The sequence below is a fragment of the Vicia villosa genome, linkage group LG3, assembly GCF_029867415.1.
Source record: "Vicia villosa cultivar HV-30 ecotype Madison, WI linkage group LG3, Vvil1.0, whole genome shotgun sequence".
NCBI lineage: Eukaryota > Viridiplantae > Streptophyta > Magnoliopsida > Fabales > Fabaceae > Vicia > Vicia villosa.
This window is the reverse complement of record NC_081182.1, coordinates 204,055,836-204,200,014: the sequence shown is the minus strand read 5'-3', so window position 1 is coordinate 204,200,014 and position 144,179 is coordinate 204,055,836. Positions and strand designations below refer to the sequence as shown.

Genomic DNA, 144,179 nt, shown 5'->3' with positions numbered 1-144,179 from the left:
TATTCGTTTCTACCGAACACCGTAAGGTTCTTCAGAGCGAGATTGACTGTAATTTCCCCTTTTTTTTTATCTAATAGGATAATGGCTTTTCTTCAGAGCGAAATAAAAATACGATTAATGATGGCCTTTCTTGAGAATCCAACTTTTGGCATTACTCCATATGTGCATGTCAGATACATGAGATCTTTCCCCTTGCTTGCAATTGTTGAGATACTTAAACAGAGAATCTCTCATATTTCTTTGGATTCAATACATGTGTTGGTTAATTTGAACATATTATTATTGTCAACACCATTAAATATAACATTCAAGGCTTTGTCGTTTCCAAGAGCTTCATCATCTTCATTTTTGGATCAATAAACTTCATATTTCAAGCTTGTTGTACCATCTTGAGACGTGATCATTGGTGGTTTTCAACCTTTAAATGTTGCCTTCCAATTTTTGTTGTCTATTGATTTGAGAAAGACCATCATCTTAACTTTCCAATAGTCATAATTAATGTCATTCAAAACAGGTATATTGACAGACTCTCCATCCTTAGTGTTGTTCGTCTAAACAGAAAATATCTTTCCTAGAACTCGCCCAAACAGAACAAGGGTGTCTACTCTGATGCCAATTAAAATTTTGTTCCTCAGTGGACAGATGTCGGACTAAATGTCAAGGACAAGTTGACAAACTTGTTAAACCATAAAAACACACAATATGACAGTTAAAATGATTCAAGGAAAAAGCAATAAAGCACATAAAGGTTTGTTAACCTAGTTCGGTGAAACCATACCTACGTCTGGGGTACTCTATCCGAGAAAGAAAATTCACTCTTTAATAAAATTATTACAAGGCCTCTTTGATGAACAATCCCTTTATTCAATGCCCTTCTTCTTAATTCTACCTTCAACGTCTTTCTATTTAGGTTTCCCCCTAGATATGAGAAGCCCCCTTCTTGCTTTCTCTCAACCACTAATCCCAAGTGGCAAACAACAGTAGTCAAAGTGATCAATACTGAATTAAAACTCAAGTAAATAAACCAACTACTATGCCAAGTGACTAAAGTAATAACGTGGTGTACAATTAACACAAGAAAAAGACTAAGCCTAAAATAATACTCAAAGCCCGTCATCTTCGAGGCATGAAAAGAGTCCTATATATAACAAGTGACTAAAGTTTGAAGTGTGTGTTGTATGTTTCTCTATCCTGTGAACTATAGCTGCTTTCCTTATCCTTGCTGTAACTTTGATGTCATTTTAGGCATGGAGACTATGGATTGAAGAAAGGCCACAGGAGTTGATAGCTGATATATTATATGATGAGGCCATATGTTCAGAAATAATAAGATTTATTCATGTGGCTCTATTGTGTGTACAAAAGAAACCGGAAAATAGGCCTAATATGTCATCTGTGGTTTATATGTTAAAGGGTGAAAAGTTACTCCCCAAACCAAGTGAACCCGGGTTCTATGCAGGAAAAGATAATACAAATAACACAGACTCTTCTTCAAAGGTATGTTCAATAAACGAAGCTTCGAACTCATTGTAGGAGTGGGAAGTGTTTAAAGTGTTAGGACTACTTCTGCTATTCCAAAAGATAGATAAATGACTTACCAATTTTGAAGTGTCTGTTGAGTTTCCAAGCAGAGTTTAATTGATTACTCTTTGAAAAATGAAAAGTTGTTTTTATAAATTCGGCACAAATAATGGTAAAAAATAATTATTAAAATTAGATAAATGAGAAGTAAAAAGTTGTATAACGATGAGAATGATATTTAGTCCAAAATAACTCAGAATTTGTACATTTAAACCCACTTTTAAAACGGTAATCAAGGTTTTTTTTTAACACGTTTTTATAGATAGATATCCGGGTTGAAAGTGAATTTTCATAAGAGCTCGCTATTTGATATTAATATAAATCAGTCTTGGCTGGAGAAGGCAGCAGATGTACTCCATTCATTCTTTATTATAAGTAAAATTTCAGTTTTTAGATACATTGAATCATTAATTTATTAGGACTATATGTAGTCTAGTGGAATTTTGCTTATAATAAGAAATGGAGGGAGTATTAAACTGCAAAGTTGGCACAACACCGTTCAAATATCTGGGCTGCCAGTAGGATGTAATCATCAGAGGAAGGGTACTTGAAAATCGATAGTGGATACAGTGAGAATGTTGGAGTTAGTGGCTATTTAGTTTTATTTTGTTTTTCTGTTCCTGCTAATAAATCCTATTAATTAGGAAGTATGGTTGTTATGCTATCCTATCTATTAGGAATTGTTGATTTAGTCTATTTAATTATTCCTACTTTGTAGGTAAGTAGGGTTAGTGTTTCATACCGCGTTTAAGTGTGGTAGTTGTTATGTAAGGCTATTTAAAAGGGCCATTTGTTTTCATTCAATAATATCAGAGAACTTTCCTTTCCTATTACCTTGTTTTTCTCTGTGATATTTAACATTTGGTATCAGAGCTCCGCAAGGGGCCTGACTACCTGAAGCAGCAGTCTTCTTCTGTGAACATTGAATATGGCAAGTGAAGGGAGCAGTAACGGTTTTGTGCAGCCAGCAATTCCAAAGCTTGATGGTCACTATGATCATTGGAGCATGTTGATGGAAAATTTTTTGAAATCGAAGGAATATTGGGGACTGATTGAGGAAGGAATTCCAGAAGTAAGGGATGAAACAGCCCTGACTGATGCACAATTAAAGGCGAGAAAAGAGTTGAAGCTGAAGGATCTCAAGGCAAAGAATTACTTGTATCAAGCAATTGATCGGGTTGTTCTCGAGACTATTCTCAAGAAGGATACTGCAAAAGACATATGGGACTCCTTAAAGAAGAAGTATCAAGGCACTAGCAGAGTCAAGCGCGCTCAATTACAAGCTCTTCGTAAAGAGTTTGAAATTCTGAACATGAAGGCTGGAGAATCCGTTGATGATTATTTTGCAAGGACGTTGACAATCGCAAACAGGATGAGGATACATGGAGAGAAGATGGAAGACGTGACAATTATAGAAAAAATTCTACGCTCTATGACATCTAAGTTTGACTATGTGGTATGTTCAATAGAAGAATCAAATGACATTGATACTATGTCAATAGATGAGTTACAAAGTTCATTGTTAGTGCATGAACAACGCATGTCAAACCATATTGAGGAAGAACAAGCTCTCAAAGTAACTCATTCCGGGAATTTCTTTGGAAGAAGCAGAGGTCGAGGAAGCTTTAGAGGAAGAGGAAGGGGGCGTGGTCGTGTCACTAGAGAAGGAAGCTTTTACAGGCCATCCATTGAATGCTACAATTGTCACAAAATTGGTCATTTTCAATGGGAATGTCCTGGTAAAACAGAAGAAAAGGCAAACTTTGTTGAAACAGATGAGGAAGAAATATTATTGATGGCTTACACTGAGAAAGAGCAGGCTGAAAATGGGGAGATCTGGTACCTTGATTCTGGCTGCAGCAATCACATGACAGGTAACAAAAATCTTTTTTGTGATTTAAATGAAAGTTTTCGACACAGTGTCAAGCTTGGCAATAACTCTAGCATGAGTGTTATGGGCAAAGGAACTGTTAAAGTACACATGAATAGGAAGATGCAGAATATAGAAGAAGATTCCGACGAAGCCACAAAGGAATTGTAAGTATCAAGCTTTAGGGATTTGAGGCAGAAAATGAGAAACTCGTTGTCTAGTTCCCAACATTAGAAATGACTTTGGTTGCAGCTTCGTCTGAAGACCTTTGGCTTTCATCTTCGAACGTCCTTCTATATGAATCAAGCTCACCATATCGAGTGGGTCATAGCCTCTGATTCGGGGTATGGTACTTTTGAGCTTAAAAGCATGTGGCTAAAGGAAAATAAATCCTTTTGCCCCTTGATAGGAACTGTACCCTTGAGTTTGAAGGCATCTGGCTAGAGGAAAATAAATCCTCTTGCCCCTTGATAGGAATTGTACCCTTGAGTTTGGAGGCATCTGGCTAGAGGAAAATAAATCCTCTTGCCCCTTGTCAGAAGTTTAGGCTCTTGATAGTCTTTCCATAGCACCTGGAAAGTATGCGCCATGAATCCCTAAGATCCTTGAAAAAGGTTAGTAAACATGTTAGGTAAAAGCATAAGGTAATATGGACAAGTGAGTCCTACACATAAAACCGACAAGGAAATCAAATCATTAGGGTATGAACAAATCCTGCAAGGAAACCAAACGGTTAGATAACAATCAAGTCACACAAGTGGCCTTAGGTTTAAAGGCTTGCATGAAGTTCAAATGTAAGTACCCTCCCCACTGAAGTTTAGTTGGCTCATCCTGTCCTAAATAAAGATCGGGTTCTAAGGAGCTCATATCATTGACCTTTCTCGAAGGCGCTTATCTCAGTTCGGCGATCGAATCACCAACCGAAAAGGTCCCGAAAGTCCAGTCCATATGAGTGTAGCTTCGAGTATCAACCAACTTCAGTCGGAACCAAAGCCAGCCATCTCGCTACTTTCTAAAAGGCTGAAGTTTAGTTCAACTAAGGTTCTAGGGGCGAATTAGTGCTTAATGACACCACGCGGCAGCCAAGCATTTCCCCAGGTCGGATCCCAAGGAACACCAGGACAAACCAATGTGTCACACTAATGATGGCCATCAGATCAACCACATCAGTATACGCTGTGCAGTCTCCTTGATCTCATGCCATTTACCTAAGGTACTCAGATCCGGGTGTAGGATCTTTCACATAATAACAAACCCAAGCAACCTTTAAAAATAAAGCATACAAACAAACAATTAAAAACATTTATAATGAACTAAGCCCTAAGGTAAACCCCTCTTAAAGACTCCCCAGCAGAGTCGCCAGTTCTGTAATACGGTGAACTGACTTTTATTTTTATAAGCAACAATGTTGCGGTGAGCATGAGTCGCCACCGACTTTTATTTTGTCCAATGTTAGGAAAGGTAAAAAGTACAGAAAAAGACCTTTTTGAAAGAAAACGGGCTCGGGGGGTAAGTTATGAAAAGGGAAGGTGCAAGCACCCTTTTCATCCGTAGTTTTCTACAGGCTCTTAACTTGCTTAGCTCATGTTTTGTTTGTTTTGAATTGAAAAGGGACGTAAGGACTTTAGCGTAAATGCGTAGCCTTCGCCTTTGAAAAAGTTTTTGAAAAGATGTTTTTTTTTTATTGAGCTAGGCAGGTTACGAGAACTACCCTAATTAACTGGTCTTTTTCTATGCTTTTTACGATTCCCAGGATTATCCATACTATATAGAAGTAGGAAATCCTTGTTATATTGGACGTGCGGGTCATCGAAGGGTCATCGAGATCGTTTTGAAGGCAACTAGTAGAGGTACCTTTAGCAATATTCGAAGGGGCGATCGTCACTTTTTCGTAGGCAACAATCGAGGGTCATCGAGGGACTTAGTGACGATTTTATCTTGAGGGACATTTGCTAATGGGTACCTCTATATTTCGAGGAACACGACCTTTTATTTCCGAAGGCAACGAGAGAGGCGTACCCTAGAGGTGAGTGAGTGCAAGTGTGTTAGTATTCAGATATTTATCTTGGGTTTAGTGATCTACGATTAATTTTAAGTCTTTTCATACAATCCTATTAGCATACATCTAGGCAGTTAAATAACAGTTAATAAGATGCGGAAAAGTAAATCCTACGCTATTACATGGCTTTGGGAGCGGGGATTACAAAACTCAATAGACGGGAATAAAAATTATTACAACCCCAGGATATAAATTAAAACAAAAATCAGAGATAATATAAGCAAATGGAATTTGAGATAGTCCAAAGACTTCAAGTGTTGTACCTCGCAATCAAGAGAAAATGTTAGTAACACAATGACATAAAAAATATAGAATATTTAAATTCTAACAAAAGTTAAATGAAATTAAAGAATATATATTTTTTGTATTTTTGTTATTATATATAAAAAAAAATCTAACTACACAACATTAATATTTTTTGTATTTTGTTATTATATATATATATATATATATATATATATATATATATATATATATATATATATATATATATATATATATATATATATATATATAAAAATATATATATATATATATATATATATAAAAACTCTAGACAAAAGCAATTAAGTTATAACAATATTTTTTGATGAAAAGAACATTAATAATAATAAATAATATAAAAACTAAAAAAGTTAGATGGAGCAGCATGTGAGGTGCCGCTGTGTGATACCTCTTGGAGCCATTCAATATTCATTTTTCTACTTTATAAAAAATAAAAACAGCACCTAATCATGTCTCTACAAGTGGCATTTAAATTATTAGAAAAAAAAAATCAAATAACAAACCACATCCACACGTTTGAAGATAGAGATCACAGTAAGCAAAAGAAATTTACATCTCTTTCTCCAAGAGAAACCATAAAATTAGCCTTGTTCCCAATCGTGGCTCTGACGTGGGAGTTCGGTTCGTGGGTGCTTTGAGCGGTAATTGTGTGGATTGTCGTCGGAGATTTGTCAGCGGAAGTCCGAGTGAGATGGCAACATGAACACTATGAGCGTGGATCTGCAATCTGCAATAATAAAAAATCTTTTTTAGTGTTTCAAAATTTTTTCTCTGATCGGTTATCGTTATTGCGTTGGAGAGTTTGGATATTGTTTGAGGTTGTAGAGGTGTTGTTGATGAAGTTTCAATAATGGTGGATTGTGATGTATGATTATGAGAGTTTATGTTTGATTGATGAAGTTTCAGTAATGGTGGATTGTGATGTATGGTTATGAGAGTTTGTTTGATTGAAAAAAAATTGTACAGGTTCTTGTTAGAGATGAATTTTAATGTGTTAGAAAAGTATGCACAGCGCCGTATTTGGTACGTGAAAACTGGTGTTGGTATGTGAAAATTGGTGGTTGTTAGTTGTTGAAATATGGCTCTCGTACCTCTTTTTATAGTCTCAAATGGTATAGAACAACCAAATTATTAGCATTATGACCTTTGTCCACCACTTTAATCTTTTCTTCAATTTTGTTGATATTTTGTCTTGGGAATTTTGGAATGCTTGGAGATTTTGTCTCTACATGTTTTGGAAAGTTTTTGAAATTTACTAATAACATAATTAAAAAAATTCTAAGAAAAAAAGTGACAAAAAAAAAATATTGTTTGATTCTTTTTTATTTTATAACAATTTTTGGTTATTTTTGTGAATAAAAAGTGTGAGAAAAAAAACATTTTTTTTTAAATAGTGAATAGAGAAATACAAAAATGACATAAAAAAATTTTTTGTGATTTTTTTGAATAAAAAGTGAAATGTTAGAACTAAGGTTAAAAACAAAAGAAAAAGGAAAAATGTTAGCTGTAAGATTCAAACCTATGACCTTGTACTTGTAAACCTTACCTCCTTACCAATTGTGCTATATTATTTATTCGAAATAAAAAGCCAATTGAAAGTTTATGAAGCATCGGTCAGCATTTTGCTATTTATTAAAATATAACAATTTAAGGGTAAACTATTATATTTTTAAAATAGACTTTAAATCGAATATTTATAAAATTCAGAATGTCAATGTAAATGAACCCGAGATTTTATAAAAATCCAATTTTTGAAATAGTTTTGAATTTTTGAAAAGTGTGGGCAAATTTTGGGGTATGACAGCTGCCCCTGTTCAATCTTCTTAAACCTGAGGATGTAGATTGGCTTGTGTGCCTATCGGAATCTGAGGGTGGAAGAGGATTGAACACTAGAATACCCAGAAATTTGCCTTTGTTGATGGAGGGACTTTTGTATGAGATGGGCTTAAAGATGCCATCCGGAGGTTGACAGAGAACTGTCCGAGATGGCCTTAGAGATGCCACCTAACTGAGATGCTTGTCAGCAACCTGGGGGGTCATGCTTCCCATGGCGCGTATATGATAGATCTTCAGAATGTTTGGGGTTCAAGCTTCCAAACGTATATCTGGAATAGAGATTCATAGATGTTCGGGGTTCGAGCTTCCGAAACATCTACCATAAAATTCAGATCAATCGGGTTTCAGGCTTTCGGAACGTTTCCGTTGTAGAATTCAGATTATCCAGGGTTCAAGCTTCCGGAACATATCTGTTGTAGAATTCAGATCATTCGGGGTTCAAGCTTCCGAAACATATCTGCTGTAGATTTCAGAACATCCGGGGTTCATGCTTCCGGAACGTTTCTGTCGTAGAATTCAGATTATCCGGGGTTCAAGCTTCCGGAACATATCTGTTGTAGAATTCAGATCATTCGGGGTTCAAGCTTCCGAAACATATCTGCCGTAGATTTCAGAACATCCGGGGTTCATGCTTCCGGAACGTTTCTGTCGTAGAATTCAGATTATCCGGGGTTCAAGCTTCCGGAACATATCTGTTGTAGAATTCAGATCATTCGGGGTTCAAGCTTCCGAAACATATCTGCCGTAGATTTCAGAACATCCGGGGTTCATGCTTCCGGAACGTATCTGTCGTAGAATTCAGATTATCCGGGGTTCAAGCTTCCGGAACATATCTGTTGTAGAATTCAGATCATTCGGGGTTCAAGCTTCCAAAACATATCTGCCGTAGATTTCAGAACATCCGGGGTTCATGCTTCCGGAACGTTTCTGTCGTAGAATTCAGATTATCCGGGGTTCAAGCTTCCGGAACATATCTGTTGTAGAATTCAGATCATTCGGGGTTCAAGCTTCCGAAACATATCTGCCGTAGATTTCAGAACATCCGGGGTTCATGCTTCCGGAACGTTTCTGTCGTAGAATTCAGATTATCCGGGGTTCAAGCTTCCGGAACATATCTGTTGTAGAATTCAGATCATTCGGGGTTCAAGCTTCCGAAACATATCTGCCGTAGATTTCAGAACATCCGGGGTTCATGCTTCCGGAACGTGCATCTGATTGGAATATTTCAGAATATCCGGGGTTCGAGCTTCCGGAATGTATCTGGCGTAGGACATCAGAATGAGTTATTCATTGAACCATATCTGAAGAGGAATACCAGAACGGGTCGTACATTAGACCATATCAGAACGGGTCGTACATTAGACCATATCTGGAAGTAGGACATCAGAACGAGTTATTCATTAAACCATATCTGAAGAGGAATACCAGAACGGGTCGTACATTAGACCATATCTGGAAGGATGTCAGAACGAGCCGTACATTAGACCATATCTGATGAAGGATGTCAGAACGAGTCATTCATTAGACCATATCTGATGAAGGATGTCAGAACGAGTCCTTCATTAGACCATATCTGAAAGAGCCATACTTTAGGCTGCATTTAATTTTGTTGACGATAGTTGCCTGACCGATTGGTCAATCTGAAAGATAAAGTTGGTTTTATGCAATGTCATGATGTATGTATTGTTTTTTTTTTTGAAATGAATGAGAGTGTTATGCATATGCCATGAGATGTATAATGTATGAATGAAAATGTTGTTAATGATGACAATAAATTGTATCAGTGTTTTGCGGGGAAAATAAATCCCTGGCTCTTCAGCGCCTTTGAGAGATTATTTGAATCTCGACTTGACTGCCCCAGAGAAATTGGACAATAAAATGTCATGCCCCTTGTACATATTGGCGTTTTAGCCAATTGAGTAAGTCGTGGAAATACTTCTACTCTTTGGAGCACTTATGAAGCATGCCTGTTGGGAGGGCTTCCTGAGATTTGTGCTGTTATAAGCAACTTGCCCCAGTATCATGAGTTTAGGAACAATGCCCCTGATTGGTCAACACGTATGAGAGAGTCTTAGAGTCTTGACCTGATTTCCCCAAATATATGAATTCTTACTCAAAAGGGTATTCAACTGTTTTTGTGCCCCTGAGGGTGATCAGTATTTGAGATATTCTCGCTCGAACTCAATGGAGTTCTGAAGACAACTTGTCTCTTTAGACTTTTCATCTGCAGCTCATGATGGAGGCTTTCCTGGTGTCAAGTACTTGTTCATATGCAAGAATGTTTATTATGAGAAATATAATTGTAATGCAAAGTTCATGTTTGTCTTGAAGTTTGAAGAAGAATTTTTTTTTTGAAAGGATGTCAAAACATCGATTTTTTTGTGAAAGGTGGTGTGATACCAACTCAAGCGTTTTAGCAGAACTCCTAGGAGTCAGTTTACCGTATTCTCATTCACAGTATGCTTTCGAATTAACCCTGCCTCAATTAGGACTTTTAAAGGTTGTAACGTGGCCAGGTTCACGGTTTTTTTAGAAGAAAGGATTTTTAGGCTCAAGATTTTATTGGTGCCCACCCCCTTCGTAATGTTCTCCAACCTAAGTTCAGTTAACTCGATGCGAGCATTCATCCTTCAAGATGAGCTTGAGGCGATTGAAGAATCGATGAGGTGCTTGGACGTAGCAGTCACTCTACCTTTTGTATTTGGTGTTTGATCACACGACCACGACTTTTCCCTTTTGTTGAGGATTTTTTTTTTGTTTCCCTAACTTTTGCCTGGACAAATTCTTTTGAATTCCGAGTTTGAAGTCCAGCGGGATGCCCTAACTTTTGCCTAAGTCATTTTTTTTTAAGTTATTGACTTAGCGGGCTTTCTTTTTTCTTTTTTCGATTCGTTCTCTTTTTTTTTTGGAACAAGTCGTATGATCCTGGGACGTCTTCGATTTGTTGGAAAGATTGTGACTGCCTCATTTCTTGGTCGACGAGGGATAGTCGTTGTTGTATCATCATATTTTAACCTCCTATTGCGAGAGATGACCATTGTGGTCTCGACTTTTCCTCAACCTTTTGAAGGATAACCATTGTTGTATCCTTAGATGCGAGCTCCTGCTGAATTTTGAACACTCAATCAGGTTAACTGAACACTACCCTGCCCCTGGGTTAAATGTGAGGGTTTTTTGTATAGAAAAGAAACTCCTACTTCAAGGCTCAAAGGGGTTGACAAGGGATTAACTTCCTTATATCTCCAGCGTTTGGATTTGAAACAATGCCTGTACATCATCAACAGGGTTTTACTCGAAAGCACGCCATTTGAGATTATGGATATTATATGTTCGTCATTCTCCCTTCAGAGTTATCATGCTTTATCACTGAGAGTTTGGTATCACAAGCAAATAAAAACATATTAGAGTGAGAGTGAATGAATTTTTTCAAGACAAACATATCCAATGCATCATTATTATAGTTCAAAAACAAACAAGTATTGCATATAGACAGTATTGAACAAGAACAAGAAAGATTACGCATGAAAATGCATGAGAAATTACGAATTGCCAACATTGAGGAGAATTTCTCCGTATGGACTTATTGCTTCAGAAGGTCCATTGAGTCGAAGGAGAACTTCAAATCTGGCCTGCAGGTGTGAATATGATAGCCTTTGCATCAATCAGGTCTTGTACCTTATCTCAGACTGGTTGGCAATTATCGATCGACTGACCTAGTGCCCCAGAGAGGAAACCAAACCAAGTGTTCGTATCTGAACTACAGATTACTTCTAAGAAGAAGATTCTGACGAAGCCACAAAGGAATTGTAAGTATCAAGCTTTAGGGATTTGAGGCAGAAAATGAGAAACTCGTTGTCTAGTTCCCAACATTAGAAATGACTTTGGTTGCAGCTTCGTCTGAAGACCTTTGGCTTTCATCTTCGAACGTCCTTCTATATGAATCAAGCTCACCATATCGAGTGGGTCATAGCCTCTGATTCGGGGTATGGTACTTTTGAGCTTAAAAGCATGTGGCTAAAGGAAAATAAATCCTTTTGCCCCTTGATAGGAACTGTACCCTTGAGTTTGAAGGCATCTGGCTAGAGGAAAATAAATCCTCTTGCCCCTTGATAGGAATTGTACCCTTGAGTTTGGAGGCATCTGGCTAGAGGAAAATAAATCCTCTTGCCCCTTGTCAGAAGTTTAGGCTCTTGATAGTCTTTCCATAGCACCTGGAAAGTATGCGCCATGAATCCCTAAGATCCTTGAAAAAGGTTAGTAAACATGTTAGGTAAAAGCATAAGGTAATATGGACAAGTGAGTCCTACACATAAAACCGACAAGGAAATCAAATCATTAGGGTATGAACAAATCCTGCAAGGAAACCAAACGGTTAGATAACAATCAAGTCACACAAGTGGCCTTAGGTTTAAAGGCTTGCATGAAGTTCAAATGTAAGTACCCTCCCCACTGAAGTTTAGTTGGCTCATCCTGTCCTAAATAAAGATCGGGTTCTAAGGAGCTCATATCATTGACCTTTCTCGAAGGCGCTTATCTCAGTTCGGCGATCGAATCACCAACCGAAAAGGTCCCGAAAGTCCAGTCCATATGAGTGTAGCTTCGAGTATCAACCAACTTCAGTCGGAACCAAAGCCAGCCATCTCGCTACTTTCTAAAAGGCCGAAGTTTAGTTCAACTAAGGTTCTAGGGGCGAATTAGTGCTTAATGACACCACGCGGCAGCCAAGCATTTCCCCAGGTCGGATCCCAAGGAACACCAGGACAAACCAATGTGTCACACTAATGATGGCCATCAGATCAACCACATCAGTATACGCTGTGCAGTCTCCTTGATCTCATGCCATTTACCTAAGGTACTCAGATCCGGGTGTAGGATCTTTCACATAATAACAAACCCAAGCAACCTTTAAAAATAAAGCATACAAACAAACAATTAAAAACATTTATAATGAACTAAGCCCTAAGGTAAACCCCTCTTAAAGACTCCCCAGCAGAGTCGCCAGTTCTGTAATACGGTGAACTGACTTTTATTTTTATAAGCAACAATGTTGCGGTGAGCATGAGTCGCCACCGACTTTTATTTTGTCCAATGTTAGGAAAGGTAAAAAGTACAGAAAAAGACCTTTTTGAAAGAAAACGGGCTCGGGGGGTAAGTTATGAAAAGGGAAGGTGCAAGCACCCTTTTCATCCGTAGTTTTCTACAGGCTCTTAACTTGCTTAGCTCATGTTTTGTTTGTTTTGAATTGAAAAGGGACGTAAGGACTTTAGCGTAAATGCGTAGCCTTCGCCTTTGAAAAAGTTTTTGAAAAGATGTTTTTTTTTATTGAGCTAGGCAGGTTACGAGAACTACCCTAATTAACTGGTCTTTTTCTATGCTTTTTACGATTCCCAGGATTATCCATACTATATAGAAGTAGGAAATCCTTGTTATATTGGACGTGCGGGTCATCGAAGGGTCATCGAGATCGTTTTGAAGGCAACTAGTAGAGGTACCTTTAGCAATATTCGAAGGGGCGATCGTCACTTTTTCGTAGGCAACAATCGAGGGTCATCGAGGGACTTAGTGACGATTTTATCTTGAGGGACATTTGCTAATGGGTACCTCTATATTTCGAGGAACACGACCTTTTATTTCCGAAGGCAACGAGAGAGGCGTACCCTAGAGGTGAGTGAGTGCAAGTGTGTTAGTATTCAGATATTTATCTTGGGTTTAGTGATCTACGATTAATTTTAAGTCTTTTCATACAATCCTATTAGCATACATCTAGGCAGTTAAATAACAGTTAATAAGATGCGGAAAAGTAAATCCTACGCTATTACATGGCTTTGGGAGCGGGGATTACAAAACTCAATAGACGGGAATAAAAATTATTACAACCCCAGGATATAAATTAAAACAAAAATCAGAGATAATATAAGCAAATGGAATTTGAGATAGTCCAAAGACTTCAAGTGTTGTACCTCGCAATCAAGAGAAAATGTTAGTAACACAATGACATAAAAAATATAGAATATTTAAATTCTAACAAAAGTTAAATGAAATTAAAGAATATATATTTTTTGTATTTTTGTTATTATATATAAAAAAAAATCTAACTACACAACATTAATATTTTTTGTATTTTGTTATATATATATATATATATATATATATATATATATATATATATATATATATATATATATATATATATATATATATATATATAAACTCTAGACAAAAGCAATTAAGTTATAACAATATTTTTTGATGAAAAGAACATTAATAATAATAAATAATATAAAAACTAAAAAAGTTAGATGGAGCAGCATGTGAGGTGCCGCTGTGTGATACCTCTTGGAGCCATTCAATATTCATTTTTCTACTTTATAAAAAATAAAAACAGCACCTAATCATGTCTCTACAAGTGGCATTTAAATTATTAGAAAAAAAAAATCAAATAATAAACCACATCCACACGTTTGAAGATAGAGATCACAGTAAGCAAAAGAAATTTACATCTCTTTCTCCAAGAGAAACCATAAAATTAGCCTTGTTCCCAATCGTGGCTCTGACGTGGGAGTTCGGTTCGTGGGTGCTTTGAGCGGTAATTGTGTGGATTGTCGTCGGAGATTTGTCAGCGGAAGTCCGAGTGAGATGGCAACATGAACACTATGAGCGTGGATCTGCAATCTGCAATAATAAAAAATCTTTTTTAGTGTTTCAAAATTTTTTCTCTGATCGGTTATCGTTATTGCGTTGGAGAGTTTGGATATTGTTTGAGGTTGTAGAGGTGTTGTTGATGAAGTTTCAATAATGGTGGATTGTGATGTATGATTATGAGAGTTTATGTTTGATTGATGAAGTTTCAGTAATGGTGGATTGTGATGTATGGTTATGAGAGTTTGTTTGATTGAAAAAAAATTGTACAGGTTCTTGTTAGAGATGAACTTTAATGTGTTAGAAAAGTATGCACAGCGCCGTATTTGGTACGTGAAAATTGGTGTTGGTATGTGAAAATTGGTGGTTGTTAGTTGTTGAAATATGGCTCTCGTACCTCTTTTTATAGTCTCAAAATCAAGTCACAAATGGTATAGAACAACCAAATTATTAGCATTATGACCTTTGTCCACCACTTTAATCTTTTCTTCAATTTTGTTGATATTTTGTCTTGGGAATTTTGGAATGCTTGGAGATTTTGTCTCTACATGTTTTGGAAAGTTTTTGAAATTTACTAATAACATAATTAAAAAAATTCTAAGAAAAAAAGTGACAAAAAAAAAAATATTGTTTGATTCTTTTTTATTTTATAACAATTTTTGGTTATTTTTGTGAATAAAAAGTGTGAGAAAAAAAACATTTTTTTTAAATAGTGAATAGAGAAATACAAAAATGACATAAAATTTTTTTTTGTGATTTTTTTGAATAAAAAGTGAAATGTTAGAACTAAGGTTAAAAACAAAAGAAAAAGGAAAAATGTTAGCTGTAAGATTCAAACCTATGACCTTGTACTTGTAAACCTTACCTCCTTACCAATTGTGCTATATTATTTATTCGAAATAAAAAGCCAATTGAAAGTTTATGAAGCATCGGTCAGCATTTTGCTATTTATTAAAATATAACAATTTAAGGGTAAACTATTATATTTTTAAAATAGACTTTAAATCGAATATTTATAAAATTCAGAATGTCAATGTAAATGAACCCGAGATTTTATAAAAATCCAATTTTTGAAATAGTTTTGAATTTTTGAAAAGTGTGGGCAAATTTTGGGGTATGACAATGTCCTTCAACTAGTGCACTCGGACATATGCGGTCCGTTAAATCCAACTTCAAACAGCAATAAAAGGTACTTCATAACTTTTACCGATGACTTTAGTAGAAAAACATGGGTATATTTTATAAAGGAAAAATCTGAAGCCATTGATATGTTTAGGAGATTCAAAGCAAGAGTTGAGAAGGAGACAAAACAACATATTTAATGCCTTCGAACAGATCGTGGGGGAGAATATACATCAACAGAGTTTGTGGATTTGTGTGAAAGAAATGGAATCAAGAGACAATTGACTGCAGCATACACGCCACATCAAAATGGTGTGTCGGAGAGGAGAAATAGAACTATCATGAATATGGTGAGAAGTTTGCTAGCAAATAAGAATGTGCCGAAGAACTTTTGGCCAGAGGCAGTTAATTGGAGTGTTCATATTCTCAATCGATGTCCAACATTTTCTGTGAAGAACATGACACCGGAAGAAGCTTGGTCTGGTCGCAAACCCACTGTTGATCACTTCAGAGTTTTTGGCTGCATAGCTTATGTGCATGTTCCTGATCCAAAGAGAAAGAAACTTGATAACAAGGGAGAGAAATGTGTACTACTTGGCGTAAGTGAAGAATCTAAGGCTTATCGTCTTTACAATCCTTTAACAAAGAAGGTTTGTATTTCTAAAGATGTTGTCTTCGATGAAAACATTAACTGGAACTGGGAAAGCCATAGTAAAGGAAAATCAGTGGCTCTTGAACTAGAGGATAATGAGAGTGCAGAAATAGAAGAGGATGCACATGATAATTTGGAAGAATCAAATGCACTTGGATCTGATCATGGAAGTGGAGATGCTGAAACATCAGTACCAAATATGCCACGTCAAAGGAGAAGGCCAGTTTGGATGAATGATTATACAAGTGGTGAAGAGCTCTCTGATGAAGAAACATTAGCTCACTTTGTTACTGGAAGTGATCCCATTTCATTTGATGAGGCATTTAAAAGTGAAATATGGAGAAATGCTATGGATTTAGAGATTGAAGCAATTGAAAGAAATAATACATGGGAGTTAGTGGAGCTGCCAGAAGGAGAAAAACCAGTGGGAGTAAAATGGATCTACAAAACAAAAGTGAATGAAAAAGGGGAAATTGATAAATTCAAGGCTCGTTTAGTAGCTAAAGGGTACACTCAAGAGTATGGAGTGGATTATTCTGAAGTATTTTCTCCAGTAGCAAGACATGACACAATTAGAATGGTCATCTCATTGGCTGCTCAAAATAATTGGATTGTCTTTCAATTGGATGTCAAGTCTGCATTTTTACATGGAGAGCTAGTGGAACAAGTTTTTGTGGAACAACCCCCGGGGTATGTAAAGAAGGACAGCAAAAACATGGTTTACAAGTTGAAAAGAGCTCTTTATGGATTGAAACAAGCTCCACGAGCTTGGTATAGTCGAATTGACACCTATTTCAACAAAGCAGGTTTTCACAAGTGTCCTTATGAGCATACACTTTACATCAAAACTGGAGAAAAAGGTAATATTTTGATTGTGTGCTTATATGTGGATGATTTGATATTTACTGGAAATGATGAATTCTTATTTAGAGAGTTTAAACAATCAATGATGAAAGAATTCGAGATGACTGACTTGGGAGTGATGAAATACTTTCTTGGCATAGAAGTGATTCAATCTGCAGAGGGCATTTTTATTTGTCAAAAGAAATATGCTCAAGAGATATTGAAAAGATTTAAAATGGTTGATTGTAATCCAGTTCAAATCCCTATAGTTCATGGAACTAAATTGACTCGGGATGATGAAGGAATAAAGATTGACAACACTTACTATAAGCAAATGGTTGGAAGTCTAATGTACATGACGGCTACTCGACCGGATTTAATGTATGCTGTCAGCCTCATCAGTAGATTTATGGAGTCACCAACTGAACTCCATCATCAAGCAGTAAAAAAAATACTTCGATACTTGAAGGGTACCGTTAACTATGGCTTGTTCTATAAAAAGAGTGAAAGAAATGTGCTAGTTGGCTTCAGCGACAGTGATTATGCTGGTGATTTGGATGATCGCAAAAGTACATCTGGTTATGCCTTTCTCTTAAGTGGAGCTGCAGTTTCATGGTCTTCAAAGAAACAGCCTATTGTGACTTTATCTACAACTGAAGCAGAATTTATAGCTGCTGCAGCATGTGCTTGTCAAGGTATTTGGCTTAGAAGAATTTTGGAAGAGGTAAAATGTACACAGCAAGGTCCACTTATGCTATTTTGCGATAACAGCTCAGCCATTAAATTGTCAAAAAATCCAGTTCTACATGGAAGAAGCAAACACATTGATGTGAGGTTTCATTTTCTCCGCGATCTCGCAAAAGAGGGTGCAGTGGAACTATGCTATTGTAAAAGTGATGAGCAAATTGCCGACATTTTTACGAAACCTCTCAAAGCTTATTCTTTTTTAAAGTTAAGGGCATTACTTGGCATGTGTTCAGTTGAAGAAATAAACTGATTGCTTATGAGCATTCAGTTTAAGGGAGAGTGTTGGAGTTAGTGGCTATTTAGTTTTATTTTGTTTTTCTGTTCCTGTTCCTGCTAATAAATCCTATTAATTAGGAAGTATGGTTGTTATGCTATCCTATCTATTAGGAATTGTTGATTTAGTCTATTTAATTATTCCTACTTTGTAGGTAAGTAGGGTTAGTGTTTCATACCACGTTTAAGTGTGGTAGTTGTTATGTAAGGCTATTTAAAAGGGCCATTTGTTTTCATTCAATAATATCAGAGAACTTTCCTTTCCTATTACCTTGTTTTTCTCTGTGATATTTAACAGAGAAGTGGGCTGTCTTCTTGGAACAATAAACATCTTTCGTCAGGCGGTCGAATCATCCTTTTGGAGAGACATTCAGGCTTTAGAAAAATGGGAGGGAGGTTTCGAGGCGAATTGGTTTAAAGAGAAATTGTCGAGATTGGGGATGGATCGGAATCTTTATTTTGGGAGGATCCTTGGGTCGGGGAAGAAGTTTGAAGGACTTATACCCTGGTTTGTATAAAAGTAGTAGTCAGGAGATTTTGTGATGCTACGGGTTGGATCTGTAGTTGGATAGGTGATTTGGATGAGGAGGACAAAAAGCTCGTGGAAGAAACCTGCGAGAGGGTTCAAAATTTAATTCTGAAGGACGAAGCAAAAGATATTTGGAGATGGTCTAAAAATGAGTTATCTATTAAAGAAGCATATGCAGCTTTAAGAGACAGTTTCAGCAACAGCGTAGGTGAAGAAAGGGCATTATCTCATTTTACAGGTTTACTTAACGGTGGAAGGATATTCTCGGAGAAACTCTCCGCCATATGGTTTGCCTTTATTTGGACAATATTCAGAAGGCGAAATGATAAATTTTTTGGAAGAAATGCTTGTCATGAAGATAGGAGTATCGATGCAATTCAATTGATAACTTGGAGATGGATGAAGGCTAAGGTGAGAGGGTTCGTTTTTCCGCTTAATCAAGTGGATTTCAAATCCAAGAAACTACTTAGGATGGAAAGAATAAAAGTTCGTTCGAGAGGTGGGGGCAGCTGTCGTCTGCATTGGTTCTGTAGAAGCGCTGTCCGAATGGATGACTCGGTCGGTCTTTAGACTTTGTGATATAACTGTTGTCTAGCTTTCAAGTCGCGGTATCCAGGGAGGTGTTAATCGTAGAGGTTGATCTGGCTGCTTCCAAGCTTTCGTAACCGAGGGCACTTCCTCCTGCTTTCCCATTTTGGAGCTGTTGCTGTACTATCTTTGAGCATTCAGAAATCAGGTTTGCTTTGCCGGTGTTCGTGTGTTCTGGGGTGCTGTTTTTCAAGGGCTCTGCTTGCAAAGCAGTGTGTGGTTAGCTTCTCGTCCGGTTGCTCGCATCTGCCGCGTGTTTTGGAGCCATGTTCTAATGGCGTTAGCAGTTATGGATCTAAGGTGTGGCGGCGCCGTTGGGTTTTCGGACAATCTGTTCTGGTGTTGAGTCTCTCATTTTGGACAGGGTTGTTAGATTATCTCTAAGGATGATTCTATCTCCTTTGGGATACATGACATCTCATGTACTTTAGGCTTGAATATTGCGTTTATTTACAGGCATTGCACATTGGAAAATGTATAATAGGTAGAATAGTTACGGGCGTGCATTTTCTCTCCCTCCCACATTTGTGCGCAAATCCATATAGGCGGGTGCTGAATCATACATTGGAAACTTTCTCTCCATATAATTATCATACACTTTTGTTGATTGAGTATCTGTATTTATACACCAAAGACCAATTCAATCATTACCCTATTTTATAGTTATCATACACTTTTGTTGATTGAGTATCTGTATTTATACAATTTGTTCTTTAACATAAAAATAGTGAATATCGGTGTTGGATCCTACCGATACCGTTTTGTTGTATTGTATATATTCTAATAAGTAAGACTTTGATTTTTTACATCACAGACTTTGTCTTGGTTGAATTTTGTAACATAGTGTTGTTGATGACGGATGGACATGGCCTCCCCCCTTTCCATCATCCATGTTACGTAAAAGGCTAGAAAGTCTTCACTAAATGAATATATATTTGGTCAACATACCAAGCTTCAAGTTGAATAGAGTATATATTATAATCCATAAACGTGTTGATTTCTTGTTTCAAATTTGCATAAACTAGCTATTACATGGGAAGATTTGGATGACTAAGTCATGTCAATTGAATTTAGAATTTGATAAAATGAAAGTCATTATGACAAACAAACCCACACAAACACAATGGAGTACCATAATAAGGTGCTAATGCTAATGGTGTGTACTGTCTTTTTTCGCTCTACGCCCATTTTCTGTAAACGGAACACCTTTACTACTATTGCTCCAAATCAGTTTATCCAATACAGTGATAGTCTTGTTTCTGCAGCCGGAACCTTTGAAGCAGGATTTTTCAACTTTGGAGATTCACAACGCCAATACTTTGGTATATGGTACAAGAGCATATTACCTAGGACTATTGTGTGGGTTGCCAATAGAAATACCCCTGTACAAAACTCAACAGGATTGCTGAAACTCAATGATCAGGGAACTCTTGTTATTCTCGATGGCTCCAAAGGCATCGTCTGGTCCTCCAATTCGTCAACAAAAATGGTGAAACCAGTTGTTTTATTGTTGTTGGATTCTGGAAACCTTGTTGTGAAAGATGCAAACAGCACTGGCAAGTTTCTTTGGGAAAGTTTTGATTATCCCGGTAACACTTTCCTTGCTGGAATGAAGCTGAAAAGTAATTTAGTTACTGGTCCGTATCGATATCTCACATCTTGGAGAAGCTCTGTAGATCCTGCTGAAGGTGAGTGTTCATATAGGATAGATACACATGGTTTTCCTCAATTGGTTAATGCAAAGGGAGCAAGATTTCTGTATAGAGGAGGCTCATGGAATGGATTTCTTTTCACTGGTTTTCCTTGGAATAGAATGCGTAGAGTCTTGAATTTCTCAGCAGTGTTCACAGACAAAGAATTCTCTTATCAATATGAAACTTTGAACAGTTCAACTATTACTAGATTGGTGTTAGATCCATACGGAAATTCACAGCGTCTTATATGGTCAGATGGGTCACAAATTTGGGCGGCTATAGTTAGTCGTCCTGCAGACCAGTGTGATAATTATGTCTTGTGTGGTATCAACTCTAACTGCAATATTAATGAGTTTCCAATATGTGAATGCTTGAAAGGTTTCATGCCAAAATTTCAACCAAAGTGGGACTCATCAAATTGGTCTGATGGGTGTGTAAGGAAAACACATTTAAATTGTCTCCATGGAGATGGATTTTTTAAGTACACAAGCATGAAGTTGCCAGATACATCATCATCACAAGACCTTGGGCCTTGAGGAATGCAAGACAGTGTGCTTGAAAAACTGTTCTTGCACCGCGTATGCAAATTTGGATATCAGATATGGTGGTAGTGGCTGCTTACTTTGGTTTGACAACATTGTGGACATGAGAAGACATCCAGACCAAGGACAAGACATTTACATACGATTAGCATCATCAGAATTTGGTAATTTTCATTTCCTCATACATCTCTTACCTTATCGATTTGTTATATAGCATAATATTTCAGCATTTGGCTTGGTATGATTAAGCACTGTTTAAAACATGAAATTATGTGACAAGAATACATGTTATTTTCACTTCTAAGTATATACCTGAGTTATTTCTAAGAACAGTTTATAATGAATCAACTTCCAAATGAAAGTTGTGTTGTTCTCTATAGATCCTTTGTTTGGTAGAGCTTATATGCCTGCTTTTTGCCTGACATTTCGTTCAATCACAGATCAACTAAAGAATAAGAGGAACTTGAAGCGTGTCGGTACTCTTGCAGGAGTTATTGCATTCATAATAGGACTCACCATTATTATATTGGTCACATTAGCATCTAAAAAGAAGCTTGGTAAGCCAGGGGATAAATTTTGATAAGTAAATCTTAAATATTTATGATGCGCTTAAATAGTACTCAAATAGTGATGCAAAAAGAATTAGTTACAACTTAAAATGAATTCTGAAGTTTGATTGCTTTGTTAATGATAAAACTCTTGAATTGTTACTTCAGGGTGTGTAAAAATGTTATTTCACAAGAAGGAGACGGAGGATGGTGAGCTGGCAACAATATTTGATTTTTCAACCATCACTGATGCAACAAATCACTTCTCTAACCGAAACAAGTTAGGAGAAGGTGGTTTTGGACCGGTGTACAAGGTACAGTCTTGGTTACCAAGTTAATTTACTCTCATATTTCACCAATCATTATAAGTACTAAAATTTCCATACTTTTTTACTAGGGCATAATGGTAGATGGCCAAGAGATTGCTGTTAAGAGGCTATCTAAAACATCAGGACAAGGAATTGAGGAGTTCAAAAATGAAGTAAAATTGATGGCAACACTTCAACACCGAAATCTTGTAAAACTTCTTGATTGTTCTATTCAACATGATGAAAAGTTGTTGATCTACGAGTTCATGCCCAACAGAAGCTTGGATTACTTTATTTTTGGTCTGAACTTTCACCCCAACCAAATTTATTGCTCTCGGTTTCTCTCTTGCATAATGTAGTTTTCATCCTAACTTAAGAATGTGTCATTTGTTAGATACTACGCGAAGTAAATTACTAGACTGGACAAAGCGCTCGGAAATTATTGACGGGATTGCTCGGGGGCTGCTGTTGTGAAAAACGATACCAATAACAAAGTATAATAGGGAATTATTGGGGAGAAGAAGAACACAAGAATTGGTTATAACTGCTATTCTTTCACTTTCTCTTAAAACAAGATTACAAGTTTACAAGAATAACAAATAACCTCTCTCACCCTAAATTAGGATTTGCAGCTTAGCAATGATGAGAGACTAGTATGCTATTTATAATAAAACCTAACATACTAACTAATGGGCTTTTCCAGCAAGGCCCATTACACAAGCCAACTTAATAAACAAGCTAACTTAACAAATTAGGGTTTAAACACTAAAACCTAATTTAACATGCTAACAACCCTAGCATCTTCGACATCTGCATGCTAGACCCATCTTCGACTACAGCATACACACTTCGACACCAGCATGTGAACAATCCTTCGACTTCATGCTTAACTCTGTCGAACCAAGAAGCTACCCTTCGACAATACTAGAGTTCGATCCAATATCTCACAAATCTCCACCTTGGACCTAACTCTACAACGTCAAGGAACAAACTAGCTTTCTTCATGCAGCTTTATCAACTGCATACAGTGGAAAAACTTGCAACTCGGCAATGTCTTGGTGATCATATCAGCAGCATTGTCTTCAGTCGAAACCTTCAGCACTTGGACTTCTCCACGCTCGATTACTCCTCTGACGAAATGCAGCCTCACATCAATGTGCTTAGTTCGCTCATGATAGGCTGAATTCTTCGACAGGTGTATTGCACTTTGACTATCACATTTAACAGTGATACCTCGACCTTGAAGTTTTAGCTCCTTTGCAAAACCTTCAAGCCACAATGCTTCTTTCACAGCTTCAGTTAGGGCAATATACTCCGCTTCAGTGGTTGATAGAGCAACAACCTTCTGAAGTGTTGCTTTCCAACTAATTGCAGTGCCAAACATAGTGAAAACATATCCAGAAATAGATTTTCTGGAATCCATACAACCTGCATAATCAGAGTCGACATATCCTTCTATTACTGCTTTACTATCTTCACCCAAGGCTCCACCATAAATTAGAACTCTGTTCAGAGATCCATTTATGTACCTTAAAATCCACTTCAATGCTTGCCAGTGAGCCTTTCCGGGATTCGCCATGTACCTGCTTACAAGACTTACTGCGTATGCTATGTCGGGTCTAGTACAGACCATAGCATACATCAAAGAACCGACTATATTAGCATATGGGATGTTATTCATATAGGCTCTTTCGACATCAGTACTGGGACACTGATCAATACTCAGCTTGAATTGAGGGTTTGTTGGAGTCACAACTGGCTTCGAATTTGACATACCAAACTTTTCAAGAATCTTCCGTAGATATGCCTCTTGAGATAGGCATAACTTCGACTTCTTTCTATCTCTTCGAATGTCAATTCCAAGAATCCTGGAAGCAGCTCCCAGATCCTTCATATCGAACTCCTTATTGAGTTCAGCCTTCACCCTCGTCACATCTTCAACATTGTTGCTTGCTATGAGAATATCATCCACATAAAGCAACAAAATAACAAATGAATTACCAGGTCGAAATCTGAAGTAAACGCAGTGGTCGAACTGACTTCTAATGAAACTTATGCGTGCCATGAACTTGTCGAATCTCCTATTCCACTGTCGAGGAGATTGTTTCAGCCCATACAAAGATCTCTTTAACTTGCACACATAATCTTCCTTCCCCTTTTCGACATACCCTTCAGGTTGCCTCATCAGGATCGTTTCATCTAAATCACCATACAAGAACGCAGTCTTCACATCCATCTGTTCCAGTTCAAGATCGAACTGTGCCACCATGGCAAGCAACATTCGAATGGACCTATGCTTCACAACAGGAGAAAACACATCATTGAAGTCGACACCTTCTTTCTGAGTGAAACCCCTTGCAACTAACCTTGCCTTGTATCTTTTCGACGTCACTTCTTCAATTCCTTCCTTAACTTTGAAAATCCATTTACAGCTGACTAACCTTGCCCCAACAGGTTTCTTGATCAGTTCCCAAGTATGATTATCATGAAGAGATTTCATCTCATCATCCATGGCCTTCAGCCATTCAGTCTTATTTCGACTCCTCATAACTTCCTTATAGTCTCTAGGTTCTTCGTCTAGAACCTCACTTGCAGAGATTAAGGCATAAGCTATAAGATCTGCATATCCAAGTCTCTGAGGTGGCTTGATGACTCTTCTCGACCTATCTCTCGACAATAGGTAGTCATCGTCAGTTTCCTCAACTTCAGCATCTTCTGCTTCTTCTTCGACTTCATCTGGGATATGCAATTCAGCATCAACATGCTCCACCTCAACAGGAATCTCTACCTGTTCCAGCTCTTCGTCAGATGTTTCTGTACTTCGACCAACATCATCAGTTTTCTTAAAAGCCATTTCAGCTTCATTGAAAACTACATCTCGACTGGTGATACACCTCCTGTGACCTGGCTCTAGGCACCATAGCCTATAAGCTTTGACTCCTTCAGGGTATCCCATGAACATGCATTTCAGAGCTCTAGGTTCGACCTTGTCTTGCCTAATGTGAGCATAGGCTACACAGCCAAATACTCTCAGTTTGTCGAGATCTGGTGGATGTCCCGACCAAACTTCTTCAGGTGTCTTCATATCTAACGCTGTCGAAGGACATCTGTTTATCAGATATGTTGCTGTCGAAACAGCCTCAGCCCAGAACACCTTCTTTAACCCCGCACTAGTCAACATGCATCTGACTCTCTCCAAAATAGTTCGATTAAATCTTTCAGCCAAACCATTTTGCTGTGGAGTACCTGCAGTAGTTCTGTGCCTTGCAATACCAAAGGCAGCACAAAAACTGTCGAATGCCTCATTGCAAAATTCAAGGCCATTGTCGGTTCTCAACCTCTTGACCTTCCTGCCAGTCTGATTTTCAACCAGAGTCTTCCAACTTTTGAAATTCTCAAAAGTTTCATCCTTAGTCTTCTGGATGAATACCCATAATTTTCTGGAATAATCATCTACTATGGATAGAAAATACCTTGCTCCTGAATGTGATGCACACCTTGCAGGCCCCCAAAGATCAGCATGGATGTAATCAAGGGATCCATGTGTTCTTTGTTTGCCTTTGTTGAACTTCACTCTGCAAGATTTTCCAAGTACACAGGGTTCACAAAACTTCAGCTTTTCGACTTTGTCTCCACCAAGCAGATTTTGTTTCCCTAATTCGACCAGACCCCTTTCACTGACATGGCCCAATCTCATGTGCCAGATTTCTGTTGGAGCGGTAGAGCGGCAAGCAACAAAAGTTTTGGAAGTATTCATCCGGGAATTATCGTGTCCACAGAGATCGGTGAGAAGAACTGCCGTTCGACTATCTCGCGTTCTAAGTTTCATGATTTGGGTGCGGAAAAGTAAATGCGGGAAAAGTAAATAAAAGCAGATAAACAATCTCAATAGTCTAAGAGAAATAGTTATGGAGTTGCATTTAGTTCTACCCGTCGAATACTTAAATCTGAAGATCTATCGCTCGACACTCACAATACGCATCAACATCACCGGGCATCATTCGAGATGCCACATCAGTGTCCATGTCTGCAACACCGACGAAAGCTCAACCGTACTATTCACATCAGCGATTTCTCCACCGACACAAACAACACGGAGGCATTAGACTCGATACCCACTAAGATTGTTAGTCCTGAATCCATGTCTGCAACCCAGAAACTAACAGCTATCATTCCTAATCAAGATCTATGGTGTCCATGTCTGCAACAACACAAATCCAGAGCATTTAAGCAAAAAGATCAAGAACAACAACAATGAAGATTTGTAAAGCGAATATATAAACGATCCCAAGATCCACAAATATACATACAATAAGAGTAGAAACGAACATACAACACCCACCATTGGAATGAAACAAAGGGAAGAGAGAAGATGAACCGGAAAGATCTCACCGGTACAATGAAATCGAGTCAGATCCATGATCAATCCACATGACGTCGCACCCAATGGTGTTTCCTAAGCCTCTAAACTACCAAAAAAGGATCAGAGCTCAACTTGTCAAGAAGAGGTGATAAAAAAACCTAAAAAAATCTGTTATTAACTATTTATACAAAACTGAGTTTCGCAGTGGGCGCGACGCGCCCTATTTCGGCGCGATGCGCCCTTTATAAATTTACTAAACCGCCCTAGAGCGCGACGCGCCCAAATCCGGCGCGACGCGCCCAATCTTCTGCCAGACTAAGTTCTTCAAACTCAAAGAGGGCGCGACGCGCCCTGCAGCGCGCGAAGCGCCCTGCACCAGAACAGCAGAATTATTTCCTCTTTGCTCTCGCAGCCGTGTCTTCGACACTTTATTCCTCAAGGCTCCGAAAACACAAGAATACCTACAAAAATACAACAAAGCTATCAAATGGTATAAAAGTGTATGAAAATACAAGTATTCGTAAAGTAAACGTAATTACACAAAAACGGGGGATTATTCAAACGGTATTAACAAAAAGCGTCGATAAGTGCCACTATTTACATACTCAGAATAACAACAATTTGGCACTTAACAACTCTCCCCAACTAGAATCTGTTTGTCCTCAAACAGGGCCAAACATTCAAAGAATCCAAAGTAAAAATCCAAAGAATCAAGAATCAACAAGATTTGGAAAAACGAAACAATTGTACGGTTCAAATAAAAACGTACGAACAAAGTAAATACTTACCACTATCCTACAACGACAACATGAAAATGAAACGATTCCTAAGTACGAAAATTCATACAAAACATCCTAAAACAAAACAAGCTCAATAATGAATCACGCCTAGCAAAAACTCATCGGTAGATGAAAAACACCGAAAGGTGAGGACTTTGAACACTCTTCCAACAATCTTGCAAACAATAGACAAAATTATGCATTCATCCAAAAATAGTATTGAAAATGCAACGGCACGAATCACAAGGGCTTTCAAGGTTGTAATGTGGCTCGGTTAACAAACAAGTGATAAGTCCTAAAGCTAATCGAAACAAAAACTTGCCTAAACCTAAGGGAGTAATTACTTCCACAAAGTTTCAAACAATACAATTTCAATCCAACTTTTCTCTTCATCACAAATTTCACACCAAACACAAAACTTATTAGCACACTCTTATTCAAAACTCTTTTTGTTCTTTTCTTTTTCAAGCTTTTCTCTTTTCTTTCTTTCTTTTTCTTTTCTTTCTTTCTCACTTTTTTTTTCTTTTTCTTTTTCTTTTCTTAACCTCACATCAATCACAACATAAGCACGCAAACATCCTCTCCCCAACTTGAATCCAACCACAATATCAAGTGAATACTCCCTACTTTCTAAGGCAAGGTAAAAATCCAACTAAACATCATAGTTAAGGTCAAGAAAACAAAGATAATCAAAATCCATCAAAAAGGGTGAACTATGTCTCAAGTTCAAAAACAAAATGGACAATGACAAAAAGGCTCAAAGGGGGTACGAATGGTCACACACTCACAAGGTAAAATGACATTTGGCTAGGTAGTTGTGCTCAAAATCAAACAAGTGCCTTGATCACTTTCGTGCATTCACAAAATCAATACAGACGAAAGATTAAACATAATAATATCTAGTTAAAACAAGAAATATTGGTCGCTCGCATATATACACAATGGAAAGCCACCTCACATTTATGGTAAAAAAGATAACTAATTGTGATTCAAGTCATGAGCAAGTTATGCAAAAAGAATGAATAGTATGAAAATTGTACAAATGAAAAGTCTCCTAAACATGCTATGCTATAGAATGCGATAAACGAGTACCTTGCTATGTACAAATTCGATCAATCATTACCGCACAACCAGCTTGTTGAATCAATCAAAATCGGAGAATTACCGAATGCGACTCCAAGTAATCGGGCCAAAATTTGAGTCTAAACACAAACAAAAGAATTAAAAATAAATCGATAAAATACTATACTATAAAGCCTTGGTGTAAGTGGGAAAAAGGTAAGCCGAGTGACCCGTTAAAAAGAGGTCACTGGCCAAAAGCTGCCCAGCGCGCGACGCACCCATGAGCGCGCGACGCGCGCTACACCAGAAAAACCAGACCAATCTAAAAAGACAGATTTTTCAGTGAGCCACCACTTAACACCTACACAACTCAATTACAGAAAAACAGAAAAATAAAACCGTTGGGGTGCCTCCCAACAAGCGCTCGTTTAACGTCGTAAGCTCGACGCCTTTATTGTTTCGCGAACGGTAAGAAACTTCCTCGCGGTACGCCAATGCTTTCGCCTCAAACGCAACCTAAAGAAAACGTCCTGCACAAACACTTAACAAACGAAACTTAAAACATAAAACCATCGCAATGCGATTAATCTCAACCAATCCCCGGCAACGGCGCCATTTTGTTGGAGCGGTAGAGCGGCAAGCAACAAAAGTTTTGGAAGTATTCATCCGGGAATTATCGTGTCCACAGAGATCGGTGAGAAGAACTGCCGTTCGACTATCTCGCGTTCTAAGTTTCATGATTTGGGTGCGGAAAAGTAAATGCGGGAAAAGTAAATAAAAGCAGATAAACAATCTCAATAGTCTAAGAGAAATAGTTATGGAGTTGCATTTAGTTCTACCCGTCGAATACTTAAATCTGAAGATCTATCGCTCGACACTCACAATACGCATCAACATCACCGGGCATCATTCGAGATGCCACATCAGTGTCCATGTCTGCAACACCGACGAAAGCTCAACCGTACTATTCACATCAGCGATTTCTCCACCGACACAAACAACACGGAGGCATTAGACTCGATACCCACTAAGATTGTTAGTCCTGAATCCATGTCTGCAACCCAGAAACTAACAGCTATCATTCCTAATCAAGATCTATGGTGTCCATGTCTGCAACAACACAAATCCAGAGCATTTAAGCAAAAAGATCAAGAACAACAACAATGAAGATTTGTAAAGCGAATATATAAACGATCCCAAGATCCACAAATATACATACAATAAGAGTAGAAACGAACATACAACACCCACCATTGGAATGAAACAAAGGGAAGAGAGAAGATGAACCGGAAAGATCTCACCGGTACAATGAAATCGAGTCAGATCCATGATCAATCCACATGACGTCGCACCCAATGGTGTTTCCTAAGCCTCTAAACTACCAAAAAAGGATCAGAGCTCAACTTGTCAAGAAGAGGTGATAAAAAAACCTAAAAAAATCTGTTATTAACTATTTATACAAAACTGAGTTTCGCAGTGGGCGCGACGCGCCCTATTTCGGCGCGATGCGCCCTTTATAAATTTACTAAACCGCCCTAGAGCGCGACGCGCCCAAATCCGGCGCGACGCGCCCAATCTTCTGCCAGACTAAGTTCTTCAAACTCAAAGAGGGCGCGACGCGCCCTGCAGCGCGCGAAGCGCCCTGCACCAGAACAGCAGAATTATTTCCTCTTTGCTCTCGCAGCCGTGTCTTCGACACTTTATTCCTCAAGGCTCCGAAAACACAAGAATACCTACAAAAATACAACAAAGCTATCAAATGGTATAAAAGTGTATGAAAATACAAGTATTCGTAAAGTAAACGTAATTACACAAAAACGGGGGATTATTCAAACGGTATTAACAAAAAGCGTCGATAAGTGCCACTATTTACATACTCAGAATAACAACAATTTGGCACTTAACAATTTCTGTCTTCGACAAAGGTTTCGTGGATACAACATTTGTCGAACCACTTACAACTTCAGCCTCAAGGGTATACAAGCCTTGTTTCTTCACGCCTCTCAAGACTTCCTTCGAACCCTTCATGACTCTTAGGATACTTTTCTCTCCTTGGAAAACATATCCTTTCTTGTCGAATTCACCAAGAGAAAGCAGATTTCTCTTCAAATCAGGAACAAACCTGACTTCAGTCAACAACCTTATTGACTCATCATGGAGCTTGAATCTAATAGATCCAATACCTGCAATCTTGCAAGCCTTGTTGTTTCCCAGCAATACTGATCCACCATCTTGATCACATAATTCCTCGAACAAGTCTTTGTTTGGAGTCATGTGCCAAGTGCACCCTGAATCCATAATCCACTCTCTTCTCAAGTCACTGCTTGAAACTACAAGAACATCAGATGATTCAAAATCATCTTGAACAATGGCTGCATTGCCATTATCCTTACCTCCATGATCTTTCAGGCGTTCAGGGCACACCTTTCTTGTGTGACCCTCCTTCTTACAATGATAGCATCGAATGCCAGATGCTTCGCCACTGTAAGACTTCGACTGGCTTTTGCCTTTCTTCTTGTCGAACTTACCATCCTTTCGTAAGAGTTTTCCTTTAACGGCCAAACCTTCGCCAACAGTCGAAGGTTTATGCTCCTTTCGTTCATTCAAGTCCTTAGAGTACAAGGCTGATTGAACTTCTTCAAACGTCAGGGACTCCCTTCCATACAAGAGAGTTTCTTTGAAGTGAGCATGTGATCGAGGCAAAGAACACAATAGTAACAACGCTTGATCTTCATCATCGATCTTCACATCAATATTTTCAAGATCAAGAATCAGCTTGTTGAACATATCCAACTGCTCAGCCAATACTTTGTCTTCAATCATCTTGAATGAATACAAAGCTTGTTTCAGGTAGAGTCGATTTACCAGCGATTTGGTCATATACAAACTTTCAAGTTTCACCCATAACCCTGATGCCGTCGTCTCCTTTGATACCTGCCTGAGAACCTTATCACCAAGGCTCAACAAAATTGCGCTGTGTGCCTTCTCAATCATAGCCGTCTTCTCCGCTGCCGTTAATGCAGCATTCATGGCTGCCTCTCCCTTCAACGCTTCCAAACAACCCTGCTGAACCAGTAGGGCTTTCATCTTCAAGCGCCACAGACCGAAATCATTCACTCCGGTGAACTTTTCAATCTCATACTTTGTTGACGGCATCTTCTCCACGCTCACCGCACCAATTTGTTGTGAAAAACGATACCAATAACAAAGTATAATAGGGAATTATAGGGGAGAAGAAGAACACAAGAATTGGTTATAACTGCTATTCTTTCACTTTCTCTTAAAACAAGATAACAAGTTTACAAGAATAACAAATAACCTCTCTCACCCTAAATTAGGATTTGCAGCTTAGCAATGATGAGAGACTAGTATGCTATTTATAATAAAACCTAACATACTAACTAATGGGCTTTTCCAGCAAGGCCCATTACACAAGCCAACTTAATAAACAAGCTAACTTAACAAATTAGGGTTTAAACACTAAAACCTAATTTAACATGCTAACAACCCTAGCATCTTCGACATCTGCATGCTAGACCCATCTTCGACTACAACATACACACTTCGACACCAGCATGTGAACAATCCTTCGACTTCATGCTTAACTCTGTCGAACTGTCGAACCAAGAAGCTACCCTTCGACAATACTAGAGTTCGATCCAATATCTCACACATACATAGAGATCTCAAGACAAGCAATATTCTTCTTGATAGTGATATGATCCCAAAGATATCAGATTTTGGTTTAGCCAGATCATTTATGGGAGATCAAGCCGAGGCTAATACAAATAGAGTGATGGGAACATAGTAATTTCGAATAACTTATTTCTTTTTATGGCTTAAATAACTCTAGTCTACTTAATATACATTGCCTATGCTATGTCACAACCCGTTTTAATATGTAAACTTCAATGTTTTTTCTTGCAGTGGGTATATGCCTCCAGAATATGCAGTGCATGGATCTTTCTCAATAAAATCTGATGTTTTTAGCTTTGGAGTTGTGGTACTTGAGATAATTAGCAGCAGGAAGAATCGCGGATTTTGTGACCCTCTACATCATCTAAACCTCCTTGGTCATGTAAGTTTTTAAATTTATATGACCCTTATCTTGTTACAATGTTTTTCGATTTTTTAAATCTTCTAAAAAGTAAAAAAAATAAATTAAAAAAGAATATTAATTTATATCGACCTTGCTGTAACTTTGTTTTCATTTTAGGCATGGAGACTATGGATTGAAGATAGGCCACTCGAGTTGATGGATGAAGTATTATCTGATGCTGCCGTATGTTCGGAAATAATAAGATTTATTCATGTAGCTCTACTGTGTGTACAACAGAAACCAGAAAATAGGCCTAACATGTCATCTGTGGTTTTTATGTTAAAGGGTGGAACGTTACTCCCGAAACCAAGTAAACCCGGGTTCTATGCAGGAAGAGATTTTACAAGTAGCACAGAATCTTCTTCAAAGGAGGGTTCAATAAATGAAGCTTCAATCTCATTATTAGAAGCCAGATAGAATGCCATTGTGCTTGACACTGATATTGCTAACATTTGGTTTTGGCAAGTTTAAAGATAGATATAGCATATAATACTCTTGTTGAAGCGCTGGTTAACTGATTTTGGGATTCGTAGAGTATCTAATGTTTGTTGTGTGGGTTGTTTTCTAGATTTTCATGAACTTGTGTGATTGAATTTAGATGTAACTTGAAGAGGCCAAGAGTTTGGTCTCTCCCTCCAAAAATAAGACAATTCCAATGACTTTCTCACTTTATTTTCATTCACCACATGATTTCCATCGCTGCAACCATAATATGGATTGAGTTGTACACTCAATAGATGCTTCGTTTCCATGTTTAATTTTCATTCATTTGGCTTCAAATTCCAGCCTATCTTGTTCAAGGTTCTTTTTCAAAATTTTCTTCATAGTTAACATTCCCTAAAATTAGAATATCATGAGTGCCTTCATGCGTGGCGATTAAACCATTTAATCTTTTAGAATCTTAGTGCTTTGGTACCCGTTGAATGAAATCGAAATCAAAATATTATAGAGTTTTCAATAAAAAATTATAATAATAGAATAATCAATTCATGTTACCTTTGATGATTTAACTCCAAGTTTGTAGAGGTTGAAGTTGTTGATTGTGTAGTTACTTTGGAGAAAACGGCTCTTAAAGATAAAAAGCAAGATGAAGAATAAATAATAAATCAAGAAACAGAGCGAAGTCAAAATGAATTTATTTAAAATTGAAGAAGTAAACATAAAATTTCAGGATCTTTCCTAGGAATGGATGACTGCCAAAAACCATCTAATTAAGAATGTCACTGGAGATATTTCTAAGGGATTTACAACTCGACACTCCCTTAGTAGGGTATGCAACTTTATGACTTTTGTTTCTCAAATTGAACAAAAGGAAGTTGATGAATCTCTCATCGACGAATAATACTCTGTTGCTATACAAGAAGAGTTAAATCAATTTGAAAAAAACAATAATTAAGAACTTGTTCCCAAAGCTTGGGCTAATCAAGTGATTGGAACCCGATGGATCTTTCACAATAAGTTTGACGAGGATGAAAATGTTTTAAGAAATAAAGTAAGACTTGTTCTGAAAGGATTAATCAACAGTGAGGCATAGATTTCGACGAAACTTATGTCTTTATAGCTCAATTTAAAGCCATACGATTGTTTTTAGCTTTCTCATGTATCATGAATTTTAAACTTTTTAAAAATGGATGTAAAGAGTGTGTTTTTGAACGACTATATCTAGGAGGAAGTGTATGTCAATTAACCTCCCAGTTATATAAATCCTATTTTCCCTAATCCTATTTTCAAACAGAAAAATACTCTTTACGGTCTAAAACAAACTCTTAGAACTTGATGACTATTTATGACTGTTTGAGCATGTTTCCACTTGAAAACAATTTTCAAAAAGGAAAAAATTATTAAAAAAATTTGATATCTTTTAGAGATGTAATTTTCGAAAAATATTGCCAAACATACTAACATATGAGAACCATCTTTGGAGATTTTTATTTGATATCTCTAATTTCTGGTCTAGTGTATTCATCCTTTCCCTTTTGATCTTAGTAGAACATCCATAGATCATATCAAGGGTGTCTCACACTTCTTTGACATTGCTGCAGTTAGCAATATAATTGCACTCTTTAATGCTTAGTGCACTTGTTCATCATTCTATTATTAATGAATGAGTAGGAACAAAAGATCATCTAAAACATAATTCTACAAATCAAAATCAATAGTTTATGTCTTTTTTATTCTAGCTTTTCATATGATATATCTTTCACCATCAAATGATGTGGGTTTGTTCAAAAATATACTCTTATTAAAAGAAGTGTTTGAAGTTATCATACGATCTTTTGAGAAGATTAATCTTATAACATGAATTAGTCTCTAAAGTCACTTGTTCAACAAGCCACTCTAGACATAAGATCATATGAGTGAATTTTGATATTTGATTTTCAATTTTTTATATAAAAACAATTGATTTTAAGTTGGTTAATTTTAAGAAGAGGATACAAATAGAGATTAAGTAGCAAAAAAGATAAATAACAAAAAAAAAAAGAGATAGAGTAAAAGAGATCACACCATATATTATCATAGTTCGACCTTAAATCACATTGTCTACTTCAGTCTCCAAGAATTTTGAAACCAACAACCTTACACCAAGTTTTTTACACATTTAACTTTCAACCTTTAAGTCCATTACAACAACACAAGAGGACTAAGCTCAGCTCAGCTCCAAGAACACTAATTTCTGTAATACTCGGGGAAAAGGATATTAAAGTGGGAGATGTTTACAAAAGAATTTCAATAATTAAAACGAGGCTCCAAAGAAAGAAAGTCATTCTGATTTTTGATAATGTTGACAAAGAGAAACAGTTACAGGTACTTGTAGAAGGACACGATTGGTTTGGCTTCGACGGCAAGATCCTAATCACTACAAGAGACAAGCATTTGCTGGCCACTCATGGGATTGTCAAAGTCTATGAGGTCAAACAGCTAAACTAAGAAAAGGCTCTTGAGTTATTTAGTTGGCATGCATTTAAAAATAAAAAAATAGATCCAAGTTATGTGGATACTGCAAAACGTGCAGTATCTTATTGTCATGGTCTTCCCTTGGCTTTGGAGGTGATAGGTTCTCAATTGTTTGGAAAAAGTTTAGCTGTATGGAAATCCTCATTAGATAAATACGAAAGAGTCATTCATAAAGATATCCATGACATTCTGAAAGTTAGCTATGATGATTTGGAAGAAAATGAAAAGGGTATTTTTCTAGACATAGCCTGTTTCTTTAATTCTTATGAAATAGGCTATGTCAAAGAAATACTATACTTACATGGTTTTCACGCGGAAGATGGTATAAAAGATCTTACTGACAAATCTCTCATGAAAATTGATATCAAGACATGGGCAGAGAAATTGTGAGGCAGGAATCAACATTGAAGCCTGGAAGTCGCAGTAGATTATGGTTTAGTGATGACATTCTTCATGTTTTGGAAGAAAACAAGGTACTTTAGTTAGAGTATCCCTTATTTGCTCTTTTATATTTATACATTTTGACTAATATATACTACAAATGTTTGATGAAATCAACTATTAATTATGATTTAGAAATTTGTGTTTACAACCAATAGATGTAGATGACAAATTCCCTCCCTTTAATTTTTGTTTGAATTTTGATTTGGAATTGAAAGGGAACTGATTCAATAGAAGTCATAATTGCTGACTTGCGCAAAGACAGAAAAGTGAAATGGTGTGGAAAAGCCTTCGGACAAATGAAGAACTTGAAAATTCTTATAATAAGAAATGGACGATTTCCTCAAAGTCCTCAAATTCTTCCAAATAGTTTGAAAGTGCTTGATTGGAGTGGATACCAATCATCCTCCTTACCATCCGATTTTAATCCCAAGAATCTTGCAATGCTTAACCTGCCTGAAAGTTGCTTCAAACATTTTGATTCATTCAAGGTATGTATCCTTTTTAAAAAATTATATGGTGAACATGTTCTGTTTGGTTTAAAATAAGAGTTAATAGTCATTTGCCCCTCTGCAATAGTAGCGATATTTGGTTTACCTCCTTTTAAAAAAAAATTTGTTTTACCCCTGTAATATTTGGGTACCCCTAAACGTGTAAAAACCAGGGAGTAAAATCAAAAAAATATATTTTACAGGGGTAATTTTCCCTCTTAGGGGGCAAAAGACTTACAATTTTAATATTATAGGGGGTAAAACAAAATTTTTTTTTAAAGGGGGTAAACCGAATATCGCTACTATTGCAGGGGGCAAATGACTATTAACCCTTAAAATAATGTTTATTTGAAGTTGATAAGTAAAAATTTGAGGCTTCTATTTTCCTGTAGGTGTTTAAGATGTTCAACTTTCTAGATTTTGAAGGGTGCGAATTTCTAACCGAAATACCTAGCTTATCTGGAGTACCAAATTTGGGGGGACTGTGTGTCGATTACTGCACTAATTTAAATAGAATTCATGAATCAGTTGGGTTTCTTGACAGGCTTGTGTTATTAAGTGCTCAAGGATGCACCCAATTAGAAACTCTGGTTCATTTCATCAACTTGCCATCTTTAGAGACTTTAGATCTTAGAGGTTGCTCATGTCTTGAAAGGTTCCCTAAAGTACTCGGAGTAATGGAGAATATAAAAGATGTTTATTTAGACCAGACTGCCATAAAACAATTGCCTATTACATTTGAAAATCTTGTTGGACTCCAACGTTTGTTCTTGAGGAGATGCCAGAGGATGGTCCAGCTACCAAGCTATAGATTTCCCAAATGTGAGATAATTACAGATTATGGTTGTAGAGGATTTCGATCATTTGACAATGAAGAAAAAGTGCGCCCAAAAGTGTTTGCAGATGCCATGCTTGTTCGTAATGAATATGGATGGTCCTACCTACCTTGATATGTATTCTTGTTATACAACCTCCAATGATTTCATTGAAGTATGTAGTCCTCTGAGTAAGTCAGAGTTCCCTAAATTTAGGAAATTAACGGGGATCATAAATTTTAGTAAGCTTAAAAAGAACAAACTATCAATGTGTTTTGGGTTCCAAAAAAAATTCCCCAGGATAGCTCTAACGTGTGTTGTAGAATCTGAAAAGCATTTGGATAACATGGTGTTGAGTTTCGAGTTGAATGTACTCATCAATGGCACTAAGCAACTCACTTCCTCATGTGAATACATATTTCATACAACAAAAGAGACAGCACAAGCTCTTCGTTGAGATGTACAATGCAAAGTGGAGGGTTTATTTTCAGAGAATGAGTGGTATGAGGTGGATATTTTATGTGAGATGAAACATCTCATGCCATGTGATTTTGAAGGGCCGATGGCCTATCGGGATTGGACGGCTAAGAGGATTCTGAAGTGGTCTGTTTTGTCTCTCATGTAAGAAAACAAAGAGGATGATTTAAGTTTAATTGACAATCCCAATTCTCCTATGTCAACTGAGGAGAAATTTCCAGAGATATATACAAGAAATAAACGAAAGAGAATGCATCATATGTAGAAAATGCAAAAAAGAAAGAGAAAACATTCTTCTTCCCATTTTAAAATGGCTGCCGGTTGTAATTACAAGTTTTGGAATGAGAATATTTTCTTTTTAGATAATTACACTTAATATTGAATTTGAATTCTAACTAATTATAATTGTTTGGGTTAAATATGTTTTAGATCTCTATAAAGTTTGCTATTTTCATTTTTAGTCTCATGTAAAAAAATCCATTAAAGAATCATCCCCAAAAATTTGTCGTCGGCACTTTTGGTCTCTGGCGCTAGATGTGAGTAACGGAAGCTGGCGTGGAATTACAGGTGAACTATGATTTTGTCAAATTATGATTTGGTTTATTGGTTTTGCAAACTTCAAACCTTATTTACAATGTGTGATATACAATATTTAAGTTTGTTTTACTTTACATGTTTGTTAACTATTCATTGTTCTATAATTGTTATCTAAGTCTCATTGTTCATTTTTTTAGATGTATACGTAAAGAGTCATCCACCAAATTGAAACACTTCAAGAAAGAGTAATCAAAAGTTGTGTAAGGTGTTTTTGATTTGGTAGTAGTTTGGTTCAGGGGATGCTGGATAATTGCAAACTGACTAAATTATTGACAGTGTAAATATCCATTTTTTAGACCAAACCCATCACATCTCATGACAGTACATCAAACAAACTATGTTAATATACCATCATATCTCATGCACTATTTCTATAATTTTTATCAACAATATATTTGACATAAAATTCCAACAAGGAATGCTACTTTTTTTCACAATGATGAATAACTAGCCTTATCAAAATGTTTGCCATATCCAAACTATTATGGATATTAATACACACTGTCCAAAATATTAATATACATTCAACTTATACAAATTATATTGTTTGGACAAGGTTATACAAATTTATTGACAAACACAACATATTTAAACTTGAACGTTACTGTACATACTTTTACTTTTTTCAAACTTGTCAAGTATGCTACCTATCACTGATTTTAGACCACTGCAAACAACAACAAATATATTGTTTAATATAATTTTGCCATAAAAAATTACAACGTTGGGACAATGGTGCTGCTTTGAAATCATTTATAAGATATTTTGGAGATGTATCTCCGAATGCACCCAAATAACGTACGAAGATGCATCTCCAGATCATATTTTATTTAAAATATGATGAATCGTTGATGTGTGATTTTGGATGCGCCCGAAAGATGCATCTTTAAACGCATAAAGGGCAATTTCGAATTTCAAAAAATATAAGATGCAAACATATGGGTAGAAAGAGCATTTTCTTTAGAATTTGGTTTGAAATTAAGTTGTTTCTTTTAAAAGTGTCATTATTCGTTTGGAGAATGATTCACTTCTAAAAAAATGCCAACTTATCCATCCTGCCATGATTCATTTAGACCATAAAGAGAATTATTGTGTAAAAAGTAACAATAATCATTAGCTTTTCTTTTATATATATATATATATATATATATATATATATATATATATATATATATATATAGAGGAGGGATCAAATTACACCCGAAGAGTTACACTCGTTCAATAACTACATCTCGAATTAATATTTTTTAAATTTAACCGTTGGATTGAAACATAATATCATATAGATCATACCTATAAAGTTTGAGCTTAATCTATAATGATTTACTATGTCATTGAATTACATCAAAATTAACATTATATGAAAGTTCATTTTGACGTTAATCTTTGGATATCTTGATGATATAGTAAATCATTATAGATTAAGCTCAAACTTTATAGGTATGATCTATATGATATTATGTTTCAATCCAACGGTTGAATTCAAAAAATATTAATTCGAGATGTGGTTATTGAACGAGTGTAACTCGTGGTGTAACTCTTCGGGTGTAATTTGATCCCTCCTCATATATATATATATATATATATATATATATATATATATATATATATATATATATATATATATATATATGGATCATATCAAGTGAGAGCATTTTTAAATGAGAGATGAGAGGAAGAAATATCAACCATTGGATTCATCAAGAGAGAGAATGTTAATACATTAATGAGACTATTAATTTCTCTCTCTTGATGAATCTAATGGTTGATATTTCTTCCTCTCATCTCTTATTTAAAAATGCTCTCACTTGATATGCTCCCTATATATATATATATATATATATATATATATATATATATATATATATATATATATATATATATATATATATATATATATATATATATATAAAATTTAAAAGTAACGATTAAAAAGCAACCGAAAGAGTAGTAAAAAGGAGTAGGAAACTAACAAGAAGTCAGTAATGTCAAAAAAAAGGAGTAGGAAACTAACAAGAAGTCAGTAATGTCAAATCAACGCGGAATCATCATGGAAAGTAGTACTCTTTATGGTCACAAGACTAAATGCAACATGCTGTTCATTTCTTCAACCTTTCATCTTTAAGCAGATTCATAGTAAGGGAAAGAAGGTCCTAGTATCATGTCATTGTCTTGTTCTTTCACATGTGATGATTGGACTTATGATGTCTGTCTCAGTTTTAGAGGCATTGATACTCGAAACAACTTCACTAGTGATCTCTACAATTCTCTCAATCGAAGAGGTATAAACACTTTCTTTGATGAAGAAAAAATTCATATAGGAGATAAAATCACACCCACTCTTCTCAAAGCCATTAAACACTCGAGAATTTTCATTGCTATTTTCTCCAAAGACTATGCATCTTCAACTTTCTGTTTGACTGAACTTGTCACCATTCTTGAGTGCTCAAACTCACAAGGACGGTTGTTTTTCCCGGTTTTTTATGACGTCGATCCTTCCCATATTCGACACCTAACTGGAACTTATGGTGAAGCTTTTGAAAAACTCGAAAAGAGGTTTAAAGATGACAAGGATAAGGTGCATAACTGGAGGGATGCTTTGTGTCAAGCTGCTAATGTTTCCGGATGCCATTTCAAACCAGGGTACCTCACTTAATCATCCATGAAATCTAGTTGTTTTTTCACACATATGTTTCTCTCGCTATTTTATTTCCTCATCCATTAAATATTGAACATGATCTTTACTAGTAAACATATAAATCTAGTTGAAGGATATATTTTTGAAGAAGTAATTTTTTGTTATTTGATTAGTTTTGGTTGAAGTGAATACACTAATCACATTCAATGACTTGGTTTCAGTTTACATGTACTTTAGTATTGTGCAGTTCTGAATCAGAATACAAGTTTATCGAAAAGATAGTGAATGAGATTTTTTTAAAAGTCAACCGTGTTCCTTTACATGTTGCAACCAACCCTGTTGGGTTGGAGTCTCAAATGTTACAAGTAGTATCTCTCCTTGGGTTTGAGTCTGATGAGAGAGTCAACAGGGTAGGCATTCATGGAACTGGCGGAATAGGAAAATCAACACTTGCTCGTGCTGTGCATAACTTGGTTGCTGATCAATTTGAAAGTGTGTGTTTTCTTGCTGACATAAGACAGAGGGAAACTCATCATGGTCTTGTGCACCTTCAAGAAACACTACTTTCTGAAATACTTGGGGAGAAAGATATTAAAGTAGGAGATATTTATAGAGGAATTTCCATAATTAGAAGGAGGCTTCAAAAAAAGAAAGTACTTTTGATTCTTGATAATGTTGATAAAGTGCAGCAGTTGCATGCACTTGTAGGAGGAGATGATTGGTTTGGCTTTGGCAGTAAAATCATAATCACAACCAGAGACAAGAATTTGTTGACCACTCATGAGAATGTGAATTTATATGAGGTTAGACAACTAACAAATGATAAGGCTCTTGATATGTTTAGTTGGCATGCATTTAGAAATCATCAAATTGATCCAGATTATGTGAATATTGCAAAACGTGCAATATCTTATTGTCGTGGTCTTCCCCTGGCTTTGGAGGTTATAGGATCTCAGTTGTGTGGAAAAAGTTTAGCTGTATGGAAATCCTCATTAGATAAATATGAAAGAGTCATTCATAAAGACATCCATGACATTCTTAAAGTTAGCTATGATGATTTGGATGAAGATGTAAAGGGTATTTTTTTAGACATAGCTTGTTTTTTTAATTCTTATGAAATAGGCTATGTCAAAGAAATATTATACCTGCGTGGTTTTCATGCGGAAAATGGCATAGATGAGCTTATTGACAAATCCCTCATGAAAATTGATAACAATGGTTGTGTTAGAATGCACGACTTGATTCAAGATATGGGCAGAAAAATTGTGAGGCAAGAACCAGCATTGGTGCCTGGATGACGCAGTAGATTATGGTTTAGTGATGATATTGTTCATGTTTTAGAAGAAAACAAGGTATGCTAGTTAGAGTATACCCTCTTTGCTTTCTTATATTTATACATTTTTGCTGAAATTTATTAGTAGAGACAAACATAATGATTTAGAAATTTGTGTTTACAACCATAGATGTAGATTACAAATTCTCAACCTTTAATTTTTGTTTGAATTGTAATTTGGAATTGAAAGGGAACTGATTCAATAGAAGTCATAATCTGCGACTTGCACAAAATCAAAGAAGTGAAATGGTATGGAAAAGCCTTCGGTCAAATGAAGAACTTGAAAATTCTTATAATTAGAAATGGACGGTTTTCCCAAGGTCCTCAAATTCTTCCAAATAGTTTGAAAGTGCTTGATTGGAGCGGATATCAATTATCCTCTTTACCATCCGAATTTAATCCCAAGAATCTTGCAATACTTAACCTGCCTGAAAGTTGCCTTAAACATATTGATTCACTCAAGGTATGCCTCCTTTTAAAAATAATTATATGGTGAACATGTTCACTTTGGTTTAAAATAATATTTATTTAAAGTTGATACTTAACAATTTGAGGCTTCTATTTTTCTGTAGGTGTTTGAGATGTTGAACTTTCTAGATTTTGAAGGCTGCAAATTTCTCGTTGAAATACCTAGCTTATCTAGAGTACCAAATTTGGGGGCACTGTGTCTTGATTACTGCACTAATTTATATAAAATCCATGAATCGGTTGGGTTTCTCGACAGACTTGTGTTATTAAGTGCTCAAGGATGCAATCAACTAGAAAGTTTGGTTCCCAAAATCAATTTGCCATCTCTAGAGACTTTAGATTTAAGGGGTTGCTCAAGACTCGAGAGTTTCCCTGAAGTAGTTGGAGTAATGGAGAACATAAAAGATGTTTATTTAGACCAGACTGCAATAAAACAGTTGCCTGTTACAATTGTAAAAATGGTTGGCCTCCAACGTTTGTTCTTGAGGGGATGCCGAAAGATGATTCAGCTTCCAAGTTACGTATTTCCCAAACTTGATATAATAACTTCTTATGGTTGTAGGGGATTTCAAACATCTGAGAATGCAGAAAAAGTGAGTCCCAAAGTGTTTGCAAATGCCATGTGTGTTTATAATGAATATGGCAAGTCCTTCCTTCATGTGTATTCTAGTAATAATGGCTCCAAAGATGTCATAGAAGTATGTAATCCGTGGTGGAATTTCGATGGAATAAGTCTTGCAGATCTTCTATTTGAACTCATTTGTTCGGGGTGTTTACAGGAGAAGTTACGTTTTGGTATTCTTAAAAGGAATGAATCATCTGTGTGTTTTCAGTTCCAAAAGAAATTTCCCCGGATAGCTCTATGGTGTTTGGTAGAACCTGGATATCATTTTGACAACATGGTGTTGAGTTTCAAGCTGAATGTACTCATCAATGGCACTAAGCAACTCACTTCTTCATGTGAATACATATTTTACAAACAAAGAAAGACGGACCAAATGCTTTGTTGTGATCTAGTATGCAAAGTGGAGGGTTTATTTTCAGAGAATGAGTGGAACCATGTGGAGATTTTATGTGAGATGGAACATCGCATGCCCTGTGATTCCAAAAGTGTCACTGCCCACCAGGGTTTGATCTCTAACAGGATTCTAAAGTGGTCTCTCCTATATGTGTTCCTAGAAAAAGGAAATGACGATTTCGTCTTATTTGACAGTCTTGATTCCTATCTGTCAAATAAACAGAATATTGAATTTTGTGGAAATCAAATAAATCAAGAGATTCGGAGAATAATGAAAAGATTTAGGGTCTTTAGTGAAATCCAAGATAGATTGGATAGAACAACATTATCTGTTTATGGTTCCACTATGAAAAGGTGAAAAATATTAGGCTCTGTTTATTTCTGCCTGATAGGAAGATTAGGTATGTTAAGTTGCTTCTTTTTATTTATGTTTTTTGCTGTCCAGTTCAGGAGAAAACTCTTCAATGACAACCGCAAGGGATGTGCAATTGCTGAGTTATCAGAATGTAAGAATATATTCCCTTCGTATCATAATAAGTGTCTCATTTGCACTTTTTCTATTTCTCAAAATAAATGTCTCTTTAGAATATCAATGCAACATTCGCTGGACTTAGTAAGGAGAACCACGGTTCGATCCCCCGCAACTGCGATCGGGAGGGGGCTGGAACCACTTGATGCCAGAACTGACCCCCGAACCGGACTAAACCGGTGGTGATAAACCAAAAAAAAAGAATATCAATGCAACATTTATTATTTTTTTTACTACTATACCCCTATATATTAACTTTCACGTTTTTTAACTACTCCACTACCTATAATAAATAAGGGTACTTTAGTAAATGATACTAATTTTTTCATTAAAACCAACATATCTAATCATTTTCTTAAGAACCGTGCAAAACTCAAATAAAACACTTATTATGAGACGGAGGGAGTACTTTTTTTTTCTCATGACCTTATGCCACATTATCAAACACAGCCTGTTCTTTTTATTTACTCTATAGTGGTAAATGAAACTTCAACATCTATCATAAAACACTCAATATTATTGAACATTTTGCATGAATAGCTTATAAATAACTTTGCACCAATGTTCATAAATTGAAGCTTCATAAGTGTCCGCGTTGAATAAGTAATGTGTGGGAATAGGCTGGGTCGAATTAGGCTTTGCCAAGTCTAAATTTGGTCTGCTAAAATTTCCATGACTAAGACTGGCCTATGATCTATCATAGACTTATTTTTTTGATCTGATTAGCCTATTAGTCTGCTTAAAACCTATATCATTTGCACATATGTAAATAAACAATTTAAATAATATTTAAATGTACTATTGAATCAAAAGTACAATGAAACTAAATATGTATTTACATTGACTTATTTGAGGTTACATAGAAACATAAGTTTTGTGAAATTATTTGTTTGGGAGAATTTATGAAAATAACTTATAACATTATTCATAAGATTTTTTTAAACTTATATTCTCAAGTATAACTAAACTTTTCATTTGTATTTAATATAAAGTACAAAATATAATAAAAAAAATAATAAATTTATTCATATTTATTAAAATAGGTCGACCTGATAAGTTTAAAGGACTTTTATTAGGACATGTGGTCTAGCCTATTTAACTAATTAGGCTTATAAAAAAACCTGAGTCTTTTCTACTTAAAAAATCTTGACCCGGTCTTGACCTATGAAGTTAAGACCGTAGATTCTGTTACTGGTGTGACCTAACCTATTCCCGCCCCCTAGTCCCCTAGTGTAATGTATCATATTGAAATGTGTAGTATACCACACCATGGCATTGTTTTCCCCATATGCTAGACTAACATTTTGCTTAAATAATTTTTTCACCCTTTTGCAGATTTTGACAAATTGATGTTCAGCGTCATGAACCAATTTTGTGCTAGTACAGCCTCAGATAATAAAGATGATGCACTGCAAAATCTTATCCTCGACGAGACTTATGAGGCTCAGGAAATTAAAATACGCTATCACAAAGATTTTTGTTGGTCTTTATTATCAAATAACAAGGAGCACACAGAAGAAGATAGATAAAGGAATAGATTTTTCTTACATGGTGAGTGATAACATCGTAGTATATATACAAGGAATGAGTAACACTCTAAGGTGTATGACATGCATTGTACCAAAGCTTGTAGGGCAAAATAACTAACTACATAACTGAATAACTAACTGTCAGTTATGATGATTAAGAGTTTAAATTTCTGAATAATGATTGTTTATTTGAAGAAAATTTAGTGTTAGTATAGTCTTACCCTACTATGTAAAATTTTGTATCCATAAATCTATTAATTTTAAGGGACAATCACGAGATTTGCTCCACCTTCATATATGGGACATAGACTAATATTTATGAGTTCATTGACGGAATATAACGTAAAATGCATGACCATTTTTAAAATAAGTAAAATGCATGACCATTTTTAAAATAAGTGAAAGTAAGAAGATATTGAGTTTGTTTTTTGTTACGAAGCATATTCAGTTATCAAGGAATATGATATTGGATATGAAGGTGACATATTTTATATCTTGTGTTCAATATTGATTGAAGAAAAAGAGTAATTGTGCACATTGTTAAGAGTCTCACATCAGATAATATATGGTTTGAACATGTCCTTATAAGTAGGGGCAATCCTCACCGTACTAGTCAGTTTTATAGGGATGGGTTAGACCAAACCACATTTCTTAACATGGTATCAAGAGTTTCGTTTAAGATCCTATGGGCACGTATTATGGTTTAGTGTGTTAAGAGTCTTACATCGGACAATATAATTTTGTAGGGATGAGTTAGGCCAAACTACATTTCTTAACTCACATGATCATATCATAGAAAGATTAAGTCAGATGACATTATATTCTAGTTATTTAGGTAGCAGTGATATGTTGTTAATGTCATATCTCAATTTTGTCCCAAGCCAAATTCATATATGTTCATATATCGTTAAATTTATTTTATTTAGTAGCAAAACAAAAAGCATATATTATAAAACATAGAGCAAGAAACCAAGTTTTACAAACCGAAAAAAGAGCACGAGCGGTATCTTTGGAACTCATTCTAGTGGACACAGTATGGCTAAAAAGATCCTGAGAGCGGGCTACTACTGGTCCACTATGGAAACTGACTGCCATCAGCATTCCAGAACTTGTCACAAGTGCCAGATTTACGCTGACAAAGTACATGTACCTCCAGTTCTGCTGAATGTCCTGACTGCTCCCTGGCCTTTTGCAATGTGGGGCATTGATATGATCGGGGAAATCAAACCTACTGCTTCCAATGGACATCGTTTCATCCTCGTGGGCATTGATTACTTCACCAAGTGGGTAGAAGCTGCTTCATTTGCTTCCGTTACCAAGAATGTGGTGGCCCGATTCATTAAGCACAACCTCATCTGTCGGTATGGCATCCTCGAAAGGATCATCAAAGACAATGGTACCAACCTGAATAACAAGATGATTACTGAACTCTGCACATTGTTCAAGATCAAGCACCACAATTCTTCTCCCTACAGACCAAAGATGAATGGCGCAGTGGAAGCCGCCAACGAGAACATAAAGAAGATAGTACATAAAATGACAGTAACTTACAAAGATTGGCATGAGATGTTACCATTTGCTATTCATGGTTACCGCACTTCGGCACGTACTTCAACCGGGGCAACCCCGTTCTCGTTAGTCTATGGCATGGAAGCAGTACTACCGATTGAAGTTCAGATTCCATCTATAAGAATCATGAAGGATGTAGAGTTAGATGAAGATGAATGGATCCAGACTCGACTTGACCAGATAAATCTAATTGATGAGAAGAGGCTTGCGGCTGTTTGTCATGGGCAGTTGTATCAGAAGCGTATGATCAAGGCATTCAACAAAAGAGTCAAGCAACAAGCATACCAGACTGGTGACTTGGTAATAAAGCGAATCATTCTACCACAAGGTGATCCTAGGGGAAAGTGGACTCCCCACATATGAGGGATCATTTGTAATCAAGAAGATATTCTCTGGAGGAGCTATGATACTCACTACTATGGACGGCGAAGACTTTCCACACCCTGTGAACACAGACATAGTCAAAAAATACTACGCATAAGTAAGACCCGCTAGGTCGACATACCTAGGCAAAAGTAAGGGCATCCCAGCGAACCAAAAAGGTTCAGGCAAAAGTTAGGGATATATATATATATATATAAACAATGTGCACCAGGCAAATTGAAAACCCGAAAGGGCGACTTGGGCAAAAAAGGGTATTCTGGTAGGCTGAAAACCTGAAAAGGCGACCTAGGAAAAAGTTAAGGATTGAAGCGTACGACTATGTCTTGTTCAGATCACCCATCATTCAGCTTTATTACCAATATCAAGTTCAAAATTCACCGACAAATTCAATCACCTTTCTCCAACAAGCAAGGGATGAGATGCTTGAAGACATAATGGCAATAGCAGAATTGAAACTCAATAGGATCGTTTTCACATAGCTATCTTTATTTATGTTTTTACTTTGTACCTTTTCAAAAAACACCCAATGTTGTTCTCTTGTCATTTCTGCCTATCTATGGCTCTTTCTTAATACAAGTCATTTTCTTTTTATTTCTTTCTTTTTCGAATGCGCAAACGTCCAATGATAATCTTGAATGAACATATGCATATGAACATGATTAACATTTATCTTTTCCTTTGCAAAATATATGTATGTTTGTAAAAGACAGGAAAGACAATTAGACAATGTCTAAGTAATCCAGAAGTTCTCCCTCAGAGTTAATAATCTGGAGGAATCCCCACAGAGTAATCATTAAAAGTTCTCTTCCCAACAGAGATTCAGTTCCCCAACGAAGTGTACATCTTCAACACTGTCGGTTCGCCGATACTTCTCCAAACAGGGTTATTCATCTCCCTTATCCCCAGTCAGGGTACATCAAGATCAATCGTTCGAATTGCTTTCATCCCCAAGCAGAAATCATAAATCCCCAGATGTATATCTTCAAAAAAGATGAGGCATCAGGGGTCCCGATCAAGATACTTCATATAACATAAATCATGTTCATGCATCATATATACATACCCATACATTGCATATAGTGTTTCATGATAAACTCATGCACAACGTAAAGGTTTCGCATTAATTTTGAGAAACTCATCACACATTACATGTATCATGACATTACATAAATATTAACTGTAGTTTTTCAGGACACAGGTACAAGCAGATAAACAATATCTTCGATTTTCAAAGATCTAATTCAGTTACTACGAACGGTGCTGACAGGATCAACCTTCAAAGATCTAATTCTACCATCACGAACGGTGTAGACACGATCATCTTTCCAAGATCTAATTCAGTTACTACGAATGGTGCTGACACGATCAACATTCGAAGATTTAATTCTATCATCACGAACGGTGTAGACACGATCATCCTTCCAAGATCTAATTCAGTTACTACAAATGGTGCTGACATGATCAACATTCGAAGATCTAATTCTATCATCACGAGCGGTGTAGACATGATCATCCTTCCAAGATCTAATTCAGTTACTACAAACGGTGCTGACACGATCAACATTCGAAGATCTAATTCTATCATGACGAACGGTGTAGACACGATCATCCTTCCAAGATCTAATTCAGTTACTACGAACGGTGCTGACACGATCAACATTCGAAGATCTAATTCTATCATTATGAACAGTGTAGACACGATCATCCTTCCAAGATCTAATTCAGTTACTACGAACGGTGCGGACACGGTCAATCTCCAACAAATATTTCTCAATACAAAGGATCCAGTCTAACGTACGACTCATCCTAGGATACAACCTGACGTACGGTGTATTCTAACAACTATCAACACAGTGGATCCGATCTAACGTACGACCCATCCTTCAGCCTAACGTACGGCTTTTCCAGACATTTAACAATGCAAACTGGACCCAGTCTAGCGTATGACTCGTCCTAAAAGTATAGCCTAACGTACGACTTACTTTGACACTTATCAATACAGTGGATTCAGTCTAACGTACGACTCATCCTAAGTATATCCTTCAGATATAGTCTAACGTACGACGTATTCTGACTCTCAAGTCTATCAAGCTGGATGGCATCTTTAAGCTCATCTCAATCAAGTCTCTCAATATCCAGATGGCATCTTTAAGCCCATCCCTGATAACTTTCAGTCAACATCTGGATGGCATCTTTAAGCCCATCTCCGGCAAAAAGTCCCTGCATCATCAAGGGCAAATTTCTGGATATTCTAGTGTTCAATCCTCTTCCACCTTCAGATGCCGACTAGCATACAAGCCAATCTACATCCTCAGGTTTAAGAAAATTAAACAGGGGCAGCTGTCATACCCCAAAATTTTCCCATCATATTTCAAAATATTTTGGGTTCAAGCACTGAGAAATAAGCTTGACTATCTCTCTCCTAAACAATCAACCCACAGCTAGGGTTTTGCTTCTCTCAAAGTAAAATCAGGTTCTGACCCCTCAAATGGATCCCATGGCCTCTCATATGCCTCATAGTATCCTCATTCCAAGTTAAAAGCTCTTATTCATCAGATTGTTCAGTCAACAGTTCAAATGGTCAATAATCGACTAGTTTGACCTAAAAGTCAACTATGGTCAAAGCACAGTCAAAACTCATGATTTTTGGACAACATCCTTATTTTGAAGTAACATTCATCATTTAATCAAGAGTTGATCATGATTCATCAAGGATAGCTCATAAATCATCAAATGTCCAAGTTTCTAAATTAGGGTTTTGAACTAAAAGTCAACCCAACTTTGACTGATCATAACTTTCACATGGAACATCAAAAATTTCCCAACCAAATCCTATATTGAAGGAAATTGAATTCTCTACAACTTTGTTTCTCTAAAGGCTTGGCCAAAAATGCATGATTTGGAAGATATGACCCAAGACATTATAGGTCCTCCAAAAGGTCAACAAAAAGTCATCTTTTTCAAAAGCTCATAACTTTAATATGGAAAATTCAATTGAGATGAAACCAAAAGGAGATTTTAGAGGACACATTAAGCTTTCTAAAAAGTCTTATAGAACCCTCATATGATTAAAATTGAGAAAGTTATGGATGGTGCGAGTTGGACTAATTTTGAGAAATGCATGGAACTCAAATGGACAAAATTCATACTTTTGAACATTGGGCTTGGACTTTTGGCTCTCCCACGTGATTCTAAGCTTGCAAGAGGCCCATGAGCCAATCTTTATTCTTTTTGTGAATTTTATTTCAATTATTTTGATTTTTGTTCATTTAAAGTCATTTTAATTCAAATAAAAACATAATTGAATAAAAGGATACTCTTTGAATTATTCTTGTTTTTTTAATCAGATCCAAATCACAATCACAAGCAAAAGAACACGTGACGAAAAGTATTGGAAAATAGAATGGGAGCTCGAATCAGAAAGCTTTTATATAATTTTCAAATCAAATTTTTTCCACACAATCCAATTGTTTCTTTCCAAGTTCATCTAACCCTAATCTCACCCTTAAATATTGCTCTTAATACTCAGCCTCAAGGGGACGAAAAATTGGTGAAGGACATAAGGGTTTCAAAAGTCAAAAAGTGCACAAAAACTAGGGCAAAAAGAAAACGATTTCCTCAACAAGTTTCAGCCACTCATGGTCAATCTATCAATCTCCTGAGAGCATAAGGGATCTATTCCAACCAATCTTCAAGACGACAACCCCCTGAAACGTCACCTCCAAACATGGACATCGAGGTAATATTTTGTTGGACCTGAACTTCTTATTTTACGCAGAATGAGATGGTTATATGCAAGTATTCATAATCATACTATTGTTTAAAGATGAATTGACCCATCGTTATTGAAGTTTGGTTAAAGAATCGAGTTTCACCATTATAAGGGCATCAAGGTCGGATGCCCTCGAATCCATACCTAGGGGTGTTTTTAGAGAAAACAAATATCACCAATGGACTCAGGAGGTCCGGTTTAGGGGAATAAGGTATTCTTTTGCCTTTTATTCGTGTTCTGGTGCAGGTTCCAAGAGTGCAGGAATAAGCATGGAGAAGCAAAGGAAAATCCGCAGGTAATTTTGCATCTAGGTTTGCAGCAGAATCCGCAAGTCTGGAGCTTGAAGACGATGAAATGGAGCATTGACCATTGGACCATACACATGTTTCTTTCTTGTTGAACAGTCAGCGCACTCATGATCCTCTCTCCACTCTATTGGCCAGTCAACGAGTCAGCCTCCCTCTCTCCAATTTCTATTCGTCCACACACTCAAACCATGGGCCCCACTTTGACCTTCGGTTTGAATTTGACATTTAGTGTGTTTCTTTATATTTATTAAATCGAGATGCTTGTTCTAACGACTTAAACATGCGTTTTGGTTGGTGACTTACATGGTGCCATAACCTCAGGATCCATGGTTCGAGCCTCAGCAGCGCCAACTTATTTTCATAATTTGTTTTGGTTTGCTTACAGATCCTATGCGCACTTCAGACGCTGGTGTACGGTGGGACGTCATCTGCCAGTTGATGGATTCACGCCAAAAACCAAATCAAGGAGCCCAGAATGCAAGCCTACCATGGTCCATCCCAGAATCATTCCGCTGGATTGCAGGCGCCTTTCTTTTCTCTCTTGTTTGTTTTTTTTCACTATTTAGTTTTTTAATCAACTTCTAACTAACTAATTAACCATTTGATTTTCTTTAATCAATTAAAATATGTTAAATTAGACTTAGGTTTTTTATAAAAATATTAATTAATTTCTGTAGTTAACTTTATTTTAATTTAGATTTAGATTTTTAATTTCTTTTAAATCATGAGGGGCCACCAAAATAATTTTCCTTTAGGTTTTATTAATTTCTTTTTAATAAATAATTATTAGTTAAAATAGTAATTAGGTTTTAATTAATTTAATAATCACTTTAGGACTAGAATTAATTAATTAACTTAGTAAACAATTAAAATTTAGATTTTTTCGCCGGTTTTTAAGAGACAAATTTCTATTCACGATCTTCTTCTTCTCCCTTTCAAATTCCCAATGATTGACGCATGCTTGTTCCTTGTTTTATTTATTTAAATTCCCTCATTTAAATTTTAGAAGATGTATAGGTCGCACGTTTTTTTTCCATGTAATAGTTTTAGGATTTATTTTTCGCACATCCCCCATTTTCGTATTGTAATCCCCCTCCCCGAAGCCTTGTAATAGCGTAGGATTTAATTTCCGCACTTTAAATTTCTGTATGATTTTAACTGCGTGGTTAGTAAATAGGGAGTGGCAAGATAAAAATTGAACATAACTCACTTGATACAAGATAAAATATTCGAACTGAATCACATGATTGTTGCACCCACACACCTTTAAGGTAACCAATCTTATGCTGCCTTCTCGATCAAGTAGTCAAGTCCCTTCGAGCGTAAGGATATCTTAGCTTGCTGCCTTCAATTCAAAATCACCATGTCCCTCCGATAAAAGATCATAGTCCCTTCGAGTTGCCTACGATAAATATGAACTCATCCCTCGATTAAATGATGATAGTTCCTTTGATTGCTAAGGTATCCTTACTGTTGCCTAAATGACTATTATATCCTTCCCCGAGACTACCTACCCTCTTTATGGTAGGGACAGTCTTATGGCGAACGATAACCCTCGATGACCTGCACATCCAATGAAAGGACTACCTACCCTCCTTATGGTATGGATATCCCTTTCAAACGAAAATCTTAAAGAACAAGAAAGACAATATTAGGGTAGGTGCTCTTAAATGCTTGCTCACACATTAAAACTTTCAAATTACTTTTCACACCCCTTTTTCAAATCAATTCAAAAAGGCTACGCTTATTTTACAAGCTAAAGTCCTTATCCAAATTCTTTTTCTAATCACACACTACACTTCTTTTCAAACAAATCAAATAAAAACAAAGTGAGCTAAGCAATTAGGAGCCCATGGATAATCATGGATACAAAGGGTGCTTACACCTTCCCTTTGTATAACCTACCCCCCGAACTCAAATCTCTTTCAAAGGTCTTTCTTGTTCTTTTTGCCTTTCCTAATTGGATAAAATAAAAGTCGGTGGCGACTCTTGCTATCCGCAACATTTCAAAAAGCCAGTTCTCCCACTGTATTACAATCACAATTTATGGTAATGTGGAAAAATTTGATATCATAAAAATATTTGAAAATATGATAATATTTGGAAATTTTTTATATCATAAAAATATTTGAATATATGATAATATTTGGAAATATTTAATTAATTTTTATAAAACTAATTTATGATAATATGAAAAACACATGAAAATATGATAATATAATTATTTAAATATTAAGTAAACAAAAATTTGTGAATAAAATTCAAATTTAGAAACATATTAGTACTTTATAAGTTTTCTATATTAAAAATTAGGCTTAATACCCTTTTTGGTCCCGTACTTATGTCTCTGGGTCCATTTTGGTCCTCTTTGTTTTAAAAGTTCCAAATTAATCCCTTATGTTGTTTAACAAAATATAACAACAACTTGAGGTCTCTCACTGTCACAACAACTTGAAATCTCTTGCATATCATTTTGATTATTAAGACAAATAACACAAAAAAAAAAACATAAACTTCCAAATCTTCTTCCACTAAGCATCCTATAATTCCATAGTATTGAGCCTCAAAATTTCAACATGCTTTTTGGCTTCTTCCATCTCTTCACTAAGCACTTCAAACTTCCATTAAATCCTTCATCAAGGTTTGCTTAATTTCACCTTTAGCTTCTTCATAGAACCATTAAAAAATCCACAACCAGCATTATTGGTCCCTGTAGATGTTGAGAACGAAAATTGGGATGCATTACATAAACATTTCAACAACAATAAACTTATCAGAACTTAAACTAAACCTTACCTTAAAATATTGCAACCCCAAAATAGCTTTCCGTAGTTCTTGTAAGTTCTTGTCTTACGAAGAACCGCATTGTCTCCACAACGACATAGAGACTTCCATGGAAGATTAGAGATGTTAAATACGTGTTACTCACTTCGGTTTCTATTTGATGATGACGACCCACACATAGAGCTCATGATTAGATAACAATTTAGGTTTCAATTTTGGATTTTGGGAACCAATTTCGTCTAGGGTTGATTTTGGGGAAAAACATAAACGAGCTTCATCAATAATGGAAGAAGAAGACTGTGCTGCCTAGACATTCCACTAGGCAACGGTGTCGCACGCTCGCGAAAAATGAACAGAGTCGCCACCAATATATTTATCCCATAAGGGAAAGGAATACCAGGAAACCTAACAAAGGAAGGAACAGGGTCTTGCGACCAGAGAATCAAGGTACGGGAGTCGGTTACGCAAGGGGAAGGTGCTAACACCCCTCACGCCCATCGTACTCGATGGTATCCACCTATGTTTGTTTCTATCTAAAGGGTGTGTACTATGTCTATGTCTATATGCGAATGAATGCAAAATGTAGGGAAAATAAAGAATTGTACTCGCACGGGCCCCACCCCGCTGCCTACGTATCCTTTTCAGGAATCAGAGTTACCGTAGCTCGGCTAAAGATTTTCTGTTTGTTTTTGTGTTTTTTAGTTGGGCGGAGTTAACGCTCGCGCTCTTGCATAAGGGGACAGCCTAGGATGCAATAGAGCAGAGATAACAATGCCCTTAAGAAAGGAGAGAAGAGAGAGTTTGAGTGTTTCGAGGAAATCCCTAAGGCAAGGGAAACTCGAGTTACTCTTTGGTTTGTGTCTTTTAGAATTTGGGAACTTACGCCCGAATGGTTCCCTAAAGCAAGGGAGATCCAAGCACTCGAATGATTCCCTAAAGCAAGGGAGATTCAAGCTTCCATTCCTTTTTTAATGATTTTCACTTTTTTATTAATGTTTTATTGTGTTTTCTTGGTATTTTTTAAAGGGGATTTTATTTGAATATTTGTTAGGTGTTTTAATGTTGTAAAAGAAAAAGAAACTAGCCTAAGTATGAAGGGAATTTCTACCTAATGTTGTCATGGTTTCTACCTAAAGGTTAGGAATGAAGGAACATGAAAATTAAAGTCACATTAGAAGTCATAAGTAAGATACATGAGCAAAATTGAGTAAGGATACAATGGTACAAAATTATACACAAGCATGTAATGACAAGTCAAGAATATAGAACAAAAATGAACCGAAAATACTACTATTTTTTATGAGTTTTTATTGTTAACAAATCCTAAAAATCTAACAATTAATTTCCAAACAAAACACCTAAAATCTAATTAGAAAATGATGAATTTTATTATGTTTTTATTATCTAAAAATGTATTGTAAAGTAAACCTAAAATCTACATGTTTTAATGGAATTAGGGGGTTAGAACTGAAATGGAGGTGGTGAGTAGCAAGGGCGCAGGGCCCAGTCTGAGTTCAGCCCAATAGTTTTTGTAGCAAACAAGGAAAAGAGAAAAGGAGAGTGTACGGGCCTGGTGGGGGCGTAATCAGTATCATGGTGAAGGCCCAGGAGAGTGAGGCCCAGGGGGGTTTTCGTGTTACAGTTTTTGTACTCATGTGCAGCCAAAAATGAAAGGGAGTGTGATTGGGCTAGAATGGGGGTGAGAACTATGCAATTTCATGAACAAAGCCCAGCAACACTTAACCCAACTCAACTATTCAAATTTCATTCCATTTTTTATTAGGATAAAGCTAACATGTGCCCCAAGGGCACATGTTAAGAAACCTAAATATAAACACATTAATTATAAATTTTTTATGAAAACAATGCACAATTTCTTAAAAAAAATTTCTACATTTAGCTCTTAACATGTGCCCTTAGGGCACATGTTAAGGGCACATGTTAGCATGACCCTTTTTATTATTCAAGTTTATCATCATAAATTCTAATCAATGACCAATTAATCACATCAGTGATCAACTTAATTACACTAATCTTATTCTTATGCCGATTTAATATGTTAATGAAATAGTAATACATTAAAATTGAATAATAATAATTGAAAGGGGAATTAGGGTAAGAAATGTGACCATTCAACTTATCTCCTTCCTCTCTCACGAGCAGCAACACTGTGCGGCGGCGGAGACCTCGTCTTCTCCGATTGAAGACAATTCGTTCACCACCGCAGCCCAAACACACACCGTCTTTTCTCGTCGGAGCTTGGTCTTCGATTTCTCTCTTTTATCTCCTATCGAAACGGCGGAGACTTCGTACATCGACGGAACTCAACGGCGTGCCGTCGTCTCCTCTCTGAACCGATCAACTCACACCTCTCTCCGCCTCAAACTCATCTCTGATCTAATTCTTCTCTCTTTCTTGATTTTTTTTCTGAGTTGTTGAACGATTTTGCAGGTTGATGATGATTCTTGAAGCGGTTTAAATGGAGAAGGAAATACCAGAGGTAACGGCTTCGAATTTCTTTACTGTTTATTCCCCTCGCTTCACTTGTTCTTCTTCCTCTACGCTTCTTCTTATATTCTGTTTTCTTTTGAATTTTCTCTGCGAATTTCCGTTGAGAGCTCTGTGTGATTGGTTGTTGCTATTGTTGACGTGAGAGTGAGACGAAGATTACAGAAGGTTGAGGTTTAGCTCTACCTCAATGAAGCTTCGATGTGAGGCTTCAAGAGGTATGTCGAAGGAGCTCTTGTGAGGGTTAGGGAGATGAGAGAGAGGGAGTTGCAGAGAGAATTGTGAATTGAGAATGAAAGAGGATGAAGATGAAATGGAGTGTGGTGAATGGAGAATGGTGAAGTCGTTATGGAGAGGGTGGCGTATGTGTGAGGAGTGAAAAAAGGGTTGAAGCAATTGAATTGTGGAGGGAAAAGAGAATATATAAGGGTTAGGCTCGGGTGATTGTGAGGTTTGGAAGGAGGATTGGGATCAGTTATTCAGGTCTGGAGTTGCTGACTAGGACAGGATTCGATTACACTCAGGTTTGGATTCTGTTAGATTGATCTCAATGAGTTCAGTTTGTTGACTCACTAAGTTAGGGTAGTTATATTAGTTGGATGAGTTAGTTAGGGGTTGTTGGAATCAGTTACAAACTGTTAGAGATTAGTTAGGATTAGTTAAGGTGAAAATTGGTTAGTGAGATTTTGTTTTGAGGTTTATGGGAAGTGAGTTTGACGGAGGTTTATGGGAAGGTTGCAGTTAAGTTCTTGTTAAAGGGAAGTTGAGTTTATGCAAGAGTTAGTTATGATAATTGGCAATGAGGAGGTTGGTTAGTTAGTAATTCAAAACTGAAGTTAGTGACAATTAATTGTTAATGCTGAAAACAGGTAGAAAATGAGTTAGTCTTTGTATTGGTTTTTGAACTGATTTATTTGCAGGGCTGGACATCTCAGGACATGGCATGGTGTGGAATGAAGATTTATATGAATGTATGGACTTGCTGCAGTAGGTGAGTCGCTTCCATTCGTGACAGTTAGATATGTTGAACTGGAGTACGAACTTGTTTCGGTATTAATGTAAATTCCGTGGTGTATTTGATAGGGGAAATAGAGAGATGGCACTTTAGGATTTCAGCAAGGGAAACGCTTCGTGATCTTCGGTTAACCTTTGTGAATGAGGCACTGATGTTGAATGGTATTACAACTGGATTTGCCTCGGCCGCAAACTAAAATTGAGTGTGAACTGGAATTGCATGACAGACTGTTTTGAACCTGGTACTCAATTGTTTCCTTTTCCTTCTGCAGGTCTGATTTATGTGTCAAGTTATGGATGTATTGTCTAGGATATGTAACACCCCATAAAATTCTTTATTTAATTTAATGATTTTTTTATTAAATATTAGAATTAATTGGATTAATTGGGAAATATGGACGAAATAAGGCTAATGGGCCAGTGTTGCTAGTAGCAGTTGGGGGGTGTGTCAGTTGTAAAGCCCTTTTTCTAAAATAAAGTTATATTTTCATAAAATAGAAAAGAGGAGTATTTTGTGAAAAGAGAACCAAAAGGGAGAAGAAAGAGCTGAACGTGAAATTGGGAGAAGAGCAAGTGCGAAGAGATAGAGCATCCAAGAATTCGACATCGAGGTAAGGGGGGATTCTTCTCATTAACCTCTATTATGGGTATTATGAATGATTCGATTGAATTCGTATGTTAGGATTCTGAATTGGATTATGTGTCGGTGTTTGGGGTTTTGGGGTTTATAGAACTTTGGTTCAATTTATGTTGTGAATGATGATTGGTGTTGAATAATGATGTTAAAGCATGATTAGAAGTATGTGTAAATGTGTATTTTCGTGTTTGTTGGTGCTGTTTGATGTTGCTATACGTTGTGGTACGTTCTGGTATGGATTGGAATTGTTGCAGGTGCTGAAAAATGGAGTTTTGGGGTTTCTGGTACGAGGTAACCGGTTACCTGGGGAGTGGTAACCGATTACCTGAGGTTACGTCACTGAAATGGCCTATTCGTTGTGAAGTAACCGGTTACTTGAGTTGGGGTAACCGGTTACCACTGTTGGGTTTTGTGTTCTGTGGTTCTGCTGGGAGGCAGTAACCGGTTACTGGTTTTGAAGTAACCGGTTACCGCTGTTACGAATAGACTTGTTGGTTACTCCGTAAGGTAGTAACCGGTTACTTGAATTGGAGTAACCGGTTACCACTGAAGCTTTTTGGAAAAATACTTATTTTAAAATGTCCGTAACTTTTAAACCGTTAATCCTTTTTGTACGCCGTTTCGAGTACCTGGTAGATGAATTAATGCCCTATTTTATGATGTATATTAGGGGATTATAATTTAAAAATCACTTTTGTTGGTTTTGTGGATTGTGTTTGGTGATAGTTTGAATAATGGTATGAACATGCTATGCGGTGTTTCTAGCTATTATGATTGATGAAACGATAATATATGTGTGGTGTTAAATGTATTATGCTGTGGTGAATATCAAATGGTTGTGATATTATTATGCTTGTATGTTGTGATATAATGATTATGAATTGTCGGTGGATGTTAATGATGAGCATGCCGTGGTTGATGAATGCATTTCATAATCATGTTGTGGGCTGTATCCTTTATGGTGGTGGGACAGCGGTAGCTAATTCCCATTGTGTGGAATTAGTGAGAGAAGTAGCCGTATCTTTATGGTGGTGGATCGGTGAGATGGGTTATCCCATGTTTGGTACCACATGCATTTAGTTGCATTGCATTAGGTTGTTGTGTATAATTGTAACATGAATGGAAGTTGTCCAATGTTGCAATTTGTGTGTATTTTGGTATGAATGACTGTATTGGATAAATGTTGCTATGATATCTGAATATAATTGATTTGGGTGATTAATGTATGGATGAAGTTGTATTGTTTATATTCCTATAACATTTGTTAATGCGAATGAAACTCACCCTTACTGTTGTTATTTTTCAGATTGAGGAGTAGCTTGTGTACTTGGTGAGGATTAGCTCGTCAAGTAGTTCGTTAGAGTCAGTTGGGTCTGTGTCATGCTCTGGTCGTGTAACACCGGGAACGTTATTTTAGAGTTGTTTGATAAACTTCTGTTTTGTTTATGGTTTATGGTTGAATTATGAGTCTATGACTCCGGTTGTTTGATTATTCAGTTGTTAAGAATATTCCGCTGTGTTAACATGTTACCTGAATAATTTTGGTTTATCGTTCCTTATATGGCATGACATGAATGTTTATTTATTTTATTGGAGTTGTAATGCCCTTTCTCATGTTTTACTCTGATTTTTGTTAAATTTTCCGCGGGGTTTAGAAGGGTGTTACAATAGTGGTATCAGAGCATAGTCGGTCGTTTGAGTCAGAGTCTTAGTGTCAGTTAATCCTTCGTATACGATTAGTGTAAAATTGACACTGTCGATACTCCTTGTTCTAATAAATATTGTCTGATATTTAGCAGAACAATGGCCGGAAGAGGGGGAAGAAATGACGACGCGATCGCTGAGGCTCTGGGCATGATTGCTGGTGTGTTGGGAGGGAATGCCAATGGAGCTGGTATTGGAGCTGACAGGCAGCTGAATAGCTTTCAGAGGAACAATCCTCCTTTGTTCAAAGGCACGCACGATCCCGAAGGTGCTCAGAAGTGGCTGAAGGAAATCGAAAGGATCTTCCGAGTGATCGATTGTGCTGAAAATCTGAAGGTGAGGTATGGGACTCACATGCTGTCTGAAGAAGCTGATGATTGGTGGATGGCTAGTAGAGATGAACTTGAATCTGCAGGTGTAGCGATTACTTGGGCGGTATTCAGGCAAGAATTCCTGAGGAGGTACTTTCCTGAGGATATTCGGGGCAAGAAAGAAGTTGAGTTTTTGGAGCTGACACAAGGTAACATGACGGTACCGGAGTATGCTTCAAAGTTTGTTGAGCTGGCCAAGTACTATATCCACTATAACAATGATGAAGCGAGCGAATTTTCGAAGTGTGTTAAGTTCGAGAATGGTCTCCGTGATGAAATTAAGCAAGGAATCAGGTACCAAAGGATTCGTCGGTTTGCTGATTTGGTAGATTGTAGTAGAATCTATGAAGAGGATAACCTGAAGCTGAAGTCATCTCACTCCCGTGAGTTAGTTGATAAGAAAGGGAAGAAGCCGATGGACCGTGGTAAACCATATGGTAGAGGTAATTATAAAGCTGGAAGTTGGAAGAAGCCTAGTGGGGGAGACTCTAGTGCCCCTGTTAAGTGCTTTAAGTGTGGGGAACCGGGACATCGTGTTCATGAGTGCAAAAGTGAAGAGAAGAAGTGCTACCGGTGTGGTAAAGCAGGCCACATTGCTGTTGACTGCAAAGGAAGGACCGTGACTTGTTATAACTGTGGTGAAGAGGGCCATATTAGTCCACAGTGTCCTAAGCCGAAGAAGAATCAAACTGGGGGTAAAGTTTTCGCTTTATCAGGTTCAGAGACTACTCCAGATGATCGATTGATTAAAGGTACGTGTTTTATCCATGGCACTCCTTTAATTGCAATAATAGATACTGGAGCAACTCACTCGTTTATTTCATTGAATTGTGCTAAACGTTTGAACTTGGAAATATCTGATATTCGTGGAAGTATGATCATTGACACTCCTGCGTCGGGTTCAGTGACTACTTCGTTTGCCTGTTTGAACTGTCCAATTGATATTTTTGGTAGAGAGTTCGGGATGGACTTAGTATGCCTTCCGTTGGAACAACTTGATGTCATCCTGGGTATGAATTGGTTGCAATTTAATCGGGTTCATATCAACTGTTTCACGAAGACAGTTATTTTTCCTGAAGATGTCAGTGTCGAGGATTTAGCAATGACTGCTAGACAAGTGGATGAAGCCATGAAGGACGGGGCTGCCGTGTTTATGTTGATTGCATCCATGGAAGTGAAGAAGAAAGCGGTGAGTAGTGATTTACCAGTAGTATGTGAATTTCCAGAAGTTTTCCCAGAAGATGTAAGAGAGTTACCGCCAGAGAGGGAGGTGGAATTTGCTATTGAGTTAGTTCCTGGAACTAGTCCTGTGTCGATGGCGCCGTATCGTATGTCGGCATCTGAATTAGCAGAATTGAAGAGTCAACTGGAAGAGTTACTGGAAAAAGAATTCATTCGTCCTAGTGTGTCGCCGTGGGGTGCGCCGGTGTTGTTGGTAAAGAAGAAAGAAGGCTCTATGAGACTGTGTGTGGATTATAGACAGCTGAATAAAGTTACTATCAAGAATCGGTATCCATTACCGAGGATTGATGATTTAATGGATCAATTGGTCGGTGCGAGTGTGTTTAGCAAAATTGACTTGAGGTCGGGATATCATCAGATTCGGGTGAAGACGGACGATATTCAGAAAACGGCATTTAGAACAAGGTATGGTCATTACGAGTATACAGTGATGCCATTTGGAGTAACTAATGCGCCGGGGGTTTTCATGGAGTATATGAATAGGATCTTCCATCCTTATCTGGATCAGTTTGTGGTGGTATTTATCGATGATATACTAATATATTCTAAGAGCGAAGAAGAACATGCAGAGCATCTGAGGGTGGTATTAGAACTACTGAAGGAAAAGAAACTTTATGCGAAACTGTCAAAGTGTGAGTTCTGGCTAAGTGAAGTAAGCTTTCTTGGACATGTAATTTCTAAGGATGGTATTGCCGTTGACCCAACGAAAGTAGAAGCAGTGTCTCAATGGGAAGCTCCGAAGTCAGTTTCCGAAATCCGTAGTTTCCTTGGTCTTGCGGGTTACTATAGAAAGTTCATTGAAGGTTTCTCGAAGTTGGCGTTACCGTTAACTAAGTTAACTAGGAAGGGTCAAGCATTCATCTGGGATTCGAAATGTGAAGAAGGATTTCAAGAATTGAAGAGGAGGTTAACTAGTGCGCCGATCTTGATTTTACCGAATCCGGCGGAATCTTTTGTTGTATATTGTGATGCTTCATTGTTGGGATTAGGAGGTGTACTAATGCAGAATCAACAGGTAGTCGCTTATGCGTCGAGGCAACTCAAGGTACATGAGAGAAACTATCCGACTCATGACTTAGAGTTGGCAGCAGTGGTATTTGTGTTGAAATTGTGGAGACACTATCTGTATGGTTCGAGGTTTGAAGTGTTTAGTGATCACAAGAGCCTGAAGTATCTCTTTGATCAAAAAGAGCTGAATATGAGGCAAAGGAGATGGTTAGAGTTCCTCAAGGATTATGATTTTGGGCTGAATTACCATCCGGGTAAAGCAAATGTGGTTGCCGATGCTTTGAGTAGGAAGTCCTTGCATATGTCTATGCTGATGGCAAGAGAATTGGATTTAATTGAACAATTCAGAGATTTGAGTTTAGTATGCGAAGACACTCCTGTCAGTGTTAAGTTGGGCATGCTGAAGCTGACTAGTGGCATTCTGGAAGAGATTCGAGAAGGTCAGAAAGTCGATGTAGAGTTAGTGGATAAATTGACTCTAGTTAACCAAGGCAAGGGAGGTGAATTCAGAATCGACGAGAATGGTATTATAAGGTTTGGTAATCGTGTTTGTGTTCCTAACGTTTCTGAATTGAGGAAGAGTATTCTCGAAGAAGGACATCGTAGTGGATTGAGTATACATCCTGGTGCTACCAAGATGTATCATGATTTAAAGAAGCTGTTTTGGTGGCCGGGAATGAAAAAGGAAATAGCTGAGTTTGTCTATGCTTGTTTAACCTGTCAGAAGTCGAAGATTGAGCATCAGAAACCATATGGAGCTATGCAACCGTTATTTATTCCGGAATGGAAGTGGGATAGTATATCTATGGATTTTGTTTCTGGATTGCCGAGAACGGTGAAGAACTATGAAGCCATTTGGGTCATAGTGGATAGGTTGACTAAGTCTGCTCACTTTATACCAATGAGAATGGATTACCCAATGGAGAAGCTGGCTCAATTGTACATTGAGAAGATAGTGAGTTTACATGGTATTCCTTCGAGTATTGTGTCAGATAGAGATCCAAGGTTTACATCCAAGTTTTGGGAAGGGTTGCAGAAGGCTTTGGGTACTAAGCTGAGATTGAGTTCTGCTTATCATCCGCAGACGGACGGACAGACAGAAAGAACTATCCAATCGCTAGAGGATTTATTGCGTGCTTGTGCGTTGGAAGGAGGTGGTACTTGGGATATTTATCTACCCTTGATCGAATTTACCTACAATAATAGTTTTCACTCGAGCATTGGTATGGCTCCGTTTGAAGCTTTGTATGGTCGGAGGTGTAGAACGCCTTTATGTTGGTATGAATCTGGCGAAAGTGCGGTGATTGGACCAGAGATTGTTCAAGAAACGACAGAAAAGATTAAGATGATTCAAGAGAAGATGAAGGCTTCTCAGAGTCGTCAGAAGAGTTATCATGACAAGAGACGGAGAACACTTGAGTTTCAAGAAGGAGATCATGTGTTTATGAGAGTTACTCCTATGACTGGTATCGGACGAGCTCTAAAGTCAAGGAAGTTGACTCCGCGTTTTATTGGTCCGTTTCAGATTTCAGAAAGAGTGGGAGAGGTGGCGTATCGCATCGCGTTGCCACCGACGCTTGCGAATCTGCATGATGTATTCCATGTGTCGCAGTTGAGGAAATACATTGCTGATCCGTCGCATGTGATCCAAGTGGATGATGTACAGGTAAAAGATAATCTGACGGTTGAAGCTTTGCCTATGAGGATCGAGGATCGGAAGGTGAAACAATTGCGTGGCAAGGAGATAGCGTTGGTCAGAGTAGCTTGGGGAGGACCAGCCGGTGGGAATGTTACATGGGAATTGGAGAGCCAGATGAAGGACTCCTACCCGGAACTCTTTGCCTAAGGTATGTTTTCGAGGACGAAAACTTTTCTAGTGGGGGAGGGTTGTAACACCCCATAAAATTCTTTATTTAATTTAATGATTTTTTTATTAAATATTAGAATTAATTGGATTAATTGGGAAATATGGACGAAATAAGGCTAATGGGCCAGTGTTGCTAGTAGCAGTTGGGGGGTGTGTCAGTTGTAAAGCCCTTTTTCTAAAATAAAGTTATATTTTCATAAAATAGAAAAGAGGAGTATTTTGTGAAAAGAGAACCAAAAGGGAGAAGAAAGAGCTGAACGTGAAATTGGGAGAAGAGCAAGTGCGAAGAGATAGAGCATCCAAGAATTCGACATCGAGGTAAGGGGGGATTCTTCTCATTAACCTCTATTATGGGTATTATGAATGATTCGATTGAATTCGTATGTTAGGATTCTGAATTGGATTATGTGTCGGTGTTTGGGGTTTTGGGGTTTATAGAACTTTGGTTCAATTTATGTTGTGAATGATGATTGGTGTTGAATAATGATGTTAAAGCATGATTAGAAGTATGTGTAAATGTGTATTTTCGTGTTTGTTGGTGCTGTTTGATGTTGCTATACGTTGTGGTACGTTCTGGTATGGATTGGAATTGTTGCAGGTGCTGAAAAATGGAGTTTTGGGGTTTCTGGTACGAGGTAACCGGTTACCTGGGGAGTGGTAACCGATTACCTGAGGTTACGTCACTGAAATGGCCTATTCGTTGTGAAGTAACCGGTTACTTGAGTTGGGGTAACCGGTTACCACTGTTGGGTTTTGTGTTCTGTGGTTCTGCTGGGAGGCAGTAACCGGTTACTGGTTTTGAAGTAACCGGTTACCGCTGTTACGAATAGACTTGTTGGTTACTCCGTAAGGTAGTAACCGGTTACTTGAATTGGAGTAACCGGTTACCACTGAAGCTTTTTGGAAAAATACTTATTTTAAAATGTCCGTAACTTTTAAACCGTTAATCCTTTTTGTACGCCGTTTCGAGTACCTGGTAGATGAATTAATGCCCTATTTTATGATGTATATTAGGGGATTATAATTTAAAAATCACTTTTGTTGGTTTTGTGGATTGTGTTTGGTGATAGTTTGAATAATGGTATGAACATGCTATGCGGTGTTTCTAGCTATTATGATTGATGAAACGATAATATATGTGTGGTGTTAAATGTATTATGCTGTGGTGAATATCAAATGGTTGTGATATTATTATGCTTGTATGTTGTGATATAATGATTATGAATTGTCGGTGGATGTTAATGATGAGCATGCCGTGGTTGATGAATGCATTTCATAATCATGTTGTGGGCTGTATCCTTTATGGTGGTGGGACAGCGGTAGCTAATTCCCATTGTGTGGAATTAGTGAGAGAAGTAGCCGTATCTTTATGGTGGTGGATCGGTGAGATGGGTTATCCCATGTTTGGTACCACATGCATTTAGTTGCATTGCATTAGGTTGTTGTGTATAATTGTAACATGAATGGAAGTTGTCCAATGTTGCAATTTGTGTGTATTTTGGTATGAATGACTGTATTGGATAAATGTTGCTATGATATCTGAATATAATTGATTTGGGTGATTAATGTATGGATGAAGTTGTATTGTTTATATTCCTATAACATTTGTTAATGCGAATGAAACTCACCCTTACTGTTGTTATTTTTCAGATTGAGGAGTAGCTTGTGTACTTGGTGAGGATTAGCTCGTCAAGTAGTTCGTTAGAGTCAGTTGGGTCTGTGTCATGCTCTGGTCGTGTAACACCGGGAACGTTATTTTAGAGTTGTTTGATAAACTTCTGTTTTGTTTATGGTTTATGGTTGAATTATGAGTCTATGACTCCGGTTGTTTGATTATTCAGTTGTTAAGAATATTCCGCTGTGTTAACATGTTACCTGAATAATTTTGGTTTATCGTTCCTTATATGGCATGACATGAATGTTTATTTATTTTATTGGAGTTGTAATGCCCTTTCTCATGTTTTACTCTTATTTTTGTTAAATTTTCCGCGGGGTTTAGAAGGGTGTTACAGGATAAGCACCTTGGTGAACAAAACTTGATATCTTTGACTTTACTCCTTTTTGTCTATTGCTGAATCAATATCTTTGACTTTACTCTCCTTTTTTTTTTGTATATTGTAATGGAATTTTCTGATCATGCTGCAAGTTCGAATAAGCATTATGGAATGAGTGGGCTGATATGTATGCATTTGTATGTCATGTGGATTGATTAAAAGTATGAGACAGCAGGGTAATATTTGAGTTATGTTGCAGGGAGTTTGATTTAGTGATGCATTTTAACATAGGTTTAAACTGTTAGGTTGCAGTTAGAATGGTAACTGTGTTTTTTGGTATGAAGTGTATCTGTTTGTGAATGAATCATGGCTGATGTGCATTTGTGGTGATGTTTTGGAACTGTCATGAGGGTGGACTATTGTAGGGTTCTATTTGAATTGTAGTTGTTTATTTGAAGGTGGTTTTAATGTATGCTATATATGTGTATGCTACTGTTGTGACTGGATTTTGGTTTATGTTAGTGCTATAGTTTCTTTTTCTTCTTTGCTGAATTAACTTTGGTTTTGGATGATGATGTTTTGAAGTTTATGGCAATTAGTAGTTAGTGCCAAAAATGGTCATAGGTTATGTTATCTTTCAATCTTTCTGAACTGGTTTTTTTTTGTATACATGCAGGTGGGTATGTTTTGGTTTGAAATATGGTGTAGGTACTGAAGTATCTTTATCTTATGCAGGTTTATGGTATACTTGGAAAATGGAGACACATGTACATGATGAAGTGAATACATAAATGGAGTTGGGATTTAGAGGAAATGGGCAAGTGGTCAATGGTCAATTATTGTGAAAAGTGTATTTTTGAATGTAATTTCATTTTCCCTTGTATTGTACACTTGAATTTGAAGTGGTCTCTTGTATATTTGTATGTTGACTTTCTTTTGTAATTCAGAATAAGACTTGAAACACATTTGTTCCTTCCACGTACTCAATTGAACTTTCACATCATCACCTTATTCTCACAATACTTGTATCAAATGGCATCATGTTAAGATGAAGGAAGCCAAAGTAGATTTGTATGGACTTCGGTCAAAAAGTCAACTTTTCATGGTTGACTTTGACTGAATCTAAAAGTTACACCACGTGTCCTCCATCTTGAAATGATTCATAAGTTCCACCATGCTTCATACCAAACTCTTGCTCAAAATTCAAAGTTAGTGACTTGTAACTCAAACAACCGAAGTGAACCAACTGATAATGAAGCCACTCCTTAAATGACAAATAACCCAAGCGCTTGGTAAAATTCCCTAATGATCATAAGGCCTAAACCTCAAGATTTACCTGTTAATCCTTAGCATACAGAATACCTTAATCCGTGATCAATAAAAGCCTTTGTAAGACAAGTCCACATGGTGTAGAAATCCTTAACATTATGAAACCCTAGATCCCCTGTTTTATATATTTGATGAATGAATGCAAAGTGTTAGATGACTTAATGGAGGGATATGTACATGAAATGCAAAGCCTAAGCCAGTTAGAAATTAAGGGTAGGACAAATTTGGGGTATGACAGATGCCCCTATTTAATCGTCTTAAACTTGAAGGTGAGATTGGCGCTAGCCTTTCGAACATTCAAGGTAGAAGAAGATTAAATATCAAGACCTTAAATTTGTCCTGAAATGATGGTGTGATTGTTGTCCTTATTTAATCATTTTTTGTATCTGTTGGGGAAAGAGAAAATCTTTTATTTTTTATTTTTATGATGGAGGGATTTATGGTAAGCAATAGTTGGATGGTGATAGCTTGTAACGTAGCCAAGGTGCCAATACAAGGTTCTCAAAGGAGGTGGTTGTTACATGGAACAGTAATTGAAAGATATGGACTTGACGAAGAGATAGGATAACACAGACGAGTGTCAAGGAGGGATACAGACGAGTATCGAAAGAAAATACAGACGAGTACAAAAAGAATGACACATACGAGCATCAAAATAAGATACAGACGAGTACCAAAAGAATGACACATACGAGCATTGAAAGAAGATACAGACGAGTACCAAAAGAATGACACATACGAGCATTGAAAGAAGATACAGACGAGTACCAAAAGAATGACACATACGAGTGTTGGAAGAAAATATAGACGGGCATCGAAAGAAGATACAGACGAGTACCAAAGGAACGACACAGACGAGCATCGAAAGAAGATACAAATGAGTACCAAAGGAACGACACAGACGAGCATCGAAAGAAGATACAAACGAGTACCAAAGAAATGACACATACAAGCATCAGAAGAAGATACATACGAGTACCAAAGGAACGACACATACGAGCATCGAAAGAAGATACAAACGAGTACCAAAGGAACGACACAGACGAGCATCGAAAGAAGATACAGACGAGTACCAAAGGAATGACACATACGAGCATCAAAAGAAGATACAGACGAGTACCAAAAGAATGACACATACGAGCATCAAAAGAAAATACAAACGAGTACCAAAGGAACGACACAGACGAGCATTGAAAGAAGATACAGACGAGTACCAAAGGAATGACACATACGAGTGTTTGACTCAATACAGACGAGTATCGAAGGAATGACACAGACGAGTGTTTGAGAAGCTTGGTAGATGGACTTACTGGGGATTGTGATTTAGTCTTGAAATGATTTGCCAGGACGGAAGGCAAAGGATATACAACATGGGGGTTGGATCTAAAAGTTTTCTCGTACGAGGGAAAGGGACCACAGAGACTAGTGACGACTAGACTCGGCCCAAAAGAGTAGTACATACTGAAGAATCACGGGATATCGATGCTTGCGAAGCATAAGAATTACATTAATCCCTCAGGGCAAAAGGCGGGGTGTAACTCTTCAAGAGTGGCAATCGTTTGAATTGCCACACACCAAGTATGGTTATTCAAACGATTGAAAAATGAGATGGGTTGAATGCCCACCCTCATTCGCACTCTAATTTGCACGCAACATACGGGAAATAACCATGACAAGACTAGAGACGACTAGACTCGACAAGAAGGCGATAGTAACCACTGGGGATTACAGGAATATGGATGCTTACGGAGCATAAGAACTACATTAATCCCTCAGGCCAAAAGGCGGGGTGTAACTCTTCGGAGCGACAATCGTTCGAATTGCCACACACCAAGTATGGTTATTCAAACGATTGAAAAATGAGATGGGTTGAATGCCCACCCTCACTCACGCTCTAATCTGCACGCAGCACATGGGAAATAACCTCGGAGACAACGATTCTGACGAAGAAAGACAGTGTGTCCGATCCATATTGGAGAGAGAAAAAAAACGAGACTTCTTCTGGGGATTGAGGACACCAAGTATCGGCACCGTGGCTGGAGGAGATTTGTAGTGTAGTAGCAGATATCAATCGGAATTTGTAAGGAAATTTTTTTTATGTGGGGATGTATTATTGTCTTGATTGAGTGCTGATTTGTATTATCTGGCTTAGGCTTTGTATGCATGTTTGAATTTTTCTATGGCGTAATGCTCCATTTTGATGGATATGCTACGCTTTGAGGATGCAATGTTATATGCAGTGAACGCTATATGCAGAGTGCCAAATAAAGGCATTAGTGAGGTAAACACCAGGGAGAATCCCCTTAGTGTTAAGAATTATGTACAGATGCCAATAGATATTGGACTTTGATTTGTAAGATGCACCTTCTTTGACTTGAAGAATAATTTCTGACTTCTCACCATGTGACACTGCTTGGAGGATTTTCAACTTGAGGATACTCCCTCGATTCACCATGTTGGAATGAGAAAAACAAATAAGGAGACCGGGTTGAGGAAGTGGAGAAACTCCCAGGAAAAATAAATTCCTGTGCTTGGGGAAACTCCTCGGAGTTCTCAAGTCTCTTGTACTTTGACATGATCAAGTTGCTCACTGATTCTCATTCTTGAAAATTTCCTTGATGTTAAGCACATATTTCGCATGCAAAAGAATGTTAATTCTAAGAATGATAATTCTAATGCAAAGCCTATGTTAGTCTTGAAGTTGTAAAACTTTTTTATGAAATGAGGTTGCGACCTCTTGTGACCGAATCACTAGTTGACACAACCTCAATTTTTGCATATGGAAGATAAAGCAAACGTACAATACCAACATGGATATGAGTCTCGCTTCATTGGGAATCAGTTAAACACTATCTCTTCGGGGTGCGCTTTCAAAATAAACCCTACTTCAATTAGGACTTTTAAGGGTTGTAATTTGGTCGGGTTCACGGTTTTTAGAAAACAAAGGATTTTTAGGCTCAAAATTATTTGTACCCACCCCCTTCGTGATGTTCTCCATTCCTATGTTCGGTTAACTCGACACGAGTGTTCATCCCTCGCAAGGAATTTGAAATGGTTGAGGAATCAATGAGGTTCTTTGGACATAGCGGTCGCTCACCTTTTATTCTTCTGATTCATTGTCACACGATTTTGTTCTTGCTTGGCAATTTCATCGTCTTTTTTTTTTGCGTCTTTTGTCATTTTTCTTTTCATCCTTTTCTTCTTATTATTTTTTTTTGCCATGCCATTTCTTTTTTTGCTCTCTTTTTTTTTTGAACAAGTCGTGTGACCTCGCATAGTCTTTGATTCGTTGGAGGTGATTGCGACTGCCTCACTCCTTTGATTTGATGAAGGATTACCATTGTGGTATCGTCATCTCTTGATCTCTTGATAGAATAAGGATAATCATTGCGGTTTTGGCACTCCTCAACCTTTTGAAGGATAACCATTGTTGTATCCTTAGATGCATACCTTTTTGGTGAGTTTAGAACACTCGATCAAGTTAGATGAACACTACCCTGCCCCAAGGTTAAAATAAGGGTTTTTATGTTTAGAAAAGAAACTCCTACTTCAAGGTTCAAAGGGTTATAGAGGGTCTATCTCCCTTATATCTCCGGTGTTTGGGGATTTGAAATAATGCCTGTACATCCTCAGTAGGGTTTTATTCAAAAGTACACAATTGGAGATTTTGCATTTTTATTTTTCATCATTCTCCCTCGGCTCTTTGCCTAAGCAAGCGATTAGTAAAGTTGGTATCGTAATGCCAAAATCATTTTGTGAGTGATAACAAATGGATTACTTCAAGACAAACATAAACAATGCATTATGATTTTTATTCAGAAATTAACAAGTTTTCACATGCTAGCAATGCTTAAACAAACAATGAAATGTTACGGATGAGAATGCAATAGGGAACTGAATGGCCGCCATTGTTGAGGAGACTTGACTCCGTCTGGACTTATTGCTCTTGAATACTTTCTGCAGTTTTGAGGCTCATTTGAAACTTCAGTTTGTGTATAAACCTCTTGGAGTGAACGTGATATAGATCAGTCATGTCTTGCACCTTGTCTCTGAATGTCATACAATCCTCAATTGAATGGATTTGTGCTCCATCATGGTAGTCACTTAGCATTATCATGTGTTTCTTCCAAATGCTTCAGATTACTTCAAAAGAAAACTCCAACGAAGTCACCCAAGAGTTGTAGATTTTTGCCTTACTTTAGGGATTCGAGCAACGCGAGTGATGCAATGCTCAAGATAAGAGTACGTCTTGCTTATCCCTCAATCGGGAGCCCCAAGCATAGTTGCTAGAGTAGTAATTGCCATCATAAATGGAAAGAACCTTGTATGGCCGTCAAATTAAGGAGATCTATTTGTGGTGCAGAAGACCCAAAACACGAATCTTAACTAACTAAAATTCTGACAAACAGGGAAGCGAATGGGCACAAGGCAATAGAATCACATCCATTTGTTTCTCATATTCTTCTCGTCTCTGTTAATAAGCGGAGGCCACTGAGAAGGAAATTCTGAGAAAAGGCGACAGAGATGTGAAGCAAAACATTGAGAATAAGAAGCGTTGTGTAGAACATTCTTTGATTACCGCTTCGAAGATTTTGGTGAAGTCACCTAGGAATTTGTAATGCTTTTAAGGGATTCGAACAAAGCAAATGGCGCAATGCTCAAGATAGACAAGGTCTTGCTTATCCCTCGATCGGGAGCCCTAAGCAACTTCCACACATGTACAGGAGATGATTACCAATTTAGCTTCAATATCCATCATTAGGAGTGAGGGTGGATGATCCTTGCATTTCTTGATATCAGGCATTAGGCACAAACCAACAACATCTGAATCAGTGGCGTCACGACTTTTTATGGCTTTCAATCTTTTCTCCAAGAGGTGGAACCTTTTGTCAATTTCAATAATTGGAAACTTGCAGACTTCAATGATGTGAATTCTCTTTACCAAGAATAGGAATCTCAACATTATTTCAAACATTCCGATACATAAGACCTTCTCATGGGTGAGATCAACATTTGCATTTGGCCTAGGAGGAACTCGTCTCAATTCTTCTTGTCAAAGAGAAAACACTTGAATAACCTCCATACACTGATTCATGTCAGTCTCCATTTCTGTTCTCATCTCATTTAAAACCCATAAAGTTGTTCCAATATCAACATTTGAGCACGTAATTTATTTTGAAATTTTCAGAGTTTATGCAAAATCTACACAAATGTGTGTTTTAGGTCAGAAATTAGGAATTTGTGGTTTGTTTTCAACATTATAAATCATTACTAAGGTGTTAGACATGTCTTTTAAATGATCAATGGCTATTTTATTGAGTTCTTTTGTGGGGTGGGGTGTCATTAACGAACCTCTAAAATCGCCGCAGAAATCGGAAATATTGTTTGTGTAAGCCGTATAGGCCAATACTTTTGATACTTGTATCGAATAATTTATTAATAGTAAAAGACATTTCTTTATTATGTTTTTTTTTCCAAAATAATAAAGTCCATAGAATAGTTAGTCTCTTTAATGAAATGTTAAGTGCGAGTTAATCATTAGATCCCATTAAAAATAAGGACACTATTCTTAAAGTATCCATAATCGAGCTTTATTTGAAGCGGGATAACATTAAAGTATCAAAACTATTATGAAGATAGAATGATGATCACATCTCATGAATCATGGATAAGGAGTTATCAAATCTTGACATAAGTAGATATATCTAGGAAACATTGATGTTTTTAACACGTTTCGTAGATATATTTACGAAACATTTCTTGAACTAAATTAATTTGAATTTTTCCAATATTCATATTTATTTAATGCTTTCGTAGATAAGGCTTCGGAAGTAAATAAATTTTGGCAAAAAAAAAATTATTTTATGATGGGCGTCTTCGAAATCAAATGGATTGAAATATTTTATACTTTTATTGTTAAAATTTTTTCGGGTTCATTGAATTAAATAACACTGCATAGTAGGACTAGCAGAGCACTTGTCAACGCAGATTAATTTCTTCCTTCATACCTTTCTTCTTCAAGCAATTTCTGCCTAAGCGAAATCAACGAGGGAGAAAAAGAAGGTCTGGTATCATGGAACAACCAACAACCACTACCTTCTCCGTCTTCTTCTTCTTTCACATGTTCCAGAGGCATCCATACCCGTAACAATTTCTTCACTGGTAATAATCTATACAATTTGATGATCGTCAAATTCCAAAAGGGGATGAAATGAAACCTACTCTTCTTCAACCAATTCAACATTCTATAATCTTCATTCCTATTTTCTTCTCTGACAATTTTATGCATCTTTAGCGTTCTCTTTGACAATGTGGATCTATCGCAGATTTCACACATAATCGGGACTTATGCTGATGCTTTTGCAAAACATGAGAGGTGAGGTTTAGAGATGAGAATGATAAGGTGCAGAAATAGAGGGATGATTCGCATCAATTTGCTAATATGTATTGATGGCATTTCAAACTAGGGTTTGTACTTCACCATCCTATTATTCTATTATGTTCACTATGATCTATATTATTCACTATTTACCGATTAACTATGATTCTATGAAACACTCTCATTCCGATTATAATTTAAGAAAATCAGTTAATTCAATACACTCACATGTATAGAATTCGGTGCTAGTGCTATTAGGTCATGAGGGTTTGAGAATCATCATATTGGAGTTTGAACAATAAGATAAGTGAGTTGGACACCGCATTTTAATCCAAAACTTTAAACCATTAGATTTCTAGGCACTCTCATTTATCCTGGTTCTATATCCACTGTTCCATCCAATGTGAGACTTTTACTCACTCGATATCAATCAAATGTGGAAACCTTACTCACACTTGATATACCAGCCAATGCTACAGAGCTTATATATGGGAAACCGTTCAATTGAAGCAAAGGAATAACATATGTCCTATTTAGCTTTTGCCCATTCGCCAGTTGGGTTATACAATGGACAGTAGTAGTTAAACATTACATTGTACTTTGTAATCATAAGTAATTCAAGAATTTGTCCTAGTTTTAGTTTTCTCACATTTTCATCTGATATGTTATATTTCTGTTATCTATTCATTAAATAATAAAAATACAATAACCACTGTTATTTATCATAGGTATAGAGACAATTGACTGAATCATGTCAAACGTTTATGTCTTAACATATTCATTCTAAGAAACATTTTTACCTAATGACACATGGCAAAACTTTACATTTTCCCTTCCGTAATATTTTCACACATTCATTCATTCTTGCACCTGATCTTCAACATATAAATCTTGTTGAAAGAAATATTGTGAAGAAGTAATAATTTGTTATATTATTAGTTCTGTTTCAGTTTACATGTACTACTGTAATGTACAGGTCTGAATCAGAATATAGATTTATTGGAAAAAAATCGTTGAAGAGGTCTCTATAAAAATCAACTATATTCCTTTTCATGTTGCAAGCAAGCCAGTTGAGTTCGAGTCTCGAATGTTAGAAGTTACATCTCTCCTTGGCCTTGAATCAAATGAGAGAGTCAACATGGTAGGCATTTTTGGAATCGGCAGAATAGAGTAATCAACAACTGCTCGTGCTGTGCAAAGCTCGATTGCCGATCAATTTGAAAGTGTGTTATCTCGCTGTCATAAGAGAGAGGGCAACTAATCATGATCTTGCACTACTCCAAGAAACACTACTTTCTGAAATACTCGGGGAGAAGGATATTAAAGTGGGAGATGTTTGCACGAAAAGGAAAACAAAAATCACAATAGTAAAGAGCTTGACACAGGCATCCCCTGTTCAGTCACCCCCACCTCTGTCTCGCTCTGCCGTGGTCCCTTGCCGTTGTAGCCTTTCTGCCATCGTGGGTGTGAATGGGCATCTACAGGACAACTTTCTTGTTCCTACTCTCAGTAGTAAGTATCTCTTCTTTTTTTCAAAATGCATTTTATTCCTTACAATGTTGCCATTTCATTTTTATGTTTTATTCTAGTGGAATGATTGAAGTCTTTTTGTTAGACTTGTTTTTCTTCTTCTTTTTTTTAATCATAATCACCACCTATTCAAACAAAATTATTTAAGGATGACCACATTGCGGTTTTTAAGCATTACATTAATCAAACAAATTAAAAATTCTTTAAATTTAGACTGGTGTTTCTGCGACAAAGTTCGACAATCCTGACTCTAAGTTGACACTATGAAGTTACACTTCGAGGTAGGATGATTGTTAAAGTACTTCCTGTTGGGTGTAAGGAAGAAGGTTCTATTCTTCTGATACAGGGAACTGTGATAGATGTAGTGTCATTGCCACTTCTCCTATGAACTTGGAAACTTTAGATTCTAGTTTGCAAAACTGCTACTTGAGGTGCAACTCATTGAGTTCTTCAATTTTATAAATAATTGTTCTTTATTTGAGTGAGTTGCATGTTTAAAAGTATATATATTCTTTTTATTGTTGTTTTTTTTCTGCCCATTTCAGAAAGAACGGAGTTGTTCACAAGGCACCTATTACACACCTATTACAGTTATTCAGTTATTAAACGCTCAAACAGAGAGTAAGAGCATATCTTTTTCTTCATATCCTTATGCCACATTATCAAACATAGTATGTGCTTTTTATTTACCTAGTGTGATACACGAAACTTATGCAGAATGGGATATAAATAACTTTATACCATTGTTCATAAATTGCAGACTTCATGAGCATCAATGTTTAATGTGTAATGTATCATATTAGAATTGTTGAAGGAAGTCACCAGGAATGTTCTAATCTTTGTTACAATTTGTAGTGTACCATACCATGGAAATGTTTTCCTCATTTTAAGTGTTAGACTTGATATTAGAGTTCCAATTGATTTTAAAATGATTTCACATTAGACTAACATTTCGTTTAAATAATTTTTTTCCATTTTGCAGAGTTGAAGGATATTTTCTCCCGCATCATCAACCAATTAGGTGCTGGTGCAATGCAACCTCAACACAAGAAGATGATGATAATGCAGTACCAGACCTTGTCCTCGGCGAGACTTTTGAGATAGCGGCTGAGACTCAAGCAACTCTGAGTTTGTCTAATCCATGTGCATCATTATTGGAGGTAACAATCAATTTTAGTATTTGTATTCTAATATATGGTCTCACATTGGGTGCAAAATTAAATGTTCACAAAAATTATCAAAGAAGTTAAAAGCTCTTTTTAAAAAGCAAAATACTCCCTTTATGAATATAATACTTCTCCCTCTTTTAGTATTATTAAAAAGCCGGAAAAAAAATTAAGTTACCGAATAGAAACACCATTTTAAGAACCAAGCATAAGGCTATACTTCTCCCCCACTGTGAGAGACATCCAACTTTGAGAACGATTATTAAACGCAAGCAAACGTTGAACCGGTGTGCTCATATGTTCAAGGTTTAAAGGTTATACATAAAGTAAAATTTGTGAAATGATACAAAATTAAAATACCAAAATAAAATTGGTATAAATATTTTGATTAATAAATATACATGACTTAAAAATTATAATTTTATAAATTTTTCAGTGCCTCATTCAACTTTTATTTGTTGTTTATTATATGAAACCCAAAACACTAAACATGGCACCATACACATCAACTCAGAATAAGGAAATGGGCCACAACAATAGTTACAAAATGTTAGTTGATTCTAAATATTAAACCTAAATATTTCAATTGAAAATTAACCCGAATTTCACTAGTTATGAGTTGTCAGCAAAATCTTTTCTTAGTTTTCATATGTGCGCCGTCTCACTCTACCTCTTCTCTCATCAGTATAAAATATTGCATCTTTCTTTCCAAATTTTTTATCAAGCCAACTCTTTCCCAGAAAAGAACAGAGCATGAAGAAGAAAATAAAAAGGATTTGTATTTTTATATTTAATTTTCTGTTACCGTAGAATGTACAAGATAGAGGATGCAACCAAACCCCTTCATCTTGCTAAACTAAACAGTTAAATTTTCTTTATTTTATGATATAAAAACACAGTTCAACTTGTAAAACCGGTCAAATAATTGGTTTTATCCGGTTCATCCGGTTTTGATTGGTTTCTTTGTTTATATTCCGGTTTTGATACAAACCGGTTTTTAGGACTCTTCAGACCGGACATAGGTTCGGTTTCCGGTCCAATCGATTAATTCCGGTCCGATTTTGACTACCATGATTAAACGTAAGTCTTTGTTGACCTTTAAGGCTTGGATTAAAGTTGGGCTTATGAAAAAATTTAGACCAAGTTGCCCCTTTTTATTTTATTCAAGATTTTTTAAACTAGTGCAAATAATTTATTTAATTAATTTATAATATTATTTAATTAAATTAGTACAAAACAAGAGGAGTGCTACATGTATATATTATATATATCTGAATCCTTAGTATCCAAAATAAAATAAAATAATGCATACAATGTGAGTGATGATAGGATAAAGCAGGAAAAAGAAAAAGTTTAAGGCTTTCTCTCCTCTTTCTTCGCATAATGGGGGAGAAAAGAAATTGTGTGGGCCCCACATATATTTAATCTCTGTTCCTAATTTCTTTGCACTGCCAAGCAAGAGAACTTTACACTCTCTCTGCTTAATCTCTCTTATCTCTATCTCTCGTCTATATTTCTTCTATTCCAAGCAGAGCCTTAGAAAAGATAACAAAAATATACATGTTCAAACAAATGGAAGAAAGTTGGGCATATCACCATTCTATTGGGAGAATCTTAAGTTCCATATTTGTTAAAGATAAAGTCCACAAAGAGTTTATATATAGTAGCACTCATCATTGTTACAACAAACTCTAATTCTAATATGGTATCGTTTTGGGCCACCCACCATTTATATATGTGCACCAATCCTAATAGTTATGGGCATAAGGGGTTGTATTGGAAAAACCAAGTCTCACATATCGACAATTCGGGTCACTCACCGTTTATGTGCACGCACCAAGCAGAGTTATTAATCCCGAATAGCGGAGCGGGACGGCCGACTCCCAAAAGTGGGAATAGTGGGATAAATTTGTTTATACTAATAATTATATAAAAAACTATAAAACATATGTCATGTAATACTAAACTAATTTCACAACACTCATAAAATATTTATAAAATCTAATGCCAAATAAAGAACAATGCTTAATCATTCAAAACATATAGATTCAAATTCAAACTTAGTACTATGATATGAAAATTCAAGCAAACATAAAAAATCATGTAGCATCATCAAAATATTCCTCAACATCTTCATCGTCTTCAACATCATCCCCTAATTCTTCATCTTCAACATCTTCTACAACATCTTCCTTTGATTTTTCATCTTTAACATCTTCAACCTCTTCTACCACCACTTGTTGCTCTTGGTGCAATTGTATCTTCCTCTGATTTTTCATCTTTAACATCTTCAACCTCTTCTACCACCACTTGTTGTGCACTTGTTGCTCTTGGTGGCCTTGTTGCTTATCGTCGTGCCATTGACCTCCTAGTGTAGATTAAAGGCTCATTAGCCCCACTAGCATCGGCAACTTGAGTCCAAGTTAAATCATGATTTGGATCAACCAAATCTTCACCATCATCTCCTACCTTTTCCCTCTCTCCCACCAACCATTCGGTGTGGAAATTAATTTTGCTAAATTCCATAGGATCAATTTTATCCCGAATTTCAAAACTCTCTACCAAAGCTTTGATTATACTTAGATAAACACCAAGTCTTGCAATCTTTGATGTTCCAATTTATTTCTCTTCTTAGAATGAATCTAAAATACAATAATTTGAAGTATTAATTTAATAATACTTGCATGTAAGAAGATACTTTAATATCCTAGTATAAAATTAATACTCACATGCTCAAAGATGCTCCAGTTACGCTCACATCCGGAAGCACTGCAACTCAAACTCAACACTTTAATAGCCAACAATTGCAACTCCGGAGTTTCGGCTCCATAAGACTTCCACCACTCAGCTGCAAGTAATTGTAAAAAATCATTCCATATACATAACACAAAGTATATCACATGTAAAAATAAAAAAATGTCGACCTTTGTCTCATTGCCGCTTTTATACCAAAGAGATCTATAGCACCCCGGTATTGTGCCAATTGTACTGAAATCAAATCCTCCACTTCATCACTTTCACTAAGTGTCTCAATGCACTTACGGAGGCCTCTCACCAATCTAGCATTGGTCTCAATTTCTGGTTTAGAATAATAATATTCAGGATTGAGATAGTGACCTGCAACATGTAGCGGATGATGAAGTTGACACTCCCATCTTTTATCAATGATTTCAAATACGGCTTTGTACTTGCTTGAATTTGAACTGAAAGTTTTTTCAATCCATTCCTTCGCTACCCTCATTGCGGCATATATGCAGCCCATTGCGGGTTTCCTTTCATTGTTAACCATTCTTAGCACATCTACAAGAGGCGCCATGCACTTAAAAGTGTAGAGAACATCATTTCAAAATGATACCATAAATATAGTAGTAGTTGCCCTTTGTCCTTTAGCATCTTTGGCACACTTTGAACTTGTCCATTCTTCACAAAGGAACATCTCTCTAAGCTTTACAAAGGAAATGAGTAGCAAACCTTGTCACTCCTTGTTTAACCAATTCAACATTGCGGGTAGTCTTTCTCATTAGATTCAAAGTAAAAGCATGGTTATAAATGTAGCCCACAACCTTAATCCTTTTTTGTATAACCTTTAGAACCTTTGGAATTTTGCCTATGTCTTCTAACATAAAGTCTATACAATGGGTAGCACATGGAGTCCAAAACATGTTTTCCTCTTCTTACACAATTCTTTACCCGCCGCTACATAGTTACTTTCATTATCGGTGATCAATTGGACAACATTTTTCACCCATTTCCTCAATAAATGTGTCCAACAACTCGGCTAGCTTTTCCCCTGTCTTTGCATAGTTAGAAGCATCCACACTCTTCACAAACATGGTCCCCGTCGGACAATTGACCAAGAAATTGATCAATGTTCTACCTTTTCTATCCGTCCAACCATCCAACATAATTGAACAGGCATATTTGTTCCTTTGCACCTCTTGGTTCTCCAACTCATTTTGAAGAAGTGGAACCCTAAGTTCATGATAGCTTGGCGGCTTCAAATGAGGACCATAGCTTCCAACGGCTTCAAACATCAACTTAAAAGCTCTTGCATTTGTTACGTTAAAAGCAACTTCACACGTATAAAAAAGCGAGCAATATATTGGATGGTTCTTGCCCTCGCTTCTTTATCACACGCATCATTGATGCTTGTGTCCTTAGCCATCTTATACACCAAATCCAATGGCCCTTTAGTCCTCTTGACGACTATTGAAGAGGTCTCACTCTCAGCAAGTCTCTTTCTGGTTCGAATCCTACTTATTTCCTTGATATCGATGGTATCATCCGCATCTATTTGCACCGCATTTTCTTGTATTCCTTTCTCAATTCTCTCTTTCTCAACCATGTCAGCACGTAATATAGCCTTAACATCCTCAGGTGTTTTCAAACAAGGAACTACATCACCTTGAATTCCTGCTTGATGCCTTTTTGCTCTACTTATTCCCCCACTGATTGTTATATTACAGAAATCACATGCCACCTTCTTCCGATTATTCAAATCCTTCGAATGATTATATTTCCATCCTATGTTCTTACTATTGGTCGGTTTGAACGTTGGAGCACACGAAGCAACCGACGCAGAATTCGGTGTTGAAGAAGATGCTGCCATATTGTTCTAGTTCTAGAATCGACAAAAAACGACGGAAATTTAATAGAACAGTAAAAGTAAAAGAAGTAGTAGAAATTTAATAGAACAATAAAGAATGTTGAAAGAAAGAAGAAGAAGATAGGAGATAGAAAGATTAAGAGAGAAGATTACTAGGGCTGAAGAGGAAGGAACGACTGAGAAGTGAGAACGGTGACATTGTGAGTTGGAGAATGAAGTCGAGGACGGCTGAGTAGGTGACGTCGTGAGTGAGAAGTGAGAACGGTGAGTCGGTAACAGCAAATGGAGAATGAAGAAGGACGAGGGACTAGGGCACGAACAGTATATGAAGACGAAAAAAAACATTTTCTGTTTTTAAAATGAGGGGTAATTTAGTAATTTCCCCCTGAAAAAGTAAAAAAAAAGAAATGGATCAGAGCCGCTCTGCCCAGGAACGACCCGCAAACTCGGCCGTAGCGGCCGCTACACCATCTCCGCCACCGCACCCTACATCTCGCGCGGGTGGGGGCTGCGCCGCTATAGTGGCCGAGAATGACATCTCTGGCACCAAGTCCATTTATATATGTGCATCAAACCCAATAGTATTGGACGAGGGGGGTGATTGGAAAAAGCAAGTCTTACATATTGACAATTTGGGCCACCCATCGTTTATATCTATGCATCAAGCTCAATAATGTTTGGCGTGAGGGGATGTATTGGAAAAAACTCAAGTTTCGCATTAGTTAAAAATAAAGTCCATAAAGAATTTACGCGAGGGATTTCCCACATCTCACAAGCCGGTTTGTTAAGTCAAATTCTAATTATAATATATTCTTGGAAATTACAAATGAATTAGAAAAATAGCCTTGATTATACAAAAGAGTCACTTTAATCTTAATCGTGTAAAAAAATTTTCTTTTAAAAAACCTTACAAATATAGTCAAGTCAACCGGGAATAGGATTGATCGTTGTTTTATTGACAAAGATGTGAAAGATGAATTTGTTCACTGATGTCTTTGTCACATTAAATTTCAAAGTTGAAGTAGTCAATTCACAATTAATATAATGTAATGCCGAAGGAAATTTCCTTTGACAAATAGGTACTCAGAAATAGGCAAAAACAAAAAACAATAACACGAGACCATGTAGCTTTGAACCAATAAGTGAGAATGACTTCTATTATTAACGTTACTCTGATTGTTTGACTACTATTATTATTTATTTAGTGGTTTTGTTTATTGTTTTATTTTGGTTACAAGTGCAACCAATTTTTTTTAATGTCAGATCAGTTAAAACACGAGTTCTAGGAAAATATTCTTTGAAAGTATTAATTGGAGTTTAAAAATTGAGAATTTTAGAGGCATTCTGCTAATTAAATATGCAGCTGTTAAAACAGCTTCGCCCCACAAATAGTTTGGTACTTTATTCGAGGAAAGTAGAACTCTAGCGATCTCCAATCAATGTCTATTTTTTCTTTCAGCAACTTCATTTTGTTGAGGAGTATTAGGACATGAACTTTAATATACAATCCCATTTTTTAGGAAAAAATCATCCAAGACCGTATTAAGATATTCTTTGTCATTATCATTTCTAAAGACTTGGATATTTGTTTGAAATTGATTCCGCACCATTGTAAAAAATGAGGAACCATGTGTCAATTTTGTTGAGGTGTAGATAAAATGAGGAAGCACTGATAGGAATTGAAAGTGGTCCTATCCTAGCTTATATCAAGAAGTGGAGCTGTCAATTTTAACTGAGTCCGATGGAACCATGCCTTGGGTTGAGTTGAACTTCTTAATTACATGCATCTTAAGTACATCTCTGTAATATTACGGAGAGATGCATTTCCGGACTAATTTCTTACAAAAAAAAATAAGAGTGGTTTGCCAATTTATGCTAAATAGTATGTAAAGAAGGTGCGTCTGGAGATGCATCTCCGAACGCTATGGACATTTTGGGATTTTCAAGGGTATAGTGGGCACAGTAAAGATGGAAAGAGCATTTTCCTTTTTTTGAACATCAAGAATTTTGTAGCTCCTCCTGTTTTTAAAGAAAATCTTACATTTTCTTTCAATTTCAACACAACATTATTATTTTTTTAATTGCACCCTCTAATTAATGTCACTTCCATCATTTTCAATTCCCAACTTATTTGACTGAGGGCGTGTATTGATTTTGGAAAGGAGTAGGAAATTAACAACACGTCAGTAATGTCAAATCAACGCGGAATCAACATGGAATGTACTCTTTCTTGTATGGTGACAAGACTAAATGTACATTATTTAAGGACACAGAACTTAGCATATGAAGGAATCACGACCATAAAATTTTACCATCTTCAACATCTTGTTCATTTCTTCAACCTTTCATCTTTAAGCAGATTCATAGTAAGGGAAAGAAGGTCCTAGTATCATGTCATTGTCTTGTTCTTTCACATGTGATGATTGGATTTATGATGTCTTTCTCAGTTTTAGAGGCATTGATACTCGAAACAACTTCGCTAGTAATCTCTACAATTCTCTTCATCAAAAAGGTATAAACACTTTCTTTGATGAAGATAAAATTCATAAGGGAGATGAACTCACACCCACTCTTCTCCAAGCCATTAAACAATCTAGGATTTTCATTGCTATTTTCTCTAACAACTATGCATTTTCAACTTTTTGTTTGACTGAACTTGTCACCATCATTGATTGCTCCAAGTCACATGGAAGGTTGTTTTTGCCGGTTTTTTATGATGTCGATCCATCTCAAATTCGACACATAACTGGCACTTATGCTGAGGCTTTCGCGAAACATGAGGCGAGGTTTAGAGATGAGAAGGAAAAGGTGCAGAAATGGAGGGATGCTTTACATCAAGCTGCTAACATGTCTGGATGGCATTTCAAACCAGGGTATGTTATGTACTTCACACCATCCTTTTTTACATTTCTTTTTTGTTTTGCAATATGTCTAAGGCCTTAAGATTTTGAGTGTTTTCAATTGATTGTGTTGTATGAAGTTTAATTTCTTTAAACCAGATTTTTGTCCTGAGAATACTCATTCTAACAACGCATGATAAAACTTCACAGATATATTTTTTGTTAATTTTTCCACATTTGTGCATTCTTTCACGAGATTTTACTAGTAAACTGTAAACATTTAAGTCTAGTTGAAGGAAACATTGTGAGGAAGTAATAATTTGTTATATGATTAGTTTTGGTTGAAGTGAATAAACTAAGCTCATTCAATGTGCAGGTCTGAACCAGAATATAAATTTATTGCAAAAATCGTTGAAAAGGTCTCTAAAAAGATCCACCGTATTCCTTTGCATGTTGCAAGCAAGCCTGTTGGGTTGGAGTCTCAAATGTTACAAGTTACATCTCTCCTTGACCTTGAATCTAATGAGAGAGTCAGCATGGTAGGCATTTATGGAATCGGCGGAATAGGAAAATCAACACTTGCTCGTGCTGTGCATAACTTGACTGCTGATCAATTTGAAAATGTGTGTTTTCTTGCTGACATAAGACAGCAGGAAGCTCATCATGGTCTTGCCCACCTCCAAGAAACACTACTTTCTGAAATACTTGGAGAGAAGGATATTAAAGTGGGAGATGTTTATAGAGGAATTTCAATAATTAAAAGGAGGCTCCAAAGAAAGAAAGTCCTTTTGATTCTTGACAATATTGACAAAGAGAAGCAGTTACAGGTACTTGTAGGAGATCATGATTGGTTTGGCTCCGGCAGCAAGATCATAATCACTACAAGAGACAAGCATTTGCTGGCCACTCATGGGATTGTCAAAGTGTATGAGGTCCAACAGCTAAACAATGAAAAGGCTCTTGAATTATTTAGTTGGCATGCATTTAAAAGTAAAGAAATGGATCCAAGTTATGTGGATACTGCACAACGTGCAGTATCTTATTGTCATGGTCTTCCCTTGGCTTTGGAGGTGATAGGTTCTCAACTGTTTGGAAAAAGTTTAGCTGTATGGAAATCTTCATTAGATAAATATGAAAAAGTCATTTGTAAAGATATTCATGAAATTCTCAAAGTTAGCTATGATGATTTGGAAGAAGACGAGAAAGGCATTTTCCTAGACATAGCTTGTTTCTTCAATTCATATGAAATACGCTATGTCAAAGAAATACTATACTTGCATGGCTTTCATGCGGATGGTAGCATACAGGTGCTATTTGACAAATCTTTAATGAAAATTGATGCCAATGACTGTGTCAGAATGCATGACTTGATTCAAGATATGGGCAGAAAAATTGTGAGGCAGGAATCAACAGTGAAGCCTGGAAAACGCCGTAGATTATGGTTTAGTGATGACATTGTTCATGTTTTGGAAGAAAACAAGGTACTTTAGTTAGAGTATCCCCTCGTTGCTTCTTTATCTTTATACATTTTAATATATACATTTTTACTGAAACTTATTACTACTAGCATAGAGAAACATTTAAACATTTGTGGTTACAACCATAGAGGTAGATGACAAATTCTCAACTTTAATTTGTGTTTGAATTTTGATTTGGAATTGAAAGGGAACCGATTCAATAGAAGTCATAATCTGCGACTTGCACAAAATCAAAGAAGTGAAATGGTGTGGAAAAGCCTTTGGCCAAATGAAGAACTTGAAAATTCTTATAATTAGAAATGGACGATTTTCCCAAGGTCCTCAAATTCTTCCAAATAGTTTGAAAGTTCTTGATTGGAGCGGATATCAATCATCCTCTTTACCATCCGAATTTAATCCCAAGAATCTTGCAATACTTAACCTGCCTGAAAGTTGCCTTAAACATATTGATTCACTCAAGGTATGCCTCCTTTTAAAAATAATTATATGGTGAACATGTTCACTTTGGTTTAAAATAATATTTATTTAAAGTTGATACTTAACAATTTGAGGCTTCTATTTTCTGTAGGTGTTTGAGATGTTGAACTTTCTAGATTTTGAAGGCTGTGAGTTCCTAACCAAAATACCTACCTTATCTAGAGTACCGAATTTGGGGGCACTGTGTGTCGATTATTGCACAAATTTAAATAGAATTCATGACTCAGTTGGGTTTCTTAACAGGCTTGTGTTATTAAGTGCTCAAGGATGCAATCAACTAGAAATTCTGGTTCCTTGCATCAACTTGCCATCTTTAGAGACTTTAGATCTTAGAGGTTGCTCGTGTCTTGAAAGGTTCCCTGAAGTAGTTGGAGTAATGGAGAATATAAAAGAGGTTTATTTAGACCAGACTGCCATAAAACAATTGCCTTTTACATTTAGAAATCTTGTTGGACTCCAACGTTTGTTCTTGAGGAGATGCCAGAGGATGATCCAGCTACCAAGCTATAGATTTCCCAAATGTGAGATAATTACAGATTATGGTTGTAGAGGATTTCGATCATTCAAGGATGAAGAAAAAGTGAGCCCAATAGTGTTTGAAGATGCTATGCTTGTTCATAATGAATATGGACGGTCCTACCTTGATATGTATTCTTATTATACAACCTCCAACGATTTCATTGAAGTATGTGGTCCTCTGTGTGAATCAGAACTCACTAAATTTGGGAATTTAACGGGGAGCATGAAGTTTGGTAAGCTTAAAAAGAACAAATCATCAGTATGTTTTTGGTTCCGAAAAAAATTCCCCAGGATAGCTCTAAAGTGTTTTGTTGAATCTGAAAAGCATTTGGACAACATGGTGTTGAGTTTTGAGTTGAATGTACTCATCAATGGCACTAAGCAACTCACTTCCTCATGTGAATACATATTTTATACAACAAAAGCGACAGCACAAGCTCTTTGTTGTGATGTACAATGCAAATTGGAGGGTGTATTTTCAGAGAATGAGTGGAATCAGGTGGATATTTTATGTGAGTTGAAACATCTATTGCCATGTGATTTCAAAGGGGTGATGGCTTATCGGGATTGGACAGCTAAGAGGATTCTGAGGTGGTCTGTTTTGTCTGTCGTGTTAGAAAACAAAGAGGATGATTTGAGTTTAATTGACAATCCTAATTCTCCTATGTCAGCTGAAGAGAAATTTCGAGAGATACAAGAAATAAACAAAACACTTAAGAACGAATCACTGCGCAACATATGTAAAAAATGCATAAAACAAAGGGAATTCAACATATGTAAAAAATGCAAAAAAACAAAGGGAATCCGCTATTCCATATGCACGTTTTCGAAAATACCATCTCAACTAAATTATTATGAAAATTTTCTAATAATTTCGTAGGTGTATCTACGGAATCTTCTCTTAACTAAATTATTATGATAATTTTTCAATTTATTTCGTAGATCTATCTACGGAATCTTCTTTTAACTTAATTATTATGAAAAATTTTCAACGTTTACAATTTTAAAATACTTTCGTAGATGCACCTCTGAAAAAGACTAAATTTTGTAAAAAAAAAAGTACTTTTGGATGTGCATCTATAAAAGCAGGAGACATAATTCGAATTTCACTGGGTAGGCAAGAGATTCAAGGGATGGACTTAGATGACCTCAAAACAAAAATCCGCCACATAGTGGGAGGGGATAGTTTATTGGAAATTCTTAGATAAAATTAATAGATATTCAATTAGCCTTGGTTAATGAATATGAGTACATATTTGATGATATCCTTAGTCCCTGTGGATGTTCTAGATGATCCTTTTCTTCCTTCTCATTTCATAATTAATAAAGTGATGATGAAGTGCACTAAGCATTAAAGAGTACAATGATATTGCTAGTTGTAGCAATGTCAAATAACTGTGAGACATCCTTCGTATGATTTATGGAAGTTCTATTAACATCAAAAGGAAAGGATGAACACATTAGAGCGGAAAGTAGAGATACCAAATAAAAATCTTTAAAGATGGTTCTCAAATGTTAGTATGCTTTGTGTTAAGAGTCCCACATCGGATAATATATGGCTTGAACATGTCCTTATATGTGGGGGCAATCCTCATCCTACAAGCCGGGTTTGTAGGGTTGAGTTAGGCCCAACCACATTTCTTAACATGGTATCATAGTCTGGTTTAAGATCCGGTAAGCCACCTTCTATGGTTTCCGCTATCGAGCCACCCACAGTTTATTTTCACGCTCCAGTTGTCTAGTCCTGGGCGTGACGGAGTGTGTTAAGAGTCCCACATCGGACATTATATGGCCTGAACATGTCTTTATAAGTGGGGGCAATCCTCACTTTACAAGGCGGTTTTGTAGGGTTGAGTTAGGCCCAACCACATTTCTTAACACTTTGCATTATTTTTGAAAATTACATCTCTAAAAGGTATCAAATTTTTTTAATCAATTTTTCCTCTTTGAAAATTGTTTTTAAGTAAAAGCTTGCTCAAAGAGTCATATCAAGTTCTAGGAGTTTGTTTTATATCGTAAAGAGTCTTTTCTGTTTAAAAATATGATTAGAAAAAATAAGATTTATAAAACTGGGAGGTTAATCGACATAAGGTTAATCGACATACACTTCCTCCTATATGTAGTCGTTCAAAAACATACTTTTACGTCTACCTTGAAAGAGTTTAAAAATCATGATGCATGAGAAAGTTAAAAGCAACATTATGGATTTTAGTTGAGCTATAAAGACATAAATTTCGTCAAAATCTATGTCTTATTGTTGATTAATCCTTTCACAACGAGTCTTACTTTATTTCTTAAAACATTTCCATCCTCGTCAAGCTTACTGTGAAAGATCTATCGGGTTCCAATCACTTGATTAGCCCAAGCTTTGAGAACAAGTTCTTAAATATTATTTTTTTCAAATTGATTTAACTCTTCTTGATGTACTATTCGTCGATGAGAGATTCATTAACTTCCTTTTGCTCAATTTGAAAAACAAAAGCTATACAATTGCATACTCTATTAAGGGAATGTCGAGTTGTAAATTCTTTAGAAATATCTCCAACGAAATTTTGGATTGGATAGTTTTTGGCAGTCTTCCATTTCTTGGAAAGATCCTAAATTTTTATGTTTACTTCTTCATTTTTAAATAATTGCATTTTGACTTTGATCTTTTTCTTGATTTATTCTTTGATCTTCATCTTAAATTTTTATATTTACTTCTTCATTTTTAAATAAATTCATTTTGACTTTGATCTTTTTCTTGATTTATTCTTTGATCTTCATCTTGGTCTTTATCTTTAAGAAACGTTTTTCCAATGTACTTGCACAATCAACAACTTCAACCTCTACAAACTTAGGGTTAAAACTTGAATTGATTATTCTATTATTATAATTTTTTTTATTGAAAACTCTATTGTATTTCGATATCGATTTCATTCAACGGGTATCAAAGCACTAAGATTTTAAAAGATTAAATAGTTTAATCGCAACGAATGAACACACTCATGGAGATTCTACTTTTAGGGAATGTTATCTATGAAGAAAATTTTGAAAAAGAACCTTGAACAAGATAGGCTGAGCAGTTGGAAATTTGAAGGCAAATGAATGAAATCATGGAAACGAAGCAACTATTGAGTGTACAACTCAATCCATATTATGATTGCAGCGATGGAAATCATGTGGTGAATGAAAATAAAGTGAGAAATTCATTGGAATTGTCTTATTTTTGGAGGGAGAGACCAAACTCTCTTATTTTTGAACGAAGATACCAACAATGAAAATTACGCAATTCCAATTTTATGCCAATATTAAAACAATTATAGAGTCATATTAAAATCTTTATACTTGCCAAAACCAAAATTTAGCACATATTAACAGTATTTCAGCCATATCAGTGTCGAGCACAGTGGCATTCTATCGAGCCTCTAACATTGAGATTGAAGCTTCATTTATTGAACCCTCCTTTGAAGAAGATTCCGTGCTACTTGTAAAATCTCTTCCTGCATAGAACCCGGGTTTACTTGGTTTCAGGAGTAACGTTCCACCCTTTAACATAAAAACCACAGATGACATGTTAGGCCTATTTTCTGGTTTCTGTTGTACACACAATAGAGCCACATGAATAAATCTTATTATTTCCGAACATATGGCTGCATCAGATAATACTTCATCCATCAACTCCAGTGGCCTATCTTCAATCCATAGTCTCCATGCCTAAAATGAAAACAAAGTTACAGCAAGGTCGACATAAATTAGTATTCTTTTTTAGTTTATTTTTTTTTACTTTTTAGAAGATTTAAAAAATCGATAAACATTGTAACAAGATAAGGGTCATATAAATTTAAAAACTTACATGACCAAGAAGGTTTAGATGATGTAGAGGGTCACAAAATCCCCGATTCTTCCTACCGCTAATTATCTCAAGTACTACAACTCCAAAGCTAAAAACATCAGATTTTATTGAGAAAGATCCATGCACTGCGTATTCTGGAGGCATGTATCCGCTGCAAGAAAAAACATTGAAGTTAACATATTAAAAGGGATTGTGACATAGCAAAGTCAATGTATATTACATAGACTACAGAGTTATTTAAGCCATAAAAAGAAATAAGTTATTCGAAATTACTATGTTCCCATCACTCTATTTGTATTAGCCTCGGCTTGATCTCCCATAAATGATCTGGCTAAACCAAAATCTGATATCTTTGGGATCATATCAATATCAAGAAGAATATTGCTTGTCTTGAGATCTCTATGTATGATTCTAAGCGTAGAATCCTGATGGAGATACAGCAGCCCCCGAGCAATCCCATCAATAATTTCCAAGCGCTTTGTCCAACCTAGTAATTTACTTCGTGTAGAATCTAACAAATGACACATTCTTAAGTTAGGAAGAGAACTACATTTATGGACAGAGAAAAGCTGAGAGCAATAAATTTGGTTGGTGTGAAAGTTCGGACCAAAGATAAAGTAATCCAAGCTTCTGTTGGACATGAACTCGTAGATCAACGACTTTTCATCATGTTGAAGAGAACAACCAAGAAGTTTTACAAGATTTCGGTGTTGAAGTGTTGCCATCAATTTTACTTCATTTTTGAACTCCTCAATTCCTTGTCCTGATGTTTTAGATAGCCTCTTAACAGCAATCTCTTGGCCATCTACCATTATGCCCTAGTAAACAGTATGGAAATTTTAATACTTATAATGATCGATGAAATAAGAGAATAAATTAACTTGGTAACCAAGAATGTACCTTGTACACCGGTCCAAAACCACCTTCTCCCAACTTGTTTCGGTTAGAGAAGTGATTTGTTGCATCAGTGATGGTTGAAAAATCAAATATTGTTGCCAGCTCACCATCCTCCGTCTCCTTCTTGTGAAATAACATTTTTACACACCCTGAAGTAACAATTAAAGAGTTTTATCGTTAACAAAGCAATCAAATTTCAGAATTCATTTTAAGTTGTAACTAATTCTTTTTGCATCACTATTTGAGTACTATTTAAGCACATCATAAATATTTTAGATTTACTCATCAAAATTTATTCCCTGGCTTACCAAGCTTCTTTTTAGATGCTAACGTGACCAATATAATAACGGTGAGTCCTATTATGAATGCAATAACTCCTGCAAGAGTACCAACACGCTTCAAGTTCCTCTTATTCTTTAGTTGATCTGGGATAGAACGAAATGTCAGTCAAAAAGCAGGCATATAAGCTCTACCAAACAAAGGATCTATAGAGAACAACACAACTTTCATTTGGAAGTTGATTCATCATTAACTGTTCTTAGAAATAACTAAGGTATATACTTAGAAGTGAAAATAACATGTATTCTTGTCACATGATTTCATGTTTTAAACAGTGCTTAATCATACCAAGCCAAATGCTGAAATATTATGCTATATACCATTGTGTTTACAGTGTGGGTTTGTTTGTCATAATGATTTTCATTTTATCAAATTCTAAATTCAATTGACATGACTTAGTCATCCAAATCTTCCCATGTACTAGCTAGTTTACGCAAATTTGAAACAAAAAATCAACACGTTTATGGTTTATAATATATACTCTATTCAACTTGAAGCTTGGTATGTTGACCAAATATATATTCATTTAGTGAAGACTTTCTAGCCTTTTACGTAACATGGATGATGGAAAGGAAAGAGAGGCCATGTCCATCCGTCATCAACAACACTATGGTACAAAATTTAACCAAGACAAAGTCTGTGATGTAAAAAATCAAAGTCTTACTTATTAGAATATATACAATACAACTAAACGGGAGGATCCAATACCGATATTCACAGCTTTTATGTTAAAGAATAAATTGTGGTTAATTTATACCGCGACGACTGCAATCAGTGTTGCAACACCTGTATCGACCGGCAAAACAAACCTGGTTTCTGAAAATTCAAAGATAGTACAGCAGCAGCTCCAAAATGGGAAAGCAGGAGTGTTTGAGTTAGAAAAATGCTTTGCATTTATTTCAAAATACACTTTGTGTATTATTCACATTATTCAATTACAAAGACCTGTAGCTACCTTTATATAGTACACTTTGTAAACTGGAAGTATAACTAACTACCTATTGTACTATACTAATCACTTATTGTACAATACAGTAGAGAATACATATAAAAAGGAATGTAAGATAAAAACCTAATGTAAGGTTTTATCTCCTAATACTCCCCCACAAGATCAGTGTGGTGGCAGTGGAACCACTTTGAGCTTGTTCCTTAGGTCATGAAATGCTGCTGTTGAGAGTGGTTTAGTCATGATGTCGGCTAGCTGAGCTGAGGCAGGTACATGTTGTATCTTCAATTTGTTTGCCATGACTCTTTCTCTCACAAAGTGAATGTCCAGCTCTATGTGTTTAGTTCTTGCATGGAGGATTGGATTGTGTGAGAGTAGCACAGCACTGAGGTTATCACACAGAAGTATAGGAGAGAAAAACTTCACTTTTAGTTCAGCTAACAATGATTCTAACCAAAGAACCTCTGATGTAGTGTGAGCCAAGGCTCTATATTCAGCTTCTGCACTAGACCTTGCTACTAGGGTCTGTTTCTTAGAACTCCATGAAATCAGATTAGGACCAATAAAGATGCAGGTACCAGAGGTGGATCTTCTGTCATCTGGGTCATTAGCCCAGTCAGAGTCACTGTATGCCCTTAAAGAGAGAGATTGGTTAGCAATAGCAGGAGACAGTAGTAAGCCAAGGGAAGATGTACCACTTAAGTATCTCATAATGCGTTTTACCATACTCCAGTGGCTGTCCAATGGATTGGCCATGTATTGGCAGGCTTTATTCACACAGTATGCTATGTCTGGCCGTGTGAGGGTGATGTATTGAAGAGCCCCCACCACAGATCTATACATAAGAGGTTCTTGCATGACATCACTTCCAAATTTGCTGGGTTTGCAGTTGCTAAGCATAGGAGAAGGAACACCATTGGCATCCTCCATGTTAACTCTGGCCAAGAGGTCCCTGATATATTTAGTTTGAGTGAGGATAAGAGAACCATTGGTTTGGTATTTGACTTCCAGGCCCAAAAAATACTCAGGTTTCCCTAGTTTCTTTAGGGCAAACTGATTATGCAGTTGATTGATCAGTTTATGAATGAGATGAGAGGAAGAACCTGTAACCAAGATATCATCTACATATACCAGGACATAAATAACTATACCTTGATGATTGTAAGTGAAGAGAGAGTGATCACACCTACTAGCTACAAACCCAAAGTGAAATAGTGTTTGATGCAGCTTCTCATACCAGGACCTTGGGGCCTGTTTTAGGCCATATAGGGCTCTATTTAGTTTGCAAACAAGACCCTTATTATCTGCTTCAAACCCTGGTGGCTGCTGCATGTAGATTTCCTCTTGTAAGTTGCCATTGAGGAAGGCATTGTTAATGTCTACCTGTTGAATCTCCCATTTATGTGTCAAGGCTAAGGTTAGGATGACCTTGATGGTGGCAGGCTTTATAACAGGGCTGAAGGTTTCATGAAAATCAAATCCATATTGCTGATTGAAACCCTTGGCTACTAACCTGGCCTTATGTTTGTTCAGTGTGCCATCTGAATTTTCCTTCAACTTGAACACCCATTTGCAGCCTATGGCTTTTCTATGGGAAGGAAGAGTAGTGAGTGTCCAAGTGTTTTTGGATACAAGAGCATCATACTCTTGTTGCATAGCTTTGAACCATTCTGGCTGAGCTAGGGCATGTTTAATGTTTGTTGGTTCACAGTGAGCAAGAAATGTTTTTGGTTTGAGGTGCCCTGTCTTTCCTCTTGTGAGCATAGAATGTGTATTAACAGGTGCAGTAGATATGTGAAGAGAGGACTCACTGGTTTGTGGAGAGATGATGGCAACATCATGAACCTGTTGAGTGTGAGCTGAGGGACTGTGTGTGTTATTAGTAGCATTGGTTGTAGGATTTAAAGGAGCACTTTGTGCCTCTTGTGGAACAGACCTTTGTGTATTGTCTGAGCTGTTCTGTACCTCCAAACTTGTAGAAAGGGACTTGGTGGGTGTATGAGCTGCAGAGTTGTCAGTGAGGTTGACAGGTTCAGAATAGGGCACAGGGGACTGAGCAGTGTTGTTGTTGTTTGTCTGTGTATGGTCACCATCAAGAGGTACACTCTGCTGAGTTATGGAGAGAGGAATGGACTTGCAGGGGCCTGCTGTACCAGATGTACTATTTACTGCAGTGGTTGGGAACATGGTTTGATAGGGAAAAATCCTCTCATTAAAAGTCACATCCTTAGAAACATAAATTTTGCCTTCTTGACTAAGGCATTTGTATCCCTTGTGAAGGGGTGAAATTCCCAAATACACACACTGAGAGCTTCTTAGTTGTAATTTGTTTTTGTTGTATGGTCTCAAGTGAGGAAAGCTAGAACATCCAAAGGTTCTGATTGTGGAGTAGTCTGGAAGTTTCTTGAACAGGGCATGAAAAGGTGATGTGAACTGAGGTAGAGTAGGTGTTGGGAGTCTATTAAGCAAGTGAACTGCTGCAGTGAAGCTATGATCCCAATATTCCATAGGGAGATTGGCATGAGCCAAAAGAGTGAGCCCCATTTCCACTATTGTTCTATGTTTTCTCTCTACTGTGCCATTTTGGTGAGATGTGTGAGGGCAAGTGAGTCTATGTATAATACCTAGCTCATTAAGGTATTTTGAAAAGGGTCTATATTCTCCACCAAAGTCAGATTGGATGGATTTGAGTGTGGTGTCAAACTGTGTTTTCACATAGGTAAAGAACTGCTTGAATGCTCCTAGGGCCTCAGATTTGTGTTTTAGAAAGTACACCCAGGTGTACTTAGTATAAGCATCAACAAAAGCTATATAGTAAGAAAAGCCTTGACTAGATGGATTAGGGGAAGGACCCCATAAATCAGTATAAAGTAGTTCAAAAGGAGCAGAATATATAGTTGATGATAAAGGAGCATAATGTCTATGAGATTTACCTAAGCAACAAGAATTGCAAAAATCAATAGTATCTTTATTGCTTAAAGAAAGATTACACAGTTTGAGGACAGTTTTAACTGCTACAGAATTGGCATGGCCTAGCCTATTATGCCATAGAGAAAATTTATTAAAAGCAGAGCCTAAGGTATGTTGCACCTGTGTAGAATTAGACAAACTAGCAGTGTTTGCAGCAGGTTGCAGAGTTGATTCCAAAGACAAATTGGGAAAACAATAGAGGTCATTGGCATCAAGAGATCCTTCTAGGAGTACCTCCTTAGATGCCTGAGATTTGACAAAGCAACGGTTAGCATGAAATTCAAAGAAGACTCTATTATCCTTAGCAAATTTGGAAACAGATAGTAAATTGCGAGTAATGCTAGGAACATGTAACAGCTCAGATAAGGCTAACACAGGATAAGGTGTAGTGTGAGTTTTAATATTGGTTGTGCCTACAGAAGCAATGTGTAAAGATTGTCCATTCCCAACCAATACTTTATTGGAGCCAGTGTATGGTGGTATGTGCCTAGTGTGAAAATTATGAGGAGTAATGTGATGAGAGGCACCTGAGTCAGCGAACCAGGCCTGGGATTCAAGATTGTTTGGGACAGAGAGATTGTCTTGGTGAGCCAATAGAGCTGATGCGTGAGTGGAGTTTGTTGCTTTGTCTTTCTGATCCTCAGTAGAAGTGGATTGTTGCTGTGTTTTGGGTGGCACAGGCTCAAAATTCTCATCATACCTGTGCCAACAATCAATCACGGAATGTCCATACTTGCCGCATAGCTGACATGTAGGACGATTGCCAGGAGTGTATGTGCCACGAGCTCTGCCACGGCCACGTCCTCTGGAATAGCTGCTTCTTCCACGCACTTGTTGAAAGCCACCTCTGGTGGTTTTGTTGCTCGAGTTTTCTTCAGTGTGAGCAATGTTTGCCGTAGCAGTAGTGATGGCAAGTTCTTGACGATATTTGTCTAACTGTGCCTCTTGAACATAAAGAAGAGCTTCGATGTCATAGATGGGGGAGAGTTCACCTTTGCCATAGGTCATCATCACAAAGGGATTGTATTCTTCAGGAAGACCTTGGAGAATCGCATCAATTTGATCTCGATCTGAGATAGGATCGCCAATTGCAAGAAGCGCATCAGCAATCGCACGAATGCGTAGCACATACTCAGAGATTGATCGATTGGCTTTCTTCGTCGTCTTCAGTTCAGCCCTGAGTTGGTGAACCCTAGCTTTCATTACTGCATTGAAATGCTTGTGGATCTGGTCCCAGATTTGATACGAGTGTTTGCAAGAAAGCACTCGTGGTAACACCGATTCGGAAATTGTGGAAAGAAGCCAAGAGAAGAGAGCTTGATCTTGCACGATCCAAGTCTCATATTCGTCTGAAACTTTGTTTGCAAGACGATCTTCATCGGTTTTGTAGATCAGCGGAATCTGTGGATTTGCAACGAATTTGTGGAGTTTGTGGGAGAGGATAATACCTTCAACCTGTTGATTCCACAGCAGAAAGTTGTTTTCTTGAAGTTTGATGGATAGTTTCGGTCCAAAGACGCTATGATTGGTGGAACTGGAAAACGAGCCAAGAGCAGAGTTTGGTTCCGGTGGAGTCACCAAGGATGAAAGAAGGAAGAAGATGCGAAATCAAGAGGAGGAGCTTCTCTGAAGCTCAGGGTTCAAGAAACGATGGAGATGGTGAAAACGAAGATTAGCGGAAGAGAAAAAGATCGCAGGCGATTGATACCATGTTTGAGTTAGAAAAATGCTTTGCATTTATTTCAAAATACACTTTGTGTATTATTCACATTATTCAATTACAAAGACCTGTAGCTACCTTTATATAGTACACTTTGTAAACTGGAAGTATAACTAACTACCTATTGTACTATACTAATCACTTATTGTACAATACAGTAGAGAATACATATAAAAAGGAATGTAAGATAAAAACCTAATGTAAGGTTTTATCTCCTAATAAGGAGGAAGTGCCCTCGGTTACGAAAGATTGGTAGCAGCCAGATCAACCTCTACCATTAACACCTCCCTAGATACCGCAATTTGAAAGCTAGACAACAGTCATATCACAAAGTCTAAAGACCGACCGAGACATCCATTTGGACAGTGCTTCTACAGAACCAATGCAGCCGACAGCTGCCCCCACCTCTCGAACGAACTTTTATTCTTTCTATCCTCCGATGATTACATACTACTGGCAGCCCCAGATATTTGAACGGTGTTGTGCAAACTTTGCACTTTAATACTCCCTCCATTTCTTATTATAAGCAAAATTTCACTTTTTAGATACATTGAATAATTAATGTATCTAGACTACATATAGTCCTAATACATTAATAATTTAATATATCTAAAAAGTGAAATTTTGCTTATAATAAAGAATGAAGGGAGTACATCTGCTGTCTTCTCCAACCAAGACCAATTTATATCAATACCAAATAGCGAGCTCTTATGAAAATTCACTTTCAACCCGGATATCTATCTATAAAAACGTGTTACAAAAGCAGACGTAGTCCTAACACTTTAAACACTTCCCTCTGCTACATTTCACCCTGCTCAATGTATGCACGGGAAACTCAATAGTCAGTGAAAATTGGAAAACCCTCTCACTATCCTTTAAAGATTGCTCTTTAAATCAGATGGTATTTGCTTCACCATTCAAACCATGCTGGAGGTATTGAAGACAAACAAACCATTCAAACTCTTCTAATATTTCTACTATGCCACCCGCATGTTCAAACACCATTCAAAGCTAATCGTTTAAGTCCAACTTCCACCATTTGCCATAATTTTTCAATTTATCATAGTTATTTTATTTGCATTGATGTATTTCTGTTTCATATTGGGATTTTAATTATTTTAGATACAATGTTTTGGATGCACTATGGTTAATATCTTTTGAAGATGAGGACTTTCATTGACAAGTATATCTCTTTTTAATAAACCTTCATTACTTGCAAACTTATTGACATGTTATGGCTTCTAAGAAAAAGTATCATAGAATATAGGAAAGTAGATGGAACCAATGAATAATCAAGACTTTCAAAATGAAAGGTAGAAACATATCCATTGGTGGAAGGGTCACTTTTATTGGATTTGTTCTTAACGCTATCCCTATTTTTACTTTATCTTTCTATAAAGCTCCGAGTAAAATTGTTCATGAAATAAGAGGTATTCTTAGCAACTTTTTGTGATGTGGGAATATAAAAACAAGATGCATTCATTGGGTAAAGTGGGAGAATGTTTGCAAGGGAAAAGGGAAAGGAGGGTTAAGTTTAAGAGATGTGGGAGAAATGAACAAATCTCTTCTTCTTAAATGGAAGTGGAGAATTTTGAAGGAAGACAAGACTATATGGAGTAGATTTTTACTTTTAAGATACTTTAACCCGAAATTTAAAGTGTTAGCTTCTTACAAGGACTCTTTAAACCGGGATGATTCTAGATGGTGGAGAGACATAATTCTTAACGATTTCAAAGAGGATGAATCGGAAGATGGTTTTACCAATTGGATAAAATCTGAGTTAAAGAAAGGTAACAACATTCCTTTTTGGCATAGTTGTTGGTTGGTGATCAAACTCTTCGAGCTTTCTTTCCGTATTTGTTTCATCGGACAACCAATAAACTAGGTGCGGTGGGTGATCTTATCATTTGGAACAACGGTGCCATTTCTTGGAACTTGGAAGCTATTTTTGGTAGTGATCTTTTGATTACTCCGGTTCCGAACTATTCTTCTTTTAACATTCTTGGCACGGGCTCAGTTCTTGGGAATGAATTGAGGGAATTCCGGTTCCGAACTATTCTTCTTTTAACATTCTTGGCACGGGCTCGGTTCTTGGGAATGAATTGAGGGAATTAAAGGAGCTTCTAGATGGAGTGGTGTTGGACAATTTGGCAACTGATGAATTCCAATGGAAACTAACCTCTAACGGAACTTTCTCGGTGTCTAGTGTATGTGTGAGATATTGGTTCGAACTCTAGTATGGCCGAAGGGTAGCTTCTTGGTTCGACAGGGTTAAGCATGAAGTCGAAGGTTGTTCACATGCTTGTGTCGAAGATGCTAGGGTTATTAGCATGTTAAATTAGGTTTTAGTGTTTAAACCCTAATTTGTTAAGTTAGCTTGTTTATTAAGTTGGCTTGTGTAATGGGCCTTGTGGAAAAAGCCCATTAGTTAGTATGTTAGGTTTTATTATAAATAGCATACTAGTCTCTCATCATTGCTAAGTTGCAAATCCTAATTTAGGGTGAGAGAGGTTATTTGTTATTCTTGTAAACTTGTAATCTTGTTCTAAGAGAAAGAAAAAGAATAGCAGTTATAACCAATTATTGTGTTCCTCTTCTTCCTTGTCCTTTATTCTTCTTTGGTTTATACTTTGTTCTTGGCATTGAATTCACAACAAATTGGTGCGGTGAGCGTGGAGAAGATGCCTTCAACAAAGTATGAGATTGAAAAGTTTATCGAAGTGAATGATTTCGGTCTGTGGCGCTTGAAGATGAAAGCCCTACTGGTTCAGCAGGGTTGTTTGGAAGCGTTGAAGGGAGAGGCAACCATGAATGCAGAATAGACGGCAGCGGAGAAGACGAATATGATCGAGAAAGCACACAGCGCAATTTTGTTGAGCCTTGGTGATAAGGTTCTCCGACAGGTATCAAAGGAGACGACGGCATCAGGGTTATGGGTGAAACTTGAAAGTTTGTATATGACCAAATCGCTGGTAAATCGACTCTACCTGAAGCAAGCTTTGTACTCATTCAAGATGATTGAAGACAAAGTATTGGCTGAGCAGTTGGATATGTTCAACAAGCTGATTCTTGATCTTGAAAATATTGATGTGAAGATCGATGATGAAGATCAAGCGCAGTTACTATTGTGTTCTTTGCCTCGATCACATGCTCACTTCAAAGAAACTCTCTTGTATGGAAGGGAGTCCCTGACGTTTGAAGAAGTTCAATCAGCCTTGTACTCTAAGGACTTGAATGAACGAAAGGAGCATAAACCTTCGACTGTTGGCGAAGGTTTGGCCGTTAAAGGAAAACTCTTACGAAAGGATGGTAAGTTCGACAAGAAGAAAGGCAAAAGCCAGTCGAAGTCTTACAGTGGCGAAGCATCTGGCATTCGATGCTACCATTGTAAGAAGGAGGGTCACACAAGAAAGGTGTGCCCTGAACGCCTGAAATATCATGGAGGTAAGGATAATGGCAACGCTGCCATTGTTCAAGATGATTTCGAATCATCTGATGTTCTTGTGGTTTCAAGCAGTGACTCTAAGAAGGAGTGGATTATGGATTCAGGTTGCACTTGGCACATGACTCCAAACAAAGATTTGTTCGAGGAATTATGTGATCAAGATGGTGGATCAGTATTGCTGGGAAACAACAAGGCTTGCAAGATTGCAGGTGTTGGATCTGTGAGATTCAAGCTCCATGATGAGTCAATAAGGTTGTTGACTGGAGTCAGGTATGTTCCTGATTTGAAGAGAAATCTGCTTTCTCTTGGTGAATTCAACAAGAAAGGATATGTTTTCCAAGGAGAGAAAAGTATCCTAAGAGTCATGAAGGGTTCGAAGGAAGTCTTGAGAGGCGTGAAGAAACAAGGCTTGTATACCCTTGAGGCTGAAGTTGTAATTGGTTCGACAAATGTTGCATCCACGAAACCTTTGTCGAAAACAGAAATCTGGCACATGAGATTGGGCCATGTCAGTGAAAGGGGTCTGGTCGAATTAGGGAAACAAAATCTGCTTGGTGGAGACAAAGTCGAAAAGCTGAAGTTTTGTGAACCCTGTGTACTTGGAAAATCTTGCAGAGTGAAGTTCAACAAAGGCAAACAAAGAACACATGGATCCCTTGATTACATCCATGCTGATCTTTGGGAGCCTGCAAGGTGTCCATCACATTCAGGAGCAAGGTATTTTCTATCCATAGTAGATGATTATTCCAGAAAATTATGGGTATTCATCCAGAAGACTAAGGATGAAACTTTTGAGAATTTCAAAAGTTGGAAGACTCTGGTTGAAAATCAAACTGGCAGAAAGGTCAAGAGGTTGAGAACCGACAATGGCCTTGAATTTTGCAATGAGGCATTCGACAGTTTTTGTGCTGCCTCTGGTATTGCAAGACATAGAACTACTGCAGGTACTCCACAGCAAAATGGTTTGGCTGAAAGGTTTAATCGAACTATTTTGGAGAGAGTCAGATGCATGTTGACTAGTGCGGGGTTAACGAAGGTGTTATGGGCTGAGGCTGTTTCGACAGCAACATATCTGATAAACAGATGTTCTTCGACAGCGTTAGATATGAAAACACCTGAAGAAGTTTGGTCGGGATATCCACCAGATCTCGACAAACTAAGAGTATTTGGCTGCGTAGCCTATGCTCACATTAGGCAAGACAAGGTCGAACCTAGAGCTCTGAAATGCATGTTCATGGGATACCCAGAAGGAGTCAAAGCTTATAGGCTATGGTGCCTAGAGTCAGGTCACAGGAGGTGTATCACCAGTCGAGATGTTGTTTTCAATGAAGCTGAAATGACTTTTAAGAAAACTGATGATGTTGGTCGAAGTACAGAAACATCTGACGAAGAGCTGGAACAGGTAGAGATTCCTGTTGAGGTGGAGCATGTTGATACTGAATTGCATATGCCTGATGAAGTCGAAGAAGAAGCAGAAGATGCTGAGGAAGTTGGGGAAACTGACGATGACTACCTATTGTCGAGAGATAGGTCGAGAAGAGTCATAAAGGCACCTCAGAGACTTAGGTATGCAGATCTTATAGCTTATGCCTTAATCTCTGCAAGTGAGGTTCTAGACGAAGAACCTAGAGACTACAAGGAAGTTATGAGGAGTCGAAATAAGACTGAATGGCTGAAGGCCATGGATGATGAGATGAAATCTCTTCATGATAATCATGCTTGGGAACTGATCAAGAAACCTGCTGGGGCAAGGTTAGTCAGCTGTAAATGGATTTTCAAAGTTAAGGAAGGAATTGAAGGAGTGACGTCGAAAAGATACAAGGCAAGGTTAGTTGCAAGGGGTTTCACTCAGAAAGAAGGTGTCGACTTCAATGATGTGTTTTCTCCTGTTGTGAAGCATAGGTCCATTCGAATGTTGCTTGCCATGGTGGCACAATTTGACCTTGAACTGGAACAGATGGATGTGAAGACTGCGTTCTTGTATGGTGATCTAGATGAAACAATCCTGATGAGGCAACCTAAAGGGTATGTCGAAAAAGGGAAGGAAGAATATGTGTGCAAACTGAAGAGATCTTTATATGGGTTGAAACAATCTCCTCGACAGTGGAATAGGAGATTCGACAAGTTCATGGCACGCATAAGTTTCATTAGAAGTCAGTTCGACCACTGCGTTTACTTCAGATTTCGACCTGGTAATTCATTTGTTATTTTGTTGCTTTATGTGGATGATATTCTCATAGCAAGCAACAATGTTGAAGATGTGACGAGGGTAAAGGCTGAACTCAATAAGGAGTTCGATATGAAGGATCTGGGAGATGCTTCCAGAATTCTTGGAATTGACATTCGAAGAGATAGAAAGAAGTATAAGTTATGTTTATCTCAAGAGGCATACCTACAGAAGGTTCTTGAAAAGTTTGGTATGTCGAATTCGAAGCCAGTTGTGACTCCAACAAACCCTCAATTCAAGCTGAGTATTGATCAGTGTCCCAGTACTGATGTGGAAAGAGCCTATATGAATAGCATCCCATATGCTAATATAGTTGGTTCTTTGATGTATGATATGGTCTGTACTAGACCCGACATAGCATACGCAGTAAGTCTTGTAAGCAGGTACATGGCGAATCTTGGAAAGGCTCACTGGCAAGCATTGAAGTGGATTTTAAGGTACATAAATGGGTCTCTGAAAAGAGTCTTAATTTATGGTGGAGCCTTGGGTGAAGATGGTAAAGCAGCAATTGGAGGATATGTCGACTCTGATTATGCAGGTTGTATGGATTCCAGAAAATCTATTTCTGGATATGTTTTCACTATGTTTGGCACAACAATTAGTTGGAAAGCAACACTTCAAAAGGTTGTTGCTCTATCAACCACTGAAGCGGAGTATATTGCATTAACTGAAGCTCTGAAAGAAGCATTGTGGCTTGAAGGTTTTGCGAAGGAGCTGAAACTTCAAGGTCGAGGTATCACTGTTAAATGTGATAGTCAAAGTGCAATACACCTGTCGAAGAATTCAGCCTATCATGAGCGAACTAAGCACATTGATGTGAGGCTGCATTTCGTCAGAGGAGTAATCGAGCGTGGAGAAGTCCAAGTGCTGAAGGTTTCGACTGAAGACAATGCTGCTGATATGATCACCAAGACATTGCCGAGTTGAAAGTTTTTCCACTGTATGCAGTTGCTAAAGCTGCATGAAGAAAACTAGTTTGTTCCCTTGATGTTGTAGAGTTAGATCCAAGGTGGAGATTTGTGAGATATTGGATCGAACTCTAGTATGGCCGAAGGGTAGCTTCTTGGTTCGACAGGGTTAAGCATGAAGTCGAAGGTTGTTCACATGCTTGTGTCGAAGATGCTAGGGTTATTAGCATGTTAAATTAGGTTTTAGTGTTTAAACCCTAATTTGTTAAGTTAGCTTGTTTATTAAGTTGGCTTGTGTAATGGGCCTTGTGGAAAAAGCCCATTAGTTAGTATGTTAGGTTTTATTATAAATAGCATACTAGTCTCTCATCATTGCTAAGTTGCAAATCCTAATTTAGGGTGAGAGAGGTTATTTGTTATTCTTGTAAACTTGTAATCTTGTTCTAAGAGAAAGTAAAAGAATAGCAGTTATAACCAATTATTGTGTTCCTCTTCTTCCTTGTCCTTTATTCTTCTTTTGTTTATACTTTGTTCTTGGCATTGAATTCACAACAGTATGGCATTTGGTGTCTAATGCAAAGAATTTAGCTTGGCCACTTCCAACCATCATGTTGTTGGATGTTATTTGGAAGACAACCATTCCGGCAAAAATCAAGATTTTTTCTTGGAGATTTTTCATCAAAAGACTACCGCTAAAAGTTCTCCTAGCAAATAGAGGTGTGTCTAATTTTTCTTCCATTGATTGTTCTTTTTGCAATAGCCATCCGGAATCCTTGGAGCATCTTTTCTACCAATGCCACGTTTCAAATGCGGCATGGAATAGAATTTTTTATTTGGTTGGATAATGAGGTTGCTCTTTCGTTGGAAGAGTTCAAGAGCTTTGGATGTATCCAAGACAAGGTGAAAAATACCAATATTAAAGCTAAACTAAATACAATTTGGTTGACTACAATATGGTGCATTTGGACTATGAGAAACACTGTCACATTTGATAACGTTCTTTTTAGCTTTGATGAGGTGATTTCTAACATTATGTATTATTCTTGGAGATGGGTTTGTATTAGGGAATCATCGCGTAGGATTAATTTTTATGATTGATATAAATTACCATTATGTTGTAACAACACTTTTTAGTGTATTCTTGTTGTAAGGGTTGCACCCCTAGTGCAATTTCTTATAAAATCATTGCTTATTAAAAAAAAATGAATAGAGAGTGTACAACTGACATAAAACTATACATGTACGATGCACTAGTATTCTATGCTCAATCGACCTTCATAATGAGCATATTTGAACTGTATTTCACCCATGTAAGTGTCACAGTTGCATCATTTTACCGGCCTTCTAACAATGAGTTCGAAGCTTCGTTTATTGAACATACCTTTGAAGAAGAGCCTGTGTTATTTGTATTATCTTTTCCTGCATAGAACCCGGGTTCACTTGGTTTGGGGAGTAACTTTTCACCCTTTAACATATAAACCACAGATGACATATTAGGCCCATTTTCCGGTTTCTGTTGTACACACAATAGAGCCATGTGAGTAAATCTTATTATTTCTGAACATATGGCCTCATCATATAATATATCAGCTATCAACTCCTGTGGCCTTTCTTCAATCCATAGTCTCCATGCCTAAAATCACATCAAAGTTACAGCAAGGATAAGGAAAGCAGCTATAATTCACAGGATAGAGAAACATACAACACACACTTCAAACTTTAGTCACTTGTTATATATAGGACTCTTTCCATGCCTTGAAGATGACGGGCTTTGAGTATTATTTTAGGCTTAGTCTTTTGCTTGTGTTAATTGTACACCACGTTATTACTTTAGTCACTTGGCATAGTAGTTGGTTTATTTACTTGAGTTTTAATTCAGTATTGATCACTTTGACTACTGTTGTTTGCCACTTGGGATTAGTAGTTGAGAGAAAGCAAGAAAGGGGTTTCTCATATCTAGGGGGAAACCTAAATAAAAAGACATTGAAGGTAGAATTAAGAAGAAGGGCATTGAATAAAGGGATTGTTCATCAAAGAGGCCTTGTAATGATTTTATTAAAGAGTGAATTTTCTTTCTCGGATAGAGTACCCCAGACGTAGGTATGGTTTCACCGAACTAGGTTAACATTTAACAAACCTTTATGTTCTTTATTGCTTTTTCCTTGAATCATTTTAACTGTCATATTGTGTGTTTTTATGGTTTCACAAGTTTGTCAACTTGTCCTTGACATCTAGTCCGACATTTGTCCACTGAGGAACAAAATTTTAATTGGCATCAGAGTAGACACCCTTGTTATGTTTGGGCGAGTTCTAGGAAATATATTTTCTGTTTAGACGGACAACACTAAGGATGGAGGGTCTGTCAATATACCTGTTTTGAATGACATCAATGATGACTATTGGAAAGTTAAGATGATGGTCTTTCTCAAATCAATAGACAACAAAAATTGGAAGGCAACAGTTAAAGGTTGAAAACCACCAATGATCACGTCTCAAGATGGTACAACAAGCTTGAAATATGAAGTTTATTGATCCAAAAATGAAGATGATGAAGCTCTTGAAAACGACAAAGCCTTGAATGTTATAGTCAATGGTGTTGACAATAATATGTTCAAATTAACCAGTTTCGCTCTGAAGAACCTTACGGTGTTCGGTAGAAACGAATAATGGCACCGCATGTTCTTCTCCCGCTCAGCGGTGATGGTGCTGCTTCTTTGCTCGTGGCCGGAGGTTTATGCTAGTAGTCTTTGGGAGAGAAAGAAGATGAAGGATTGTAGGGTAAGTTTCAAATTGAAAATTATAGTTTTATTTCACATTCAACTCTATAAACAAAGTTTAACTAGACTTTAATTTAATTTGTACTACATCACAGACTTTGTCTTAATTGAATTTCGAAATATATTGTTGATGACGGATGGACATGGCTATAAGCCAAAAAAAAAGTCATAAGGTAATGAGAACTTATGATGCTAATTCTAATTGAAAATTTGATGTAGTAGTCAATGCCTTTGAGCTAATGCCAATTGTCAATTTACTTTCCAAATTTTGCAATATTCATACTTGTTCATTTTCATTTGTTAAGGCTAGAAAGTCTTCACTTGAAAAAAAATGAATTAATATTTGGTCAAATACCAACCTTCAATTTTATTATACACCACATACTTGTTGTTTTTGTTTGAAATATGCATAAAAACTAGCTAGCACATGGGAAACTCAACGGGATTGCTGAAACTCAATGATCAGGGAACTCTTGTTATTCTCGATGGCTCCAAAGGCGTTGTCTGGTCCTCTAATTTATCGAGAACTGTGGTGAAACCAGTTGTTGTGCAGTTGTTGGATTCAGGAAACCTTGTTGTGAAAGATGCAAACAAAAGTAGTGAGAATGAGAATTTGTTGTGGGAAAGTTTTGATTATCCCGGTAACACTTTCCTTCCTGGAATGAAGCTGAAAAGTAATTTAGTTACCGGTCCATATAGATATCTCACATCTTGGAGAAACCCTGAAGATCCTGCTGAAGGTGAGTGTTCATATAGGATAGATACACATGGTTTACCTCAATTGGTTAATGCAAAGGGAGCAAGATTTCTGTATAGAGGAGGCTCATGGAATGGATATCTTTTCACTGGTGTTCCTTGGCAAAGAATGCGTAGAGTCTTGAATTTCTCAGTAGTGTTCACTGACAAAGAATTCTCTTATCAATATCAATATGAAACTATTAACAGTTCAACTATTACTAGATTGGTGCTAGATTCATATGGAAATTCACAACGTCTTGTATGGTCAGATAGGTCACAAATTTGGGAGGCTATATCTTCTCGTCCGATAGACCAATGTGATAATTATGTCTTGTGTGGTATCAACTCTAACTGCAATATTAATGACTTTCCAATATGTGAATGCTTGGAGGGTTTCATGCCAAAATTTAAATCGAAGTGGGAGTCATCAGATTGGTCTGATGGGTGTGTAAGGAAAACACATTTAAATTGTATCCATGGAGATGAATTTTTGAAGTACACAAACATGAAGTTGCCAGATACATCATCATCATGGTTTGACAAGAGCTTGAGCCTTGAGGAATGCAAGACTGTGTGTTTGAAAAACTGTTCTTGTATTGCGTATGCAAATTTGGATATCAGATATGGTGGTAGTGGCTGCTTACTTTGGTTTGACAGCATTGTGGACATGAGAAGACATCCAGACCAAGGACAAGACATTTACATACGACTAGCATCTTCAGAATTTGGTATTTTCTTTTCTTGCTACATCTTTATCCTTATCAGTTTGGTATATAGCATAATATTTCAGCATTTGGCTTGGTATTACTAAGCACTGTTTAAAACATGAAATTATGTGACAATTATTTCAATCCCAGATCATAAAAAGAAAAAGAGGAACTTGAAGCGTGCTGGAACTCTTGCAGGAATTATTGCATTCATTATAGGACTTACCGTTATTATATTGGTCACATCAACATCTAGAAAGAAGCTTGGTAAGCCGGGTGGAATTTTTTGTTAAGTAAATCTTCAAATATTATGATTTGCTTAAATAGTACTCAAATAATGTTGCATAAAGAATTAGTTACAACTTACAATGAATTCTGAAATTTGATTGCTTGGTTAACGATAGCGATAAAACTCTTGAATTGTTACTTCAGGGTGTATAAAAATGTTATTTCACAAGAAGGAGACGGAGGATGGTGAGCTGGCAACAATATTTGATTTTTCAACCATCACTGATGCAACAAATCACTTCTCTAACCGAAACAAGTTAGGAGAAGGTGGTTTTGGACCAGTGTACAAGGTACGGTCTTGGTTACCAAGTTAATTTATTCTCTTATTTCACCAATCATTATAACTGCTAAAATTTCCATACTTCTTACAAGGGCATAATGGTAGATGGCCAAGAGATTGCTGTTAAGAGGCTATCTGAAAGATCAAGACAAGGTACTGAGGAATTTAAAAATGAAGTAAAATTGTCTGAATAGGAATTAGTTTAAATGTAATTATTTAATGTAATTACCGATATAGCCCTGTAACCTTTATATATACGAGAAATAATAATGAGAAAAGTATCAAGCCAAGAATTGTTGACATGGTATCAGTAGGTTTTCGATCAAACCTGTGAGTTTTAGGTTAATCTTGGCTTTATTCAGCGACACCCCACTGGGTCGCTCTTGAAATCGTCTAGGTAGATCTCGTTTCTCGGTAATTGAAATCATCTCGGTTCTCGGTAATCTCTTCCAAGATTGCGATTCTAATCTCGGGTGCTTACAAATCGTGTTTGCTTTGATCGTGTTATCGTATCGGTGTCGGCAAGTATTCTGAATTAGGGTTTTGGCTCGGTGTCGGCAAGTATTTTGAATTAGGGTTTTGACTTGGTGTCGGCGAGTATCCTGAATTGGGGTGTTGATTTGGTGTCGGCAAGTATTTTCTTCAGTGTTCCGTTGGTGTTTCTTGTTTCACGTTAACAAAATTGTTACGTTAACAAAATTGTTCTTAAGTCATCTCTGATATTATGGCTTCCGAAGAAGAGATAGATCATATTTGTGTTCGTTTTACCGGAAAAAAATTATCTTGTTTGGGAATTTCAGTTTCGGATGTATGTCAAAGGGAAAGGATTATGGAGTCACTTGGACGATGTCTCTTTGGCACCGTTAGAGACAACTGACTTAGATGCATGGGAAATAGAAGATGCTCAGATTATCACTTGGATTCTCGGTACTATTGATCCTCACATGATTAATAATTTGCGATCTTTTTCCACTGCCCAAGAAATGTGGAACTACTTGAAGCGTATCTATAACCTAGACAACGCTTCTAACAGGCGGGCTCTTCATCAATTAGATGTGAAAAATGCTTTTCTTCATGGTGACCTGGCGGAAGATATTTATATGACTCCTCCTCAAGGTTTATTTCTGTCATCTAAGGGTGTGTGCAAGCTCAAACGCTCCTTATATGGTTTGAAACAAGCGCCTAGAGCATGGTATGAAAAATTTCGCTCCACTCTACTTGGGTTTTCCTTTACTCAGAGTCAGTACGATTCTTCTCTATTTATTCATAGAACATCTAATGGAATTGTCCTACTTCTTCTGTATGTTGATGATATGATTATTACTGGTTCTGATCATGCTTCCATTCAAAGCGTTAAACAGCAGTTACAAGCAGCGTTTCATATGAAAGATCTTGGTAATTTGCATTATTTTCTTGGTCTTGAGGTTCATTCTACATCCAAGGGCATATTCCTCCATCAACACAAGTATGCCACAGATTTAATTTCTATGGCTGGTCTGCAATTGGCTAATCCAGTGGATACTCCTCTTGAGGTTAATGTTAAATATCATCGTGATGATGGTGATCTGTTACATGATCCCTTATTGTATCGTCAACTCGTGGGTAGCCTTAATTACTTGACTATTACTCGCCCTGACATATCATTTGCTGTTCAACAAGTAAGTCAATTCATGCACTCTCCTCGCCACCTTCACTTGGCAGCAGTTCGTCGTATAATTCGTTACTTGAAGGGAAGCTCTCATCGTGGTTTATTCTTTCCTACTGGAGTTCCTCCTAAATTGAGTGCTTATAGTGATGCCGATTGGGCAGGGTGCCCTGATACTCGACAATCTGTCACTGGTTGGTGCATGTTTCTTGGCTCTTCATTGATCTCATGGAAAAGTAAGAAACAAGCGAGAGTCTCTAAATCTTCTACTGAATCTGAGTATCGTGCCATGTCTGCTGCTTGTTCTGAAATAATTTGGCTTCGTGGTCTTTTGGCTGAACTTGGATTTCCTCAAATAGAGCCAACTTCACTTTATGCTGACAATACAAGTGCCATCCAAATTGTTGCGACTCCTGTTTTTCATGAACGCACCAAACATATTGAAGTTGATTGTCACTCAATTCGTGACGCTTATGATGACAGAATAATATCACTTCCTCATGTCAGTACTCAGTTGCAGATTGCAGATATTCTTACCAAGTCTGTTCCGCGTCCACGTCATCAATTTCTTGTTAGCAAATTGATGCTCATTGACAAGCAGCATCAATTTGAGGGGGGATGTGAATAGGAATTAGTTTAAATGTAATTATTTAGTGTAATTACCGATATAGCCCTGTAACCTTTATATATACAAGAAATAATAATGAGAAAAATATCAAGCCAAGAATTGTTGACAAATTGATGGCAACACTGCAACACCGAAATCTTGTAAAACTTCTTGGTTGCTCTATCCAACATGATGAAAAGTTGTTGATCTACGAGTTCATGCCCAACAGAAGCTTGAATTACTTTATTTTTGGTTCGAACTTTTACACCAACCAAATATATTGCTCTCAGTTTTTCTCTTGCCATAATGTAGTTCTCATCATAACTTAAGAATCTGTCATTTGTTAGATACTACGCGAAGTAAATTACTAAACTGGACAAAGCGCTTGGAAATTATTGACGGGATTGCTCGGGGTCTGCTGTATCTCCACCAAGATTCTACACTAAGAATCATACATAGAGATCTCAAGACAAGCAATATTCTTCTTGATAGTGATATGATCCCAAAGATATCAGATTTTGGTTTAGCCAGATCATTTATGGGAGATCAAGCCGTGGCTAATACAAATAGAGTGATGGGAACATAGTAATTTCGACTAACTTATTTCTTTTTATGGCTTAAATAACTATTTAGTTATTTAAACCTTCCGTTCTGCTATGTCACAACCCTTCTGATACGTTTTTTTCCCAACTTCAATGTTTAATCTTGCAGTGGATATATGCCTCCAGAATATGCAGTACATGGATCTTTCTCAATAAAGTCTGATGTTTTTAGCTTTGGAGTTGTGGTACTTGAGATAATTAGCGGTAAGAAGAATCGCGGATTTTGTGACCCTCTACATCACCTAAACCTTCTTGGTCATGTAAGTTTTTAAGTCTATATGATCCTCTATTTTGTGACAGTATAGTTGAAATTAAACTCAAAAAGAGTTATCAATTATCATTGCATCAAATAAAATTTGAGTAAGGATTGAGCTCACCCTTGCTGTAACTTGGATTTCATTTTAGGCATGGAGGCTATGGATTGAAGGAAGGCCACTGGAGTTAGTGGATGAAATATTATATGATGCGGCCATATGCTCAGAAATAGTAAGATTTATTCATGTGGGTCTATTGTGTGTACAAAGGAAACCAGAACACAGGCCTAACATGTCAACTGTTGTTTTTATGTTAAAGGGTGAAAAATTACTACCAAAACCTAGTGAACCTGGGTTCTACACAGGAAGAGATAATACTAGCACAGAATCTTCTTCAAAGGAGGGTTCCATAAATGAAGCTTCAATCTCATTGTTAGAGGCCAGATAGAATGCCACTGTGCTAAAATTTGGTTTTGACAAGTATAAAGATAGATATAGCATATAATACTCTTGTTGAAGTTCTGGTTAACTGATTTTGTGATTTGTAGAGTATCTAATGTTAGTTGTGTGGGTTTTTTTTCAAGATTCTCATGTACATGTGTGATTGGATATATATGTATGTAACTTAAATTGCACCTATGACCATAAATATTAATGTGTTACTCACATGAGTCTAGAAGGAATACAACTGAAATATATAAGAGCAAGTAATAGTAGATTTTTACAAAAATCAATGGACAATTTCATACCACTTTTGATCAAGTACACCATTTTGTAGTTTCTGAGATCTGTCTAGTAGTAGGAACCCAAAGATCTGTTTGGGACTATTCGATTCAACAACCATAAGCAAGTTGTCTGAGTGTATCATCTAGAATGAGTGAAAGAATCATTCTGGTTGTGGGATTTTTCGTAGTCGTAATAGTAATAGAATGAGCGAAGGAATCATTGTGTGGTTGTGAGAACTTCTAGATAATTTGGAGACTAAGCAAGATTATGCCGGTTTGAGTTATGATAGCCAATGTGTGATTCACTTGGCTAAGAATCATATGCACGTACCACAAATATTGATGTTAGATATCATTTTGTACGAGATGTCATTCAGGACGGTAGTATTTCTACCACAAATATTGATGTTAGATATCATTTTGTACGAGATGTCATTCAGGACGGTAGTATTTCTCTAATCAAGGTTGTGTCAGGTAGAAAGTTCTGACGCTGCTTGAACTTACTAAGTATTATTACATGTTAGTCCAAAATTTGATTATATTTTCATATTATGAACAGGGTGAAGAATTGTGGAAATATTTAGAAGAAACTAAATATGGAAAGATGGAAGAGGCATCTCTAGTCCGCGCCAATGCGGCTACGAGGTATGTTCACTTTGGGTGAGAGAACTCTCACGGCTCTATCCTTTGGAAAAAGCACCTCGTTTGGTTGAAATGTATGAGTGTTATATATAAATTATCTTTAGTCTCGATCCTAATGTGGGAATATTTTAGCCAATCCGAAACAAATTTAAGGAAATCATATGAGATGCTTATATGTGTGTGTAATGTGGTTATATAAGTGAAACTTACTATTTCAATCTATGTCTAGGTTTGTCACTCAAACAACAACAGAAATATCCAAAATGTTACAAAGTGAGTTTCATTTTATCAAAAAATTTATCATTCTTCTATTAGCATATATAAAGCTCCATACAATTTATTGTTGGCTACATTGTTTTGTTGTTCAACTGTATTTCACCCATGTAAGTGTCACAGTCGCATCATTCTACCGGCCCTCTAACAATGAGATCGAACCTTCGTTTATTGAACATACCTTTGAAGAAGATCCTGTGTTATTTGTATTATCTTTTCCTGCATAGAACCCGGGTTCACTTGGTTTGGGGAGTAACTTTTCACCTTTTAACATATAAACCACAGATGACATGTTAGGCCTATTTTCTGGTTTCTGTTGTACACACAATAGAGCCACATGAATAAATCTTATTATTTCTGAACATATGTCCTCATCATATAATATATCAGCTATCAACTCCTGTGGCCTTTCTTCAATCCATAGTCTCCATGCCTAAAATCACATCAAAGTTACATCAAGGATAAGGAAAGCAACTATAATTCACATGATAGAGAAACATATAATACACACTTCAAACTTATATGCCCGAGAAGGTTTAAATGATGTCGAGGGTCACAAAATCTGCTATTCTTCTTACCGCTAATTATCTCAAGTACAACAACTCCAAAGCTAAAAACATCTGATTTTATTGAGAAAGATCCACGCACTGCATATTCTGGAGGCATATATCCACTGCAAGAAAAAACAATGAAGTTGCTATGTATATTATAAAAACTAAAGAATTATTTAAGCCTTAAATTGAAATAAATATAAATTGAAATTACTATATTCCCATCACTCTATTCGTATTGGCCTCGGCTTGGTCTCCCATAAATGATCTGGCTAAACCAAAATCTGATATCTTTGGGATCATATCAATATCAAGAAGAATATTGCTTGTCTTGAGATCTCTATGTATGATTCTTAGTGTAGAATCTTGGTGGAGATACAGCAGCCCTCGAGCAATCCCATCAATAATTTCCAAACGCTTAGTCCAATCTATTAATTTACTTTGCGTAGTATCTAACAAATGACATATTCTTAAGTTAGCATGAGAACTACATTATGGCTTGAGGAGAACTGAGAGCGATAAATTTGGTTGGTGTGAAAATTCAAACCAAAAATAAAGTAATCCAAGCTTCTGTTGGGCATGAATTCGTAGATTAATAACTTTTCATCTTGTTGAATAGAACAACCAAGAAGTTTTACAAGATTGCGGTGTTGAAGTGTTGCCATCAACTGTACTTCATTTTTGAACTCCTGAGTTCCTTGACCTGATGTTTCCGCAAGCCTCTTAACAGCAATCTCTTGGCCATCTGCCAATACGCCTTAGTAAAAATTCCGGAAATGTTATTGAGTTATAGTACTAAATTGCTGAAATGAAGGGATAAATTAACTTGGTAACCAAGACCTTACCTTGTACACCGGCCCAAAACCACCTTCTCCTAACTTGTTTCTGCTAGAGAAGTGGTTTGTTGCATTATTGATGGTTGAAAAATCAAATATTGTTTTCAAATCACCATCTTCCTTCTCCTTCTTGTGAAATAAATTTTTTATCCATCCTAAAGTAAGAATTAAAGAGGCTTAACGCTAACTTAGTGTTGGTGATTTTAGTATCATCAATGCAATTTTGGTAGTAATGTGATTTACTGAAGGCCGATGCAATTATGCGTTAAGCTTGAAACGAGTTAGGGTAGTGCGGAGTGCACGCTCGTAGAGCCAAACGTACAATTGAATATGAATAATAGAAACGGGGTTCCAAGGGGCGGAGCCCCTGGCGGGGTCCAAGGGGCAGCGCCCCTGGCGGGGTGCGGGGCAGCGCCCCGTCGGGGTCCAAGGGGCGGAGCCCCTGGCGGGGTCCAAGGGGCAGCGCCCCTGGCTGGGGTCCCGCTGCCAGGTCAGCGGGCGGGGTGCGGGGCCGTGGGCCGTGGTTAGACTCCCGGACCCAAAAAGGAAAACTTTGGGCGAAAAGGGTGTAGGTTGCATCTTTGTTGGATATGCTGAACACTCCAAGGCTTATAGGTTTTATGTTATAGAACCTAATGACTCGATTTCTATTAACACAATTATAGAATCAAGAGATGCCATATTTGATGAGAATTGTTTCTCTTCTATACCTAGACCAAAGATATCTATACCTAATTCAGACGAATCTCTAAGGGATGATCATTCAAATGATGTACCAAGTGAGACACTTGAACCCCGTAGAAGCAAAAGAGCTAGAAAATCTAGATCGTATGGATCTGATTTTCAACTATATTTAGTTGAGGGATCAAAGGATCAGATTGAGACTCAATACTATTATTGCTATAGTATAGAGGAGGATCCAAGAACGTATGATGAAGCTGTGAAATCTCGAGACTCTGTTTTTTGGAAAGAAGCAATTGATGAAGAGATTGGTTCTATCATGGAAAATAATACTTGGGTATTATCTGATTTACCACCAGGCTACAAACCATTGGGTTGCAAATGGATCTTCAAAAGGAAGATGAAAGTCGATGGTACAATTGACAAGTTTAAAGCTAGATTAGTTATTCAAGGCTTCAGGCAAAAAGAAGGGATTGATTATTTCGATACCTATGCTCCAGTTGCCCGTATCACTACTATTAGATTGTTAATTGCCTTGGCGGCTATTCATAATCTAGTGATCCATCAAATGGATGTCAAAACAGCATTTCTGAATGGTGATTTGGAAGAAGAAGTGTATATGAAGCAACCTGAAGGTTTTGTAATGCCTGGTAATGAGCACAAAGTGTGTAAACTAGTTAAGTCGTTATATGGGCTGAAACAAGCTCCGAAGCAGTGGCATCAAAAGTTTGATGAGGTTGTTTTGTCTAATGGTTTCATTCTAAACCAAGCTGACAAATGTGTATATAGCAAATTTGATACATCCGGTAAAGGAGTTTTCATTTGTCTATATGTAGATGACATGTTGATCTTTGGCACCGACCAAAATCAAGTTGATAAAACAAAGAATTTCTTGTCATCAAAGTTCTCCATGAAGGATATGGGAGAAGCAGACGTTATTCTTGGTATAAAGATTAAACGAGAGAATAAGGGGATTGTAATTACGCAATCTCATTACATTGAGAAAATACTCAAGAAGTTCAATTATGAACATTGTTCTCCAGTAAGTACTCCCATGGATCCGGGAGAAAAGCTTATGCCAAATACAGGTAAACCTGTGGATCAACTCGAATACTCAAGAGCTATAGGCTCTTTGATGTATGCTATGATTAGCACTAGACCGGATATTGCTTATGCGGTTGGAAAGTTGAGCAGATTTACTAGTAATCCTAGTAGACATCATTGGCATGCGATAACTAGGGTATTCAAGTACTTGAAGGGTACTATGAATTATGGATTATCATATATGGGATTTCCTTCGGTGTTAGAAGGTTATTCAGATGCTAGTTGGATAAATAATGTTGAAGATTCATCTTCTACAAGTGGATGGGTGTTTTTGCTTGGAGGAGGTGCCATCTCATGGGCTTCCAAGAAGCAAACATGTATAACTAGTTCCACAATGGAATCCGAGTTTGTAGCATTAGCTGCTGCTGGTAAAGAAGCAGAATGGCTCAGGAACTTGGTATATGAGATTCCGATATGGCCTAAACCGATATCACCAATTTCTATCCGTTGTGATAGTAGTGCCACACTGGCTAAAGCATATAGTCAAATATACAATGGAAAGTCTAGACATTTGGGTATTAGACATAGTATGATTAGGGAATTAATCATGAATGGGGTGATATCTATTGAGTTTGTTCGGTCGCAACAAAACTTAGCTGACCACTTGACGAAGGGGTTAGCAAGAGACTTAGTGAAGAAGTCGGTAATTGGGATGGGATTAAAGTCCATTTAAATCTATTAGTTATGGTATACCCAATTCCCTTCTAATACAACGTTAGAAGCAGAATTCAATGTGGAAAGATCATAGTTAAAGATTGGAGCAATTGTGTTTATCTTCCCAAGGTATGTGCTCAGACCTGCAAGTGATGGCTAGGTTGAAGTATATCTTCTTAATGGTTCTTTTGAAAAATTGTTAATGCAGGTGCAAGATTAAAAGGATCACCTATGTAAGCATGAAGTTTTGCCGCTTCAAGAAGCTTGGACTTGGCTTCCTATATGCTTATTAATGGATAAGGACACATGGCTTGTAAAGTGTCAAGTATGAATAGTAGAGTATTGTAAGAAACATATGTGTACTATATCTTTAGATATTCAAATGGATTGACGGGTTCAATCATTATGACACCCCGATTTTCGAATATTTGAAATGTGTATTTGTACTAAGATGAAAATTCAATCGCAAGACATTTTCTTCTATGCATTTGTTTGATCGTTATACATGTAAGTAAATCAAGGATTATACTAAAATGGGGGGAGTTTGTTGGTGATTTTAGTATCATCAATGCAATTTTGGTAGTAATGTGATTTACTGAAGGCCGATGCAATTATGCGTTAAGCTTGAAACGAGTTAGGGTAGTGCGGAGTGCACGCTCGTAGAGCCAAGCGTACAATTGAATATGAATAATAGAAACGGGGTTCCAAGGGGCGGAGCCCCTGGCGGGGTCCAAGGGGCAGCGCCCCTGGCGGGGTGCGGGGCAGCGCCCCGTCGGGGTCCAAGGGGCGGAGCCCCTGGCGGGGTCCAAGGGGCAGCGCCCCTGGCTGGGGTCCCGCTGAATAAGTTGCACCCTTTCCCAACGGACTTAACCGTTTTACCGAACAGATGCTTCGTTTCCAACCAACATAACTGTTTTTTACCGAACAGGTGTGTCTGTTCGTTGCTATTATTGGTCTCCTATATAAGGAGTCTTTCGGTCTCGATTTGAAATACGAAATTATACACTTCCTCTACATTCTGATCTGTTCTCCATTGTCAGAAACAGATTGATTCTTCAAGAATTATCCCCGCAAAGATTTCGTGAACCCAGACAAGTATAGGGTCGAAATACTTTGTTCGGAAAGTGAACGAACACGATTCTTGAAGATATCCAGGATTATCATACCGTATTTCTAACACTTAGCACTCAAACTTCAGAATTTATCGTAAGTTGTAACTAACCCTTTACAACACTATTCGAGTACTATTTAAGAAAATCGTATATATTAAAGGTTTACTTATCATAAATTTTCACCTGGCTTACCAAGCTTCTTTCTAGATGCTAATGTGACCAATATAATGACGGTAAGTCCTATAATGAATGCAATAACTCCTGCAAGAGTTCCAGCACGCTTCAAGATCGTCTTTTTCTTTTTATGGTCTGATGGTTGAAGTAAATGTCAGTTAAAGCAAAGGGCATCTGTTGAGAACAACACAACTTCCATTTGGAGGTTGATTCATAATTATAAAACTGATACGGAAAAAGTTGCAAGAGGAAATAAAAATACCAAACTCTGAAGATGCGAGTCGTAGGTAAATGTCTTGTCCTTGGTCTGGATGTATTCTCATGTCCACAATGTTGTCAAACCAAAGTATGCAGCCGCTACCACCATATCTGATATCCAAATTTGCATACGCGGTGCAAGAACAGTTTTTCAAGCACACAGTCTTGCATTCCTCAAGGCTCGTGCTCTTGTCAAACCACGACGATGACGTATCTGGCAACTTCATGCTTGAGTATTTCAAAAATACATCTCCATGGAGACAGTTTAAATGTGTTTTTCTTACACACCCGTCAGACCAGTTTGATGAGTCCCACTTCGTTTGAAATTTTGGCATGAAACCTTCCACGCATTCACATATTGGAAATTCATTAATATTGCAGTTAGAGTTGTTACCACACAAGGCATAATTATCACACTGGTCTTCAGGATCACTAGCTATAGCCTCCCAACTTTGCGACTTATTTGACCAAAGAAGACGCTGTGAATTTCCGGATGGATCTAGCACCAATCTTGTAATAATTGAATTGTTCATAGTTTCATATTGATAAGAGAATTCTTTGTCAGTGAACACTATTGAGAAATTCAAGATTCTACGCATTCTTTGCCAAGAAACACCATTGAAAAGATATCCATTCCACGAACCTGCTCTATATAGAAATCTTGCTCCCTTTGCATTAACCAATTGAGGTAACCCATGTGTATCTATCTTTTTTGTAAACTCACCTTCAGCAGGTTCTTCAGGGCTTCTCCAAGACGTCACATATCTATATGGACCAGTAACTAAATTACTTTTCAGCTTCATTCCAGGAAGGAAAGTGTTACCGGGATAATCAAAACTCTCCCACCAAAAATCCTTATTCTCACCGCTGCTGTTCGCGTCTTTCACAACAAGGTTTCCTGAATCCAACAACTGCGCAACAACTGGTTTCACCACAATTCTCGATGAATTGGAGGACCAGACAACGCCTTTCGAGTCATCAAGAATAACAAGACTTCCCTGATCATTGAGTTTCAGCAATCCTGTTGAGTTTTCTACAGGTGTATTTCTATTGGCAACCCACACAATAGTCCTAGGTGACATGCCCTTGTACCATATACCAAAGTATTGGCGTTGCGGATCTCCAAAGTTGAAAAAACCTGCTTCAAAAACTCCAGCTGCAGAAACAAGTGTATCACTGTACTGGATAAATTGGTTTAGAGCAATAGTCTTAAAGGTATTCTGTTTAGAGAAAGTGGGCATGGAGCAAAAGAAGAAAGTACACACCATTAGCATTAGCACCTTACTATGGTATTCCATTCTGTTTGTGTTGGTTTGTCATTAGTATTTTCATTTTATCAAATTGTAAATTCAATTGACATGACTTAGTCATCCAAATTGATGCAAATTTCAAACAAAAATCAACATGTGATGTATGCAATATAGTCCATTCAACTTGAAGCTTGGTATGTTGACTCCATAGCATTAGAACGTCAATATGGTATTCCATAGTGTTTGTAAATTGTCATGATCATTTTCATTTTATCAATTTCTAAATTCAATTAGCATGACTTATATTCATTCAAATCTTCCCATGTGTTGGGTAGTTTATGCAAATTTCAAACAAAATCAATCAACAGGTATGTGGTTTATAATATATTATACTCAACTTGAAGCTATGGTGACCAAATATTAATTGATTTATTTACAAGTAAAGACTTTCTAGAATTATGGTTCTCCATCCGTCATCAACAATATGTCATCAACAATACTGTATGTTACAAAACCCGTACCCCAGGTATCCACCCGAAACTGCCCCAAATCTGGCGGAGAAAACCCGTTATATCTAGGTTTAGGTTTGGGAAAACCCGCCAGATCAAAAAATCCACCGGTTATTGATTTTCACTTGATCAATTGCAATTATGATCCAATGACCTAACCGGACCGCTCTAGCTTCCGGTTCACAGTCTAACCGGCCTGACTGACCGGAACAGTCCGGTTTTAAAACACTGATAAAAACCGTCCCACCCGCCCTATTGACATGCCAAGGCCTAGTCAATGTACAAATTAAAGTCTTATTCATTAGAGTATATACAATACAAGTATAAGTATATGATAACGATTCTATTAACCATTTACAATTAATAGTAATAATAAAATTGGTATATTTACATGTAGTGATGATTGAATTGGTCTATGCCTATGGTGTATAAAATAAACCTTTTTTTCTCGATCAACAGAAATGCAATAGTAATTATAATAATTAAACTTAATTTTACTACAATCATTCATCTTCGTTCTCTCCCAAACCCTAGCATAAACATGCTGCCGCCGCAAAGTGATAGAATTGTGTTAGGTAACCCTAGATCTAAAATGGCATAAAGAGACAATAAGATAAAACAACTTTTCTTCTTAATTCAAAGGAGGTAACATATAATGCTTATATAGTAGGGTTTGTTCTCTAATTGGGCCAAAAGCCTAAATAACCCATAAGAAATATAAAAGACTTAATAAATAAACTTTTACTAAAGACACCCCTCTTGGGTTCATACGAAATCATTAAGCCAATTGGGCCTTTTCTTAAATCTGCTAGCTCTCTTCTTAACATCACTCCCAGGCCCATTAGGAACCTTGTCCTCAAGGTTCAATGGTAAAGACGGCCCATTAGGATTTAAAATTCTGTCACCTTGAGAATATCCACTGGCATCATTAGAAAAATAGGGCAAGCTGTCACGCAGCATTGGTGGTGGGGACACACCCACGTGATGTGAAGACCGAAAGCCTGTTGGGAGGAGTTGAGATCCTCTCCATTTCTCAAAAGAAATGGAGAGCTCCATTACTAATATTTTCATTGTATAAAAATCAAATTACACACATATATGTCACACTTTTCAAAAATTTATATACATTATACACCAATACTTTGGTAATGGAGCTCTCCATTTCTTTTGAGAAATGGAGAGGATCTCAACTCTGTTGGGAGATAATGAGAAATCTTATCCACGACTTCTGATTGGTTGAAAGGGATAGGCTTATCTCCTCGAGCAGTGTAAGTCTGTGGCTTTGGGATAGCGTGTTCCTTTTTCAATAAATTACTGTTGCTATTTGGTGCATGGTCAATAAAAGAAGATTCCACCGAGTCATTCTTGTGGTTCCCATTCGGTGCTTGCCTCTCTTCCTCTTTCTCAACCCTTTCTTTCTGTGTGGTTCCTTTTCACCGCTCCTCTTTTTTTTCTTCCGTTGAACCACTTTGTTTCAGAGTACCTTGTGGTTCTAGCTCCACAGCTTCACCCTTGTCTGAAACAGTCACAGTTTCACTTGCATGCACCGATATTTGCGAAGACAACAATGGTAAGATCTCCTTCTTCTTGGAACAAGTTCTGTTTGTTGTTTGAAAAGCTGAATCTAACTGATTTTGTGGTTGACAGGGATCGTGTGGGTTTTCCTCGAACTCAACCAAGTCGGGTAAAGGAAACTGATGAATGTCTTTCGGAGGGTGTGTTCCATGGTAAGCTTTAAGCAGCGAAACGTGAACGATGGGGTGGATCTTTGATGACGATGGGAGGTCCAACAGATAGTTGACAGTGCCCGTGCGCTTGATGATACGGAAAGGTCCGAAATACCTTTGAGCTAGCTTTTGAGACTCGCGGCGGTGGACGGTCGTTTGTCGGTACGGTTGTAACTTTAGTAAGACCCAGTCACCTTCCACAAAGGTAACGTGTTGGCGTGTCGTATTAGCTTGTTTTTCCATGGCTATTCTACTTTTTTTCAAATGTTATTTTAACTAAGCCAAGATTTATTGTTGTTGCTGTAGCGCTGATTCCAGATCTGCCTCAGAGGTGGAGTGTTGAACATAGTCCATGAGTTTTGGTGGGTCACGACCGTAAAGAGCCTTAAACGGAGTCATCTGAATCGCGGAATGAAAAGACATATTGTACCAGTATTCTGCAAGGTGTAAAAACTTGTGCCACGTTTTCGGATGCTCTCCCGCAAAACAACGTAAGTAAGTTTCTAACGATCGGTTTACCACTTTTGTCTGGCCGTCGGTCTCTGGATGATATGATGTACTGTATTGCAGGATTGTGCCGTGATTTTTGAAGAACTGCTTCCAGAACTTGCTTAAAAATAAGGGATCCCGATCTGATACGATGGTTTTTGGACAGCCATAGAGACGAAATATTTCGACTGTGAAACGGTTGGCCAGATCTTTTGCTGTGAAGTGTGTTGGTAAAGGAATGAAGTGAACAAATTTGGATAGCCGATCGCAGATCACCCATATTGCAGTGTGGCCGAATGAACTTGGTAAGTGAGTAATAAAGTCCATTGTTATCTCTTCCCATACTTGTTTAGGAATCGGTAATGGTTGGAGCAACCCTTTTTTCTGAGTTGCATATTTGTTTTGTTGACATGTGGGACACTTCTTAACCAAATCTTTCACTTCGAGGTACACCCCTGGCCAGCAAAACGAGGCTCGCAGCCTGGCCAAAGTCGCCTTGACACCGGAGTGGCCTGCTGTAGGTGTTTGATGATACTCCCGAAGTATGTTCTGACGCAGATCGGCTATAGCAGGTATGAACAGTCTGTCTTTGTAATAAAGTAGACCTTGGTACACTCTGTAATCTGTATTGGTACTTTGTTGATTGGCTAGCTCAAGTAGATTCTGACCCACACTGTCATGCTGGTAAAATTGTTTCAAGGTGTTGAGCACATCTGGGAGAGGAGACGAGAAAACCAGAAGTGTAGATTTTTCAGGCTCAAACTTCCTGCTTAAAGCGTCCGCCACAAGATTCGACTTGCCAGGTTTGTAAGAGATCTCAAAATCAAATCCTTGTAATTTTGCAGTCCATCTTTGTTGTTCTGGTGTCTGTATGCGCTGTAGTAGCAAGTTTCTTAGGCTCTTCTGATCAGTAAAGATGTGAAATTTTGACCTATAAGATACTGACGCCACTTCTTGACAGATTCGATGATTGCCAACATTTCTCGGACATACACGGAGGCTGCCTGCATTCGGGGACATAATTTCTTACTGAAGAACGCGATGGGATGGCCATCCTGCGACAACACGGCACCGATGGCGACTCCGGAGGCATTAGTTTCTATTGTAAATTCTTTTGTAAAGTCTGGTAGAGCTAAGATCGGCATGTCGGTCATTTTATGTTTTAACTCTGTAAAGGCCCTGGTTGCCTCTGTACTCCATGTAAAATTAGTGGAACGCAACAAATCGGTGAGAGGATCGGCGAGTGTGGCGTAGTTTCTAACAAAACGACGATAAAATCTGGTGAGGCCTAAGAATCCACGGAGTGTCGAGAGATATCGTGGTGTTGGCCAATCCAAAATGGCTCTCACCTTTTCTGAATCTGGTGCAACTCCTTCTGCTGAAATTACATGGCCTAGGTAGTCAATTTGAGTAGCTGCAAAAACACACTTAGACAACTTGACAAAAAATGATTGTTGCGATAATAACTCAAAAATGACCTGCAAATGTTTGAGGTGATCTGCAAAATTTGAACTGTAAATTAAAATATCATAAAAAAAAACTAGGACGAATTTGCGTAAATAGGGTCGTAAAAGATCATTCATCGCAGACTGGAAAGTGGAAGGCCCATTAGTGAGGCCAAAGGGCATTACAAGAAATTCATAATGCCCATCAAAAGTTCGAAAAGCTGTCTTATGCGTGTCTCTAGATGCAACTCTGATCTGATGGTAGCCCGAACACAAATCTATCTTGGAAAAAATGGTAGCTGACCCTAGTTCATCAAGTAGTTCATCAATAGTGGGTATGGGAAATCTATCTTTTACTGTAACTGCATTGAGTGCTCTGTAATCGACGCAAAAACGCCAAGTCCCATCTTTTTTTGACTAATAAAATGGGTGAGGAGAAAGGGCTAGTGCTAGGAATAATAGTGCCTTCCTGCAACATTTCTTGTATCATAGTGGTCATAGTGTCTTTTTTTGAGTGGGGGTATCAATACGGTTTAACGTTGATAGGTGGTGTGTTTGGCAAGAGGGTAATGTGATGATCATGAGGTCTTGGTGGGGGAAGGCCTTTGGGTTGTTGAAAGATAGATTGAAATTTGGTTAAGAGTTTGGTGAGTGGAGTGGGTAAGGCAGAATTATTTTGTTCAGCTGAATTAGTCGGATTAGGTAATGGTTCAGTAGGTTTGGGAATGGGTTCCATTAATAGTAAATGAAAAGAAGCAATAGCATCTGTATGAATGAGCTGGCGTAACTGATGGAAAGTTGTTGTGGTAGGAAGAGATTTAGGATCGCCGGTGAGGGTTAGAGGGCTGTTTTGGTGCTGAAAAGTAATAGAAGGGATAGAGAAATCTGCTTGAATGAGTCCAAGGGTTGTGAGCCAAGCCATTCCTAAAACTATATTTGCACCCTCTATTGGCAGTAAGTAAAAAGGTAGTGTGAAAAGTTTAGTTTGGAGTGAAATTTGGACATCTGGGCAAATACCTTCGCATTGAAGGTGGGAACCGTTTCCAACCATTACTGAAAATTGGTTGATAGGGGTAGTGTTAAGATTGAGGTGGTGAGCGATCCTAGGTTGCATAATGTTATGAGTGGTACCCGTATCTACAAGAACCATAACCGGTAAGCCATGTATGAATCCTTGGAATTTCAAGGTTTGTGGAGAGAATTGCCCGGTGAGAGCTTGAGTTGAGAGTTGAAAATATGTGTCATTTAAATCCTGTTCATGAGAATTGTCAACTATAGCAGTAATACCTTCATCGGACTCCAATCCGTTGTCCTCAGCCAGCAAAAGAAAGAATCTATTTGTGGTACATTTATGGCCGGTGATGAACTTTTCGTCGCAATTAAAACAAAGACCTTGAGCTCTTCTTTCTTGGAGTTAGGCTTGTGTAAGTTTGCGAATGGGGAATTTGGGGGTTTGTGGTGTGAGGCTCTTGGTAGAGGTATGAATGGTTTGGGCCGTAGCTACTTGGGGTTTGGGATAGGAAGTGCTTATGTTAGCAGAAACTGGTTTTTGGAAGGGTGATGAGAAGGGTTTGGTGAATTTCTGTTTGGACTCTTTTATTTTGGACTCAATTAATTTTGCAAGCCCAATAGCTTGAGAGATAGAAGTAGGTTTGTGTATGGCTAATTCATTTTGAATATCTTGTTGTAGCCCAGAAATGAAACAATTCAGCAATGCATCAGCAGGTAAGCCCACCACCTTATTACCTAATTGTTCAAATTTGGTTTGATATTCCATGACAGACCCATTTTGCTTCAACTTACATAATTCAGCTTGATGATTCTCAAAAGTTGAGGGTCCAAACCGTAATTCTAACGCTCTTGTGAAAGAACCCCAATCAGTCAACAAAAAATTGTTATGCATCCATTTAAACCAACTCAAGGCATCTCCTTTCATATAAAAAGAAATAAGGGATAATCGATTTTCTGGTGGGAGGTTGTAAAAACTAAAAAATTGATCCGCTTGAAATAGCCATTCCAAGGGATTGGAACCATCAAACAAGGCTAGTTCAAGTTTTGGGGAACGAAAAGGGGGTAAGGGTGGGATATGGTTAAGCTGCTGATATGCATTCGGGTTGGACACATGAGGGGGGTGTAAAATCGGAACAGGGGTAAAGGCAGAATGAGGTATGCTTTGGGTGTAAGGGGAAAATGTGGTATGGCAGCGGAATGAAAGTTCAAAGGGTTAGGTATGGTTGTATGGTGAAAAGGGGTAGGAATAGTGGTTTGGGGTGTTGAATGGACATGGGCCTGAGAAGAACGGAAAAGGGATGGGTTTGGGGTGGGTATATGAGATATGGTGGAATGGGTAGGTGTAATCATATGGGTATGGCTAGGTGACGAAAAAGACAAAGAAGAGGGTATTTGTGTAGTACCTGAGTTGCTGCCACCTGATTGTGCAGCTGCTGGAACAGTATCAGGTTGCTTCCCTTGTTGGATAGTGACTTTTCTAATGGCTGCCATAAGAGCTTCATACCTATCATCTTCCACATTTTTTTCATTTTCTAACATTGTATGAATTTTTCCCACTTGCTGTGCTATATCTTCATGGACTTGAGCAAATCTTACATCTAGTTGTTCTTGAGTGTCAGCCATTGCATTACTAAGCTGTAAGGTAGACATCTGCAAAGATTCTTCTAAAATTTCTTTAGAGGAAGGGTTAGGGGGTTTTGGGGGAGCCATGGGAGGGCAAGAGAAAAGAGAAAGAAAGCACCAATGATAGAATTGTGTTAGGTAACCCTAGATCTAAAATGGCATAAAGAGACAATAAGATAAAACAACTTTTCTTCTTAATTCAAAGGAGGTAACATACAATGCTTATATAGTAGGGTTTGTTCTCTAATTGGGCCAAAAGCCTAAATAACCCATAAGAAATATAAAAGACTTAATAAATAAACTTTTACTAAAGACACCCCTCTTGAGTTCATACGAAATCATTAAGCCAATTGGGCCTTTTCTTAAATCTGCTAGCTCTCTTCTTAACACAAAGAAACGGAACCGCGGCCGCAGCCGAGCGGGAGAAGAACGTGTGGCGCCATTACTCGTTCTTACCGAACACCGTAAGGTTCTTCGGAGCGAGAATGAATGATGTAGTTTTTTTATTTTGAGAAAACAAATGTACTGTAAAAAAAATTGGCGCGGTAAGAAAACGATTTCTTATAAACTTTTTTTAATTATTTCAAATAACAAAATTGAGAAAATGATTTCTCATAAACTTTTTTTAATTATTTCAAATAACAAAATTGAGAAAATGATTTCTCTTAAACTTTTTTTAATTATTTCAAATAACAAAATTGATGATGTGGTGTTGGGTTCGTTTTTATTTTTATTTTTATATTTATTTTATGATTATGTGGAAATGTTAGATATTGAATCCATGATAATTATTTTTGTTTACTAGTTCGGCCTGTATCTCCTCCATAAGAGTAGGCTCCTTAGCATCAGTAGGAACTCTAGCAGTTTGGCGTATGAGAAACGGTCAGAGCATGTCGTATAGTCCATAGTTGAGAAGCCTCTGTCTCAGTAGCTCCAGCGGCAGCTGCTGTAACGCCCCATACTGCTTTCAGGATTAACGACTAACTCTACAAACCAACACGGATCTTTTCAGCATGCTTTGTCCTCACTCACATGCTTTCCGAGAAACTTCCGAGAAGTTCACCCATTCAAGTACTACTCCAAGTCAAACATGCTTAAATATGACGTTCTTATCTGTTAGGCTACCTAAAAGAATATGCACCTTATTGATATAGGTAGTACTAATCAATCCTTATAAGCTTTCCTTCAACCATGTAGACCCCATGCCTACACAGTCTCAGGATCCCTCACATTCAGATGTGAATTCAGTTTCTTGCTTAGAAGTTGCCAGGAGTTGCTCACCGTCAATACCATGTGCATTGTCAACCATTCCCCGCCCTCATTAGCCTCGGGTGTTACAAGCCCACTAGCTTTTGCTTGGTTTGTCCCTAAACCACATCGTACTGGGAGAGATATGTTATGGTACCATTTGTAACGCCCCATACTGCTTTCAGGATTACCAACTGATCTCACAATCCAACACGGGTCTTTTCAGCATGCTTTGTGCTCACTCACTTGCTTTCCGAGAAACTTCCTAGAAGGTCACTCATCCAAATACTACTCCATGTCAAGCATGTTTAACTATGGAGTCCTTATCTGTTAGGCTATCAAAAAGAAGATACATCTTGTTGGTATAGGTAGTACCAATCAATCTTTATAAGGTCTTCCTTCAACCATGTAGACCCATGCCTACACAATCTCAAGATCCTCTCATTTTGATGTGAATTTGGTTTTTTGCTTATAAGTTGCCAGGACTACTCATCGTCAATGCCTTGTGCATCGGCAACCACTCCCCGCCCTCATCGGCCTTGGGTGTTACAAATGTCGCTCTATCGATGTCCTGCGGTAATGGTGTTGACATTTCCTCTGATCCTCACTGAAAAAATGGAAAAAGGGGTGATTAATGATCTTCAGCATATCACGTTCCTGCATACATGATTTAACAAAGGGGTGTAAACTAAAACTCACTTAAAATTTATGATTACTTTAAGTTTAATTACTAAAAATAGCAAGATGTGTTAGTATAGTTAAAATAGAGGTAAAAACAGAAAATAGTAAGAAAGAAATGCAATGGAGAGTAAATAGAGAGAGTTGAGAGAAATTGCACCAAAATTTATATAGTTTCGACTGATCTATTGGCTTAATCTTCTCCCAAAGAAGCAAACCACTTCTTGAGATTTTCACTAATAATAATGTTGAGCTTTTACTAAGCTATGTCCTCGAACCTTATTACATATTGCTGAGAGATTTTACAATGGCCTATCCCTCATATATATATTGTTCTAAATATTGATGAGTCTGATCTAGTTGTTGGTGAATATATACTATTCTAAATTGTTATTTGATAGATGAAGTATATATGCAACAACGTGAAGATTTTCACATTCGTAATGACAAGATTTTGGTTTGTACGATGAAGATATCAATTTATGGTCTGGAACAAGCTTCTATAGAAAATGGTATATGAAATTTGATAAAGTGATCATATCTTTAGAATTTAAAGGAACAAAGTTTATCAATTCATATACCTTAAGGTTAGTGTGAGCAAGTATATCTTTGTTGTATTATATGTCTATGACATATCGTTCGTTTCTAATGACCTTCGTATGATGCGTGAGACAAAATGAACATTAACAAAAAAAGGAGAATTTAGATAGAAATCACAATGTAAGCACATGTTCAATTGGAACTTAACCAGTAGCTAATGTATGTATTCAAAATTTCACTTAAAATTCTATTACATGCAACAATAATAGTATCAGATCAAAATGGTAAATTCTATTATATTCTATGCTCAATCTATCTTCAAATTTCCAAAACCAAATTTTGAGCACATTCTAACTGTATTTCAGCCATGTAAGTGTCACAGTGGCATTCTATCGGGCCTCTAACGAGATCGATGCTTCGTTTATTGAACATCCTTTTGAAGAAGATCCTGTGCTACTTATAAAATCTCTTCGAACCCGGGTTTACATGGTTTCGAGAGTAACTTTCCACCCTTTATCATAAAAACTACCGACGACATGTTAGGCCTATTTTCTGGTTTCTGTTGTACACACAGTAGAGCCACATGAATAAATTTTATTATTTCTGAACATATGGCTGCATCATGTAATATTTCATCCATCAACTCCAGTGGCCTATCTTCAATCCATAGTCTCCATGCCTAAAACAAAAACAAAGTTACAGAAAGATATATAGTGATAATTGACAAAAAAGATATAGAAATAAAGCAACTATAAATATTGTCATAACATAGAGGAACATATAAACTTCAAAACTTACATGACCAAGAAGGTTTAGATCATGTAGAGGGTCACAAAATCCACGATTCTTCTTATTGCTAATTATCTCAAGTACTACGACTCCAAAGCTAAAAACATCTGATTTTATTGAGAAAGATCCATGAACTGCATATTCTGGAGGCATATATCCGCTGCAAGAAAAGACATCGAAGTTAGAGCTGAAGTTTTAAATAGCTTTTCAGTACTCGCAACATACAATACTAGCCTCGGGTTGATCAAAATGCTACAGAGTTATTTAAGCCATAAACTGAAATAAGTTATTCAAAATTACTATGTTCCCATCACTCTATTTGTATTAGCCTCGGCTTGATCTCCCATAAATGATCTGGCTAAACCAAAATCTGATATCTTTGGGGTCATATCAATATCAAGAAGAATGTTGCTAGTTTTGAGATCTCTATGTATGATTCTAAGCGTAGAATCCTGATGGAGATACAGCAGCCCCCGAGCAATCCCGTCAATAATTTCCAAGCGCTTTATCCATTCTAGTAATTTACTTCGCGTAGAATCTAACAAATGACACATTCTTAAGTCCTATAATGAACGCAATAACTCCTGCAAGAGTTCCAACACGCTTCATCTTCCTCTTATTCTTTATATGATCTGAGATTGAAGTAAATGTCAGTCAAAAGCAGGCATATAAGCTTACTAAATAAAATGAAAAGGGCGTCTATAGAGGAAACGAAAAATACCAAATTCTGAAGATGCGAGTCGTATGTAAATTTCTTGTCCTTGGTCTGGATGTTTTCTCATGTCCACAACGCTATGAAACCAAAGTAAGCAGCCACTGCCACCATATCTGATATCCAAATTTGCATATGCAGTGCAAGAACAGTCATTTTCATTTTATCAAATTCTAAACTCAATTGAACAGCTTAGTCCAAGTCTTCCCACTTGGTAGCTAGTTGATGCAAATTTCAAACAAAATCTACAAGTTAGTGGTGTATAATCTAGTCAAGTCAACTTAAAGCTTAGTATGTTGACTTTGTTGGTATGTGCCCTTAACCCATTCATACGTCATTATAAATCACATCAGATAATTTCGTCCATGTTTCTATGAGTATTTTCATCAAAATATTTCAGAACCCAAAAACTCAATTTATTTACTATACAAGGCTAGCATAAACATGCGGCAGCCGGAAAGAAGTCGGACTGCCGCCGTCGACCGGAGGAAGCTACTCGTGTCACGTCTCAGTCGTTCATAATTAATTTTATTAGTGTGTAATGAAAATCGTTTGATCTTCAATTAACCACTGAGATAAAGTGCATTTTGTAACTATGTGAATATTCTGATTGTATGAATCCAAACACTAAACAAGATCCACTAAAAATTCTTCAATAGGGCATTAGAGTGTTCATTGGTTCCAGTTAATTCCAACAAAACTACAATTCAAACCAAACCAAACTATGGTGTTCGAGTAGGATATGTTTTTAGTTCGAGTAGAAATTCAATTAAATCAATAAAATTCGATGTTAGTTGGTTCAAACAATATACTTTTATAATTGTTTTTATGAATTATCTGAATCTATCATATCAATTTATATAATTTAAATATTGTTATCATAAAAATTAGTATAAGATATTTTACTACATGATAAAAAAAATTAAGCGTCATTTGTGATATTCATAACTCATAACCTAGATGAGAAACGAAAAAATTAAAAATTTTATATTATTATGGAAAATTAGTTGATGTAAATAAAAAAAATTAAATTTTTTTTTTGCATTTTTATTGGGAAGGGGAGTTGGAACCTGTTGTTTGTGTTTTCTGGGAAAAAAATGGGAAAAGTAGGATTTGAATCCAAAACATTCCCCGTGCAAGCCTTTTACCAGTTGTGCTATCTCATTCATTTGAAATGAAATGGAACGAAAAATCCTATAATGGTAAAGAATTGGACAAAATTGGGGTATGACAACACGAAATAAAGATCACGAAGCAATAAAATGAAGAAATCACGAGATGGCAACCGGAAGCTTCCGATTGAGAAAGAAGATTTCGAACTAAAATTATAAAATGGTTCTTATTTGTTTCAAACTAAATATCTATATTCTTTACTCCCTCCGTTTTTTATTATAAGTCATTTTGGAGAAAAAAATTGTATTTAAATATAAGTCGCTTTACAATTCCAATGAATAATTAATGCTATTTTTCCTATTATATCCTTAAATATTTATTATTCCCTCTCCTTTCAATTATATAAATTTATCTTCCACATGTCATTAATGAAGGATAATTTTGTAAAAGCCTTAATAATTTTTCATTTTCATACAACAATTATTATTTTTCTGTGTGAAAAGTCTAAAACGACTTATAATAAAAAACGGAGGGAGTATTTTTCTTCACTTTTATATCAACATCATCTATCTCAATAGTTGGATTTGGATTGATTATTTTCTAACTCTATTCATATATCTTTGTGTATAATATTAATAATATAAATATATAGTACACATTTTACATTTCAAGTAATAATATATGGTAAAAACAACTTCATGTGTCAACCACCGACCAATATTATTGATGTAAGTTTTTGTTACAGTTCAAGTAGCAACTGAATTACATCCATAATATAAACTACTAGGGTGTGATAATCATTTTAATCCTTGTAAATTTTTGTTTTGTACAACATAGTGTTGGGCTTGCATGTAATTTTTCTGTTAGTACTTTAGAGAAGTCAATATTTTGTTTCAATAATCTACGAGAAGAATTTGTAGTGCTTTGCTTGTACAATGATATTTCTCAACGCACCAATCGAGGATAATACCATTATAAGGACCCCGAGAATGATGCATATCTGAAATAGAAAAAAAATATAAACAACACAACCAGTTAAATCCTCGTTAGTGTACTAATCGAATATATAGAATAGTTCTGTAAAAAATAGTTGAAAAGTTGATGTATATGGTTTATTATTTTCAACATTCAAGTAGTAAATAACATACCACATTAATTGTCCATGACAAACCGAATTTCTTGGGTTTCTTGAGTTTAAGCCAGATGATACAAGGAAGCTGCGAGAATGATAGATACATTAAGATAAATTCGACTAATACATACTTTGATTGCGTAATGTATTATTTTTAACCATGTTTTTTGGTGCACATTTTTCACTAACTATGCCAAATGACTAATATTTGTTTGCCAATTTGAAACATTCTCTAGAAAAAAAGATTTTACTTACAAAGTAAGTTGTTGGAGCAAATGCAAATCCTCCGAGAAATCCAAGCAGAGAACCAAAGAACGGGATGCATATGCCAATCAACATTGTCAATGCTGCAAAATAGGAGTAAAAATTTAACTACGAATTAATGGATGAAATTTTCGCTAATGCATACTTATAACGAGTAACATATACAACTTACCAACATATATACTGCGAACTGAGAATCGAAGTGCAAAAGAAGGTGAAAAGTGTAGCTTCTTAACCATGGCAGTTTCAATCATATCAAATACCGGCATTGCATATACCTGTTGTTTATAAAAAAAAGTTATAATACATAGAGGCCGGTAAAAAAATAACACTGTAACGACTAAATTAAATTGAATGAACTTGCCTGATAGCCTCCGATTACATGGATAACAACAAACAAGTTAGCAGTAGCGATGAGCCAAGCAGGTTTTTCGAGTGTGATGAGGATGTTATCCTCAACAGAATTACCAAACATATAGTATCCAATAATTGCGACGGGGAAGTAGCAGAATGCAACTCCTAGGTATGCAAAAATAACCCCTTTCCACATAGGTTTCTTGGAAGGCACTTCATGGCTCGATGGCATAGTTGCTTGGATTTCTAGAACCACGTTGTGACCTGCATAAGCAAACGCTACATCTCCCAACGCGGAAAGGAAGTTGAATACACCATCAGCAGTGCTAGTTGATTTAGGTCCATAGTCCACATTTGGGACTATCCCTTTTTTAAGTGAAGCAGCCCATGCTATGGTTGAGTATCTGATATATCAATCCAAACATAGAATTTCAACATTACATAATTAAAATAAATAATAAGCTAATAAATAAAAATTTAATTATTTACGTCAAAGACATAGCGGCCGCGCTCATAGATATGATAGAAAGGGAGTTGAAGTTAGGGCATTGGGCAAGAACAAAGTTAATTGAAGCAAACACAATAATCCAATACGAGGTTTTGATATTTGTGCAATCCGGACAAAGAGTGTCATGCGCTTTCTTCAACGATTTCCCACCGGTGACCATGTACACAATACATGTGCCAGCTTCAACAATGACTTGTTGTGGAACCACAATCCAAAGACCCAGTTTCTCTCCAAACGCTTCTTGCCCTAATTCATGATACCGGTCTAATCTCTTTCCTGGAATCATTTCATGCATCTCAACCATTTGCCATAACGTGTACAATGTAATCACCCAGGATAGGATAAGAATCGTAACTCCAGGCCCCCTATTATTTTATACCGAATTAATAATTATATACTTTGTTTAAAAAAATATATATAAATAGTCAAAATTAGTGTGTGTATATATATTTACCAGCCCATATGGGACATAGCATATGGAAGGCTGAGAACACCAGCACCAACCATGGCGGTTAGATTATGGAAAGCTGAATACCACCATTTGGCCTTTCTTGAAGCAGTTATAGGAAGCCAATCATCAATAGCCTTTTGTTTGAGGTCAACATAATTGCTTTCTTCATGGTGTCTCTTTTCGTCACCCATATTTTGTTCTTGTCAACAACTTAAAAATTTACTGCAAATGATTTATAATATTAATGTATGTTTCTCTAATATCTGACTTAATGCTGATGTTTCTTTTTCACGACAATTAATTTTATTTATATAGCATAGGAAGGAATATTAGTTTTTTTGTTATTGTTGTTTGAATGTCTTGCATGGTTCTAGCTAACAAACAACTTTTTTTTTTATGAATTGTCATGAATCATTACCTATGTGTCTGCTGTTATTGTACGTGAGGTCCATGTTATTTTAAGTTGTTTCATTAGTTGAAAAGTTGTTTTAATTGACATTAGGAAGTGACTTCTTTGACATAGAAACCACGTTGATAACTGATTTATCAAACAAGAAAAGCTACAATCTAAATTTAGCTGAATTTACTTACTAAAAATAGATATATACTAGTCTCTTCACATATTTTAAAACAAGAAAAAAAAAAAAAGAAGATAATTATTTATGGGGAAATAATAAAAATAAAAATAATTATAATACTTATTAATTGCATTTGAAAAATTGTCATTACAAGCTAAGAATATATTATCATCATAATCTTACTCATTTGATGTCAGTTGGCTAGGCAGCTAAAAAACTGAAACGTTTATAACTTCCATTTGATTCAAATATATTTGAATCTTGAGTGGTAATCAGACCTTGTGTCCAAAAGAAAGATATGGATTCATCAATTTTTTATTGAAAGAATATTGTTTGGAGTTCAATTGAAGTATGTCATGGTCTTTCATTGATTGGTTGGAACAAGTGAGTTCTAGCAATTCTAAAATCTTCTCGTGTCTCTTTTGCTTTAAAGCACTAAAATTGTCACACTATAATCATAAAAGAGATAAATATTTATAATAACTAAACCAAACCAAAAAAATCCCTAAACACAATCCATTAGCAAATAGACCCATGGATTGAATCGAAAAGTCCAAAAACATGTGAATTGAGAAAATTAACTGATTTCCAAAAATCTTGAATCGAACCGACCGCCGCCGAAGGTAGCCCCCGCTGCCCGCTGGAAACTGTCGTGCTCTGATCATCTCCCCCCAAAAAAACGTCGCAGACTTCATCCAACCACCTCCAGCCCCGCCACACTCTGTTTTGGAATAAACAAAATCAAAAATACCTTCCTCCATAGGTATATCACGAGCAATCATTAAATATGTTGTTTTTATAACTGTTTGAAGGCACGACCTAAATACAAATATAGATTTTTTTTAGGCTCAGTCTTTGCTGTTAGATTAATTATTTAATTAATCAAATATGGATTGAAATAATTAATTATTATTAATTATATTATGGTCAAATTTATTAAAGACTAATTATTGATGGATTTTGTTTGATTGTGCTTTGTGCCTGAATGGACCGTGATGGGTTGGACCATTCAGTTAAGCTCAATGAGAGGTCTTTGCCCTCAACCGTTTAGTTATTTAAGCGTTGCCCCATTAAACAATTAAAACACTGTGAAAACTCAAAACGGGAAGAGTTATTTAAGCGTTGCCCCATTGAACTCGATATTCCATTTTGTTTTCTCATAACACAATTGTAAATTAATTTAGCAAAACAAAATTACATCATTTCATCAATCATAAAAGTTTCATCAAATACATGCCGAAATATCATAAAACAACTAGAGAAGAGTTAGACGTGTGTAAAATTAGAAATATAAACAACCATACGAGTTTGTCTCATAACAAGCACACAAATTATTAGTGTTGCAACTTAAAAGTTAAAAAAATTTGAAATTTTTCTATCATTTTTAAGTGTTGGGTTTTTTTATTTTTTTTCTTGCCTTTAATTTTTAATTTTTCAGATAATATTAATTATTGATTTCTCTAAACTAACTCTAATCACTTATTGTAAAAAGAAAAAGTGAAATAAAATAATAAAATATTTAAAGGTATTAAATATAAAAGAAAATAATTTATTAAAATAACATAATTAATAACAAACAAAGATAATAATAGCTAAGATTTCAAATTGAATAAGGTTTAGAAAGATTAATCCACGAAAACGGAAACAAACTTCACCGTTGTGAATGCACAAAATAATATATCTAAATATATTTACAAGATTTTTTTCATATATATTATATTTTAGATTAAGATATGATATTATTATAATATCATTATATTTGAAATTTTTATAAGAATCTTCTTAAGATTTGGTTTTGATTTTAAAGATATGATATTGAAATAGATTTTTATACTACAATTTACCTCTATATATAGAGCTATGAATATAAGTTTAGAATAAAGTTTCTCCAATATTATATATTTTGCATACTTTTGCAAATGGGCATGGTTCATCAAGAAAAAGCACAACTTCATGCAATGTCAAAGCCTTGGATTATTGACAGTGGTTGCTCAATGTATATGACTTATGATCGAAGTCTTTTTAAAGAATTTGACAAATTTAGTGGCAAAGTCACAATCGGTAATGGATCACATATTGCTATAGAAGGTCGTGGAACAATTGCAGTTAAAAACAACTTAGGTTTGAAACTAATTTTAAATGTTTTATATCTTCCTGAAATTGATCAAAATTTTCTAAGTGTTGCTCAATTGTTGGAGGAAGACTATAAAGTTTTATTTGAACAAAAAAGTTGTGTGATTAAAGATCAAAATAATAAAGAAGTGATTAGAACTCCGATGAAAAACAATATGTTTGCTTTAGATTTGATGAAGGATGAAGATATTATCGATCAAGATGAAGAAAAGAAAAAGAAAGATGTAAGTGTTTTGAAGAAGATGAAGAAGAAGAAGAATCCTCTAGCATCCATGAAAAACAAGATGTTCTTACCATTACTAAAATTTAAGATATGATTTTATATCTAGTGTTTTTAGGATTTGCTCTTTATTTTAGGGATATATTTTGAAATACTTTTGTATTTTAATTTATTTAATTCATATAATGATAAATTAAATTTAAGAATGAAATTTCTCTACATATATTATATCTTATATATTTATACAAACACAAGAAAACAATAATTTTCATCATTTATGGTCTTGCTACATTAGGCCTAAGCCAAACAAATAAATTAAAACTTACCAACAAAGGGGTTAATATTTTACGGGTGTGGATCCTCTCCATTTCCTTAAAGAAATGGAAAACTCCATTACTATAGTTTTAGGTGTATAAAATTAAATAATCATTAAATATATGTCACATGTCTTCGATATGCGTGTTGTTTACACATAAAAGTATAGTAATAGAGTAAATGGAGAGAGAAAAAAATGGAGAGTATCTTGACCCATATTTTACTATGATGTATGTGGCTTATATATTTTACAAACAAATTATCCAATTTGATATTATTGGTCGATCTCAATATTATATTTTCTTAAATATCTAAGCTTTAAAATAATTCCGTGAAATATGTAAATAGTTGTTGTTAATTAAATTTGAGATTTGTTCCCTATTTTGTATGACATATTCTAAAACTCGAGTCTAAATAGTTTTTTTTTGTAAAATTTGTTTTAAAACAAGACTACTAATTCATTTTAAATTATGTGAACTTTTACTTAAAAAAATAAGATCATTATGTGTAATTATTTAAATAATAGAAAATTTTACAAAAAATAAAATTAAAATCATAATTAAATATTTAATGAAAAGGAGATTACTCAATTATTCTTTATAAAATTATAATGTCTGATTTTGGATTAAAAAAAATTGTAGGAATCTGTGCCACTTAATTAACTATACTTTATTCTATTATTATCATGTCGTTATGTAATATCTCGACCCGAAATATTAATCAGAAAATCAGTTATGCACTCACTAAAAGATTTAAAAACCTATGGGTAAAATAGTATTTTGCCCCTAGGTGCAATTTGATAAATTTGATATACTTTATTCTCAGGGGTGTGCATGGTTGGTTATTTCCAAAAACCAAACCATAACTATTTTAAAACCATTTAAATGATTTGGATTTATAACTATAACCACATTTTAATCAAAACTGGTTATAAAATCGGTTATAAATTTGGTTATGATTATATAACCGGTTTTTTAAAAAAAAATCAGTTTTAAAAAAAAAATTCCGAAATTTTTTTTTAATAAAAAATAATTTATTTTGAGAATTAAAATATTTGAATTTAGATATTAACTGGATTATAATCAAATGTAAAATAATTTAACCAGTTAATAATTATCTAATTATATCCATATTTTATGAATAGATAATCAAACCATTAATAACTAAACCAGTTAATAACCATTCAGTTATATCTGAATATTTAAAAATGGTTTAGGTTTGATTATGGATTTAGACATCACAACCGGATATTTTGCACACCCCTACTTATTCTATTATTATTATTATTATTATTATTATTATTATTATTATTATTATTATTATTATTATTATTATTATTATTATTATTATTATTATTATTATTATGTCTTGCATGATATATTAGGTCAATAAAGGATTTAATGTGATTAAGAATCAAGTGCAAACATTAAATCACCTCGATAAAGCAAGATAAAGCAAGAAGGGTTGAGTAGAGATTTCACAAGTCGAAGCAAGGGCATAATGGTCTTTTAGGTCGTGGCTTTATGTGTGTTTGGTCTCTTAAGAAAGAATTCAAAATTTTCTTCCTATTTAAGAGAGAAGTACACGATCAAGAAGAAGAGTGAAGAGAATTAAGAGGAACTCTCTCACAAATCATGATTGGTAAGTGCTTTATCATACCTTCATGACTTCATCCTCTGTAGTTCAATATCGCATCTCTAACCATCATTCTCTCCTCAATTTCATGTTCAAGTATTCAAATAAATGGTAAATTCTTGGATTGAGAAAGATAATGATCTTTCGGCAGATGTGGATACTGCTTCTCCCTATAATTATTTAGACAAGTTCTTTCCTTTTAACATGCTCCTCACTATGTTCATAATCGATCGATTCTTTCTTTTGACAACAGTGTTTTGATGTGGTGTATAGGTGATCAGTGCATTTTAATGCACATTCTTTCATATTTGTATTAAGCATTTCTATGTTTTCCTTTATTTATTACTATGTTTTATTTTGTTTTTCTATTATAGTTTATTTTTAGTTTAATTTGATTTTCACACTTTATTTTTCAGCTTTAGCAGCCTGCACGGAAACGATCGTAACTGAAGCTCTAGGAATTCGATCGACGCGTTCTAGTAATCGTCAAAAAGCTAAGAGAAAGAGCTACAACTTTTGTGTTGGAGTCGAAGTCAGATTCGATCGGAGCCTATATTTTTCATATTTGTGTTTGAAGCTACAACACTAGTTTATTTTCAGTTTTTGGTCGTTAGTAGTGGGCCTGAGTTTTGTAATTTTACCCAGTTGGGTCATAAAACGGTTTTGGATGATTCTTTCTAGGTACCTAGGTCTAGCGGCGGTACTGTTCATATTTTACGTTACACTATTCATGAAATTTTTCTTACATTTTAAAGAACTCATGGAAAACTAAGTCCAAGAGTTTATCTACTGTTCATGTTCCACCGAATCTTTGAGGTTTTATAATTTTAATCCCAATTCTTTTCCCTTTCAATAATCTTCTATATGTGTTGCATGATTAATTCAATTCATACATTATATTATTGATTTAATTCGATTGGTTTATGTTCCTTGATCTGTTTCGCGATTTAGCGTTGCTTTATCGTTATTTTGCGTATGTCAAATCATGTTTGCTTAATTCATGAGTGTTGAATCTGTTTGCTTTATTCGGATAATAGGAATATAAATTGTATAGTACCAATTTCACTTGTATATTGTTGTTGTAATCAAATAGGGGATAGAATTCGCTTAGGGATTAGATTTATGATTACCAATGATAAGTGGGGAACCCGAACATTAGAGCAGCTTATTTTATAATCACTTTTTAGAATCAATTAATTGCAATTTCTTCATGTCTTTCAATCCTAAACCAAAGCCCCCCATCAATCGTTATAGTAATTAGTTAATAAGAATAAGAATCCTTGTGAGACGACTCGAGTCATTGTCGCTATACTGCATTTTTACAAAACACTCGTTTTTGATCCGTGCGCGACAGCGGATCAATAGGGTGGTACTACCTCATGCACTATCCCTTCTTCATCACAAAACTTTCCAAATTCATTTGAGACATACTCGCCTCCACCGTCTATTTTGAGAACTTTGAGTTTGTGACCGCTTTACCGCTCAACCATGAACTTGAAATTCTTAAACACTTCAAATACCTCATTCTTTCCCTAGATTAGATATGCACGTAGCTTTCTACTAAAATCATCGAAAAAAGTGACAAAATACATATTTCCGTCAAATAAATCAATTTGCTTTACTTGCACACACACTTCACAAATCTTAGCTGGTATGTTGATGAATGGAAACCCGGTTACCACCAATCTTTTGCAATGCATTGAGATCTAGAAAATTGAGATGCCCAAGACGGTAGTGCCACAACTTCTCTTCTCGAATTTCTGCTGTAGTAGGACACCTATGCTCCATCATCTTCAACTCAATCTTGAAAGTTCTATTGGCATCTATAGGAGCTTTAAGGACCAAATTAAATCTTGTTTGCATCCATAACTTGCAACATCTTGTCTTCCATGAGAATTTTGTAACCCTTCTCAAGCAATTGACTAATTCTTAGAAGGTTACACTAGACTCCAAGAATGTGGAAAACATATTTGATCAAGGAATGTCCACAATCCCTTTTCATGATCAAAATATCACTGATCCCATCGGCCGTTAAAGCGGTGTCATCCGCGAATTTCACTTTATTCTTCGTGGCTTAATTGATTTTGACAAACCAATCCTTTCTCCATGTCATATGTGTAAAACAACCAGAACCCATGTATCATTCCTCGCTACACTAGAATTCATCTCTCATAGTCTCCATAACATTTTCTTTTGCAAATGTTTTTGTAATGTTCTCACAAATGTTGATGTTGCTTCCCCGCAGCCTACTGCTATTGCAATTACCTTCTGTGATCATGACCAAGAATGTATTATCATCATCAACCTCTTGTCTTGCAACCTTAGCTCAATCTCCTTGAGATTCCCTCTTGTTCATGTTACATTCTCTTGCAAACTGACCCAACTTTTGATAATTGAAGTATTGTGCCTTGCTAATGTCAATCTTTCCTCTCCCACCTCTAAAGTTTCATTAACCACCATTTATGTTGCAACTGCTTTCACCCTTTTGACAAGTCGAATTTTGAGACTCTTTTTCATCAAATTTCAAAAAATCCCCTTTACTCTTCATGGGTCGTTTTTCTTTCGACTTCTTGTTCTTTTCATTGAACCGAGCTTGTAAATTGATCTCCACCTTTGCCTTGTCAATATTTCTCTCCTCCATACTTTTATCATGAGCCTCAAGAGAGCTTTGAAGCTCATCTTTGCTCAACATGAAGATCCTTCGATTCTTCAATTGCCACTTCAATGTTGTCAAATCTTGTCATCAAAGAATGCAAGATCTTTGACACAATGTTCTGCTCAGAAATTGTTTCTCCATAAGAATTTTTTAGGTTCACCAATCACATAATTTGTGTCACGTAATTATTGATCATCTCATTTTCCTCCGTTTGAATCAATTCAAATTGACATTTGTAAGTTTGTAACCTCACCACAGTTGTCTTATCATCCAAGACATATGCTTTTTCCAAGATTTCCCACGTTTTCGTTGACGGCAATCACCAACATTCTCAAAGTTGTCACCATCCACACATTGATGAATAAAGATAGTGCTTTGTAATCTTTTCTTCTTTTCTTCCTTGTGTGTTTCTTTTTATGCATCTGATGCATATTCGACAAGGGGATTCACCCCATTCTTGACCACTTCAAGAATATCTTGGTAGCCAAAGAACACTTTCATTTGCTTGCACCATTTGTCCTAAATCTTTGCATCTAGGGTTGGTAGATTTGTAGGGACTCTATCATTATAGACAAAATTCATTTTTGCACACTAGGTGTTTGTGGATCAAAATCAAGCTCTTTATGCCAAATGTTGGAACATACAGTCACACAATTGGTAAAAAAAGGAGTATGTGGAGAAATCGATAGTGAGGTGGAACATAATAAGAGAGAGATATGGGAGAGAGAAATAATTGAGGGTGAGAATTATGATTTTGCATTAATTTTGATAAGGATGCCTCCAAGACATTTATAAAAACATTACAAAGTGATTGGGATACAAAACACACAATCCAAAAGCAAGAAAAAGCAAAAAGTCGCACCTGTAACCGATTACACAAAACTTATAACCGATTAGAGCTGACAAATATTCAAAAATACAATCAGGATTAACCGATTACTGCAAATGCGTAACCTGTTATGCCATCTCCAAAAGTGTTTCTTCTTCAACCTAGAATTATTTTTCACCAAACTATAATGGGTTACACCCATGTATTAACCGGTTACAGCACTTGAATTACTTAGTTTTCACTTAATATTTTTCACAAAACAATATAAAATGTCAGAAATTGATAAAAAAATAAATTACATATATTTTTATTTATAAGATTTAATACTATATTAGTTTAACTATTTTTAAAAAACAGTTATAAATTAAATATAGATATACTTTCTAAAAAGTGGTCACTAAAATATAAAAAGTTAAATTGATAAAATATTTTTTTAATATATAGTTCAATTTCTAATTAATGTTATTTAATTATATATTTAGCTGTAAATAATTTCTTGTTTTTTTTTTTTTTACTTTAACTCTATTTATTCTCACATTTTCAATAATTTTAATTTTTAACAACTTCTTAAATTTCGTA

At 36.5% G+C, this 144,179-nt stretch overlaps 6 protein-coding genes, 1 long non-coding RNA gene and 2 pseudogenes across 11 annotated transcripts; 5 read left to right on the top strand and 4 right to left on the bottom strand.

Annotated features, from left to right (window-relative positions):
• The first annotated feature begins 20,135 nt into the window (after positions 1 to 20,135).
• On the top strand, positions 20,136 to 32,836 carry LOC131593356 (G-type lectin S-receptor-like serine/threonine-protein kinase At4g27290; annotated as a pseudogene).
• A 2,908-nt stretch (positions 32,837 to 35,744) lies between these two features.
• Positions 35,745 to 37,621, top strand: LOC131657167 (probable WRKY transcription factor 19). The gene is made up of 3 exons (XM_058926645.1): positions 35,745 to 35,847; positions 36,034 to 36,306; positions 36,699 to 37,621. The coding sequence occupies exons 1-3, from the start codon at positions 35,746 to 35,748 to the stop codon at positions 37,254 to 37,256; spliced, it is 933 nt and encodes a 310-aa protein (XP_058782628.1). The 5' UTR covers position 35,745; the 3' UTR covers positions 37,257 to 37,621.
• A 2,584-nt stretch (positions 37,622 to 40,205) lies between these two features.
• LOC131593355 (disease resistance protein RPV1-like) lies at positions 40,206 to 45,969 on the top strand (annotated as a pseudogene).
• A 28,177-nt stretch (positions 45,970 to 74,146) lies between these two features.
• On the top strand, positions 74,147 to 89,351 carry LOC131593354 (disease resistance protein Roq1-like). 5 transcript variants are annotated; one of them, XM_058865836.1, is made up of 9 exons: positions 74,147 to 74,363; positions 74,528 to 74,669; positions 75,557 to 76,092; positions 76,656 to 76,731; positions 77,093 to 77,270; positions 84,576 to 84,755; positions 85,099 to 86,203; positions 86,388 to 86,660; positions 86,769 to 89,351. In XM_058865836.1, exons 6-9 carry the CDS (start codon positions 84,730 to 84,732, stop codon positions 88,074 to 88,076), a joined length of 2,712 nt encoding a protein of 903 aa, XP_058721819.1. In that variant the 5' UTR covers positions 74,147 to 74,363; positions 74,528 to 74,669; positions 75,557 to 76,092; positions 76,656 to 76,731; positions 77,093 to 77,270; positions 84,576 to 84,729; the 3' UTR covers positions 88,077 to 89,351. The 5 variants fall into 5 exon arrangements, with proteins under 5 accessions (XP_058721819.1, XP_058721815.1, XP_058721817.1 ...); XM_058865832.1 differs by having other exon boundaries at positions 77,093 to 84,755; XM_058865834.1 differs by lacking the exon at positions 76,656 to 76,731 and having other exon boundaries at positions 77,093 to 84,755.
• LOC131659755 (uncharacterized) lies at positions 79,623 to 80,592 on the bottom strand. The gene is made up of 3 exons (XM_058928904.1): positions 80,226 to 80,592; positions 80,006 to 80,124; positions 79,623 to 79,880 (listed from the first exon to the last, which is right to left on the bottom strand). Exons 1-3 carry the CDS (start codon positions 80,590 to 80,592, stop codon positions 79,623 to 79,625), a joined length of 744 nt encoding a protein of 247 aa, XP_058784887.1.
• A 1,101-nt stretch (positions 89,352 to 90,452) lies between the features above and the next one.
• Positions 90,453 to 120,689, bottom strand: LOC131593353 (G-type lectin S-receptor-like serine/threonine-protein kinase At4g27290). The gene is made up of 7 exons (XM_058865831.1): positions 119,396 to 120,689; positions 119,152 to 119,268; positions 91,932 to 92,077; positions 91,639 to 91,849; positions 91,305 to 91,542; positions 91,032 to 91,182; positions 90,453 to 90,892 (listed from the first exon to the last, which is right to left on the bottom strand). Exons 1-7 carry the CDS (start codon positions 120,687 to 120,689, stop codon positions 90,593 to 90,595), a joined length of 2,457 nt encoding a protein of 818 aa, XP_058721814.1. The 3' UTR covers positions 90,453 to 90,592.
• Positions 120,690 to 122,528: 1,839 nt separating this feature from the next.
• Positions 122,529 to 124,302, top strand: LOC131657166 (uncharacterized). The gene is made up of 4 exons (XR_009300520.1): positions 122,529 to 122,720; positions 122,798 to 123,368; positions 123,448 to 123,938; positions 124,067 to 124,302. It is a non-coding gene; the product is annotated as an uncharacterized LOC131657166 (long non-coding RNA).
• Positions 124,303 to 130,107: 5,805 nt separating this feature from the next.
• On the bottom strand, positions 130,108 to 131,590 carry LOC131657165 (G-type lectin S-receptor-like serine/threonine-protein kinase SD1-1). Its single transcript, XM_058926644.1, has 2 exons — positions 130,710 to 131,590; positions 130,108 to 130,590 (listed from the first exon to the last, which is right to left on the bottom strand). Exons 1-2 carry the CDS (start codon positions 130,851 to 130,853, stop codon positions 130,369 to 130,371), a joined length of 366 nt encoding a protein of 121 aa, XP_058782627.1. The 5' UTR covers positions 130,854 to 131,590; the 3' UTR covers positions 130,108 to 130,368.
• A 1,836-nt stretch (positions 131,591 to 133,426) lies between these two features.
• Positions 133,427 to 135,416, bottom strand: LOC131657164 (lysine histidine transporter 2-like). The gene is made up of 7 exons (XM_058926643.1): positions 135,238 to 135,416; positions 134,765 to 135,148; positions 134,286 to 134,679; positions 134,094 to 134,199; positions 133,913 to 134,004; positions 133,674 to 133,742; positions 133,427 to 133,525 (listed from the first exon to the last, which is right to left on the bottom strand). The coding sequence occupies exons 1-7, from the start codon at positions 135,288 to 135,290 to the stop codon at positions 133,427 to 133,429; spliced, it is 1,197 nt and encodes a 398-aa protein (XP_058782626.1). The 5' UTR covers positions 135,291 to 135,416.
• Between the last annotated feature and the right edge of the window lie 8,763 nt (positions 135,417 to 144,179).

Bases quoted from the DNA above. Each gene is read 5' to 3' on its own strand.
- LOC131593353 (XM_058865831.1), bottom strand. From the start codon at position 120,689: ATGGAATACCATAGTAAGGTGCTAATGCTAATGGTGTGTACTTTCTTC. The intron at 119,269-119,395 runs GTATTTTTATTT...TTCAACCATCAG, and splicing joins ACTCGCATCTTCAGAGTTTG to ACCATAAAAAGAAAAAGACG. The intron at 91,543-91,638 runs GTCCGAACTTTC...GTCATTTGTTAG, and splicing joins CTTGGATTACTTTATCTTTG to ATTCTACACGAAGTAAATTA.
- LOC131657165 (XM_058926644.1), bottom strand. From the start codon at position 130,853: ATGCCTCCAGAATATGCAGTTCATGGATCTTTCTCAATAAAATCAGAT. The intron at 130,591-130,709 runs GTAAGTTTTGAA...TTTTTGTTTTAG, and splicing joins ATCTAAACCTTCTTGGTCAT to GCATGGAGACTATGGATTGA.
- LOC131593354 (XM_058865834.1), top strand. From the start codon at position 84,274: ATGTCATTGTCTTGTTCTTTCACATGTGATGATTGGATTTATGATGTC. The intron at 84,756-85,098 runs GTATGTTATGTA...TTCAATGTGCAG, and splicing joins GGATGGCATTTCAAACCAGG to GTCTGAACCAGAATATAAAT. The intron at 86,204-86,387 runs GTACTTTAGTTA...TGGAATTGAAAG, and splicing joins ATGTTTTGGAAGAAAACAAG to GGAACCGATTCAATAGAAGT.
- LOC131659755 (XM_058928904.1), bottom strand. From the start codon at position 80,592: ATGGCGCCTCTTGTAGATGTGCTAAGAATGGTTAACAATGAAAGGAAA. The intron at 80,125-80,225 runs GTATAAAAGCGG...AATTACTTGCAG, and splicing joins GGGTGCTATAGATCTCTTTG to CTGAGTGGTGGAAGTCTTAT. The intron at 79,881-80,005 runs GTGAGTATTAAT...GGAACATCAAAG, and splicing joins ACTGGAGCATCTTTGAGCAT to ATTGCAAGACTTGGTGTTTA.
- LOC131657164 (XM_058926643.1), bottom strand. From the start codon at position 135,290: ATGGTTGGTGCTGGTGTTCTCAGCCTTCCATATGCTATGTCCCATATG. The intron at 134,680-134,764 runs GTAAATAATTAA...TTGATATATCAG, and splicing joins GCGGCCGCTATGTCTTTGAC to ATACTCAACCATAGCATGGG. The intron at 134,200-134,285 runs GCAAGTTCATTC...TATAAACAACAG, and splicing joins ATGTAATCGGAGGCTATCAG to GTATATGCAATGCCGGTATT.
- LOC131657167 (XM_058926645.1), top strand. From the start codon at position 35,746: ATGGGCAGAGAAATTGTGAGGCAGGAATCAACATTGAAGCCTGGAAGT. The intron at 35,848-36,033 runs GTACTTTAGTTA...TGGAATTGAAAG, and splicing joins ATGTTTTGGAAGAAAACAAG to GGAACTGATTCAATAGAAGT. The intron at 36,307-36,698 runs GTATGTATCCTT...ATTTTCCTGTAG, and splicing joins AACATTTTGATTCATTCAAG to GTGTTTAAGATGTTCAACTT.